Below are 102,260 nucleotides of genomic sequence, written 5' to 3' on the forward strand. Positions count from 1 at the left end.
AGAAGGACTATAAAAAAGCCAATTACACAACAGGAAAGATTCATTCACGTTGGTGGAAGCTAGCCGCAAAAGCAGTATCACATTTTTTGGGAGAGAGTTGGTTTCTTAGAGAGAGATGACATTTTTAGAGACAAACATAAATAAGGTTGTTAAGAGTAGATTCTTCCTAATATTTATTGAGACATCATGAGTCTAGACATGAAATCTTCATCTTTCTTTTATCCTTTGCCAAACTTGCAAAGACATATGTAGCTACATCTACCCTTGTGGGTTTTGAGGTATTCAACCAAGCTATTATGTAAACTCTTGATCTTTTAATATATGTTTCTAGCTATTTATTCAATATTGTTATTATTCTTGCATCTAAAGCTTTATTTGAGATTTGAAATTTTATTGACAAATACTTTTGGATCTAGGATCAGAATAATAATCTATCTAAGTGTTCATTCTAGACATAGAATTTAATCTTTGATAATCACCTTGAAATCAAGAGCTTAATGCTTTTAGGTCGTTTAATTGATTGGGAAATCGTCGATTAAACGATCCAATCGGCTTTTGATTGTTTAATAGTTTGGAAAATTGACTTTTAAATAGTCCATTAGAAATCACGACATCATTTAGACACGAATGATGTTGTCGAGTGATTTTGATAATATCGTTTAAAAAGTTAGAATCCGTTATTTGATCGTGAGATTGCAGTTGTTACGCTTGGTTGAGTATCTCTGACCCCAAGCGAAATATGTAACACCCCGTTACCCAAAAGTAATTAAATAACAAATATTTCATCAGAGTAATTCCACAACGGGTATGCTACACTTCAATTCAAAATTTCTTAAATAGAAAATAAAACTATTTAATTCAACATCTTTAATAACTTCAAAATCATGCAGCGGAAAGTTTGCATTTCAAATAACAACAACAACGGTTAAATTCTCCAAACAACATCTTGGCATAAAGCCTAACAACAATTTCAACCATCATAGGGTCATAACAACAAGTTCCAAAATAAGATACATAGGAAAGAAAACAATAATAAGAATATTTCCCATCCCACGTATCAGAGCCCTAGACACGACATTGAGCCACCACCGACTACTCAGGATCACCTGCAAGTTACCCATAGGAAGGGCAACATTTTCAAGCAAAAGGGGTGAGATTCACAACAATAAAATATAGATATTAAAATCTTCAATTGAATCTAACACCCTAAAACATCAAATACATCATCTTGCAAATATAAGTATATAATTCACAATCAATCAACAAGACATCATCAAAATCCACCCATCACAATATATATATATATATATTCATCAACAACCTCATCAAAATCAATGTGGCACTACAACCTACAATTAAGACTCATGCAAATGACATGACAACACTGCTAAGACAATACCTTAGACTCCTCAATAAATGCAAATATGCATGTGGTACCAAACAGAACCGAAGCCCTCACCGCTTTTGAATGGTTAAAGCATTCATCAGGACTGAAGCCCTCACCGCTGTTGAGCAACTAGTGCTCCAGGACATGAGCCCTCTCCGCTGTTTATGCATATGCAATGGACCTACTTGTGTATATTGTTATCATGGTTTTTGGGTGCCAAGCCATTAATTGGACTTGAACCTTTTGACCGTTGATATCTCTCTTTTTTCTTGGGAAGGGAAAAATTGAGAAAAAACCCTTAGATTCTAAGTTCGGGGGTCGGTTTTACTACGGGAAGGTGTTAGGCACCCGGAGTAACTATAGTCCTCTATAGGAGCCGTTTTCCTAAGTCTATATTCACGCTTATTTTTACTTACTTTTGAAAGTGGGAGGTTTATTTAGTCAAGAATGGGGGTGAGAAGAAGTAGGATTTGATTTTATTTCGGCTTGGATGAGTTTTGACTCATTGCCTACGTACCCTTTTAAGGGATCAAAACCGCTCGTAGTTCTTGCTTAAAAATGGTTTTTGTTTTTGTTTTAATTGTTTGATTTTAAGTTTTGAAAAAAAGTTTTGAAGAAGGAGATTGGGAGGCTTCATGAGCATCAGATTTAGCAAAAAGAGTGAGGTTTGATTAGTGATTAAAAAGAAAGTCTAAATGATTAAGGTGAATTGAATTTTTCTTAAGAAAAAAGAAAGGAAAAGAACGAAGTGTTGACTTCATATTTATGATGAAAATTTTTGAAGTGAAGTTCGATTGTTTTTTTTTTTGAAAAAGATGGATTTTCTCTAAGTGTTTAAAGCCTAAACGCTTATTTAACCATACAATCCTATGCATGCATCTAAGGTGAGTGTGTGCGTGTCGGTGCGTCATAGTGTCCATAGTCCATATTACAAAAATTGCCTAAATACATTCTATGGCCCCTTTGCCAAGCTACAAACCAATGATAACAAATTACATTACCAAATGAATTAAAACTTGCAAAAATAAATGCTAGGCTAAAGAAGGTGGAGGGAATACTAAATGAGATGCATGAAACATGGAAATAAACTTGTTAGTGAAAAGAAAAAACATAACAAGTGCTAAGAAATAAAAGCATGCAAGATGGCACAAAAAGTTAACAAAATGACATTAAACCCTAAAAACTTAGGTATGAAGCCTAAAGCATTCTTGGCCTCTAATTCTCATGCTTTAACAAATTTTGAGAGTGTTTTCTTTATCTCAAGTTATAGCATGGAATTATTGGAAGCATGCAAGCATGGTCTCATGCCATATTTTCTAGAATAAACTTGGCATTTTATATCTTTCAAAATATGCATATATTGTTCATAAAATTAAGAACTTATGAACCAAATCAAAACAGCAAATCAACATGAAATTATAGGCACAAACCTCTCATATTAACACATCAAGTAGTTTTTATCACATATTCTCACATCAAGGACAAATGTGTGAAGAAGAATCCATAACAAATAATTCAAAGAGAATTAAATTGCTATGAATTAATTATACAAAAATTTCATAGATCCTTAATGTGCAAAAATGTCATAAAAACACTAAGAAAATATCAAGAAACATGTATGAATTTTTCTAGGAATTTTATCACAATTTTAATCAAGACATAGGTGCAGGTAGCAAAAAAAAGGGTGTGAATAGCACTGGAATAGCAAACCGTAAAGATCCAAAGAAACCAAAGGCCCAACCCAAAACCCTAAAGAACCGGATTCACAGGAGCCACAGGATTGATCCAGGATCCTGAAACCCTAGATCAAACGGCCTGGAATCAACAGGATTGGACCGGTCTTGAACCGGTCTGGTTCACTAGCTTATTTATAAGGCATGGCACCGGTTTTTTTCATTTGTAAACTCTCTTTCTCTCTCTAAGTTCAGAGCTTCTCTCTCTAAACTCTCCCATCTCACCTCTCTCCTCCCTTCTCCGGTGGTTGTTGGCCGGAGAAGATGAAGGTTTCACCGGAAACTTCATCTTCTCCGGTGAGAAGTTAGGGTTCCGACGAGCAAATCACCCAGAATTCCAATTTTTTACACTTTTCTTGTTCGCTTTTAAACCCTAAACATGAATCTGACCTTGATTTTCACAAATAAAGCTTGAAACGACGTAGATCGGAGAATTTCCAAACGGTTTTGAAATGATTTTTTAGGGTTTTGAATGCGTGCGTTCAATACTCTTAAGGATCTACATCGTTTCGTATTTGTTACTTCTCTGATGCTTGTTCTTGCTTACAAAACTTGGATCCTTATGGATTTGTGTTTTGGTGTTTACGGTTATGATTTTTCTTTATGATTCTGGAAATTTCTTGGATCTTGTTTGCAGGTTTAACAGTGATTATACTTTTTAAAGAGAAAAAAATGAGTTTTACCTGAATTTGGTTGAGATTCTTGAAGGAGAAAATCTTTGGAAAACTTGAACGTTCTTTGATTTTCTCTGGACCGAAAATAAATCGGTTTACTGGCTTGGTTTCTTCATCTTCTCCGATTCTTTCTCTGATTATACGTTTGAACTTGCTTCTTTGATTTTTTGCGAGAGGCTCTCTGTGATCAACGCTTGAGCTTGCCTTGATGCGAGCTCGCGTTTGGAATTGCAGAGAATCGATCAATTCAGTGATGAAGATTCATACGAATCTCTGAGAATTGATACGAAAAACACTGAAACTTGATGAATTTGTGACTTTCTGGAAACGGTTAGAGTTTTGTGTTCTTCATGTTCTTGAGAATTTCTGATTTTTGATCTTTAACAGAAAGGAGAGAGAAACTTGATTGTGTTTGTTGAGTTGGCGTGTAGTTAATGGCATTGAATCTTACACTTGGCCCTATTTATAGCTGACATGTATTGCCTCTGACCCAATTGAATTGCGCCACCTGGATTCTGACTAAAAAACGCAAATTTGACAGTGGGCCTTTTCTGCAAAATTAAAAAGTTAAGGGACTGAAATGAAATTTACAAAGAAAGGACTGAAAAGTAAAATAAAAAAAAATCTGGACTGAAATGCAATTTTGGACCCTTTTGGGGACCAAAATGCAAAAAGGTAAAAACAAAATAAAATTGGATAAAAACGTAAACTGACAAAACGTAAAGTGAAACCCAAAGTAAAATTGACAAAAGGACTAAAACGAACCAATGGCTTAAATGAGGTACTTCAAAGTAACCTCCCTATGCCAAAATTTTATGTGAAATGACCAAAATGCCCCTAGGGCTAAAAATGACCTAAACAGAATCAAATTGACTTGACACTGACTCAGACGCAAGTTCGAAATGAATTTAAACAGGGTTTTACTGATGAAATGTTAAAAATGAATTTGAAAAGACTCAGAGACAGTCACAAGGATAAAAATGGGTCCCACTGCAGGAAATGACCAAAATACCCTTCTGTACGACTTTTTGCAAATTTTGAAATAAACTGTAGAAAAAAGCAATGTAATGATTCAGAGACACTTTTAAATGACTTACAAGACAAGTAAAGGCATTTCAAAAGGTTTTATGCAAGAAAAACATAGGTAAAATTGTGATTAAAAAAAACTGCGAGGCAGAGACAATTTGAACTGTGCAGTTGAAATTTGATAATTGACAAAGTTTGAAATGAAATTGGGCCCAGTATTTTTAGGTCCAAAAACAGGGTATAACAGCTGCCCCTATTTAAGTTTCTTTGTCTGGAGAGTCAAGAGACGGAGTCTTTGGCTTGACAGGACGAAGATACTTAAATATTAGCATTTGCACTGTGTTTGGACGTAAAAATACGCCTACCCATTTTCAAATAATATGCATGCCATGCATCATTTGGATTATGAATGCAAGACCTCATGGGGATTGGAATTAACAAAATATGTCGTATCCATTGCGGGATTGGTAGACATTGACGAAGATAGTGAATAGCAGAGTAACGGGAAACTAGAAACAAGTTGGACAGGTACAAGCTGTTCTTGGATTCGAACTAGCCACTTGACCGGGGATGAAACAAACAGACAACTGCGAGTTGTTCTTATGGATTCGAACTGGTCACTTCACAGGGGATAGAGGTTACTGGACAAACATGAGTTGTTCTTATGGATTCGAACTGGTGACTCACTTGGGGATATTGGAAAGTGCGAGTTGTTCTTATGGATTCGAACTGGTGACTCGACTGGAAAAAAGGGAAAATTGGCAAGTACGAGTTGTTCTTACGGATTCGAACTGGTTACTCCACCGACAGAAACAGATAGACAGGTACAAGCTGCTCTTGGATTGAGCTAGCCACTTGACCAAACGGAAACATATTGACAGGTACAAGCTGCTCTTGGATTGAGCTGGGCACTCGACCGATAACATAAGCAAATTGATAGGTACAAGCTGTTCTTGGATTTGAACTAGCCACTTGACCAAACAGAAACATATTCACTGGGGATTGGTTTGTTTTACAAAATATAGATTGAGATTGACTTGACGTTAATTTGAATTGAAAGGTAAAGATTGACTGATATTATCGGCTCACAAGGTTTTGACAGAGAACCTGACATGAGTATTGAATTGAGACTGATGTTGACATTGGAAATGCAATATGCATGGATGATATAACAGATTCATTAAGTGCATGGGTACGTAATATGCATGATTATACATGTATGAATGCTTGTAATGCATGACTATTGGCAGTTTGTAGGCACGACTTCACGGGGAAGACAAGACATCAGAGTATTGGGCACGTAGTGGCTCGTGCTATATTACACATTCTTGGAAATCCTCTTTGGAGATGACGTCGTTGGGAGACGTATCGGAACCATGGCTGAGGGCAGGTAGCTATGCAACTTGCTGGAGATAGAATCTTGGAAGACTTTACTGGGGAAAACGCCGTTGTGCTGGGCATTTCAGTACTGGGTACGTTGTGGATATCGCATCTGTGGTCAATGCTTTTTGCATGTTATTTTCTCAATTTTCATTCATCATTTTTTTTGCATCTCATTTTTGCCTGGATCGCCCTTTCGGGTTTTCGATCCATCGGGGAAATAAATTCTTTTCAATGCCCCATTTTTGCCTGAACTGCCCTTTCGGGTTGTCAATCCAGCGGGGTGCTCATTTTTGCCTAAGCCGCCCTTTCGGGTTTTCAACTTAGCGAGCTCATTTATTTTCATGCATTTTCATTCTGTTTTTTTTTTCATTCTTGCCATTGACCACAGACTATCCTGGAGGAGAACCTGCTGGTAACATATATTGAAATAGACACCAACATACTCTCGCTCATGCATGTTTCATTTGAATGTACCCTATTGCTCAGGTTTGCTTTTCAAAATAGACAACAAGTTTTCAATTTTCAAAATGTTTGTTTCAAGCATTGTCATTATCAAAATAGAAAGAAAAAGTTTTGTATATAGCTTTGAAAGTAGAAGAAAATAGAGTTTTCAAACAAAAGCAAAGGCTCAACTTGATGTATAAGGGTGGTGGTCAGCCAAAGGCATGACCCCACGGATTCACAAAGCTTGGAAAATGGTAATTTTTATTGGTTGGTGGTACATTGAACACAGCAATCATTACATTTCCTGGAAACTTTGAATTCGCAAGCGTAGGAGCTTTTGATGAAGATAGTCATTAACAGCTGCAGATGCCCCAAGGGGGACGGTGGTTGGCCAGATATAGTTACTTGCCTTTTGTTTCAATCTCATTTTTGCATGAACCGCCCTTCCGGGTTTTCGGCTCATCGAGACGCTCATTCTTGCCTGAGTTGCGTATAATCTCAGCGAGCTTTTTCATATTTGTTTTTTGTCCCTTATTTTTGCCTGGACCGCCCTTTCGGGTTTTCGATCCACCGGGAAGCGCATTTTTGCCTAGGCCGCCCTTTCGGGTTTTCGACCTACCACGCTGTTCTTTTCACATTTTTAGGCAAAGTATTTCTTGACTATATCGGCATTCACTGGATTCGGAAGCTCTACACCATCCATGTGTGTAAGGATTAAAGCACCACCGGAGAAGGCCTTCTTGACAACATAAGGACCTTCATAGTTAGGCGTCCACTTGCCCCTTGGGTCGGGTTGCTGGCTTACCCTCCTTTTCAATACAAGTTCCCCTACCTTGAATTCTCGAGGATGGACTTTCTTGTCAAAAGCAGTCTTCATTCTTGCTTGATATGACTGTCCACGAGCCATGGCATCCATACGTTTTTCCTCAATCAAATTCAACTGATCATACCGGCTTTGGCACCATTCAGCCTCGGATAACTTTGCTTCCATGATCACACGGAGAGATGGGATCTCCACTTCCAAAGGAAGAACTGCTTCCATACCATATACAAGAGAGAAAGGGGTTGCCCCGGTTGAACTGCGCACAGTAGTACGGTAGCCATGCAGAGCATAAGGTAACATCTCATGCCAGTCCTTGTAAGTGGTTACCATCTTCTGGACAATTCTCTTGATATTCTTGTTGGCGGCCTCAACTGCACCATTCATCTGAGGTCTATAAGGAGAAGAGTTATGATGCTCAATTTTGAATTCTTCACAAAGAGCTTGCACCACATTGTTGTTCAGGTTGGTACCATTGTCGGTAATAATCTTGCTGGGAACACCATATCGACAGATGATGTTGTTCTTGATGAACTTAGCTACCACTTGTTTGGTCACATTGGTATAAGATGCTGCTTCAACCCACTTGGTGAAGTAGTCAATTGCCACTAAGATGAAACGATGACCATTTGAAGCCTTCGGTTCAATCCTTCCAATCATGTCGATGCCCCACATTGAGAACGGCCATGGGGATGACATAACATTGAGAGCGTGCGGAGGCACATGAATCTTATCAGCATAGATTTGACATTTGTGACATTTTCTGGCGTACTGGTAGCAATCATGCTCCATAGTCATCCAGTAGTAACCTGCCCGTAGCAACTTTCTTGACATAGTATGCCCTGTAGCATGGGTCCCGAAGGTACCGTCATGTACATCATGCATTAACTGCTCTGCTTCATGTTCATCAACACACCTTAACAATACCATGTCATAGTTCCTCTTGTACAGAATATCTCCATCTAACAGGAATCTACCGGCCAATCTTCTCAAGGTCTTCTTGTCTTGTTTGGAAGCACCCGGCGGGTACTCACGGCTCAGCAAGAACTGTTTGATGTCGTAGTACCAGGGTCTATAGTCAACCATATTTTCGCCGGCCTGATCGGTCACATCCCCAATAGCAAACACATGTGAAGGTCTTTCAAGGCGTTGTACTTTGATTAATGGCACGTCATTCCAATGGTTTACTCGAAACATGGAGGATAGAGTAGCAAGAGCATCAGCCATTTGGTTCTCATCACGAGGAATATGGTGCAGCTCAACCTTTGTAAAATATGTCAGAAGACGTCTCGCATAATCACGATAAGGAATCAACTTAGCATGGTGGGTCTCCCACTCACCCTTTATCTGATTGATGACGAGCGCAGAATCTCCATAGATGTCGAGGTGTTTGATTCTCATGTCAATTGCTTCCTCGATCCCGAAGATACATGCTTCATACTCAGCCATGTTGTTGGTACATTCGAACAAAATTCTGGCGGTAAAAGGAATGTGATGCCCTTGCGGGGATACAATGACTGCCCCAATTCCTTTACCATAAGCATTGACAGCACCATCAAAGACTAAACCCCACTTGCTATTGGGATCTGGACCTTCATTAATCAACGGTTCGTCGCAGTCTTTGGATTTCAAATACATGATCTCTTCATCAGGGAAATCGAATTCAATTGGTTGGTAATCATCAAGTGGTTGGTAAGCAAGATGATCGGCAAGAATGCTACCTTTGATTGCCTTTTGAGTTTTGAACACAATATCATATTCAGACAAAAGCATCTGCCAGCGTGCGATCTTCCCAGTAACGGCCGCTTTCTCAAAGATATACTTTATCGGATCCATTCTGGATATCAGCCAAGTCGTATGATTCACCAAATAATGACGCAGGCGTTTGGCAGCCCAAGCTAGAGCACAACAAGTCTTTTCAAGCATTGTATACCGAGTTTCACAATCGGTGAACTTCTTGCTTAAATAGTAGATAGCATGCTCTTTCTTTCCAGCTTCATCTTGTTGACCAAGTACACATCCCATGGATTCATCAAATACTGCCAAATACATGATCAAAGGCCTTCCTTCCACGGGTGGGACAAGGATAGGTGGTTCCAACAAGTAACTCTTGATGCTATCGAAAGCCTCTTGGCATTCATCATTCCATACAACAGGCTGGTTCTTTCTGAGTAGCTTGAAGATCGGCCCGCAGGTTGCGGTCATGTGAGATATGAATCGGGAGATGTAATTCAAACGTCCCAAGAAACCTCTGACTTGCTTCTCTGTCTGTGGAGCTGGCATTTCTCGGATGGCCCGGACTTTATCAGGATCGACTTCAATGCCCTTTTGGCTGACAATGAAGCCTAATAACTTTCCGGACCTGACACCAAATGTACATTTGTTGGGATTCAATCGCAGCTTGTATTTTCTTAACCTTTCAAACATCTTTGTTAAATATTCAACATGCTGCTCCTCATCTGCTGACTTCACAATCATGTCATCCACATATACCTCAACTTCTTTGTGAATCATGTCATGAAACAGAGTGGTCATTCCCCTTTGGTAGGTAGCACCAGCATTAATTAGACCGAATGGCATCACTTTGTAGCAGAAAGTACCCCATGGAGTGATAAAAGATGTCTTTTCTCTATCTTCAGGAGACATTTTGATCTGATTATAACCGGAAAAACCGTCCATGAAGGAGAACACCTTAGATTGAGCAGTGTTATCAACAAGCACATCAATATGAGGTAATGGAAAGTTGTCTTTTGGACTGGCCTTGTTCAGGTCTCTGAAGTCAACACACATCCGGACTTTACCATCCTTCTTTGGCACAGGCACAATATTGGCAACCCATTCAGGATACTCAACTGTCATTAGGAAACCCGCATCAATCTGTTTTTGAACCTCGCTCTTAATCTTGAGAGCCATATCGGGATGAGTCCTTCTCAATTTCTGCCTGACGGGAGGGCATTCAGGCTTGGTAGGGATCCGATGTTCCACGATCATAGGGTCTAGACCTGGCATATCTTCATAGGACCATGCAAAAATATCCGGATATTCCCGGAGGAGTTGGATAATCTTCTGCTTAACCCCTTCCTCTAGAGTAGCACCAATCTTGATTTCTTGCTTATTCTCCTCGGTACCTATGTTGATAAGCTCAATCTCTTCTTGGTGAGGCTGAATGGCTTTCTTTTCTTGCTCAAGTAACCGAGTAATCTCATATGGTATGTCATCACCTTCCTCATCTTCGGCTTCATACACAGGGAATTCAAAATTTGGAGGAACCGTAGGATTACTGTGTTCAACGGGTTTATTATGGTTCAACCTGCATATAATGATTGGATGATTTTTAGAAAGAGTTTTTTTTTTCATGCAGATTTTTGAAATTAATAAGAAAATACAGACATTTTGGTTTTTTCTGGCATTACCATTGTTTCCAAGGGAAAAAGCACTTAAAAAAAAAAGTAGTCGTGGAAGAAACGACAAAATTTTATTAATCAACGGCAATGCCGAAACAAACATGCCCTTACAGAAAAATATCACTCTCGCTTTGGGCAGAGCGAGAGGATTGTTATTTTGAAAACAAAGCATTAAAGCAACAAGACACATTACTCAGAAACATGCATGATTGAAGGAATGTCAATGGCATCCCAATTTGTCGCAATGCCTCCTGGTGTAACAAATACAGGCCTGAGACCAGATCCAGTGGCTTCTTCAGAGATAGCATTAACAAACCCTGCACTGTGGAAGACTCCCGAGGAAACCCTTGATGACGGGGAGAACCCGAGACCTTCTTTATGCTTGTTTTCACAGAGCTGTATCACCTTGCCCCAGCCGGCAGTCTGACCTTCTTGGATGGCTCTCTGAGCATCCTTCAATGAAGCCATAGCAGCCCCAGCTTCCTTAGACTCTGCACCTTCAATGGTCAAACCTTGGAAAGCAGTCCCTTCAGCAGACCCTGCTGCATCGTGTATCCACGGTCTTCCCAGCAGGCAACTGTAGGATGCATTAATGTCCATCACTTGGAAAGTAACCAAGAAATTCTCAGGGCCAATGGTTAACGGCAAGTCTATCTCTCCCAGCACATTCTTTCGAGATCCATCAAAAGCTTTGACCAAGAAAGTACTTCTCCTCAACGGGGTCCCACGGTAGCTCAACTGATCTAGAGTTGTCTTGGGCATTACATTGAGGGAGGAACCGGTATCCACCAACACATTTGATATCATGTCTGATTTACAATTTACCGAGATGTGCAAAGCCAGATTGTGACTCTTTCCCGCTTCCGGCAACTCTTCTTCACTGAACCAGAGGTTGTTACAAGCAGTAATATTTCCCACTATGCCACCAAACCGATCTACCGTAACTTCGTGGTCAACATATGCCTGCTCCAGCACTTTCAACAAGGTATTCCTGTGAGCCTCAGAGCTCAAGAGTAATGACAAGACAGATATCTTCGAAGGAGTCTGCAGCAACTGATCAACGATCTTGTAGTCGCTCCTCTTTATTATCCTCAGAATCTCATCTAAATTTGAATCCTCTATAGATTTGCCTGACTGGTTCACATCTGTAGCAATGGGTGAAACAACGGTTGGAGTTGCTTCTTCAACTGGCGGAATGGTCGGTGTAGCTACTTTCTTCTGAAATAACGGCGGACGGACCTTCCCGCTTCTTAGTGCTGCAGAAGTCCCTTCGGCAATATTGCTTACTGTGGCGAAGGAGGCTAGAGGCACCTCTACTCCATTTTCTATCATAGTAGCATGGTACTTGTATGGAATAGCCTTATCCGAAACATAAGGAATTGGTCCTGGCAACCTTATCACCAAAGGCTCAGCATTCTTCTTCAAAGGTGTACTCTTGACAGGCGGATCGTGAAAAACCGGCACAATCACGCAAACATCATTGACAGTCAGAAGATTATCATTCATCAAGCTTTGGATGTCTTCTTGAACAGTATAACAACCCAAAGGATCACGGAGGCATCCTAGACACTTGGCATGCTCATGGCTGAACAGGGAAGCTTTGCACAGCTTGATGTGCAGAGGCACCAGAGGAGTTGCGACGTTGCGGACATCAAGTCTAGGAGCTTCCTCACACACTTCGATCATATTCACAGCGGCATGATTTGGTAGCGGATTGTCGAGGACATGTGGAACATTATTCTCAAAAGTCAGCTTCCCTTGATCGATGAGCTTCTTCACGATATACTTCAAAGCATAACACCCCTCGACGTCATGACCTAAGGCACCTTGATGAAAATCACATTTGAGATCAGACCTGAACCTTGGAGGCAATGGATCAGGTGGAGGCTTGCCCTGTCTAGTTGTACAATGCCCTCTCTGGAGTAAAGTTGGAAGCAACTCAGCATATAACATCGGTATCGGAGGGAAAGTAGGCCTAGCTTGCTGATTTTGTTGTTGTTGTTGAACCGGCATCTGTTGTTTCATCTGTTGGGCAATTGCATTGACGGGCACTTGAGGTTGACCCGGTGGCAGAGGGTATTGATGATAAAATGGCGGAAAGAAAGGATGCTGAGAATACGGCATATATGGGTATGACGGAGACATTTGAGCTGCATTGATAGGAGCAACGGTAGCCATGGATTGACCGGCTCCAGCTGATACCATCCCCACTTCAGTTTCTTTCTTCTTGTGGTGTCCATTACCATATCTCTTCGACGCACTCGCAGAAGATTCAGCTTTCTCAAACACAATGATTCCATCCCTGACGGCTTCCTCAAGACGGGTTCCCATGGTGACCATCTCCGAAAAGTTGTTCGGGGCAGCGATGATCATTCTCTCAACATAATCTTTCTTCAAGGTCTTTAAGAATGTCTGAGTCATTTCTTCTTCATCTAAAGCAGGAGTGATACGGGCAGCCGCCCCTCTCCACCTTTGCGCATATTCACGGAAACTTTCCTCCTTCTTCTGAGATAGGGACCTGAGAAACTCCCTATTTGGCCTCAGTCGAGTGTTAAACCCATAATGGCTCTTGAAAGCGGTGGCTAACTCATCAAAGGTATGGATGTCATTCTTACTCAAACTGGTATACCACTCTGCGGCATCTTCCATCAGACTATCCTGAAAACAGTGGATCATAAGGGAATCATTGTCTTTGTAATTGCCCATCTTCCGGACGTATTTGATGATGTGATTTTGAGGACAAGTTAGCCCGTTGTACCGGTCGAAGTCCGGAATCTTGAACTTTTTAGGAACGTCCACTTTTGACACTAAGCAAAGGTCTTGAGTTTTGACAGAGTCTGCATTCCCTCGGTTGGCCTGGATCTCGTGACGGAGTTCTTTAGCAAGTTCCTCCATCATCTCTTCCATAGTCTTGGTTACGGGGATGCTTCTGTGCTGTGTGTTGATGTTAATACCTTGAGGCAGAGTGTGTACCAGAGGCTCAGTGACAGCTGCTGTTGTTTGTGGCAAAGTAGCAATGATGGAGGCGGCATTTGTTGCAGGGATCAGAACATTGTTAGCAGTGCCCGAGGTGCTTGCTGTAGCAACGGGAGTGAAGAACGGTGGAAGCCCATACGGAAACCCCACTGGCATAGTAAAGCGATTGTCTGCAGAAGTGGTAGGGAGCACGCCTGTAGTTACTGGTGCAGCTGTGGTTGTAGGGATAGCTGTAGCTGATTGCTCTTGAGCAGCTAGTAGAGCAGTCATGATGTCATTAGCTTTAGCCAATTCCTCCTTTAGAGAGGCTAACTCGGTGCGAAGCTGAGCGTTCTCTTCTTCCATAGCCCTTTTCTTTCTTCTGTATTCTCTGGTTCGATCAATTCTATCTGGTTCGTAAACTCTCTGAGCACGAGCCACTTTTCACACTGCGGCAGAGGAGCCAGGAGATAGTGAGCACTTGGAAGCCTTTGTGACCAATGCATGATGCATATGATGCATGATATGCAAATGCGAATGTAAAAGACTTATTTTTTTCATCGAAGGATTTTAAAACAAATTAGAAATCTTGCAAATAATCAAAATTACACAACATTTTCAACAAGGTAAACAAATGAAGCTCTCAAGCATAGGAAGTAGTCGGAAGATCATCGGACTCGGAATCTGAATCACAGTATCTGTCAAAGAAATCTCGTCGTCCTCGAGCTCTCTTGGAGTCCCTCATAAGCAGCTCGTCTTTCTCTTCCAATTCCCTCCGGGCCTTAGCTAGTTCTTTCTTCAACATCAGATTCTCATGAGTCTTCTGCTCATCTCTACCATCCAAAGTCATGATTAGATTCTCGGCTTGATTGTACCGAGCTTTCCACACTTGCTTCTCACGACTCTCCATAGCTAGATGCTCCTGATACATATCCTGAGTTGCGGGAAGTAGAGGTAAAGGCATAGACGGAGTGGATGAAGACACATATCTCATAGCTGGATAAGGCATACCAATCTCCTCAGCTCGATCTATCACCCACTGGGTATAGGCCTCATGAGCGATACCGGATCTCGCACCTAGATGCCTCACACTTTTCCTTCGAACCTTGGACCAAGCATCCACGAAAACTTTTCTTTGTCCGGTAGGAGCATTCGTGTAGAAGAAGAACTCTGGAGATGTAGCAAGATTGATGGGCTTCGACTTCATAGGGAAACCGAACTGTTTCATAGCAAGCTCGGGGTTGTAGTTGATTCCTCCACGGGTACCAAGAAGAGGTACATTGAGAAAGTCTCCGCAACCCATAATGATTTCCTTCACTTGAGCGGCAGGAGTGAGCCAGACGACCTCGTTAGGAGTAAGGGCCATAATTCGCTGCGAGTAGGACCAGTTCTCCGAGTTGTCATGGAAGGAACTCGGAAGGTGCGAAATAAACCACCTATACAAGAGAGATATGCAGCAAAGAATATACCCACGGTCCTTGAGAGTCCTGTCATGGATGGCGTGGTAGGTATCCGCTAGCAAAGTAGGAACCGGGTTCTTGGAATGAAAGATCTCGATAGCATTCATGTCCACGAAGTTGTCGAGGTTCGGGAAGAGAATGAGCCCGTAGATAAGCAAAGCAAGAATAGCCTCGAGTGTATCCTGACGAGTAGTACTGAGATTAGCCTGATCAAGAAGATACTTTGAAGTGAACCCCCGAATGTGAGACTTGGTAATAAGATGGTTGGAGACGTCGGAAGTCTTGAGGTAGAGATCCTTAGCAATAACCAGAGGAGTAAGAGAAGTCCCGGGACCGGTGAACGGCGTCTTCTCGGCTATAGGTAAACCCACTAGTTTGGAGTAAGCCTCGAGAGTAGGAACCAACTGGAAGTCCGGGAAAGTGAAGCAACGGAAGCTTGGATCATAAAATTGCACTAGAGTGTGCACTAGCTTCTCGTCCACATCGGTTCGGAGCAAAGTAAGCAATCCCCCATATCGGAGTCGGAACCCTGTTTGACTCTTGACCTTGAGTGCCAACTCTCTCAAACTAACCAAATCCACTTCCTTGAACTTGTAGCACTTAGTCTTCTTCATACCTGTGATTATTTACAAAAAATTCTCATTTGTTTAAACCCTTCGATGAATGCATGAAAAATGTTTATGCATGAATGCATGTATGCATGATTGTGTTGTTAAAAGTGGATTGAGTTTCAAGGTACCGGGGCCACGGATGGACACGGCGTCCGGTGAACTAAGGCTTTGGATAGTAGTAACCAAGGTTCTAACACAGTTCCCAAACTGCAACCTCTCTCACATATATCATGGTAGTACAGGACGACACCCGTTCCATGATTATTTGTGAGAAGGTCTAGTTTGAGTGTAGTATCGCGTGACGACTAAAGTTTGAGACAACACTCAATTTAGCCACCGCACTACGTCCTAAAAAGGCTAGGATGGGTTTGGTAACTATGGTTCATAGCTTCGTCGAACAATTGAAAGTGAAGTGCCTAAGCATGACAACACACGCCGACAATATCACCTTCAAAATGCCTCAGCTATGTGAGATTGATCGCATAATCCAATACACGAGGCAACCCCCGGATCGAATTGTCGATTATATCTCTACCTAAACATAAGTTCACTCAGCCCGGGTATAGGACTTTTGATATTCTCACCCCACACGTTAAATGAAAATAAACAAGTATTCACATATGTAAGCAATAAAACAAAGCGTAAATATAAACTAAGGAAAACTAGGCGCGACCCGCTAAAAAGATTCCCCAGTGAAGTCGCCAGTTCTGTTATCATGGTTTTTGGGTGCCAAGCCATTAATTGGACTTGAACCTTTTGACCGTTGATATCTCTCTTTTTTCTTGGGAAGGGAAAAATTGAGAAAAAACCCTTAGATTCTAAGTTCGGGGGTCGGTTTTACTACGGGAAGGTGTTAGGCACCCGGAGTAACTATAGTCCTCTATAGGAGCCGTTTTCCTAAGTCTATATTCACGCTTATTTTTACTTACTTTTGAAAGTGGGAGGTTTATTTAGTCAAGAATGGGGGTGAGAAGAAGTAGGATTTGATTTTATTTCGGCTTGGATGAGTTTTGACTCATTGCCTACGTACCCTTTTAAGGGATCAAAACCGCTCGTAGTTCTTGCTTAAAAATGGTTTTTGTTTTTGTTTTAATTGTTTGATTTTAAGTTTTGAAAAAAAGTTTTGAAGAAGGAGATTGGGAGGCTTCATGAGCATCAGATTTAGCAAAAAGAGTGAGGTTTGATTAGTGATTAAAAAGAAAGTCTAAATGATTAAGGTGAATTGAATTTTTCTTAAGAAAAAAGAAAGGAAAAGAACGAAGTGTTGACTTCATATTTATGATGAAAATTTTTGAAGTGAAGTTCGATTGTTTTTTTTTTTTGAAAAAGATGGATTTTCTCTAAGTGTTTAAAGCCTAAACGCTTATTTAACCATACAATCCTATGCATGCATCTAAGGTGAGTGTGTGCGTGTCGGTGCGTCATAGTGTCCATAGTCCATATTACAAAAATTGCCTAAATACATTCTATGGCCCCTTTGCCAAGCTACAAACCAATGATAACAAATTACATTACCAAATGAATTAAAACTTGCAAAAATAAATGCTAGGCTAAAGAAGGTGGAGGGAATACTAAATGAGATGCATGAAACATGGAAATAAACTTGTTAGTGAAAAGAAAAAACATAACAAGTGCTAAGAAATAAAAGCATGCAAGATGGCACAAAAAGTTAACAAAATGACATTAAACCCTAAAAACTTAGGTATGAAGCCTAAAGCATTCTTGGCCTCTAATTCTCATGCTTTAACAAATTTTGAGAGTGTTTTCTTTATCTCAAGTTATAGCATGGAATTATTGGAAGCATGCAAGCATGGTCTCATGCCATATTTTCTAGAATAAACTTGGCATTTTATATCTTTCAAAATATGCATATATTGTTCATAAAATTAAGAACTTATGAACCAAATCAAAACAGCAAATCAACATGAAATTATAGGCACAAACCTCTCATATTAACACATCAAGTAGTTTTTATCACATATTCTCACATCAAGGACAAATGTGTGAAGAAGAATCCATAACAAATAATTCAAAGAGAATTAAATTGCTATGAATTAATTATACAAAAATTTCATAGATCCTTAATGTGCAAAAATGTCATAAAAACACTAAGAAAATATCAAGAAACATGTATGAATTTTTCTAGGAATTTTATCACAATTTTAATCAAGACATAGGTGCAGGTAGCAAAAAAAAGGTTGTGAATAGCACTGGAATAGCAAACCGTAAAGATCCAAAGAAACCAAAGGCCCAACCCAAAACCCTAAAGAACCGGATTCACAGGAGCCACAGGATTGATCCAGGATCCTGAAACCCTAGATCAAACGGCCTGGAATCAACAGGATTGGACCGGTCTTGAACCGGTCTGGTTCACTAGCTTATTTATAAGGCATGGCACCGGTTTTTTTCATTTGTAAACTCTCTTTCTCTCTCTAAGTTCAGAGCTTCTCTCTCTAAACTCTCCCATCTCACCTCTCTCCTCCCTTCTCCGGTGGTTGTTGGCCGGAGAAGATGAAGGTTTCACCGGAAACTTCATCTTCTCCGGTGAGAAGTTAGGGTTCCGACGAGCAAATCACCCAGAATTCCAATTTTTTACACTTTTCTTGTTCGCTTTTAAACCCTAAACATGAATCTGACCTTGATTTTCACAAATAAAGCTTGAAACGACGTAGATCGGAGAATTTCCAAACGGTTTTGAAATGATTTTTTAGGGTTTTGAATGCGTGCGTTCAATACTCTTAAGGATCTACATCGTTTCGTATTTGTTACTTCTCTGATGCTTGTTCTTGCTTACAAAACTTGGATCCTTATGGATTTGTGTTTTGGTGTTTACGGTTATGATTTTTCTTTATGATTCTGGAAATTTCTTGGATCTTGTTTGCAGGTTTAACAGTGATTATACTTTTTAAAGAGAAAAAAATGAGTTTTACCTGAATTTGGTTGAGATTCTTGAAGGAGAAAATCTTTGGAAAACTTGAACGTTCTTTGATTTTCTCTGGACCGAAAATAAATCGGTTTACTGGCTTGGTTTCTTCATCTTCTCCGATTCTTTCTCTGATTATACGTTTGAACTTGCTTCTTTGATTTTTTGCGAGAGGCTCTCTGTGATCAACGCTTGAGCTTGCCTTGATGCGAGCTCGCGTTTGGAATTGCAGAGAATCGATCAATTCAGTGATGAAGATTCATACGAATCTCTGAGAATTGATACGAAAAACACTGAAACTTGATGAATTTGTGACTTTCTGGAAACGGTTAGAGTTTTGTGTTCTTCATGTTCTTGAGAATTTCTGATTTTTGATCTTTAACAGAAAGGAGAGAGAAACTTGATTGTGTTTGTTGAGTTGGCGTGTAGTTAATGGCATTGAATCTTACACTTGGCCCTATTTATAGCTGACATGTATTGCCTCTGACCCAATTGAATTGCGCCACCTGGATTCTGACTAAAAAACGCAAATTTGACAGTGGGCCTTTTCTGCAAAATTAAAAAGTTAAGGGACTGAAATGAAATTTACAAAGAAAGGACTGAAAAGTAAAATAAAAAAAAATCTGGACTGAAATGCAATTTTGGACCCTTTTGGGGACCAAAATGCAAAAAGGTAAAAACAAAATAAAATTGGATAAAAACGTAAACTGACAAAACGTAAAGTGAAACCCAAAGTAAAATTGACAAAAGGACTAAAACGAACCAATGGCTTAAATGAGGTACTTCAAAGTAACCTCCCTATGCCAAAATTTTATGTGAAATGACCAAAATGCCCCTAGGGCTAAAAATGACCTAAACAGAATCAAATTGACTTGACACTGACTCAGACGCAAGTTCGAAATGAATTTAAACAGGGTTTTACTGATGAAATGTTAAAAATGAATTTGAAAAGACTCAGAGACAGTCACAAGGATAAAAATGGGTCCCACTGCAGGAAATGACCAAAATACCCTTCTGTACGACTTTTTGCAAATTTTGAAATAAACTGTAGAAAAAAGCAATGTAATGATTCAGAGACACTTTTAAATGACTTACAAGACAAGTAAAGGCATTTCAAAAGGTTTTATGCAAGAAAAACATAGGTAAAATTGTGATTAAAAAAAACTGCGAGGCAGAGACAATTTGAACTGTGCAGTTGAAATTTGATAATTGACAAAGTTTGAAATGAAATTGGGCCCAGTATTTTTAGGTCCAAAAACAGGGTATAACATATATCTACATACAACTTGACCATGCATACATACTCCATATAACTCCACTTAAACAACATGTATGATTCAATAATTTTAGCATACATTACAGTCATCAGCAACAACATCAATTAGAGATCCAACAATCCAGAATAATGCACAATTAAATATAACTATGCTTAAAAACAACAACACCAAGCACTACCATTCATGTACGCAATTCAACACTCAGGAACTGTGCAGCTCGCCTCGCGAGCACATCTACTCGCTATGGCGAGTTCACAAACTGCTTGCTCGCCATGGCGAGTTCAAGGCGAACTCGAGGCGAGTGAAAAATAGGTACTCTCGGAAATTTGACATTTTTCTCACTCAAACCTCAATTCTAAGCTCCCTATTCGTCTTTTTAACCTAAAACTTGCTCCAGTCATCATTAAAATCATTTAGGTACACTAAACCATCCCCAAAACATCTTATAACAACATTTTAAAAATCAAGTTTTGATCTGGCTTGCTCGCCATGGCGAGTTGGTCTGCTCGCGAGGCGAGCGATGAAGTTGCTCACTCGCGAGGCGAGCACAAGCTGCTCGCGAGGCGAGCGATGAACTTCTGTACGGGCAGAAAACTGGTTTTTCTCCAAAATCCCATTTTTCTTCCATTCACTCCCCAAATCAGTTTACAGATGTAAATTAACTTACTGTATACGCTCAGAACCTATTTCTAACATCAAAATCATCATTACAACTCCAAAATCAACATTTCATCATAAAACCCCAAAATCCCAATTCTCATCAGAAATTAAAATCTATACTACTGAAGTAAACCTCACCCTTACCTTAAAATTGCAGAAGGAAATGCACAACAATTTGGTTCCTGGGTTCTACTTGCTCTTCTCTCCCTTTTCTCCCAACTTGACAATTCTTACGTAAAAAGCTTCTGACATCTATTTTCCTAACTTCCCTCTTACCTAACTCCATTCATTTTCATTTAACTCCCTTTAATTCTATTAAATATTAAATAACTCCCCAAACTCCAAAATAATTATTATTTCATACTTATTCTAATTATTATTAAAATAAACCATATAATAAAATAAACACACCACATAACTCACCAAAAATCATATATATAAATATATATAGACTCCACATAAATCAAAATAATTAAATATATCGACTAGGGTGTTACAAAATAGCCCCATCTCTTCTCTATTTATTTTATGTCAAATAGTTTATATAGGTTTACACAAACAAACATCTTAAATCCATACACTTAGAACAATATTGATTGTTGAATGACTTGAATATCGCGCTAGTCCCTATGGAGACGATATACAATACTTACTTTTGATTGAAAGAAAAATATTACATCAAAATGGCGTCGTTGCCGGGACTGGTGATTAGATATTTTAAGCATCGCGACAATTTGTATTGTTTTGAGCATATCTATAAAATTTGTACATATTTTTCTTTGTTGTATTGTTGCCTGCACTAACCCCTCTTTGGTATAAAAAGAAAAATTTATTATTAGTTATATCTTCGTTATCGTGTCCGTAGAGTCTAGGATATGCTCTGATCTAGGTGTCGGTTTCTGATTATTCTAGATTATCTGTTGTGGACTTATTGTGTCTTGGAGATTTATCCAATTGTCGGGATTTTGGAGAATTTTGATGATGTTGTATTTTGATATCATGACATGTATATTTTTGAATTATATGATTTATATCCGCTGCGACTGTTGAGAATTTTTATATATGCATGTTGATTTAGTTTTTGTTGATGACATAGCGTCTATTTCTTGAATATTTATATCATAGTTTTAAAACTCGGCTCGATCATCGACTCGACGGGGGTACTGGGTCAATGGGTCAATGGTCGAACCGCATGACTGAATCGGAACCACTCGGATGACTCGGTTAGATAACTCGGTCCTTAGATTAAATTTATATAGTTATTTAATCGGATTAACTCGGATTGAATCGGTGACTCGGTCACTTTAGAAACTAAAATAATTAATGAGTGTTGTAATTTAAAAAAGGTTTACATTTAAGGACAAAAATAAAATCAAATGGGTGTTTAAATATATGGACGAAGAGAGTATTACATATTCAAATAAATATAGTAAAATAAAACTATTCTTTCAAAAAAAAAAATTGTAAAAAAAATGTTTATTAAATATTTGAGATGTCGGACAATAATATTTAAATGATAAGAGTGAGCTTGGTTCCTTAAAATAAAAAAGAGTGTTTGGTTCCCTTTAAAAAAATAGAAACGTTTACTTGTATAATATATTATGGAGATAGAATAAAAAATAGAAAGAGAATAATGTTTTTTTTTAAGAAAGACAAAATACAAGTTATTCAAAAAAAAAAATGACGAAAATACAAATTATGAAGAAAAAAAAACAATAAAAGTTCAAAGGTGAATGGAAAATCAATATGGTATTTTGAATTAATATATAATCAATATGAATCAGTATTTTATCACAACAAACAAAAGTGGTGCAGTGGTTTTTAGTGCCTTACTAAATGCATGCGCGCCTGTTTGATTCCCAGCTGCACCAATTTTCATTTTTTTGATATATAAAACAATTGTTCATTAAAAAAACCGTTCAGCTCATTAAACCGCCGGTTTTAACCGAGTTTTTCCGGTTCATGCCGGTTCTCACCGGTTTAAATGCATGACCGATCCAATATTTCAACCGAACCGATTACCCCTCCGGTTCACGGTCGGACCGGCCGGTCCGGTCCGGTTTTCAAAACTATGATTTATATTGCTTTAATAGAAATAGGGCGTTACACCAAGGAGGAAGCAGCAGGAGTAGTGTCATTTATAGTTAGTTTTATGACTTGTTCTTTTTAGGTTTTGTTAGTTTCATTTTCAGTCATTGATGACATTTGTTCTTATTTGGTTGACATTTTGTATTTAACTGATGTTGGTACATTTCTATTTCATCATGGTAATTTGTGTTTATTTTGAATCAAATGTTGATAATTCGTATGTTGGTAATTTATTATTGCTGCTGATGTGAAAATACAATGAAAAAACAAGACATTTTATAAGGGTATAAGTGCAAGTTTTTATATTGAAACTGGGAACTTTCTATGTTGAAACAAGTTTTAACAGCTGAATTTGGCTATTATTGCAAAGGCTTCAGGACGTAACGGCAGCTACCTATTGTTGTGATATGATCCGTCGGAAGCTAACTGTCATTTTGAGATGATCCGGCGGCAACTAATTTTCATTGTTTTTTTATTTTTTGTTTTTGGATGAGCTTCCACCTTCACTTTCTGTGATCTATACAACCCATAGAAAGATTTATTTATAGGCGGTGATGTTTTCATTGTTTCTACAACCCGCGCTCAACAAATATATAACCCGCGCTCAAAAAAGCCATAAATAAGTTATGTGCCAAATCTATTTGATTTTTTTGTTTTTAGCTTTTTTCCTTATATCACATTTCATGTTATCGTTTTCATTCACTCATTTATCGTTTTTGTTGATTTTGCAGTACATTAAGATGAAAAATATGGTGTTCTAGGTAGGACACAAAATGGCCACGGTAGTAAACTGTCAGCTGAAAAACATCTGGTGGTTGTTAACGGCCGATGAGGTTGAAATGGTCGTTTTGTTTTGTTTTTTAGCATTATCTTAAGTGGGAACACAAACTTTCTTCTATGAAACCGTTTTATTCGATTCTCAGACAATGTTGGACTTGGTATACGGAACACTATTCACAAATTTCCCATATTCAATATCGTCCTCAGATTTCCCTTTAAAAGAAATTGTATCTTATGGAGTACAGCATGTAATATCACATTAATGTCTGTCCCTTTCTTGTCTCTTTCTCAGAAACTTCAGTCTAGACTTGAAGACACTCACACCAATTGAGTCCACTCGTTTTGGTTCGTTAGTCATGATAGAATGATGATAACTAGAAGTTAAGATTAATGGTTTTACTACGTAAATACGTTGTGTACACACAAAAAAATACATGACTAACTAATAAGAGATATTTCCAAACCTTACCAAAAAAATAAAATTTAAATCATGGAAAGGCCGTCCACGAAAGCATTGAAGAAGAAGGCAGTCCACGAAAATTTAAAACCATGTTATAATCTTCACAATTTTTATTTAAAAAGTATTGTAAAAAATCTAAAACTATTTACGGTGACAAACAATTAGGTTCTAGTGAAATATACTAGCAATTGTTTAAACATAACTTTTACCCATAAACAAACGAACATTTTACCTTATAGAAAATGGATAATTGACACCAAAATTATTGTATTTCAGACATTTATCTACAGCAAAATAATATTTAGAAAATTATTATTTGAAAAAAATAAAACTAAACATGCTTTATAATAATTATCTTTAAGTGAGACAAAGAAGCTTTGATTAAAGATACCGTTACAATCCGACAATTTAATAATCTAAATAATCTAAATAGTACGTTAACAAGTGCCCTAAAAATAATATTAATAAAATGGGTTACGTTTCTTGTTTTTCAAAAAAATCATTCCGTCCCGCTCGCGACGAAAGTGAATTTGTGTAGGGTTTTTTACTTCATGTATTTCCATCATTAATAAAATGGGTTGTTTTGATCCCGACTTTGTTTTTATTTTGTGCTTTTTTTGAAGAAAAAAAAAATAATAATACAAAAAACCTAAAAAGAATAATCTTGTCCAAATGTCTAGATACAATCATTCAGAAACTAAAATCAAACAAAAATCATATATGCAGATTAAACATTGATAAACCCGTTTAACACCTTAACCATGTACTTTCTCCAAACATTGAGTTCCCTATGTCTGAAGCTGAAGAAGGGGAAGATGAAGAGATTCCCGATGAGATCTCTCGCCTACTAGGGTATCTTAGCTGTCGAAGCTGCAAACAAAAATATCAAGAAGATTGTCCAAAAGATGGAAATTACTTATAAAGACTAGTATGAGATGCTACCGTTCGCCTTGCATGGTTATCGTACTTCAATGCGCACTTCAACAGAGGCAACCCCTATTTCCTTAATATACAACATGGAGGTCGTGCTTCACGTGGAGGTCGAAGTCCCGTCAATGAGAGTTCTGATGAAAGTCAAGCTTTGATTAAACTTAAACGCACGACTTCCTTGTGTCATGGACAATTATATCAAAAGAGAATGAAGCAAGCTTTTAACAAGAAAGTTCATCCCGTGAAGGAGACCTTATGCAAAAATATATTATCTTTTCAACCAGACTCCAGGGGCAAGTGGACGCCTAATTATGAAGGACCGTATATTGTCAAGAGAGCTTTTTCAGGTGGTGCATCGACTCTTGCGACTATGGATGGTGACGAACTTGCACGTCTTGTGAATACTAATGCAGTCAAGGAATACTTTGTCTAAAAATATAAGAACAGCTCGGTAGGTCGAAAACCTGAAAAGGAGGCTTAGGCAAAAATGAGCGTCTCGGTGGACTGCAAACCCAAAAGGGCGGTACAAGCAAAATTAGAGACATTAACAGAAAATGATTATCATGATAGGTTGAAAACTGCAAAGGAAATCTATGCAAAAATTAAGGATTATGACAAAGTAAGTGCATTAGGTTGGACATGATTCACTTGGGGCATCTTAGTTGTCAAAAGACCTCCGATTTGAAGCATCTGAGCAGAAGAATTCAAATTTGTTAGGGATAATAGAGGTTAATGTGTTCAATGTACCTTTCCCACATATTTACCATTTTTCAAATCTTGTAAAGATCTGTGGAGGCAGGCCACCACTCAATTAATAAATTTTGAGCATGTGTCCATTTATTTGGAATTCTCATTTATTTTGTTTAGTGAAATTTCTTCTATTTTTAATGTTAATACTTAAAGAAAAAAATTTCCAAAAAATTATACTTTTTATGTCTTTTGAAAACTGTAAAAAAAACACAAACACACACTCTTTGGACTCATGAGTAGGAGAAGCGTACGTCAACATCCGCCTGGAGAATGGCTAAACTCCGCAAGAAAAACATGGCTAAACTTTGTGGGAAGACTTTTGTCAAGAAATAAAAAAAATATAAAAAAGAAAAGTTCGCTAAGTTGAAAACCTGAAAGGGCGGCTTAGGCAATAGAGAACGTCCTGATGGTCTGAACACCCGGAAGTATAGTTGAGATTTAGACTTGTAGGATAATTTGTCAAGTATTGTGTTTCTTTGCAATTTTCATACATGCAATAAAGAGAGAGCATGCATGTTATTAGTGATGGCAGAATAATTTTTTATTCTTTTTACAAAAAATAAATGATGTTTATTCATTTAAGTTGATAGAGTACATCGATACTATATAAATTTAAAATCACTGAAAACAAAAAGGATGAATCTGCGAATAAACTCACAACATCCATGTTAATAGTATAAAATGACAAAGTACCTATGCCTATAAATATGATTATATTCAAGTCTCCGAAATACTCATATCTCCGGATCTGCATCGTTGACGATGCCAAAGTCATTGATCGGATCTGCACTTGCTCAAAGTTAATCTTTCAACCTGAATCAAATAAACACCGCACTAAGATGGGAAATAAAAAACAAACCTAGCTCAAAGACGGGAAATCAAAACAAGCAGAGTACAAGACAATGAAATCACAAAAACAAACGAAAGAAAACTTAAAATACGTGGAAATCAATTATTTAACTAGGATAGAAGGAAAAACAACTCGGAGGGTGACTTTGGTTCAAAATTGACCCTAAATCACCCTTCTTCAATAGACAAGAAGAAGAAATGGCCGACAGTTAAGGTTTGAGAAGAAGAGAAGCGAGAGAAAAAGGTGTTGATATTAAAATTAAATGATGGCAACATAATTTTTAATACATATTTTTCAAAACTCTTTTGAATTGATTATGTGGGTATCGTAAATTTGGAGGATTCACTATGAATTTTAATCAATCAAAAACATTTTGTTGAAACATGTACTTGTAGATCAATGTGTTTCTTAGCATTATTTATCATGTACTTGAATAGGGAGCTTGCAATGCACATCATATTCTTGGACTTTGACCGATTCTTAATCTATATTTTTTTTTGCAGCATATTATTTTCATTTTTAATAGCATAGAGATAGATACAATTATGTTTCTTTATATCATCTTCTTTCTACTTTATCCCTCTCTTGCTCTATATATTAAATTATACCAGTTTAAAGTTCTAAGAATCCCTTCAACATGTCACTGATATTAACAAAACTTGCTATGCTGCTATTTCTAATGAACCTTGGAAATTGTCTCAGTGATTCATCCAATCGATGTCCCTTCAAGCTCGAATGTACACATAACAAAAAGATTCTTGAACTTCCTACTCAACCAGTCCCTGTGAAACTCATCCTCACTGACATTGATTATACAGACCCAAGAATAGATTTATCTGATCCTGGAAATTGTTTACCACAACTCTTACTTGACCACAACTTTTCATCAATTTTTCCTTTTAAGCCTTATCTCTCCGGATATTCTGTATCTAGAAATATCAGTTTCTTCAATTGTTCTTCAGTTGTACAACTCAGAAGCTACAATCAAGTGTACGAAGCACAAAATATGACATCATGTCCAATTTATGTTGCTTATTCGGATAGCGATAGTATCATTGAATCTGATCTTGTATACTGCATCAAACTGTTTGATCGCGTTGCTTTATTTCCCGCATCTTCCATTCAATCAAACATACTCTCATTGAAATGGTATGGAACAAATTTTGACTTAGGATGCTTGAAATGTGAACACAAAGCAATGAAAAGGATTGCATTCATTATTTTATCCTCTGCAGGTGACACAACTTTGCTCATGTCATTTCATTTCCATTTTCGTATATTTTTCTGAGAACTGTTAAGGATATTTTAAATATTAAATTTACAGGTGTAATAATCGGTTTAACTTTGCTAGTGCTTATGCTCGGTGCTATTATTCGAATTCATCGCCATTTCAAGATGAAAGGCGAAGATCATGAAAGAATCGAAAACTTTTTGAAGGATTATAAGGCTTTAAAGCCAACCAGATTCTCCTATGCTGACATAAAGAGAATTACAAACAAATTTAAGGATAAGATCGGAGAAGGAGCTCATGGAGCTGTTTACAAAGGTAAATTATCAAGTCAAATTCAAGTTGCTGTTAAGATGCTCAATAACGCTGAAGGAGATGGGAAGGAGTTCATAAATGAAGTGGGAACAATGGGCAAAATCCACCATCTCAATGTTGTCCGTTTGCTTGGCTTTTGTGCCGATGGATTTCATCGTGCTCTAGTCTATGACTTCTTCCCAAGTGGTTCGTTGCAGAAATTCATTTCTCCTCCTAGCAACAAAGATAGTTTCCTTGGATGGGATAAGTTGCAACAAATTGCTCTAGGCATAGCCAATGGAATAGAGTATCTTCACCAAGGTTGTGATCAAAGAATTCTTCACTTTGACATCAATCCTCATAACGTCTTGATCGATGACAATTTAACCCCAAAAATTACAGACTTCGGTTTGGCTAAGATGTGCTCGAAAAATCAAAGTACTATATCTATGACCGCGGCCAAAGGAACATTAGGATACATGGCACCCGAAGTTTTTTCTAGAAACTTTGGGAATGTCTCTTATAAGTCCGATATATATAGTTATGGCATGTTGTTGCTGGAGATGGTTGGGGGAAGGAAGAATTCGAACACAACCACAAGTGAAGGAAGTCCACAAGTTTTATATCCAGATTGGATCCACAGTTTAGTTGAAGGAGGAGACATACAAATCCCTATAGATGAAGAACAGGATGATTTCAGAATTGCAAAAAAAATGGCAATTGTGGGATTATGGTGCATTCAGTGGCAACCTATGCATCGTCCGTCCATGAAAACTGTGTTGCAAATGTTACAAGGAGAGGGAGACAAGCTAAAAGTTCCACGCAATCCTTTTGGGCCATCGACTTCCACCAATACAACTGCTAGTATCGTTTCAAAACCTATGAGTTTGGAGCTGGAAGTGATTAAAGAGTTAGATTAGATGAAAATAATTATTAGATATATAATATTGTCAATGGTTTATTACTTTGAAACAAACTACTTACTTTTGATTTGTAAATTTAAGGAGATATATGTTAAATTTGAATGTCAAATGAAAAATTTAGTGGACATTGATGTGTTTGTCATTCTCAATGCAAGAGCTTAATATTTACTCTGAAAAATGCAAACAAATGCTCTTAGGTATTGTTTAAGCAATTAAAAGTGATAACTTTTATATAAAAAATTGTGTAATTATTACTTTTACATTTGTTTGACTTATGTTTTTAAGGTAAAATTTCTTATAATGGATTCTTTAAATAATGTTTTTGGGATACTTATTAACGAAACCCTTACTTTTTAGATTATTAAATTCTCGGATTGTAACGGCATCTTTAATAGAAGCTTCTTTGTCTTTTACCAAATGTGATGCATAATTGCTACTTTCATTGGTGAATGATTACAAAGCATGTTTAATTGAAATTAAGTGAGAAAATGCTTGTACAGCTTGTACAAGCATACTATCTCCTTCAATGTGTGATTGTCCGAAATAAATTATCTGTTATAACAAGAATTATTGGTAGGAAATATATAAATTATTGTTTGAAATATAATGATGTGCAGTTGTGGTTAGGATTCAATTAATAAATTTGTAGAAGTGTTGCATTTAGAAGAATTCACTGCTTATCATGAATTGATATTTAAAAATTAGATGTATACGAATGAAACTCCCTTAATAACTCATTTTAAGAGTTCTCTATTGGAGATGTTCTAAGAAGAGCTCGACGAAACATTGACATTGACTGAGTTATGTGTAGTTACATAAATTAGTTGGACTCCACATCTTTTATTATTTATAAAATGTTCAACATTCTTTTTTTTCAAACAATGTGAGGCCTCCAACTCTATAACTCGTTAAACAATTATTAAAGGATTGCATCAGCTTAGATAAGAGAATCGGTACATATTCTCCAACATGGGATGTGCAAGTGCAATAAGGCCCTTGACAGAGAACATCAAACTTTGAAAGGCCACACAATTTGAAGAAATAAAAGAAAGGAAAAAAAAATTTCCTACGGACAAAATCCATTTCTAAATATTACTCCCTCCGGTCCTATTTACAAGAGACAGTTAACTTTTTAGATACATTAAATAATGTATGTATCTAGTCAAGAACCTAAACCAAATACATAAATTATTTAATGTATCTAAAAAGTAAATTGTCTCTTATAAATAGGACCGGAGGTAGTATTTTGCAATAGATAAATGTCTGAAATACAATAATTTTGGTGTCAATTATCCATTGTCTATAGGTAAATGTTCGTTTCTTTGTAGGTAAAAGTTATGTTTGAACAATTGCTAGTATATTTCACTACAACTTAATTGTCGTCACAGTAAATAGTTTTAGATTTTTTATAATAATTTTTAAATAAAAATTGTCAAGATTATAACATGGTTTTAAATTTCCTTGAGTTTGGAAATATCTCTTATTAGTTAGTCATGTTTTTTTGTGTGTACACAACGTAGTTACGTAGCAAAACCATTAATCTTATCTTCTAGTTATCATCATTCTATCATGACCAACGAACCAAAACGAGTGGACTCAATTGGTGTGAGTGTCTTCAAGTCTAGACTGAAGTTTCTGAGAAAGAGATAAGAAAGGGACAGACATTAATGTGATATTACATGTTGTACTCCATAAGATACAATTTCTTTTAAAGGGAAATCTGAGGACGATATTGAATATGGGAAATTTGTGAATAGTGTTCCGTACACCAAGTCCAACATTGTCTGAGAATCGAATAAAACGGTTTTCATAGAAGAAAGTTGGTGTTACCACTTAAGATAATGCTAAAAAAACACAACAAATTGACCATTTTAACCTCATCGGCAGTTAACAACCACCAAATGTTTTTCAGCAGCAGTTTACTACCGTGGCCATTTTGTGTCGCAGAACACCATATGTTTCATCTTAATGTACTGCAAAATCATCAAAAACGATAAATGAGTGAACCAAAACGATAACATGAAATGTGATAAAAGCAAAAAAGCTAAAGGGAAGGGGGAATTGTGGATATCAAGCTATTGATTAACATTGACTCAGAAATTCAGGATTCACTATCGAGCTTTAATTTTTTCAAGGGAAAGGGGAAAAGTTCGAGTAAACCCACAATTATAAGAGATTTAAGGTCCGGGGATTAGTTACGTAAAGAGAAGGTATTACCACCTAAACGTCTATAGTACTCTATAGGAACCTCTTGCATTTATTTATTTTTGGCTAAAATTATTTATTATTTGCTTGTAAAAAGATTTTTGTGATGAGGGAAAAAAAGAAAATATTTTTTATTATTTTTTGATTTGGAAAGACAAAGTCTTTTGCCTCCCATGAGGGATCAAAACCACGTAGTTCGGTGTAAAAAGCCGAGTGATTTGTTTGATGTTTTTTAATTAATTTTTTTTGAAAAGATTTTAAAAATTTATACCTTTGGTTTAGTTTAGGGATCCGGATCTGTGATGATTCTGGTGTTTTGGATCGGTTATGGATTGTGTTTGATTTGTTGACCTTGTGGTTTTCTAGGTTTATGTTGTTTTAGTACGACTTTGATGTTATTGCTTTGTGTGGTTGGTTGACTGGTTTTGGTGGTGATGTTCGTGATGGTGATTTTTGATGTTATGTGGTCTTGGTTTTGATTTGGTTACGGTCTTGGTAGTTGGATTGGTATGATGTTGGTTTCTGTTGTTTTTGATTGCTTGGTTTAGGTTTTTTGTGATTTTGCTGACGATGTTGGATTTTTGTGTTTATTACTGGTTTATGATGGTATCAGACAAGGTTTGGAATTAGGGTTGATGCAAAATTTGGCAGCTTTCCTTGTGTTTTTTCTTGATGTCCTTCTCTAATGAATTCATGTGATTTTTAAAGGCTCTTTGATTTTTAAAAATGCAAAACTAGTTAATGAACTTGATGGAGGTTTGAATATGATTGAATAATTTTGGAATGGGAAAATTGACACGAGTGATCTGGCCACGAAATGGCTTTGGACTTTTTTTTTATTTTTAAAAACTAAATTAAATAAAAACAGAAAAATAAAATAATAGATAAAAAGATAAATAGAATGAAAATAAATAAAAAAGTGATAATAAAAATAAAAATAAAACTGAGATAAAATAAAATAAATAGTGGACCCAAAAATGAGGTATTTTAAAATAGCTCTCTTTTGAAAAGACAAAAAAAAAAATATCCGGACCAAAAAACATGTGAAAATGGAATCTTAGGTCAAAAATTGGGGTTTAACAGATGCCCCTATTGAAGTTTTTTCGTCCCGAGACTTGAATATGAAATCTTCGATTCGACGGGCCGAAGAGATTTAAATACAGAGTACAACATTTTTGACCCTAAGATACCAGAATGCTCATGATGCAAGTGTGAATGCAAGATGTCAAAGGTAATCTGAATGGGAAAAGAAACAACAAAAGGATACCCGAGTTCGTTAAAGAAAGGGATCCAAATCCAATGAGGGATAATGCAGTTTCACTGGAGAAAAAAGCTTGTCTACTATCATACTGATTCATAATGATAGCGAAATAAAGACAAATGACCGATATTACCTATTATCACATATATGATAGCTTAATAAAGGTAAAATGTAATAGGATATTGACTACTATCGGTATGAGGATAACCTAATGAAGACAAATGGTAGGTATTGCCTACTATCGGTACGAGGATAGCTTAATGACGGTAAAATGTAAAAGGAAAAAAATAGTGTCTACTATCGGTATAAGGATAGCTTAATGAAGACAAATGACAAGTATTACCTATTATCGGTATTGATAGTTGTATGAAGGTAAAATGAAGGAGACATTGTCTACTATCGGTATTGATAGCTGTATGAAGACATATGACAAGTGTTACCTACTATAAGTATTGATAGTTGTATGAAGGTAAAATGAAGGAGACATTGTCTACTATCCGTATTGATAGATGTATGAAGACAAATGACAAGTATTACCTACTATCGAAATTGATAGTTGTATGAAGGTAAAATGAAAGAGACATTGTCTACTATCAGTATTGATAGTTGTATGAAGACAAATGACAAGTATTACCTACTATCGATATTGATAGTTGTATGAAGATAAAATGAAGGAGACACTATGTACTATCGGTATTGATAGCTGTATGAAAACAGATGACAAGTGTTACCTACTATCAGTATCGATAGTTGTTTGAAGGTAAAATGAAGGAGACATTGTCTACTATCGGTATTGATAGCTGTATGAAGACAAATGGCAAGTATTACCTACTATCGGTATTGATATTTGTATGAAGGTAAAATGAAGGAGACATTGTCTACTATCAGTATTGATAGTTGTTTGAAGACAAATGACAAGTATTACCTACTATCGGGATCGATAGCTGTATGAAGGTAAAATGAAAGACACATTGTTGACAATCTGTATGGATAGTTGTATGAAGACAAATGACAAGTATTACCTACTATCGGGATTGATAGTTGTATGAAGGTAAAATGAAAGAGACATCTCTTGACCAGACACACTTGGGATGACACTTTTGAGAAAATTGAATGTATTTACAAGCTGTTCGCATGAAGAACCTGCTGATTGAAATGTTTTCTTAGTGATATCTCTTGACCAGACACACTGGGATGAGACTTTTTTGAAGGTATTTTCAACCTGTTTGTATGGAGAACATGCCGCTTGAAATATTTGCTTAGTGACCTCTCTTGACCAGACACATTGGGGATGCCATTTTTTTAAAGGTATTTGCAAGCTGTTCGTATGGAGAACTTGCCACTTGAAATATTTGGGCCAGGACCGAACTGAAGGGATACGACCAAACAAGACTCGAGGTGACATTTAGACATATGAAAATGCAATCATGTATGAATGATATGCGGTGTATGGATGAATATATGAATGTATGAATGCATGAATGTATGAATGTATGTAACAAGTGTACTTGACAAATAGACGTGGACAAATAAGATGGTAGGTGGACTAACGCCGCAGTTCAAACACTCGACAAACTTCATTGTGGATGACATCATTGGAGAAAGATCAAGCCACTGATTGGGTAAAGCCCGACACAAGGTATCAATTTTGTTGGGGAAGTAGAAACTTCTTGGGGAGAAAGCCCATGTTTAGTCAAAAATCTGGAAGAACACACCATTTGTAAACCGACACAGAGTGTTCTTCCACAAGGTATCAATTTTAGCTCGTTTTGGGTGACTTTTTCTCTTTCCAAAAATGTCCTTAATTTTCAATTCAAATAATACATGTAACAAATAGATCAATATTAAAAAAATCTTAATATATATATTAAAAAAAAGTAAGAAACGCAATATATATATATATATATATATATATATATATATATATATATATATATAAATGTTTTTTTTTCTTTTATTATTTAAAAAGTATAACAAAGTAGATGAGTATATTTATATTTATTTTTTCATTATCTCAGTTGTACCCTTAAAGAACTTTTTCTATAATAAAGATCGTTATTGATGTCATTAATAAAAAAATAATAAACATTTATATTTTTAATTTTAATCAAAATCAAAATTTCATAAAAAAAATAATGTTTATAATTTTAAAATGTTAGTCCAATAAAACGTGTCCGTCTCTTCGTTAGTAACTAAGAGTAAAATTCTATAATAGCGGCTAAAAAAATTATACACAGTAAAAGACAATTTTGTCCTTAGATACATGTTCCCTTTTAAGATATACAAGTCGGTTGCTCTACATTGAGAGTGAATTTGGAGCATCAATGAAGTGCAGAGAAAAATTCTCTTCCTCCTCTGTGGAACCATTATCCTTGCTCCAAAAATTCATGGTAGTTGTTGTGTTGCTATTTCATGATCATCATCATCAAAGATGTTATGCAATTACTATTACTAATAACCAAACATATTGTCCATCCTCATCATGTGGCACAATCAGAAACATAAAACATCCTTTTCGACTTCAGAATGATCCAGCAAACTGCGGTGATCCGAGGTATGAGTTATCCTGCGAAAACAACATCACAACGTTAACTTTGTTTTCAGGTAAATACTATGTGAAATCAATCAACTACAGAAACTACTCAATGAGAGTAGTTGATCTTGGAATTCAAGAAGGTGATTGCTCCTCCATGCCTCGCTATTTCTTAACCGCAGCCAATTTCACAAGTTCTTACGATTATAATTACCACGGGGATCCATATGAATTGGGTAACGGTCAATCTCTGGTTGAGCACGTAATATACTTGAACTGTAGCAATCAAGTGAAGAACGATCCTCTGTACGTGGATACATCTCCGTGTAGAATCAACTCTGCAAATAACAGCTATGTTTATGCAATTGATAGGGACTTTAGTGTTGGTGAATTAAATGTTGGTTGCCGTGTGAAGATTGTTACTATATCATCAGCTCCAGCTTTAATCGTCACCGAGGGAAGACAACCTTTTCCGTACAAGGAAATTCATAGACTTCTAAGCTATGGATTTGAACTTTCGTGGATGAGACGTGGTTGTGAAGATCATTGTGACAATAACAATCAAAACTGCTTCATGGATTACAACGCCGGATATCTTGTATGTCAAAATGATGATTGCATAACTCCATTGGGACTTCAAATAAATTGTGGTAAGTAGATTTCATCTTTTCATTCTTACAAATACTCCCTCCGTCTCACGATTATTGTCTCTTTAACATTTTTTTTGTTTTTTTAAATAATTGTCATTTTACGATATCAATGTAGTATTTATTATTTTTTTCCCACTATTATACCTTTATTTATTGAATTTCATCCAACTTAACTACTCCACTAACTACAATTAACAAGGGTGTTTTAGTAAATGCTATTAATTTTATCATTGAAATCAACACAGTTAATCATTTCCTTAATAATCGTGTACAAACCTTAAACGACTAATATTGTAAGACGGGGGAGTATTTCTTTTTTAAAACAAAATATGTTTAAATCATGTGTTTAGTACAGTAATCATGAGGAAATACATATTTTCTTTTTTAATCATGAAGAAATACATATTTTCTTTTTTAAAACAAAATATGTTTAAATCATGTTTTAGTACAAAATTAACGCATATGAAGATTACGGATACGAATAAGTGTTGAATCATGAGGAATGTCTAAAACGTTGAGGCATATTAATTACATTGAAAATTTGACAACCACACAAAAGAAATTACACACCATATTTTTAACAAAATTTGTAAAATTTTAGGTATTGTTGTCAAACTTAAAAGTCAGTCAAGTTTTTTATTAGGCTTAAATGCACTTTTGACCCCCTATGTTTACCATAGTTGCGATTTCGGCCCGCTATTAAAAAAAAATACTTTTCAACTCCCTAACTTCACTCTGTTTTGCAACTCATAGGCCCCTTTGATTTTGACTGGGTCAAAGCCCACGTGGCCACTCACTTAAGTGACATGGATGCCACATGGGTAATTTTCGAATTAAAAATAAAATAAAAAGCCAGCCAATTATTTACACAATTAAATAAATGAAAAAAGAAATTAAAAAAAAATGAAAAGAAAGAGGACATGAAAATCTAGAAACGTGTTCTTCCCCAAAACCATATCTTCAAAATCCACCACCATCGATTCCTTAATCTCCCTACGTACACCTTCTTTCTCTCGTCCACATGAAACTTCTTCATAGCATCAATCACACTTCACATCAATTTCGGTGCAACTCCATGGTTGATCACTTTAAAGAATCCGATCCAACCGAACTTGCAGCGGAACGAAGCTGATCTATGATGGAGGCGCGGGAGTGGTGGATGGCGGAGAGGTCGATTGTGGGGATTTCCAGTTAGGGAAATCTGATCTTGGAGTGAGAAATTACAATTGATGTCACGTGAATTTTCCTCTTTTAATTTGATGGGTTAAAATGTCGGTGCTTTGTTCGTAGTTGACGTGTGAATTGTGCATTTTGTAGAGTGATACAATGGTCAAACATAAGAAAATTGATGATGCATTTTTCAAAAGAAAAGTTTCAAACAAAGATGAAATTTTTATAGCTTCAATTCAACTTCACTTGTTAATTTCATACACAAAACAAAACAATTCATATTCAGGATATGCTCTCTTTGCTAAAATATACTCACTATTTGGCATTTACGAACTAATATAGTGATTTTGTCATTCTTTTTTATTCATGTGTTTCTTTGAATTCTCGCAACCTGTTTTTTCTTTGTTTTTTTTATTCAACTAAATTGCTGCTATAATACACTCTAAAAGAAATTACTAATAAGAAAAATTCGGGTGGGTGAATGAAGAAAGATGGAATAAGCCTTTTACACCAGATTTTGTTTGTCCTTGGATCGAAGCCATGGCTGTTGTTGTTTGTGTTGGTGGTGAAGATTAAGATCTTCTCCTGCTCCTGCTATTTCCTTTTTTCTATTTTCTTTTTTTCCTTTTTTCTGATAATAATTTACATCTTTTTTTTTTATCTTTGTTAGGGTTTTTTGAGACTATGCTTCTGAGTTTATATTTCTTGATTTGAAGTTCTTGGTGAATGAATAGTTTAAAATAATTGGTGCACAATTTGGGTAATGAAGTTTTTGCATCAAAACATAAAATTGAAAGAATATGAGTTTTCTGATTTTTTATTTATTTAATTTCATAAATATGTGGCCTTTTTCATTTAATTTTAAATTAAAAATTACATACGTGGCATCCACCTCACTTAAGTGAGGAGCCACGTAGGCGTTGACCAAATCAAAATCAAAGGGGGCCTACGAGTTGCAAAAGGGGGAAAAGTGAGGGGACTGGAAAGTGATTTTTTGTATAGAGGGCCAAAATTGCAACTATGACAAACATAGAGGGTCAAAATTGCATTTAAGCATTTTTATCAATAATTCTCAACTGTTTTTTTTTTAAGAAACTCCAATTCTTAGCTATATAATTTCTTTAGCTACTCCCAAAAATGTTAGTATATATGTTAAGTATATATATTTGTTTGAGTGTTTTTTATCAAGAATAGTGCACACCTATCAACGGGTTCCGTAGCCATGTCTACATGTATAAACAATAAATTTGTTCCAAAGTTTTCTGAAATGTTGTAGTTTTTATAAAATGTGTCCCTGTATATTATTTTAGGATTGTATGATTGACAATGAAATCATATTTCATTCACTCAAATGAAATCAAAAGTTTATTACTTATTTAAAGATAATTGAAAATAAAATTCATTTATCAGTGATTAAACATGATATTAAACTGGCTATAAACAGTAACAAAAAAAACTAGCTAATAAACATGTATACAAATTTGATACACTTCATACATGTATTAAACTAGCTAATAAATTGCATTATTCAACAAAGATGTAAATCACCAAAGTAAACCATTGAAACATCAATCAATTTAACGCAAGTAGTTAATAAACTCCATCAATGATAAGGGGTTAAATTTTAGGTGGATCAATTCTTATTTACCGATCTAACTCGGCATTATCAAAATCTTTTTTTTTTTTTTCTATCGAGAATAGAGGGTTAACAAAAAAAAAACACGTTGAGACAAATATTTCCCTAAGTATTAGAGTATGAATAATCAACTATAGTTAGTTGATAAGTAAACTAGAGTTAGTAGCTTGGTTAGAAGTTAGTTAGAGTTAGTTACTCAAATTAATATCTATATATAGGAACACTATTGTACTCATTCATTATCTTTTGTTAAATCTAATTTACTCTCCTATGAGTCACTATGGGTATCTCCCACATGAATACACATATGCTCTCTTTCTAGCTGATCACTATGATCTTTATCCTTGAGATTCCTTGATTACTAACATGGTATCAGAGCGATACCCTAGGGATGATGATGATGATGCTTCCGCTTCCGATTCAGCACTCGATGAAGATGACGATTTTGTTAGTGATGAAGTTCTTGCGGTTTCTGCACCAATTCTTGAAACTTCAGCCTCTCACGATTGCATCTTTTTCGGCAGTTTTGATTCTCCAATTGTTCCGGTTTCTACTCCTTCAATCGAACCAAAATTTGATGGATTCTCCGTCAAAATTGGTGAGATTTCATGCGTATTCGTTGATTCTTGCAAGAACATCGTCAATTTTGACGATTCTGTGTTTGTTGCTTCCGAAGAAAACGGTTACGTGAAGGTTCTTGAACCAGAATTGAAGATTCGCAACTCTGTTTACGGTTTCTCTGAAGCTTCGGAACATTTCATCACACACGCAACTCCGGTGAGATTGAGGAGCTCTGTTTACGGCGTCGCAGTCGTGAAGCCTTTGGCTTCGTGGTTGTTCGTCGGAACACATACTGAATCAATCGTTTCCGCCGTCAGCAATCAGGTTCGATTTTTTCAGTTACATGATGAATCCATTGTTGATTTTGACCCTGGCGGAAGCGTTTTCTCGTGTTCGCTGTTCTCCTTTCTCACTGATCTCCGACGAATCCATTTTCGCTTGTGGTGGATACCTTGGGATAGAGGAAAGGAAAGCTTTGTTTCTGTTCGATTCAACACATATTATAAATCTAAGCTTCTGGAAGATCAAGAACACAAAATGCAAAATCTTTTATACTAAGCACTTTTTTGGAAAAGCCGTTTCTTGATTCCATTTTTGGAGGTGCATGGTTTCTGTCAACATCATAGATTTCTGTAGAAATTCCCGTTTGCAGAATTCTGTAATGGAAAGTTTGTTTGATTTTGTGTTTGGAAAAGCGCTTTTAGGAAGCATGCGTTTGGTATAAGCTGTATCTGTTCAGAATCGCGTTTGCTGGAAAAGCACTTCAGAATCGCGTTTTGCAAAAGCTGTCTTGGTTCAGCTGTGTTTTCTTTATGTCATGTTTGCTTAATCATTACAAAAGCTCATTTTCAACAAGTTACTTTGGTTCATTAGTGTGTTTGGAGAAAGCTCTTTTGGTTGCAATGCAAAAGTGCTTCTGAAATAAGCTTGTTAAGGTGTTAAGAGGAAGAACAAGTCAGAAACACGTAAGAGAGGTTTGAGCAGAGTTTCAAGTTTTCTCACATGTTTTCAATTGAGCATCCTCCAAATTACTGGGCTTCATCACCTTTGCTGAGTTTTTTGCCATTTACTCGTTTTACCCCCCCTTTTTACTTCATAATCATTGTAATTTCATGGTATTTCAAACTCAAATTGGTGAAATTCTCCACTTTGAGTTTGAGGGGGACTATTAGAGTATGAATAATCAACTATAGTTAGTTGATAGGTAAACTAGAGTTAGTAGCTTGGTTAGAAGTTAGTTAGAGTTAGTTACTCAAACTAATCTCTATATATAGGAACACTATTGTACTCATTCATTATCTTTTGTTAAATCTAGTTTACTCTCCCATGAGTCACTATGAGTATCTCCCACATGAATACACATATGCTCTCTTTCTAGCTGATCACTATGATCTTTATCCTTGGGATTCCTTGATTACTAACACTAAGACTTGTTTTGTTTCTATTATTATAATTTTGGCTAACTTTTTGTTTGTTTGTGTTTTCCCATTTTTAGTACATTTGTCAAAGATGCGCATATTGATTGAAGGTACGAAATTCTCCCTAAATATATTTTACTTTTTCTGAAAGAAATATTTTTTTTTTCCTTTTTCTTTTCAACAACACAAATGAGTATAATATAATTTAAGGTTAAATATGTCTTTTGCTCTGAAAAATTACAAACTTTCATGTTTTGTCGCTACTAAAATTTTATTAATATTTTGTCCCTATTCCCATTTTATACTCATTTTTTGGTAGAAGATTATTAAAATAAGGATTATTCTAACAAAATATAATATTATAAAGGACTAAAATTTTAATTAAAATTTTGTAGGGATTAAACTTAAAAACTCGATACTTTGTAAGGACTTAAAATATATTTTAACATATACCTTAGATTTTGCTTGTGTGTGCACATTGATGTGCAACTCATTTGTTACAAGTCCAAACATTGGAAACGAAGACTGGAGTTTTGTTTGGGAGTTTGGAGGGGAGGGAAAAAGAAGACTTTGGAGGTTGAAAATATAAGAGAAAATGATAAAATCTTTCTTATTTTTTGAAAGTGATTTTTTAGGAAATGATAAATTAATGCTTAAGATTAATATATTTTTTATTTTAACAATATTATAACTTTTTTTTAAACAACAAATTTTATTAAACAACGAGATCTCTGCTCAAGACGAACAGAGACCGGTGAAACTTATAATACAATCAAAAGGCGTCGTATATAGGCGGAACACCCGAAAATAAACACCCTAAAAACACCCCTGAAAACATACCCCTTCACAAAAGCAACCATTGTTAAAACGATATCCAATACCACTCATCGTCGCTAATCACCCCCAAAAGAAAAACACCCTTCAAAATTAAACTCCCAGTCCTGAAACCAAAGCTGAGCCACATCCGAAAAACTCGTATTTGAAGGATCATACAACTGCCACCACCTATCCACCTCCGATCCACCGAAAGAAACCATAAAAAGCCAAAGAACTGACTCCCGATCTCGAATCAAAAGTGATCAGCCCACTAGACTTTAGGACCAAATCAGAAGGGCACCCCTCACGCCCGATACACGAGAGAAACACCAAATCACGGCAAACAAAATTGCAGCTAGACACCAACTCCCGATCTCGAAGCAAAAGTATGACTAACGACCCCAAAGGAAAAGGCTCAGCTTAACGGGACTAGCTTCCTCCAAACACCATAAACACCTTAGCAACCCCCAAAAAAACGCATACAAGAGCTATTGACGACAAACAAGGACCCAAGTAACAAAGGCTGCCTTCAAAAGAAATCACCCCCAACAAACGCCCTCCTCCTCACATATACAACACCCATCAACCCCTTATAAAGCTCCCGTCCACAATCCATTTCAACACCAACTCCGAGTCCAAAACAAGCACGACCACTCATCCAAACCTCACCATGACAGCCCCACGATCTCCCACACAAAACCACCACCACCACCTCAACCGAAAACCCCCACCACCACACAACAACACCATCACCACACAATAACAAAATACACAATGACTACGAGGGGTCTTCCATCACCACCACCATCATGCATCACCACTGCCACACATCACCATACCTCACCATTGCACACATCACCACGACCACATTACCACCACCATCACCACAACCTCACCACCTCTAAACGGGTCGGTGACAGAACCACCACCCAACCTCACACCACCGAAACACCCACCCACCATGACACACAACAAAGTCAAAACCGCGTAAACGTAACAAGTTGCACAGATCTGAAACCCATCAAAAGAATCACTTCGACCTTTCCCTTTTGTCCCTCATCGGAAAACAAAGCGAAACTCTATGGATCTGAAGCTCTCACGTGCTCCCACCATGGTTCGGTAGTGGTGGAGTGACGCAAACCGAAGTAGCCGAAGCAACGTGAGTAGCAACAAATCTTCATTGCAGAGAGAAGAAGACGAAGACATGCTTCAAGATGGTGTAGCGACGCTAGATCTGAAGCAGATCTGGGTAGGAAACAACATGACCAGACCCAAAGAGAATTAGGACAAGGATCCGTGAGAACAAAAAGACAAACATAACATCACCAAGGGAGGAGGAAGTTGGTGCAAAGACGAGGTCTCCTCGCACCACCACCGCCAGACAGCTACATGGGGTCGGCCGAAAATTGGATTAAATTGTTGTGGATTCATTGCAAAAGTCACACCAATAAAACTTGATGTGTGGAGCAAATAAACAAAGTAATCAAATCAAGTGGATGACAATGAAATTCAAGCAAAAATTAAACAACAAGATACAAAGGATGAAGGAGAACACAAGAATCTGTTTATGCAGTTCAGTCTAATGATGACCTACTATGGGGGAGAGAGCAGCTATCCGTTCCACTATAATGATATCATTAAAATTTTATAGGGATTAAACTTAAAAACACGTTATTTTGTAAGGACGAAAAACATATATAACCAAACACTTTAAATTTTGGTTGTGTGTGCACCTTGATGTACAACTCATTGGTTACAAGCGCAGACATTGGAAACTGAGACCAGGGTTTTGTTTGGGAGTTTGGAGGGGAGGGGAAGAGCAGACTTTGGATCAGGGTTGAAAATACAGGAGAAAATGCTAAAATCTTTCTTATATTATTTTTGAAAGAGTGATTTTTTAGGGAATGATAAATTCACACTTATGATTAATATATTTTAAATTTTAAGAATATTATAACTACATAGATTAATTTGAAGAATTTATGCGAACCCTCCAAAACCCTCCAAAACATCCTTCAACACAATTTTTTAATTTCCACAAAGAAAATAATTTTGTAGTATGAAGAAAAATGAACCCCCAAAACCTTAGTCCTCTTAATATCATCTATTTCTTCCCTTTTTCTCTTCTAATCCATTTCCCTTCCTCTCACAACTCACAAACAAAACCTAAGAGAACCATCAATCATTGTTACGGGAAAGTCCTACCGTATACCTTATGTATATCTATTTTCGTTCTTGTACTCCCTCCGATTTTATATGTTAGCCGAAGAGTTTTTGGTAAGTTTCCCTAATTGTTATAAATCGTGAATTATTTCCACTAAACGTGCATTCACAAATTGGGGACAGTTGACAAAAAAAAGTTGAAAAATGAATATAATTTACATTTATATTGTTGTTATGATGTTCTTTTTGTTGTTATGTTATCTCTTCCTATTTTTTATATTGAATATAATTTATTGCAGATGTTATACTTGGCATTGTTAAAGGTAATAATTTATCTTTTTCTTCTAACAAAGGCAATGTTTTTTCTTTTTTAAACTCTTTTATATTATTATGTTGGTTGTACATTATTATTTATATTTTTACACCAACTATATTATTTTTGTTACTCTATATGAATCTCATAATCTGAAGAATGGGGTGAAAGACTGCTAGCGAATTTAACACGTAAATATCAAAGTGGGGTTAGTGCAAACAAACTATACAATAGAGAAAAATATTTACCGATTATATACAAATGCTCAAAACAATAAAAATTGTTGCGATGCTTCAAATATCTAAACGTCAGTCCCCGTCAATGGCGCCATTTTGATGTAGTATCAAAAGTAAGTATTTATGTTATCGTCTCCACAGGGACTGATGCGATATTCTAAGTCGTTCAACAATCTATATCGTTCTGAGTAATTGAGTGGTAATAAGTTTTGGTTCATAAACTAGAAAACTATGAAATTATAAAAGATTTGAGAGTTAACAGGGAAATGATTATGCTGAGATTAAACTTCATCAACCTACGTATACGTATTCTCGGATTAGTGTTGCGGATTCTAATTATCAATTGATATTATCACATATTGCTCAACAACATCATTCGTGTCCAAACGATGTCGTGATTTCTATTGAGTCGTCTAATTGTCGATTTCCCAAACTATTAAACGATCCAATAGTCGATTGCATCGTTGTATAGTTGATTTCCCAAATTATACAATGATACGAAAACTTTAAGTTCCAATATTCAAAGTGATTATCAAACCTAAGTTCCATGTCTAGAACCAATGCATTGATAGAAGATTATTCTAAACTAGATTCAAAAGGTATTTTTTAATAACAATTCAAATCCATAGGATTAAAAGGAAAATCAAGAATAACATCAACATCATAAGATAATTTAGAATCATACAACATCCAAACCAAAGGGAATACATACTAATAGAGTTGATTACATTTAATCCCAACAAAAAGAGTCTAGCTACTCATTGTCATGGTAACCTTATAAGGAGAAAAGAAGAGATGGAATGGAAGCAAGCCATGATGTCTCAATGATCTTGTGAATCGTTAATGATCTCTTTGTGTTTCCCCTGTTTTCTCTCTTCCTAAAGTGGCATATTTTATGATCATTCCATCTGAAACGAGTGAATGGCCTTTTAAACTATGTCTGTTCTGATTGAACTCGCCATGGCAAGTAATCTGCTCGCCTCGCGAGTTGAGCTTTCTTTCCCAGTGGGTTTCTGCCACGTCAGCTTTGAAGGATTAGGCCGCCTTAACTCGCCTCGCGAGTAATTTTGCTCGCCATGGCAAGTTAGCTCGCCTTGAACTCACCATGGCAGGTTGGTGGCGAGTTGCTTCTGGTACTCTCTGCCTCTACTCGCCTTCATGCTCGCCTCGCGAGTAATTCACTTGCCATGGCAAGTTGACGTTTTTCACAAATCCTTGTTTTTCTTTCTTTCTTAGTGTCTTGACATTCAATTCCTGCACAAATGGATAGAGTAAGATATAAAAAGCATAGTAGGGCAATTGTTCATCTTTTTCTCGACTTTTCCCTAACTAACTTGTAAGACAAGTAACAAAACTGCCTTAAATGTAACATGAAATTAACTACTTTCTGGCACTTATCAGTCCTGCACACTTTTGAAAACTTGGTAACTGATCTGTTCGGAAACTGAGCTAATGATGACGTGGCTGCAGTGTTCTTGCTACGACATACCAGTACAGAAGAGGAGATACTCTGGTAGTGGAAGCTTGTACTTCAACGGTGGGCGGGGGCACCTACAAAACTAAATATGTAGAAAAAAGCATAAAAAGAAAATAGATAAAAAAATGAGACGTACTGTATAAAGTTAGTTATAAAGAGGTTTGAAGTTAAGTCAGATAATAATGTTATTACAAGTTCTTTTTTTTTTTTTCGTGGTATAACTTGTACAGGACTACTCCAAATAGTCGGCGTGACAAAAAGTTCAGAATTAGCAGGTGGAGAATTTGATTTATCCAACAAAGTTTCTGATTCCAAAATTGCCATTAAATTAGGAAGAATAAGTGGAAGGTATATCTTGCCATCATTGGTAATGAGATTTACGACGGGCCTTGTAGTTTTCTTTGTGCTATTGATATATACATGTCGAAGAAAACATGCCTCAATTTACGAAAATATTGAAGTTTTTCTTCGTGGAAGTACCATGATGCCAATCAGGTATTCATACAAAGATATAAAGAAGATGACTAGAAGTTTTAAGGTCAAGTTAGGTGAAGGAGGGTTCGGTTGTGTTTATAAAGGAAATTTAATTAGTGGTCCATTTGTGGCCATAAAGATGTTGGGTAACTCTAAGGGTAATGGGCAAGACTTTATTAATGAAGTTGCAACCATAGGAAGAATACACCATGCAAATGTGGTTAGACTTATTGGTTTTTGTTTTGAGAGATCAAAACGTGCACTTGTTTATGAATTCATGCCCAACGGCTCTCTTGATAAATACATTTCCTCTAAAGATGATGTTATTGATCTAACTTGCAAGAAAATGTATGAGATATCTCTTGGAGTGGCTCGTGGAATTGCTTATTTGCATGAAGGATGTGACATGCAAATCTTGCATTTTGATATCAAGCCCCATAACATCCTTCTTGATGAGAACTTTATTCCCAAAGTTTCAGACTTTGGTCTGGCAAAGCTTTATCCAAATGACATTAGCATTGTCACTTTAACTGCAGCTAGAGGAACAATTGGATACATGGCTCCTGAATTGTTCTACAAAAATATTGGAGGAGTATCCTACAAGGCCGATGTATATAGCTTTGGAATGCTTTTGATGGAAATGGCAAGTAAGAAAAGAAATTTAAATCCACATGCCGATCGTTCAAGTCAAATTTTCTTTCCCATTTGGATTTATAATCAATTGATTGAAGACAAGGAGATAGAAATAGATGAAATTACATACGAGGAAAATAATAATGTGAAGAAGATGTTCATAATTGCATTATGGTGTATACAATTGAAACCATGTGATCGTCCTTCAATGAACAAAGTGATAGAGATGCTTGAAGGAAATATTGAAAATATTGAAATGCCTCCAAAGCCCTCTTTGTATCCAAATGAAATGATTCAGGAAGACCTTGACGTCAACTCTAATGAAATTGAATCTGAAAATGATGGCTCTACTAGTTTAATCGATGACGAAGATGCAACAAAGTCTCTATTGATGAATTCTGCTTAATCAGTTCCACTTCTACTTCTACTTTGTCAGTTCAAAGAAGGCTCCGTTATCTTTGTAGAAAGTAGAGTTCACAAATGTCTGTTCAAAGAAGCTAGTGGAATCACCTACTCAATAATCAAACTTGATAGACATGTGTGAAGTGAAGTTCTTCATCACATTATTATTAAGTGTCTCTTGCGAAAAATTGGTTCAACAGACAATATAAACAAAAGTTGTTGAGTGTAATAGATTTCACCATATTTTATTTGAAGTCATTGGTTTTCTCGTTTACAGTTAATAGTAGTTATTGAGCTATCTTGATCAAAATATTCTTCAACAAAACTCTTCATATTCAAATTAGTGGTTTAGAAGTAAGGTGCTTACCTTATTCTTCATGCTATTGGGAGTTGCTCCTTTTTCTGCTTGCTCTCGTATGATAATATGTTTTCTAATGGCACACGTTATAAGTGAACCAAATATATAAAATTTGTGTCGGATATTATACATTCAACTTTTTAAAGTTCAAAATTTATCATTCCAAATACAAAGTTCTATTTTTACGTTCCTTAATTTGTTCCCTCGGGACAAAGTTAGCATGAGCCATACTTGTTTCATATATTATTTTTCAGGTGGTAAACTGCAATAGTTAAATTAACAGGGATGGCTTTCTTATGTACTCTTATTACATTATTGACATATATTCTTCCAAATATAACATAAATGTACTTCTGAAAGTAAATAAAGTAGCAGAAATTATTAAGCAGAATTCATCAATAGAGACTTTGTTGCATCTTCGTCATCGATTAAACTAGTAGAGCCATAATTTTCAGATTCAATTTCATTAGAGTTGATGTCAAGGTCTTCCTGAATCATTTCATTTGGATACAAAGAGGGCTTTGGAGGCATTTCAATATTTTCAATAGTTCCTTCAAGCATCTCTATCACTTTGTTCATTGAAGGACGATCACATGGTTTCAATTGTATACACCATAATGCTATTATGAACATCTTCTTCACATTAATATTTTCCTCATATGAGATTTCATCCATTTCTATTTCCCTTTCATCAGCCAATTGATTATAAATCCAAATGGGAAAGAAAATTTGACTTGAACGTTCGGCATGTGGATTTAAGTTTCTTTTCTTACTTGCCATTTCCATCAAAAGCATTCCGAAGCTATATACATCAGCCTTGTAGGATACTCCTCCAATATTTTTGTAGAACAATTCAGGAGCCATATATCCAATTGTTCCTCTTGCTGCAGTTAAAGTGACAATGCTAATCTCATTAGGATAAAGCTTAGCAAGACCAAAGTCTGAAACTTTGGGGATAAAGTTCTCATCAAGAAGGATGTTATGGGGCTTGATATCAAAATGCAAAATTTGCATGTCACATCCTTGATGTAAATAAGCCATACCACGAGCCACTCCAAGAGATATCTCATACATTTTCTGATAATTTAGAGAGATAGTATCCTCTCTAGAGGAAATATATTTATCAAGAGAGCCATTGGACATGAATTCATAAACAAGAGCACGCTTTGATCCTTCAACACAAAACCCAATAAGTCGAACCACATTGGTGTGATGTATTCTTCCTATGGTTGCGACTTCACTAATGAAATCTTGTCCATTACCCTTAGATTTACCCAACATCTTTATGGCCACAAATGGCCCGCTGCATAGCTTTCCTTTATAAACAGCTCCAAAGCCTCCTTCACCCAACTTGTCTTTAAAACTTCGAGTCATCTTCTTTATTTCTTTGTATGAATACCTAATTGGCATCAAAGTACTCCCTTGAAGAAAAACTTCAATATCTTCATACATTGATATATGTCTTCTCCGACAAGTATATATCAATAGCACAAAGAAAACCAGAAGGCCCGGGACATATCTTGCAACAAATATTGGCAAAAGATATCTTCCTATCACTCTTCCTGTGTCGATGGCAGTTTTAGATTCTAAATTTTTCTGTGGTAACACAGAGCTTTTTGTCAAGCCAAATATTTTTAGCACTCCTGTGATGGTTTTATCATGGAAAAATAATTAATACGGAAAACATTGTACTGTTTCTTTGCAAACCAAGAGAAGATCTCTAATCAAAAGGTAAACATAATAAAATTCTGACGAGCTTTTCACAACTTTCAACCATAAAAACTTTGGGCATTTATATTTTCGCATCACTATCTTTATATCAGACTTTTTCTTTATTAATTAAAGATTATATAAATAAGGCACGAGAGCCAATAGCACGACTAATGCACACGAACGGTTTCACCCATTCACAACTTTTTTTTTCTTTTCTTTTTCTAATTGTTATATTTTATCAAAAAACACAATAATGAAAGAGAATTTGTAGTCTAGAATGGATGTTACTGACTGAAAATTCTCTTCTATACTCTAAAACCGTGTCATCTACACTTATTAGCTCATGACTTCCACAATCAACCACCATTTGAACATTTTTCCGTTGTTGCCTCTAATTTTTGTTGCCTCTCATCGTCCTCTCCGTTGTTCTCTCTTGCCACCACGGTTTTCGTTGCACAACTACTATCATAAGTCTCTCTGGCTCTGCGTATCAGCATTCCAATCACTGTAGCAAAGGAGGGTCGGGAATAAAAACCTGGCGGAACCGATGATTGTCACCGCCCAACATAATTACAGGCAAAGGAGGAAGAGGATGTTAGTTCGGTAGTGGTGTGTGAGAGAACGGCTACGATCAAAGAAATTTAGAGTTGAATAGTGTGGTGATCAAGTTTGTCAAAATTTTACTTCAGGTAGAAAAAAAATAGCAAAATCGGAACTCGTAAAATCGCAATCAAAATCGAAGGATTTTATCCAAGGACAATCTAAGGGGGGGTGTATTGAATTGGGATTTTAAAAGACTATTTTAATAAAAAAAAGTCTTTAAGATTTTAAAAGACTGTGTGAGATTGTATTGATTCTGTGAGATTTTAAAAGACTTTTTATGTAAAAGATTTTATACACTCAAGATTTTAAAGGATTTATCACACAGACTTTTAAGGATTTCAAAGGATTTCATGTGATTTTAAAATTTCAAAAGATTCAATAAATTTTAGGGGAAAAAGAGCAAACTTACAAGCGTGAATGATAAAAATAATGAACAAATAAATTCTAGCGTTTGAATAAAGAAAAATAAAACCAATAAAAAATTCTTTTACCATTGATTTTCAAATTTTAAGAATTTTATGAAATTTATAAGATTTTAAGGGACTAAAAAACACTCTAAGACATTATTCTCAATACACATTTTTTATTTGTTAAAAATGTTATTCCCATAAAATTCAATTGTACATATTTAAAATTATGCCAGCACTTACAAATCTTTCAAAAAGAAATATTGTGTCAGCCATTACAAATCGGTCGAGTTACACGAGTTTACCGAGTGTTAACTCAGTCAAACTCGTTAAACCTTCCAATTTTACCAGAAACCGATTTTACCTCAGAGTTAACACGATTTTTGTACCTAAAAATGTAAACTCGATAATCTCGGAGATTTAACACTCGATTTGCGGAACATTGATTACGACATACTCTCTATCATAATATTCTCAATACAATTTTTTATTTTTTTATGAGATAGAGAGGGAGAGAGGGCGGATGAGAGATGAGAGAGAGAGAGAATGGAGAGATAGAGAAACGAAGAGAGAATAGGGAGGGAGAGAGAGAGAGAGAGAGAGAGAGAGAGAGGAGAAGAAAAAGATAGTAAATTTTAAAATAAAAACAATCTCAAGAAATCTCATCTTTTCATGAAAGACTTTTTCTTGTTAAAATTACACTACAAAATCCCATAAAATCCATCAAAATCCAATTTATTAAACAATCCTTCGAAATTTGAATGATTTTGAATACCACAGGACTTTTTTTAAATGATGAAAAGTCTTGATCGAATACCTCAAGACTTTTTTAAAATGACAAAGAGTCTTGATTGAATACCACAAATTTTTTTTTAAATTGCAAAAAGTCTTGATTGAATACCACAAGACTTTTTCATAATTAAAAAGTCTTTTAAAATCCCATAGAATCCTAATCCAATACATCCCCCTAACTTTCCCCCAAATCTCAAAAGGAAAATCAAAATCGGGACTCACCCACAATCTCACTTTCCCCAAATTGAAACCTTAATCTCTACCACCCATAACTCAATCGAAGAATTCCCCCAATTTCATTTTCTAATTTCAATTTAAGCTCTCACCAACAATTTCATTCGGTTTACTCTCTAGCTCGACCCATTCCGTTTTCACACTCGACCAACAATCTCATTCGGTTCACTATCATTAAGCTCCCGTTTTCAACAAATTTCTGCTGGGTTCACTCTCTAGCTCGACCCATTCAGTTTTTCAACAGATTTCCGCTGGGTTCTTGATCTCATTTCACAGATTTTCAGATTTCCACTGGGCTCTTGTTCTCGTTTCACAAATTTTCAAGTAAGTATCCAACCTTTGATTTCAGATTTTGGATGGTCGTTTTCATCTACTTAATTTTTTGTATTGTTATTATTATTGTTGTTGTTGTTGATGCGACATTTCAATAGTTTGGTATTATCTATAGTTTCTTCATTTTCAAAACTAATGTCACGTGAGTCCAATTTGTTCAGCTTGGTTTGTAGAATTTGATTTGGGTATTGTTCATTTTCTTCAATGTTAAGTTGTCAACACAGTTTTTGATAATGTCTACCTATTTGGTCACAGTAGAATGGTATTTATTGTTTTGTTTTCTATGAGGTTAGCTTTTTATTTTTTGTTTGATTACTGCAAACAAGTTATAGGAAATAGTTTTCTAATGGCTACTTTGATTTATTCATGTTAAGGATATGAGTGAAAGAGAAAAGTTTGAGCTTGATAGAAAGGAGGATCCTTGGAGGTTTGTCTGTATCCGATTTGTGTCCTCTAATCAAGCTGGTATATATGGGTATGCTTCTTGGTGGCTTCTTTGTGAGGGATGTCATGAACTGATCTTATGCCTATGCAAAGTGTGTTTTCATATGTTACTTAGTATAAAGTATTGGTATTTAGCATTTCATATTTATGGTTGTAGTGTAAGCTGTTGTGTATTTATTTTAAACGTCGTGTATTTGTCCATTTAAGCATATATAGGTGAAGTATGGGGGTGGGGCCGCTACCTATATCTCTTCTTCAATTATAACTAAACTACTTGCATGCTCAACACATACACGCTTTTATTCTGACATCAATCTCTTTGTTTATTGCACTTTTCAATCAAACTTCTTAGACTCCACAATGTCTGTTGAGAAGTTTATGAAAGGGATGTGGCTAAACTAAGTGAAGAGCAGTCTGAGGTTAGAGAGATGATACAAATTTGATACTCATGAGCAGAACCATGATGTTGTTGCTGGTACCTAAAGGAAGCAAAATAACAGGTACAACTATGTTAACTGTGTTGTGTTTAATTTTATCAACCAGAACTATGTTTAATTTTATAAATTCAGTTCTAGTTTTGTGTTATGAGTGGAAGGCGGTTTAGAACAATGATGTCAATGACCCAAAATCTAGCTCTGCAACATTGGCTTGAAGTTGTAAGTCCCTTCTCAGCCATTATTTGAATAGTTAAATTTACTTTGAAATTGAATTACACACTTTTTGTTTATGCATTGAGATGATTAATTTCAAAGTTTGAATATGATACTCATTCTATGATTTTGAATGTTCATTTTAAATTTTATGAATTTCTGAATCTGAATTTGAATCTCAGATGGTTAATTTTCAATCTCACATTTTTTTCCCCTTTTTATCATATCTGATACCCATTCTATGTTTTACTTAGGTTATCCATAGTTACTTATATTTGTGTTCCTGCTGCAAGAAGTGTTTAGTTTAGATCGGTGGTAGTCTGAACATCCTTTTTGGGCAGCAAAGGTAAGTGTCAAATTAGCCTTTCATCCTTTTTTCTATAGTTGATGGGTTGAGTTTCATGTACTTCAAAATAGTTTGTGAAAACAGTACATAGCTTATATGAAAACAATTTGACTTTTTTTTTAGTTGAATAGATTAAACATAAGTACTTGTATGAAAATTGTTTGTATATAAGCATTTTTTTTAAACTCAAAACACTATACTAAATGTTTAGATTTCTATATTTGAATACTTGAATATCTCAATTTATTTTTATAATTTGTTTATCGTAACCTCCTACATTAATAGGCTTATTATCTTGAAATTTGTAGAGAAGAATGCCAAGCTTTAGGACAATCAACTCTAACTCACAAACCTTTGTCTATCATTTCTTTGAATCACACCTCCATTGTTATTGTTATAATCATTCAAACTAGATGATTTCACGTTGCAGCTGCTTGGGTAGTAGGTTTGGTCTTTGGACCAGCCTTGGGTTGTTAGTTTGCCTAGGGTAATATTTATTTTGTTTATCATTTGTTCTTGTTGAGATTGAATACTTAAGACAAAGTAGGATTTTTAACATGGATGTAAGACATTAGTTGCCATTCCATTTGTCTCCCAAAGTTTAGGTACCACCTCACTCTAAATATAAGATTTGTTTGGAAAAATTTGTAATGCTTCTTGCAATGATTCAGCTATGGCATTTGTAGTAGTAATTTTCTGCATTTGGCTACCATTATGTTTCTTAGATTCTAACACTATTTTTTCCCATAACTTGCAATGGAAAGAAAATAGTGAGTTTCTATATGTTGAGCTGGTTTCAATGTTAAAGATTTTGCTGGGATTAATAAGGCTCACCTATATATGGTTACATAAGTGAAAATCTTTTCATTGAATAGTGATTCAGAATTCATTTGTTATCAATGCAGGAGAACGCGTAGTAAAATGCAATTAATCGGGAAAGGCTAGCGGTCCCTCATACATGTGTTGCTTTGCACCAGTAATTGAGTTGGCTGCACGTGTTGCTGATGTTACTCCTCTTCCTCCTTGTCTATTTTTAATGCCCTTACTTGTTCTCCCAACATTCCATCTCCGGCACTCCAAATTTCAGCATCATCGCTGACAACAGCTGGTGAAAATTTGTCATTTCCTAGTAAGTTTAATCTATTATTGGTGTGTCATTTCTTATTCATTTTCCAAACATTTGTCTAAGTTTTGCTGTTCTGTGTGATTTAGTTTAGCTTCTCTGCTATATGCTTATATTTAGAAGGGAATAAAAAAGTCGTACCTCTAAAAGCACACAACCTAGCATCAACTAAGGTCAGCCCTCATGATAAATGACATAATATCTGTTTGCATAGCACTTTCTATGCTTTGTTAGATGATAGTTTATGTCCTAGCTTCCTTTTTTTGGCGTATTGCATTCTTTTTGAACTTGTTTGTCGATGTTACATAGCAATGCTTTGAAGATGAAGCAGCCCACTCGTTAAGTTATTAAGGTCTATTTATCAAATGCAATTTGCAAAACACATGCTGAAATCTCTGCATCGAGTACCTTATAAATATTTGTCTTGAGTATTCCAGCAACTATGTGTGTGAACCTCGCAAGTTTACTGAACTGTTGTACGATAAACATGAAACACAACTCATAACAATTGTTGAACTGTTGTAATTTGCTGAACTGCATATATAGTCAATTGAAAACATTTCACTTGTATTTGCTGAACTACTATATGCAGGAACAATTGCAAGCTGAAATGCAAACAAACTCAATTTGAGAATGAAGCATTTGTCAAAGGGTTTGGAAAGGGACATGTTGGATATGTCAATTTGCGAATGAAGTATTTGTCAAATTGTTTGGAAAGACATTCATCTCAGTCTAGCTATTGTCTTGAGGATCATGGAGCACCTTGACTAAGGGATACCTAGATATTTTTATATAGTTTTAACTCTGATACAATAGTTTTGAATGTCTAGGCGACTTAAATTTCCACTAGTGTTTTGGTTTTTGAATGTTTAAACCATGTACTTTATCTATTGTTTTGATTGTTACTATTAAAAGAATTATATTTATGGGATTTAGAAATTTTTAGTTATATATTTATGTATTTTAAGTATTTATTAATATATTTATTTAAATTGTCAATAAAAATTGCCACATTCAATTTTATTTTATTTTTAACAAAATTGAACATTTGCGACAGTTGTGAGGGGTCGCAAGTCCATTTAATTTAAATTAAACTACCTACTTTGCGACAGTTCTGAAGGGTCGCAGATATAATATTGCGATTGTTGGGAACTATCGCAGCACCTTTTGCGGCAGTTGGTGCGACTGTTCTTTGAAGGGTCGCAAATGACAGTTGCGACCCCAACATCCGCGACTGTTGGGGAACAGTCGCACATGTACATTTGCGACCCTTCTAACAGTCGCAATCAACAATTTTAAAAGTTGCAAAATGCAGTTTTTCTTGTAGTGTAGGAATTGTAAAATCGCAATCAAAATCGATGAATTTTACCCAAAAAAATAATACTAAATATATATTATAAATGGTATATAGTCAAAAAAATGACTTAGTTTATAAGAAATCGTAAAATCGCAATCAAAATCGATGGATTTTGTCTATTTTGGGATTTTACTATAGATTTGAGTCGTTGAAGGTGTAGAAAGTCGCAAAACCCTAAATTTTAGGATTTAAGTCAGGATTTTAACAACAATGATGGTGATGTCATTCGTGGGCTTTGCATGAGAGTTGAGTTCGTGCACATAATATATAGTTTTAGATAGTAAATTATTGCGCTTAAGTTATATTAGCTTTATATTATTAAATTAGTAGTTCATTTGAATTTATTATATATTCGTTTGTAATCTATTATATGTTATGTCATTGATAATATTGGAACTTTAACCGTCTCATTGTTATTCTCTATTGAAATCTTGCTTTGTTAACATGGTGTTCGAACACTATGTGTGAATTTCAAAATTCTTATATCTCATATCGGATAGATATTGCACACAAAAATTAGTGTTTATATAATGGAGGTATTAATTTTAAAGATCCCAAACATTAAATTTAATTAAACATTTTTCTTGTTTAATTTTTTGTTTCGGTACACGTCATTGCCAAGTAAGCAATTTGCATGTGTCATCATATGCTTAGCACATGCTAATGCATGTTGAATACACGCATGCGCGCACCATCCCTATGATCAAATTTCATCGTTAGTGCTCATTTATGAGGCTAGATCAAACCATTGATTTCGTAACGGTCAACTTTCATCGTTACTCCTCGCCTATAAATATAGATCATATCCCTCACTTATACTTACACCAAAAGTTCTCTTGAGTTTTCAAAGCATTTTTCTCTCTTCTCCCTCCTTTATCTTCTGTTGATGAGCTATTCTTTTCTTTGCCCTCTTTTTATGTCCATTTGGATTGAAATAGTATTCCTAAAGCCATCGTCCCTTCGGTTTATATTGTCCCTTCGAAATTAAGAATGGTCTTAAGAACATAGTCCCTTTGGTAAATTTCCCCCTTTCGAAAATAAGAGTACTATTAAGATCATAGTCCCTTTGAAAATAAGAATGATCTTAATAATATAGTAACTTTCAATGCTTTATGCCCTTGGAAAAGTAAGAGGTTAGAATGGTGGAAACACTATATTAGAGTCGTCATAGTACAATATTAAAGTGGTCTCAATGCCCTTGGATCAGGGATATGAAGATTGAATTCAATCGTTCTTAGAAGGTTTTTGAAGACAATACTAAGTGAAGAAAATTCAGTCCAAGTTCCTAGGAGTTTCCATATGGAAGAACGATTGAATATGGGAGGAAAAAGCAAGATTTCGTACCACATGGGCTTAGACCCTTGCACTCATTATTTTTCATTCAAAAAGTTGACGATTCAAGACAAGGGTCAAACATCAGAGTTTTAGGGTATGATTTCTTCCTCTTCTTGTTCCCTATAGGGTATGTTTTTCTATTGTTTTGTTGTGATGTATATTTCCATGAGCAACTAAACCTTTTGATTATGGCTCGAAGATGAACCCTTTCTTATTTGTTGGATTCTATTAAAAAGTTTTCATTCAGTTATGTGTTTCTCGTGTCCATTTTAAATTAGTTCTTTCCTATTCTTAATGGTTTTTCAAAAGAGATCATCGTATCGTAATCTTGAAAATTGATCCATAATTGAAAATTAAGATTGACAACCCGAAATTATTTATCCGTGTATGGCTGTTCTAATTACTTATTTCATAATTATGTTAAGGAAATTCAAGTTTGAAACCTAACGTCTTCTACTCTCTTCTTTGGACAACTCCATAATATAGCCTACGTCAATTCGGAATATTCGTTGTTGTGGGAAGCTTTGTATGAGTTTTAATATCTTAAGTTTAAGTAAATCACGAGTAGACACACCACATATCATATTGTTTCTTAAGTTAATTCCAACAAAGATGAAGGAGGGATTCAAGTATTCCCTAATCGTCATTAATAATCTTAACCACAAACCTTGCATTGGGGAGGGCAATTAAGCCTTGCAACTCTATTCAATTCAGTTTTGCTCTCACACCTTGTAATACATTTTTTTAATTGTTTAGTTGAACGACAATCCGTGTGGAGAACGATAAACGTACTACTTTAATACTTGTTACAATTTAGTGTACTCTCCAATTTCGTCCATCAATTGCCATTAAAGATTTTCTTAGCAACTTTCAACGAAAATCAAGATTTAAAATTTTGCAAAAACAATAGAATCATTTACTTTAGTTCATAATGTTACGTTGGTAGATTGACTGAAACATAACCTACCGGCATTAGTAAATTATGTGGTAGTTGTAATGAGGTAGTGTTTGATACGACTAACTTCAAAGTCCTCAATCCCTTTGATAAGTCCATATTCTTCATTGGAAAGAGGAAATTCAATGTTTATCAAATAATTTTCTCTAATTTTGCTAAACAAAAAGGTTGTTTTTCTTTTGTTAATGAATGATGAAAAATGGGTATGGCACAAACGTGTGGGTCATGTTAGTTGGAAATTAATCCATAAACTTAGGAAGCTAAAACTTGTTAGAGGATTAATCCAGATATTAAGTATCATTTAGATGCCCTGTTTAGAGCACGCCAAAAAGAAAAATATTTAAATCATCCTTTAACTCTAAAAACATTGTATAAACATTCAGATCTCTAGAACTTCTACACATTGATATGTTTGGGCCAGTCAGTACAACCTCAATCAGTGGAAAGAAATATGAACAAGTCATAGTTGATGACTATAGTAGATGAAATTTGGTAAGATTTCTGAGATCTAGGATGAGTCATACTATGTGTTTAGATTCTTCTGTACTCGAGTGTAAAATGAAAAGGATTTCAAAATTCTAAAAATCAAAAGTGATCGTCGTAGTGAAATTGAAAATGAGCCATTTGAAATTTTTCGTAAAAAAATATGGAATTATCCACGATTTCTCTTGTCCTAGAACTCACAATAAAATGGAGTTGTAGATAGAAAGAACAAACATTTACAAGATAGGCACACACGATGATTTATGAAAACAATATGGCTAAGCACTTTTGGGCAGAAGCTATATACACAACATGTTATGATCAAAATATAATCAATATCAGACCTATATGTATTGATCAAAACATCATATGAACTATTCAAAGAAACAAGACCCAACATATCTTATTTTCACTAGTTTGAATTAGGGGTGTTCGCAGTGCGGTTTGGTTCATTTTACAGGCTAATAGTCATATGAACCACGAGATAAAAAAGTATGTGGTTTGGTTTAGTTCGGTTGACTTTTAAAATACATTCTGAATCAAACCAATGCAGTTTGGGTTTGATCAGTTGGTGCGGTTTTTTAGAGACAATACAATTTTTTGTTTCCAACATTAAATTCATGTTAAAACACAATATATTTCCGTTAATGTATCCAACAATGTTTTAAATTTCATCAAACATTACACTTTTATTTTTATCCAACAATCTTCCCAAAGAGATGTACCAAATTAAAAACATGGGCAAAATGTAATCCTATTTTGTAAGAAATCCAAAAAAAAAAAAAAACTAAGATTTTATCATTCTCTAAAATTTCAAGTAACTCATATGTACATTTTATAAATAAAAAGCAAAGAACAAACTTAACAAAAGAAAAAATATATCATTTTATAAAAGTTTTCATTGAGTTTCTATGAGTATTGGTCTAGGTGACATATGTTTAATTAATGTTTTTCTTATGTTGCGATTTGATTTGGTTGGGAAAATATAAACAACAAACCAAACCATGCCGTTGAGGAAAAAAAAATGATCTAAATACATCCAAACCAAATGCAAATTTTTGCAATTTCAGTTTAAGTTGGTTCAGTTTGCGATTTTTCTATTGGATTGGTTCAGTTTTGGACATCCCTAATTTAAATGTACATGTTACATTCTAACAAATAAAGCTCATCTAAATAAATTTGATGTCAAGGCGCAAAAGTGTAACATGGTTGGATACTCAGAATGATCAAAGGCATACAAAGTGTATAATTCTCAAACTAATATAGTGAAAGAATCAATACACAATAAATTTGATGATAAAGAGCCTAACAAACAAATGTCGGAGCTAGTGGATAGTTTGACAGATATTGAGATACGTGCATAACAAAAAACTGATGAGCCAGAAGATGTTGCACCCTCTTATGACCAGTGTGCAAGCTCAAACACTGCTACATAATATGGAAAACTTTCGAATAAAATCATCACATCCAGAAGAACAAATAATTGGTAGCAAGAATGACCATCTGAACACAAGATCATCATTCATAAATGAATATTCTATGTTTGGAATGATGTCAATGCTTGAACCAACTTCTACGACTGAAGCTCTGAAAGATGATGGATGTATTATGACAATGTAAGATGAGCTTAATCAATTTCAAAGAACATCATTAGAACCAAATGGGTTTCATGAAACAAGCTTAATGAGCAAGGAGAAAGGGTAAGAAATAAATCTAAACTTGTAGCTCGAGGCTACAGTTAGTAAGAAGGTATTGATTTCGTTGAAACTTTTGATCTTGTATCTAAGTTAGAGACAATAAGATTATACTATATCAAATGGATCTTAAAAGAGCATTCTTAAATGACCTTATTTCTGAAAGTTGGTGATTCAAGGCAAAGGCAAGTTATCGGAGCATCAAAGACCCATAGATATTCATTAAGAAACATGGTGGTTACCGGCAAAGGCGAGTTACTGAAACATAAAAGAGAAGTGTTTTCCAACCTCCTTCAATTTGTTCTACGAGTATGGTTTGTTCTTCTTTAATTATGTTTTCAATTACAATGACTAACTAAACACCTTAAGATTAGAGTTCTAAGATGAACCTCTGTTTATTTGTTACAATTTTTTAATGCAATTTCTTTATTCATGTATAATTTTAGTCATATTTAAATTAAATACTTATTGTACTTAAACTTTTCGAACTAGGACTTGAATCCCCTAGATTTGGAATTGAGCTTAGAAGGGATTTAAAGAATTCTAATCGCCACTAAAACTTCTAAATAAAAAACATTACTTTTCGCTGCAAAACCAACAATCTTGCAAAAACCCCCCCAATATTTAACTGTTTTTCATCATCATGTTAGTAAATTTCGGAGTCGCAAACATCAATTCTTGTGAAGATGATGTACTTACTACTATGCTACTTGGAGAGGTTTGATGCACTTTTCAAATTTGTCATCATCAACTTCTTGATGTCGTTGCTTTGGATTGTTGATCTTTTCGACAACACAATTCGATTTTCCTCCGGTTCAATTTGACCAACGATTTCTTATGTTTGATCAGACCATAGTCACATAATTCGTGCACCATGCCAGGAACCGCGAATTGGTTTGTACGAACTGGTTCTCGATTCTTTTGCGAATTGGTTCGCGAGAATTCGCTCCTAAATTCGTTCAAAACAGCGAACCAAAGAACCGTGTCTAAATTCGATTATGATTTCGCGTTGAACACCATCAAATGCGTATTTCAGTAGTGAAAATGTGATTTAGAGATGTGTACACAGTTCAACACCATGTCTGCAAGGTGCAAACCCTTTATGCAGTTCTCTACTCCAAGCTTGAAGATGAAGTGTGCTTTTGGCCTTAACCCAAAATCAGCCTATTTACAAGCCCATTAACTTTTTTTTTTTCTTTCTGTTTTTGGTTGGGATTGTTATAAAAATATTTTATTTTGTCACATGTTTGAAAACCTTCGAGACATGGCATGGCATCGTACATTACAAGCATAATTACTTATAGGTTTAATTGCACTTTTGGAGCTCTATCTTTTCAAAAGTTGCGGTTATGGACCCTAACTAATTTAAATACAAAACAGCCCCCTATTAGTTATAAAAATATTTGGCTGTCACATGTTTGAAAACTTTTGAGGCATGGCATCGTAGTCCCTCCGTTTCAAAATAAATTCCGTTTCAAAAATAAATATCGCTTTGTTAAAAAAAATTGTTTTAAAATAAATGTTACTTTACATTTCTAATACAATTTTAATTTTTTTTCTTCCAACTTTTATCTCTCACACAATTTTCAATACAAGTTTGTCTTATTCTTATAAAGTAAGGTTGTTTTAGTAAAATTGCTATGACATTTGACTACTTTATTTCATTCCTTAATCTGTATATAATTGGTTAAATCGATACTCATTTTGATGGAGGGAGTACACTACAAGCATAATTAAGAAAGATGCTTATTTGTATTGTTATTTTTGAAACAATACAAGCATGCATCTTACATTCATGATAAAGCTTCACTAAATAGTATTCATTTTCTATTTTATTTTTTGTTAATTAAATATTTTTTTATTAGTAACGCACCGATTATTATATTTGAACGTACCATGAACCTTTCATGTACCTAGTTTTTTTAAAGTCACGAACCACGTAACGCAGCGAATGTTGAACCGTGTGACTATGAATCAGACTAATATCAGCTTTTCTTCACGATTGAACCGTCTAATGTGGTTAACAACATTTGATCGACATTACGTTTAACAAAAATTAGATTTAAATAACTTAATTGATCTACAATTAATGATGTAGAAAATATTAGATATATAAAAAAATATTATATTACCTTTGACAATGCCAAGTATTATATCTGCAAGAAGTTGTAGTCCTTATGTCAACAATCAGAAGAGATAACAAACAACGCAATAAGCCCGTGAAAGAAAACATATAAGGCTATAATGTAGCAATAAATGTTTTTTATATGTCCAAGTGATACAATCAAAAATAACTCATTAGATAAAAGTGCACATGTTAATTTTAAAATATTTCACTCACATATCAAATAAATAATTTCAAATTAATGTCAAAAATCAGCCTCACTTATGTTTTTTCTAAGAAAAATGCTAACGAATATTTTAAGACACTCTTTAACGACTTCTAAATAGTTGACAAGCCTCACTTATGTTTTTTCTAAGAAAAATGCTAACGAATATTTTAAGACACTCTTTAACGACTTCTAAATAGTATTATTTTATAGAAATTGATATATTCAATACATTAGAAATTGAACATTTTAACTTTTTCTATAAATATTTTTTTAATAGTATTACTAGGACACTCGTTAGCATTGCTTTTTTTTTTTTTTTTTAAGAAGTCCAACGTTTTAATTCCTTACCCCAATGTGGGATGTGTTGCAGCTGCAACTCAAAGTGCTTGCACCCAAAACTAAACATTTAATTGTCGTAATATTTCTTTTTCTTGAATAAATAATACTCCCTCTGTCCCGCAATAGATAGATGATCTATTTGAAAATTTGTAATTTTGATCTAACTTGCTTTGACCATATTTTTCTACTAATGTACATAGATAAATAATATCATATAAGATGTCGTTAGATTCGTCTTGATGAGTATTTTCAAAATATCAAATTTTCATGATTTTTTCTAACATATTTTTCAAAATATTTAAGCTCAAAATTATGCAGTAAAATGCGTAATGAAGTCAACTGTGTCATGTATTAAGGGACGGAGCGAGTAAATCTTATTAACAAAAGCAGAAGAAAAAAGAACATGTAATGATTTTATAAAAGAACATGAACCATTTAAAGATAAATATTTACCTTCCATTAATATGAACTGCTTTGGCACTTGGTCTACAAAACAAACAAAAATAATTTAGCTCTAAATATTTTAAAATTAATTTAACAAAAAAAAAGTATATTGCACTATTTTTCTTCCATATAATACTGTTTCTTTTATTATATTTCTGTCAGTATTTCTTACCACATGTTTTTATTCTTACGTAATTTCTAAAATTGAAAAGAAACGGTACTAGTATTTCTTACCGCATCTTTTGTTGACTTCAGGTCCCAATGGATATTCGCAATAATTATTATCAGAACATTCAAAAGCTCCGGTGGTGTAATTCAACTTGCACTCATTTTTCTCGCCGCAAAGTTCTCTACAAGCACTGCTCATCCACGATAGCTGAAATCCATAGAGTAGCATTCCATGAATTTCCTGGTATGAAAGTGATCGATCTGGTACACCTTCTCTGACTCTGACATTAGGAAAATAAGATGACATAGCAACAAGCTTCACTTGGCAATAATCTTTTAATCTCCCAACTGAAAAGTGTTTCCAATAGTAACACTCCTCGTACCCATAGTCATCTTCATAGTACTCCACGCAGAAGTCTGACGCAAAAGCATAAAGATAGCTTTTGGAGTCGGAGCTGATGCAGGGAGCTGTATCCACATACTCAGTATCATCATTCACTTGTTTGCTACACTTCAAGTATATTATGTACCCGTGTTTAAAATAAGTATCGATTTGATATGGATCCGCGTCATTGTAATCATAGTATTGAAAGATTGTGAGATTGGAACTGGTTAAAGAATAGCGAGGAATGGAGGAGTAATCACCTTCTTCAATTCCTGGATCAACTAACCGAATTGTGTAGTTTATGTAGTTGATTTCCTGCACATAGTATTTACCTGAAAACAGAGTTAACGCTGTGATGTTGTTTTCGCAGGATAACTCGTACTTTGGATCACCACAGGTTGCTGGGTCATTCTTAAGTCGAAACGGATGTTTGATGTTGCTGATTTTGCCGCATGAAGAAGGTGGACAATATGTTTTGTTATTTGTATTAGTAATTGCATCACATGTTTGATGATGATGATGCAATAGTAACACAGTAACCACCATCACAATTTGGAGGAAGCTTAAAAGTGATATTGATTCCTCATAACAGGTGAAGGATTTCCCTCTGCTCATGTTTTTTTGCTGAAAATAATTCTCACTTATCTAAAAGGGAACTTGTATAAGAGAGTGGTGGTTCTTAACAGGTAGAAGGTATGATTCTCATTATATAGTTTTATAGAGTAGTGATACATGTACAACCATTTGTGACATCTCCAACAAATATTTTTCCATACACACTACCCTCGATCAATAGTTAAAACAGTACTCAAATATCTATGGTGACTCATTCTAACATTTTGGTGACTCATTCAACTATTTTGGTCTTGCAAGTTTAATTCAGCCGGCTAGACTATTCTCACTCCAATAAATGAGGCACAAGACTAGTAGGAAACTGTCTTTCTAAGGGTCAAAGTCATTATAGCATTGACCTGGACTTGGAAATTTTGGTTGTCTAGCACTTCGATTTACCCTTGGAGGAATATGCAAATTAATGATATATAGCTAAGAGAATCAAGCTCGACACAACCTTAGTCACACATAGAAAGATACGAAATGATTTGCAGTCATATTACTTTTTCCTTGATGATCATGATAACAATAACATTAGTGCTAATACCGCTGCTTGGGAATGCCCAGAAAATCCCTACTATTAGATGTCCCTTTAATTTATCATGTAACCATCATAACAAGAAGATTCTTGAAATACCTTCTTATCCAGTACCTATAAAACTCCTCATAAATTACATTAACTACACATCGCAAGTATTAGAAGCAAGTGATCCTGAAAATTGTCTTCCACGACTCTTGTTACTTCAGTCCAATTTCACTTCATCAATATTTCCTTTTCGGATTATTGATGGTTCTGAGTTGCCACCGCTATACAATGAGTTTACCAATATTAGTTTCTTTGATTGTTCTTCACTTGGACAACGCTATCTAAAAAACGACGGCTCAATGGATAGAGATGAGCAGCAGGACCTGATTTCTTGTCCAATTTATATGGCAGCATCTGAGGATGATATGGTTGACTTGAACCTTGTATTCTGCACCAAATTGTCTCAACGAGTTTCACCCCTTATTCTTCCGGCAGAATATTCTAATGGGTATACGATACAACAAACCTCAATCTCATTATCATGGTCGGAAACAAATCTTGACAATGGATGTTTTAAATGCAAGAACAAATCAAAGAAGATTATTTTATCCTCTGCAGGTGAGATAAATTCACTTTTCTACTTCATTTGGTTTGTTTTTGGGGTTGGTTCAGATTTAAAAGAATTTTAATAAATTATGTTGCTGAGAATTTTATAAGGATATTGAATGTTTAATTTGTAGGTGCAATGATTGGCTCAACTGTGCTTGTTCTTGTATTTGGATTTATTTTTCAAATATATCGCTATTTTAAGATGAAAAGCGAAGATCATACAAGAATTGAAAACTTTTTGAAGGATTACAGTGCTTTAAAGCCAACTAGGTTCTCTTATGCAGACTTAAAGAGAATTACAAATAAATTTAAAGATAAGATAGGCGAAGGGGCTCATGGAGCTGTTTATAAAGGTAAGTTATCGAACCAAATTCTAGTAGCCGTGAAGATTCTTAATAATACAGAGGAAGATGGGAAGGAATTCATAAATGAAGTGGGAACCATGGGCAAAATTCACCATCTCAATGTCGTTCGTTTGCTCGGCTTCTGCGCAGATGGTTTTCGTCGTGCTTTAGTCTATGACTTTTTTTCAAATGGTTCGTTGCAGAAATTCATTTCTCCCGCGAACAGCAAAGATGATTTCCTTGGATGGGATAAGTTGCAAAAAATTGCTCTAGGCATAGCAAATGGTATTGAGTATCTCCACCAAGGTTGTGATCAAAGAATTCTACACTTTGACATCAATCCTCATAATGTCTTGTTAGATGACAATTTCACTCCCAAAATTACAGATTTTGGTTTGGCCAAGATATGTTCAAAAAATCAAAGTGTCGTATCCATGACTGCAGCTAAGGGAACATTAGGCTACATGGCACCTGAAGTTTTTTCAAGAAACTTTGGTAATGTCTCTTATAAGTCTGATATATACAGTTACGGTATGTTATTGTTGGAAATGGTTGGAGGAAGAAAGAATACAAAAACAATTAGTGGCGAAGAAAATATACAAGTTGAGTATCCAGACTGGATCCACAATTTGCTTGAAGGAGAGATACAAATCCCTATTGATGAAGACGGAGATTTTAGAATTCCAAAAAAATTGGCAACTGTGGGACTATGGTGTATCCAATGGCACCCTTTGCATCGTCCGACAATGAAATCTGTGATGCAAATGCTCCAAGGAGAGGGGGACAAGTTAAAAGTGCCTACTAATCCGTTTGGACCAACAACTACAACTAATAAAAATGTTAATATTGTTGCAGAACGTATGAATTTGGAGCTGGAGGTGATTGAAGAATTAGAATAGATATATAGTGGTTATACATATTTATTAAATAATTGTTCATTGTCAATGACTTTGTTAGTTTTTAACAAAGTGTTGTATTTGTGAATAATATTATCTGTGAGCAAGAAGCACCCAAATTATTACTTTAAAAGTTTAAAATTTTATCTGAACAATTTATTAAAGTGTAAAGTAAAGAATATCATATTTTGATTAACAACCCAAAATGCATATATTGTATGTATATCATAGTCAATCATGAGTTTGTTAAAATAACAATCCATATTTTTTTTCACTTTACACTTTAAAATCCAAACATCTATAATGTTCGAATATTGTTTTGAGTTTGTGTCAATATACCAGCCAAGAGTACTCCTAGCTGGCTTTGTAAGAGGCCATAATAAACGCACCATAGCAACCTATGTTCTTATTAGCTGCATGCCAATGTTTCACTATGCTAATATTGTTGCAGAACGTATGAATTTGGAGCTGGAGGTGATTGAAGAATTAGAATAGATATATATTAGCTATGAGTAATTGTTCTTTGCCGATGACTTCTTAGTTTTTAACAAAGTATTATATTTTTAACAAAGTATTATAACTAAAAAGTAGAAATCACACCTTGAAGTGTGGGTTGCTAAAAGACACCTTAAAATGGAAATCATTCATTTCATTACATTGGCAAGCTTATTTCATTTCGTTAAAAAAAGATGGAGAATTCAGTACAAATTGTAAACTTGTAGATATCTGTAGACTAGAAAGGGACATGGTAACTTGAACTAAGTTAATTTAGGGCAGGGCCGACCCATCTATTTCTATCGTCTAAAGCGAAATTTAAATAAAGACGTTTTATGCGTGTTTAAGAGGATAACACAATTAAAAAAAAATCATAAATCTTCTCAATTGAAAGTAATTCAGAAAAAATATATATGTTGAAAATAATCACTAATTTATATTGTAATAATACTTAATATAGACACTATTTATCAATTGTTGGATCTTAAAATTACACGATAATATTCAACGGGTACAAATATATTAATTTTTTATTACTTTTATAAACCTTGATTACATACTACGCTAATATAATTCGAAAAACTAGCGTGAAAATCTACTCTAATTTTTAACCCGGTTTCCTTACAAGTTTCTCATTTGGTATGATTTCTTGTCTTTTTCCATGTCATGTTTTTTCATTCTAGTTTCTGTTTTTTTTTTTTTTTTTTTTTTTTATTTTAACCGATTTTTCTTCTGTTTTTTTTTTTTTCAGAGTTATCTATGCCATGATTTTTTTCATTTCGATTTCTTGATTTTTTAGCCTCTTTTTCATTTGTCCGATTTGTTTAATTTTTACAACAATTCATTTCTTTCTTAAGAGGAAAAATAACATGCGTTATCCTTTAATTTTTGAGCAAATAGTCCCTTTAGTCCCTGATTCTGCAGCTCGTTGTTACATAGGTCCCTGACTCAGGATTAAATACAAATAAATCCCCGACTCTGCACTTCCGTTATCACTTTAGTCCCTGACGTTAAAAAAATCTGTTAAGTGATGATGTGGCGCATATGAGATGTCACAGGGACCAAAGTGAAAGTAGAAAATGGTCACTTTGGTCTCTGAACCAAAAATCAATATCCCCAAATTGAATATCAAATCCCTAAATCTTAAATCCTTAAATGTCATCTAATTAATATCTCTTTTGTTCAAAATTCCATTAAACACCAACCTACTGTTAGGTCCCTGACAGTAAACACAAAATTTCACTAAAGTCCCTGGCTATTAGGGACCTTTTTGACTTGAAAGCTGATCTTGAGGCAATGATATGTTGGGCTAAGATTTTGGAGTTTTATAGTAGTGCCATTGTGGTTCTGTTACCTCTTTCTCCCTTTAGTACGTGTGTATATATATATATATATATATATATATATATATATATATATATAATAGCATCAGGATTACATATATAGAGAAATGAATTATGAACGGTGGTGTTTAATTATAATCCCTGTAAGTATTTTAAAGTCATAGCTTGATTTTTGATGTGTCTTTCAACAACAATATCCAATTTTTGGTGGAGAGATTTGAATATCTAATGCATAAATTCACTTACAAAAATAGACAGGCTTGAAGTTGCCTAATGTGATTATTATTACCATAGTTTAAGACATTGTACATAGACAATGACATTCCGATTTATACAAAAAGGCGTTGATTCAATAGTATCAAATATCATATTCATGCTATTAAGTTACATGAAAGAATTTATGCTTTAGTTGCTTGAACTTCTCATGAAAAAAAAAAATAAAGTGAGAAATTTGATAATAAACTTGGAAACATAAACAACTTATGTTAGATGTAGCACTAGTACCTACTAAGTAGAACAAATTTTAAGTTAGAAGTTATGTTCAAAGAAATTCAACATAAAGGAATTATCATTTGAATATATCTTGAGCTCTTGATTATTGTATGTTTAGACCTACGGGGTAGAGATATGAATTATCATGTGAATATAAGAATAATCAAGAGTAATAGATGCTAATGGATTTGCTAATTCATTGTCAGGGACCTAACTGATAGTAAGTATGCACAGTCAGGGACCTAACAGTAAGTTGTGTTTAATGGAAGATTAATTTTGAACAAAAGAGAAAATTAGATGACATTTAGGGATTTAGGAATTTGATATTCATTTTGGGAATATTGAATTTTGGTTCAGGGACCAAAGTGACCATTTTCTACTTTCACTTTGGTCCCTGTGACACCTCATATGCGCCACATCATCACTTAATAGATTTTTTTAACGTCAGAGACTAAAGTGATAACAGAAGTGCAAAGTCAGAGACTTATTTGTATTTAATCCTGAGTCAGGGACCTATGTGATAGTGAGATGCAGAATAAATGATCAAAGTGACTATTTGCTCAAAAATCACTTTAGAAAAAGTATCAAACTTCTTTTTTAAGAGGAAAAAGATCAAACTTAAAGTTCACGGATGTTATTTTGTCTAATTCTTTTTTTCTAATCAATTGATGTTTTAGAATACTTATGGATAATGAACAGTTGTTCGACTATGATTATCAATATAAACTAATTTTACAGCAGTTCCGTAAAAAAAAAAACATAAACTAATTTTACAACTATATAGATATTTTTAGAGGAAAAATTTATATACAATTTAATTTAAAAGAAAGAGTTAGAAAATATATAATCACGATATTATTTTAATTAAAATATGTGTTAATAGATTATTAATATTTAATCCTAATTAGTCGACCTTAGTTTTTCTAGTAAGAAAAACTTTAATTTTCCTCTAAGTCTTCTTTCTCTTTCACTCATCGAAGAGGGGGTGGTTTTAGGTCATTTTTTGACTTAGAATCACCTGTATGCATCTTTTTCCTCTTTCTTTCAATATAAATAAGAAATTTTCACATATATCAAGTGTTTTCTTTTGTGTTTTTACGTGATTTCGTCGTCTGAGTGGAGTGTTATGTTGTTCGTCGTCTTGTGCAGCGTTGTTTGATTCTGTGTCTTGTTGCGGTGTTTGTTTGATTCATATTAAACTATCAATTCAATCAATCACATATTCCATCAATGTTTTGGACGTCAACGATGCAGATTCAGGAGCATGTATATTCTGGTGACTTAGATTTTATCATATTATTTGTAGGTATTTTGTTGTTGTATACTATTAACTTGAATATTGTGAGTTTATTCTTAGATTCACCTTTTACGTTTTAATGTTGATTCTAATATATTCTATCAATTTAAATGAAAGAATATCATATTATTTTTGTCAATTTTTTTCTATTAATATACACTTATCGAAAAGTCTCCGATTCAATTTTCTCTAGTTTAGTTTCTTAAAAAATAAAATAGCTTAATTTAGAATTGATAGTATATTGAGATAAGACTAGTTTACCCTCAGGAAGACTTTGTCAAACTTTGTTTTCTCAATTATTGTCCTGGGTTGAGTTGTGTAGTTATTAGCATTAATGGAGAAGAAACTTTTTAGATCTGTACATGTGAAGAGTCGACAATAAAATTTGCTCTGAACAAAATGAACAAATTTGCATCCACAATTTCATATTCCATCCATGGTATATATCCACAATCACTGATCCATAATGCATTATTTATTGTGAGATAAAGACTTGCCAGACTTTATTTTCTCAATTATTGTCCTGGGTTGGTTTGTTGTTTATAAGCATTAATGGTCAACAAACTTTCAAAACTATCTACCAGTTGTTAAGATGTGGACAATGGAATTTACTAACGAAATCCGCAATTTTTATTTTCACTTTCACCCATGGCGTATCCAGTCACCGATTCACTATGAGGCAATGTGGTTAACCAATCCCACTTACTTATTCTATTTTTAACCTAAAATAAGATATTTATGTATTTGATCCCAATTTTATACTCCATCCGTTTCAAAATATATGTTCAAGTCAACCACTTCACATATGCCAATGCACAATTTTGACCGTTAATATCTTTAATTATCTAAACTAAAAAATTATAAAAATTTAATATTTTGAAAATATTTGTCGAGACAAATCAAACAACATCTTACATGCTAATATTTGTATTTATACATTAGTTAAAAAATATGATCAAAGTAAGTCAAGTGAATAACGCACATTGCAAAAATTAGACATGTTTTTTGAAACGGATGGAGTAGTATTATTGTATTCTCATTCATAAGACAAAAAAAAATTACAAACCTATAAAGCAACATAATGAGTGTTCTAAGAGCACCAATTAAGAAATCAAAAGAAGTTATTTATTTTTTTTTCTATAAAAAGTTGTTGTAATTATATATCGATAAAAATAACACTTATTTTTAAGATAAAATTTTCTTTTATGAAATCTTTAACCAATTCTCTTAGAGTATATCGTTAGCAAGACTATAAAACTACTCTCATATTCTAAATTATTTTTATATTTGTTGAAAAAAAGGCTCTTTGACCGACATTGGTTGTTGAAAAATAATTAATTATGGTTATATTTTTTATATCCGCTAAAAATAAAAAAAATATTTTAAAAAAATTAACATTTTAGAACAATTATAAACATAACGTATATAATTATTGCACACTTACACGTTTACATTTTAGAACAATTATAAACATAACATATATAATTATTTATGGATCCGTGAGTGGGTGTATCCCACAATCACCGATTCATAATGCCATTTATTTTGGGAATTCTACCCTTCTCCCAACACATTTTGTTCGCGCCAAGCTTGATTGCCAAAAATACCCTTCTGTGAGTTAAGTCATGCACTACTGGCATGGGCACGAGTTAACTCACGCAGGTTAACCGGTGATCCGAGCTCAAGAGCACACGTTTTTTGGACGGTGGTCAGGTTTTCAACCTTCAATTTACACGTTTTTTTTACCACATTTATGGTAGTTATAACCTATACTATCATTCCCACCTATAAATATCCCTCCATACTTCCCTATTTCCTCACACCATATCACCTTCTCTCCCTCTATTTCTCTTCTTTCTTTCTTTTTCAATAGTATATAGTCTCTTTTTACCCCTTTGAGGTATAAAGTGGTCAGTTTTGAGGTAAATGGTGAGTAGCCGACTTGGGGAAGTGATCTTCCTTTACTCTTAGGCATAATTGCAGCATCAAGAATTTCAAACTTAGGTACTCATATCTTTATGGGTCCTTTAGTCTTATTACTGAATGTTTTACTCTTCTTCTTTGTGCCTTGTGCTTGAAGTTAAGTGACTTCTGTTCATTCAAAACTTTGGGTTTAAGATGTTTTTGTTTTGAATCCCAGGAAGCAACAATTTATTTCCTCCTCTGAAGCTTAGGCTTTAAGACTATAGACTTTGAGTTCTTTAGAACCTGTGATTCATGTTCTGGTCCCTTCAGAATCTGAATCTTTGGAGTCTTAGATTCAGAGTTGGTCATAACCTTAGACTTAGAGTTCTTTGACTTTGAAACGTTCACAGTCTTGGAGCTAGAAGCATCAGGTTCTAGCTGGATTACAATCTTAGACTCAACACCTTCAGGCACAAAGTAAGTTTTCAAACCCTCCTTAATGCATTCACAACATGATTTAAGATTGATTCCATTAGGTTTCCCATGTGAGAATCCAACACCTTTACCATTGTTCTTATATTAGTTGTAAATCATAGAAGCTACTTTACTTCAGTCGATACCTGATATAATGAAATCTTCAAGAGAAATCTCTTGTTTACTTAAAGGTTCCCTTCACACTTTTCTTGCAGCTTCTGACAAAGATACTTGAGTTTATCTACATAAGTTCTACAAATGAAGTCAAAACCTCTAAGTCCTTCCTCAGATTCTTTCAGATCCAATAGAGTCTTTTCTTGTTGTTTCATTAAATCAACATATTTTTCTTTTAAATCTTTCAACTCATTGGTTCTGAATTCAAAGCGTGTGAGTGATTCAATAAGTTCTTCTATGGGAATTTTATAATATACCTCATTTTCATCTTCAGAATCTGTTTCAGGTTCATCATCTGAAGCCATTGTAGCTAATAACCCCATAGCCACATTTGATTCATCCTCAGCATCAGCCTTATTAGACCCTGATTCACTATCCAAATCTTCTCAGGCGACCATCAGACTCTACTTGATCTGTCTTATGAACTTGTTGGATTTGAAAGTTTGTTTCTTGGATTTCTCCTTTGATTTCTCTTTCTGGAGATCAGGACATTCAGCAACGAAATGTCCAAGCTTCTTATAGTTGAAGCAACCATTTTGATCTTCTTTCTATGAGCCTTTGTAACCACTGCTTCTACTCAAAAACTTCTTTTTCTTCCTAGCCAAATACTGAAGTTTGTTGGAAAGCATAACCATTTTCTCAGCAACAGCAGGATCTTCTTCTGAATCTCCAGCAGGGGACTCATCTTCAGACTCATTTGCCTTGAGAGCATGTGATGACTTTCCTTTAGACTTTAGTGTAATAGGCTTTGGCTTCTTAGCAGATTCATGTTCATTAAGACCAATCTCATGAACCTTGAGAGAGCTTCTAATATCTTTAACACTTAGAATGTTTAAATCCTTAACTTCCTCAATAGTAGTAACTTTAGGTCTCCATCAAGCAGGTAAGCTTCTTAGAATCTTGTTCACATGAGAAGCTACATAACTTTTCTTCAGTATCTGAAGTCCAGAGACTATGGTCTGAAACCTTGAGTACATAGCCTCAATGCTTTCATCATCATTCATCTTGAACAACTTATACTGATGAGCAAGCATAATAGCTTTTGCTTCTTTGACTTTCTTGTTACCTTCATAGTTAGCACACAAGGAAGCAAACATTGCTTTAGAAGTAGATTTGTCACTCATCTTCATATACTCCTTGTGAGGCAAAGCAGTAACAAGAATGCCTCTGATCTTGTGATGTTTCTTGTACAACTACTTCTGAGTAGCAGTGTGTTTCTTTTTATCAATAGCAGCTCCTTCTTCATCTAAGGCCAAGTCACCAACACCATCTTCAAGAACACTCCAAAGTTCTTCATCTAAACCCATAATGTAACTATACATTATGGTTTTCCACCAAGAGAAAGTCCTAGGATCTCCATTAAACCTAGGAGCCTTGTTGTTGGAGTCAGATGACTTTACATCAGATGTTCCATAATCATATGCAACATCATTATGACTAGAACCAGAAACTTCACCAGATGACATGTTTTTCTTAGATCGTTCTCTGTTACAATGTTAAAAGCTAAGACACTAGAATCGGGCTCTGATACAAACTGAAGGTGAGAAAAACACAAGAAGGAGGGTTGAATTGTGTTAGTTTTTTCTTCTTTTTAAAAGTAAGTCCAATGTTCAGAGTTTGATAGAGTTCGGAGTCTAGAACAGAGTTCAGAGTCTTATGAAGCGGATAATGTAGAGAGAGAGAGAGAGATAAGAGAAAGACACAAAGCAATTATACATGTTCCTTCCACAATCCGTAAGTAGTCATGTCCCCTTTGCACTTCCAAGGAGAGTTCACTGAAATCAATATATGATTACAATTGCTCAAGCACAAAAGAAAGAGACTTTAAACTACTCAAGCACAAAAGCAAGAAGCTTCATATGCTCAAGCATACACGCAAGAGTCTTCCTATGCTCAAGCACAAAAACAAGAGACTTCTAAACAAACACAATCACATAAAAAAATGTTTGAGGTTGAACGCTTGATATACAATAAGTGGTGTTCACAAATACAAATCAGATACAGACTCTTAAGACTCAAGAATTTCTAAGATATGAAAGTTGTTAAGAAATTCTAAGTGAACTTGATGTGAAAACAATTTCAGCAGAGTTTTGGCACTTGTGAAATGGTTGTGAGTCTCTTACAATCTTCAACTCTTCACTCCTTTATATAGAGGTGTGAAGGAGACGTTGTTGATTGCCAACACATCAAAAGAGTCGTTGTTGAAGCTTGATAATCACCAATAATATGTTGCTTGATTTGGTTATTGTCCTAGGAGGAAACTATTTCAAATTCATTCCTTGAATGAAGAATAATCAGCGTAGACACAGTTGTTATCTTGTACGACTGCAAACACGAGGAGTGGTTGTACAATTGTACTGTGTCCTTTTATGCGCTCTTTAGTGGATAAGCATCCAATGCCTTCTAATTTTTGAAATAGTCGTTGCTCCAGGCTTCCATTTCTTCTGCAATGATATGAATTCAGAATAACAACTTTTAACTAAGTCCAGCTTCCAGTCTTCAGACTCTGTTGAACTTCAGCTTCCGAGGCTCTTCAGACTCTCTGACGACGTCAGCTTCTAGTAGTCAGCTTCTGATGGTCTTCATACGCTCTTTGGCTTCAGACTCTGTCTTGCAACACAAGCTTCCTTTGTAGATTCTTTTACTCTCTTTTGTTCTATCAGAACCAATGCTTGACTTATATTTTTGGCTTAATTGCACTTTTCCCCCCTATAGTTTGCCAATTGTGCGATTTTGCACCCCATAGTTTTAAACGAGCGATTTTGCCCCCTATAGTTTTCCCCCTTTCTGATTTTATGGTCCGCATGACATTTAGCGCTGATGTGTCTGTTTTTTTATCAATTAATGTGTGCCACGTGTGTAATTCCATTTTTTAAAAAATAAAAAAATGGTATTTTTCAGATCTTTTGGTAGCTTTGAGTTTCGTGTGCCACGTGCCTCCTTCTCTCAAAATCTGAAAAATACCATTTTTTTATTTTTTAAAAAATGGAATTACACATGTGGCACACATTAATTGATAAAAAAATAGACACATCAACACTAAATGTCATGGGAACCATAAAATCAGAAAGGGGGAAAACTATAGGGGGCAAAATCGCTCGTTTAAAACTATGGGGTGCAAAATTGCACAATTGGCAAACTATAGGGGGGAAAGTGCAATTAAGCCTATATTTTTTACTATGGTCCTGCACACTTGAACAATTATTAACAATACCAATTGACATTTTAGTACCTTGTTATCATCAAAACTTAAGGTGGTAATGTTAAACATATTTTGTTACAACAATCTCACCAATTCTCAACTTCCTCTGTCAGCATAGATGAATCAAATGCAACTGATGGTCTTATAGACAAGTAACGCGTCCAAAAATATTCTCACTTTCCAGAAGCTACATTTGAGGTGCCTTGAAAATAAGGAATGTTATGGACCTACACCCTGGTCTAATAACACTAATGTGACATCATAAACTCAACATTTTGAAAATATATTTAATAGAGATATACTAATTTTCCTTGTAGAAAATATAATCATTTTAAAAAAAATTACATCACTTGCACTTAGGATTATAACATCGTTAACATTCAAAACCATTACAAATTTTCTACAATACATAAGTTTAATTAAACAAAAGGAAAGGATCAATTCCTAAAAATGTGAAATATATACTTAACATAATCAACTTATAAAAAGTTTAAAGTCGTGATAATAACATAAAATAAATTCTCCAGTGTCACCTCTCAAAACAAGGGTAAAAATTTAGTTTAAGGATTTCACATAATTCAAACCACATCATTATTCATATAATTCACAGTGTAAGGATTTCATTATCAACGATATACAAAAGCCACATCAATTTCACAATACATATGTCATTCAACTAGTTTAATATCACATAAGTTGCAGAAAATAATTTAGTTTAAAGCATACAACACATTTTAATTTCACATGTTAAGCATACCAATCATCCCGATTAATTCACTAAATAGGGTTCAACAGTTAATCAATCCATGAATGATGTGGGAGATCAGACATCAACCGTTTAAAATATCTCTTCCCACAAAGTTTCTGATTCTAGAATTGGCATTCAATTCGGAAGAACAAGTGCAAGGTATCTCTTGCCATCATTTATAATGAGATTTATGGTAGGCCTTGTAGTTTTCTTTGTGCAATTGATATAATCAGGTGGATAGCCACCCATTTAAAATATCTGATTTAATAAGTGTTTTTTGTACTAGTGTGCGGATCGTTAAGCTAACTTTTCTTTCCGTTTTGGATTTATAATCAATGGATTGAAGAAAAGGAGATAGAGATGGATGAAATTACTGATGAGGAAAACAGTAATGTGAAGAAAATGTTCATAATTGCATTATGGTGTATACAGTTAAAACCAAGTGATCGTCCTGCAATGAATAAAGTAATAGAGATGCTCGAAGGAGATATTGAGGATATTGAAATGCCTCCAAAGCCTTCTCTTTATCCAGATGAAAATATTCAGTAAGACCTAGAAGTCGACTCTAATGAAATTGAATCTGAAAATGATGGCTCTACTAGTTTAATCGATGACGAAGATGCAACGAAGTCTCTATTGATGAATTCTGCTTAATCAGTTCCACTTTGTTGCAGCTGACTATTAATCTGAAAAGGGTTTGGTAGGCGGGCACTAACTTGTTGAAGCTAACTGTTATAATACTTCTACTTCTACTTTGTCGGTTCAAAGAAGGCTCCGTTATCTTTGTAGAAAGTAGAGTTTACAAATGTCTGTTCAAAGAAGCTAGTGGAATCACCTACTCAATAATCAAACTTGATAGACATGTGTGAAGTGAAGTTCTTCATCACATTATTATTAAGTGTCCTCTTGCGAAAAATTGGTTCAACAGACAATATAAACAAAAGTTGTTGAGTGTAATAGATTTCACCATATTTTTATTTGAAGTCATTGGTTTTATCGTTTACAGTTAATAGTAGTTATTGAGCTATCTTGATCAAAATATTCTTCAACAAAACTCTTTATATTCAAATTAGTGGTTTAGAAGTAAGGTGCTTACCTTATTCTTCATGCTATTGGGAGTTGCTCCTTTTTCTGCTTGCTCTCGTATGATAATATGTTTTCTAATGGCACACGTTATAAGTGAACCAAATATATAAAATTTGTGTCGGATATTATACATTCAACTTTTTCAAGTTCAAAATTTATCATTCCAAATACAAAGTTCTATTTTTACGTTCCTTAATTTGTTCCCTCGGGACAAAGTTAGCATGAGCCATACTTGTTTCATATATTATTTTTCAGGTGGTAAACTGCAATAGTTACATTAACAGGGATGGCTTTCTTATGTACTCGTATTACATTATTGACATATATTCTTCCAAATATAACATAGAGGAATTCATCAATAATTAGCAGAATTCAATATTAGAGACTTTGTTGCATCCTCGTCGTCGATTAAACTAGTAGAGCCATCATTTTCAGATTCAATTTCATTAGAGTTGATGTCAAGGTCTTCCTGAATCATTTCATTTGGATACAAAGAGGGCTTTGGAGGCATTTCAATATTTTCAATATTTCCTTCAAGCATCTCTATCACTTTGTTCATTGAAGGACGATCACATGGTTTCAATTGTATACACCATAATGCTATTATGAACATCTTCTTCACATTAATATTTTCCTCATATGAGATTTCATCCATTTCTATTTCCCTTTCATCAGCCAATTGATTATAAATCCAAATGGGAAAGAAAATTTGACTTGAACGTTCGGCATGTGGATTTAAATTTCTTTTCTTACTTGCGATTTCCATCAAAAGCATTCCGAAGCTATATACATCAGCCTTGTAGGATACTCCTCCAATATTTTTGTAGAACAACTCAGGAGCCATATATCCAATTGTTCCTCTTGCTGCAGTTAAAGTGACAATGCTAATCTCATTAGGATAAAGCTTAGCAAGACCAAAGTCTGAAACTTTGGGGATAAAGTTCTCATCAAGAAGGATGTTATGGGGCTTGATATCAAAATGCAAAATTTGCATGTCACATCCTTGATGTAAATAAGCCATACCACGAGCCACTCCAACAGATATCTCATACATTTTCTGATAACTTAGAGAGATAGTATCCTCTCTAGAGGAAATATATTTATCAAGAGAGCCATTGGACATGAATTCATAAACAAGAGCACGCTTTGATCCTTCAACACAAAACCCAATAAGTCAAACCACATTGGTGTGATGTATTCTTCCTATGGTTGCGACTTCACTAATGAAATCTTGTCCATTACCCTTAGATTTACCCAACATCTTTATGGCCACAAATGGCCCGCTGCATAGCTTTCCTTTATAAACAGTTCCAAAGCCTCCTTCACCCAACTTGTCTCTAAAACTTCGAGTCATCTTCTTTATTTCTTTGTATGAATACCTAATTGGCATCAAAGTACTCCCTTGAAGAAAAACTTCAATATCTTCATATATTGATATATGTCTTCTCCGACAAGTATATATCAACAGCACAAAGAAAACCAGAAGGCCCAGGACATATCTTGCAACAAATATTGGCAAAAGATATCTTCCTATCACTCTTCCTGTGTCGATGGCAGTTTTAGATTCTAAATTTTTCTGTGTTAACGCAGAGCTTATTGTCAAGCCAAATATTTTTAGCACTCCTGTGATGGTTTTATCAAGGAAAAACAATTAATACGGAAAACATTGTACTGTTTCTTTGCAAACCAAGAGAAAGATCTCTAATCAAAAGGTAAACATAATAAAATTCTGACGAGCTTTTCACAACTTTCAACCATAAAAACTTTGGGCATTTATATTTTCGCATCACTATCTTTATATCAGACTTTTTCTTTATTAATTAAAGATTATATAAATAAGGCACGAGAGCCAATAGCACGACTAATGCACACGAACGGTTTCACCCATTCACAACTATTTTTTCTTTTCTTTTTCTAATTGTTATATTTTATCAAAAAACACAATAATGAAAGAGAATTTGCAGTCTAGAATGGATGTTACTGACTGAAAATTCTCTTCTATACTCTGAAACCGTGTCATCTACACTTATTAGTTCATGACTTCCACAATCAACCACCATTTGAACGTTTTTCCGTTGTTCCCTCTATTTTTTGTTGCCTCTTGTCATCCTCTCCGTTGTTCCCTCTTGCCACCACGGTTTTCGCTGCACAACTACTATCATAAGTCTCTCTAGCTCTGCGTATCAGCATTCCAATCACTGTAGCAAAGGAGGGTGGGGAATAAAAACCTGGCGGAACCGATGATTGTCACCGCCCAACATAATTACAGGCAAAGGAGGAAGAGGATATTAGTTCGGTAGTGGTGTGTAAAAGAACGGCTACGATCAGAGAAATTTAAAGTTTAATATAATAGTGTGGTGATCAAGGTTGTCAAAATCAAGACTTTACTTCAGGTCGAAAGCGAATAGCAAAATCGGGACTCGTAAAATCGCAATCAAAATCGTAGGATTTTATCCAAGGACTTTTGTAGAATCTATATAGGAAATTGTAAAATCACAATCAAAATCGATGAATTTTACCCAAAAAAATTAATACTAAATATATGTTATAAATGGTATATAGTCAAAAATGACTTAGTTTATAAGAAATCATAAAATCGCAATCAAAATCGACGGATTTTGTCTATTTTGGGACTCTGCTATAGATTTGAGTCTTTGAAGGTGAAGAAAGTCGCAAAACCCTGGATTTTAGGATTTAAGTCGGGATTTTGACAACAATGGTGGTGATGTCATTCGTGGGCTTTGCACGAGAGTTGGGTTCGTCCACATAATATATAGATATAGATAATAAAGTATTGCGCTTAAGTTATATTAGCTTTATATTCCTAAATTAGTAGTTCATTTGAATTTATTATATATTGGTTTGTAATCTATTATATGTTATGTCATTGATAATATTGGAACTTTAATCGTCTCATTGTTATTCTCTATTGAAATCTTGTTTTGTTAACATGGTGTTCGAACACTATGTGTGAATTTCAAAATTCTTATATCTCATATCGGATAGATTGCACACAAAAACTAGTGTTTATATAATGGAGGTATTAATTTTAAAGACCCCAAACATTAAATTTAATTAATCATTTTTCTTATTTAATTTTTTTTCTCGGTACACGTCATTGTCAAGTAAGCAATTTGCACGTGTCATCATGTGCTTGGCACATGCTAATGCATGTTGAATACACGCATGCACGCGCCATCCCTATGATCAAATTTCATCGTTAGTACTCATATATGAGGCTAGATCAAACCATTGATTTTGTAACGGTCAACTTTCATCGTTACTCCTCGCCTATAAATATAGATCTTATCCCTCACTTATACTCACACCAAAAGTTCTCTTGAGTTTTCAAAGCATTTTTCTCTCTTCTCCCTCCTTTATCTTCTGTTGACGAGCTATTCTTTTCTTCACCCTCTTTTTATATCCCTTCGGATTGAAATAGTATTCCTAAGGCCATAGTCCCTTCGGTTTATATTGTTCCTTCGAAATTAAGAATGGTCTTAAGAACATAGTCCCTTTGGTAAATTTCCCCCTTTTGAAAATAAGAGTACTATTAAGATCAGAGTCCCTTTGAAAATAAGAATGATCTTAATAATATAGTAACTTTCAATGCTTTATGCCTTGGAAAAGTAAGAGGTTAGAATGGTGGAAACACTATATTAAAGTCGTCATAGAACAATATTAAAGTGGTCTCAATGCCCTTGGATCAGGGATATGAAGATTGAATTCAATCATTCTTAGAAGGTTTTTGAAGAAAATACTAAGTGAAGAAAATTCAGTCCAAGTTCCTATGAGTTTCCATATGGAAGAACGATCGAATATGGGAGGAAAAAGCAAGATTTTGCACCACATGGGCTGCCTCATGCGCCATTTACGCCTGGCAGAAATTTCTTGCAGCTTGTTTTTCAAGTTGGATCGGTGCAAAAAAATCCAATTTTCTTCTCTTAAATCCTAAGTAATCATTTTCTATATATAAAGACCCTTGCACTCATTATTTTTCATTCAAAAAGTTGACGATTCAAGACAAGGGTCAAACATCAGAGTTTTTAGGTATGATTTCTTCCTCTTCTTGTTCCCTTTAGGGTATGTTTTTCTATTGTTTTGTTGTGATGTATATTTCCATGAGCAACTAAACCTTTTGATTGTGGCTCGAAGATGAACCCTTTCTTATTTGTTGAATTCTATTAAAAAGTTTTCATTCAGTTATGTTTTTCTCGTGTCCATTTTAAATTAGTTCTTGCCTATTCTTAATGGTTTTTCGAAAGAGATCATCGTATCGTAATCTTGAAAATTGATCCGTAAATGAAAATTAAGATTGACAACCCAAAATTATTTATCCGTGTATATATAGCTGCTCTAATTACTTATTTCATAATTATGTTAATAAAATTCAAGTTTGAAACCGAACGTCTTCTACTCTCTTCTTTGGACAACTCCATAATATAGCCTACGTCAATTCGGAATATTCGTTGTTGTGGGAAGTTTTGTATGAGTTTTAATATCTTAAGTTTAAGTAAATCACGAGTATACACATATCAGATTGTATCCTAAGTTAATTCCAACAAAGATGAAAGAGGGATTTAAGTATTCCCTAATCGTCATTAATAATCTTAATCACAAACCTTGCGTTGGGGAGGGCAATTAAACCTTGCAACTCTATTCAATTCACTTTTGCTCTCACACCTTGTAATACGTTTTTCTAATTGCTTAGTTGAACGACAATACCTATGGAGAACGATAAACGTACAACTTTAATACTTGTTACAATTTGGTGTACTCCCCAATTTCGTCCATCAATTGCCATTAAAGATTTTCTTAGCAACTTTCAACGAAAATCAAGATTTAAAATTTTGCAAAATAATAGAATCATTTACTTTAGTTCATAATTGACTGAAACATAACCTACCGGCATTAGTAAATTATGTAGTAGTTGTAATGAGTTAGTGTTTGATACGACTAACTTCAAAGTCCTCAATCCCTTTGATAAGTCCATATTCTTCATTGGAAAGAGGAAATTCAATGTTTATCAAATAATTTTCTCTAATTTTGCTAAGCAAAAAGGTTGTTTTTCTTTTGTTAATGAATAATGAAAAATGGGTATGGCACAAACGTGTGGGTCATGTTAGTTGGAGATTAATCCATAAACTTAGGAAGCTAAAACTTGTTAGAGGATTAATCCAGATATTATAAGTATCATTTAGATGCCCTGTTTAGAGCACACCGAAAAGAAGAAAAAATTAAATCAACCTTTAACTCTAAGAACATTGTATAAACCTTCAGATCTCTAGAACTTCTACACATTGATATGTTTGGGCCAGTCAGTACAACCTCAATCAGTGGAAAGAAGTATGAACAAGTCATAGTTGATGACTATATTAGATGAAATTTGATAAGATTTCTGAGATCTAATATGAGTCATACTATGTGTTTAGATTCTTCTGTACTCCAGTGTAAAATGAAAAGGATTTCAAAATTCTAAAAATCAAAAGTGATCGTCATAGTGAAATTGAAAATGAGTCATTTGAATCTTTTCGTAAAAAACATGGAATTATCCACGATTTCTCTTGTCCTAGCACTCACAATAAAATGGGGTTGTAGATAGAAAGAACAAACCTATACAAGATAGGCACACACGATGATTCATGAAAACAATATGGCTAAGCACTTTTGGGCAGAAGCTATATACACAACATGTTATGATCAAAATATAATCAATATCAGACCTATATATATTGATCAAAACACCATATGAACTATTCAAATATAGCCATCTTAACATGTGTTGTTTGTCCAAAACTCCACCTCATCCATCTTCTTTTTCATTGAATGCAACCTGGCCAACTTCTGATTTTGGATTGAAATGCATCTTGACTATGCAGCAATAAAAACGCGACTGTCCCTTTGGAATTATGAACTAGTGTGAGTTAACTCACACAGCATAGTTTTACACTTGCGTTAGTTAACTAGCGCAAGGGTAAACTTAAAACAGGCGCAGGGCGCGAGCAAAATGTGCAGGGTGGAGAGCATCACTTGTTTTTCCTACTCAGGGAAAGGGTAAAAATCCAGTAACCCAATGCAAACATAGTGCCAAAATGCCTATTTAAAGGGATATATTTACCCATACATATTCTTTAAGAAAGTTGGTGGTTCAAGGCAAAGACAAGTTCCCGGAGCATCAAAGACTCATAGATATTCATTAAGAAACATGGTGGTTACAGGCAAAGGCGAGTTACTGAAACATAAAAGAGAAGTGTTTTTCAACCTCCTTCAATTTGTTCTACGAGTATGGTTTGTTCTTCTTTAATTATGTTTTCAATTACAATTTTTTAATGCAATTTCTTTATTCATATTTATTTTCGAACTAGGACTTGAATCCCCTAGACTTGGAATTGCGCTTAGAAGGGATTTAGAGATTCTAATCGCCACTAAAACTTCTAAATAAAAAACATTATTTCGCTGCAAAATCAACAACCTTGCAACCCCCCCAATATTTTAACTGTTTTTCATCATCAGGTTAGTAAATTTTGGAGTCGCAAACATCAATCCTTGTGAACTTGATGTACTTACTACTATGCTACTTGGAGAGGTTTGATGCACTTTTAGAATTTGTCATCATCAACTTTTTTTTTTCCCTTCAAAAAAAAAAAAACTTCTTGATGTCGTTGCTTTGGATTGTTGATCTTTTCGACAACACAATTCGATTTTCCTCCGGTTCAATTTGACCAACGATTTCTTATGTTTGATCAGACCATAGTCACATAATTCGTGAACCATGCCAGGAACCGCGAATTGGTTCGTACGAACTGGTTCCCAATTCTTTTGCGAATTGGTTCGCGAGAACTGGCTCCTAAAATCGTTCAAAACAGCGAACCAAAGAACCGTGTCTAAATTCGATTATGATGAAACCCTATCAAATGCGCATTTCAGTAGTGAAAATGTGATTTAGAGATGTGTACACAGTTCAACACCATGTCTGCAAGGTGCAAACCCTTTATGCAGTTCTCTACTCCAAGCTTGAAGATGAAGTGTGCTTTGGGCCTTAACCCGAAATCAGCCTATTTACAAGCCCATTAACTTTTTTTTTCTTTCTGTTTTTGGTTGGGATTGTTATAAAAATATTTTATTTTGTCACATGTTTGAAAACTTTCGAGACATGGCATGGCATCGTACATTACAAGCATAATTAGTTATAGACTTAATTGCACTTTTGGACCCCTATCTTTTCAAAAGTTGCGGTTATGGATCCCTAACTAATTTAAATACAAAACAGCCCCCTATGTTTTGATTCTTTGGCAATTTTGGAGCCCCAAAACAAAAATAAATAAATTATTTGACACGTGGCACCCCACTTAGGATGTCACGTCAGCGTTGATCGAGTCAACAATGGACTGAGAGTTATTTGACTACTTTATTTCTATTTTATCTTTTGTTAATTAAATATTTTTTTTATTAGTAACGCACCGATTATTATATTTGAACGTAGCACGAACCTCCCATGTACCTAGTTTTTTTAAAGTCACGAACCGCGTAACGTAGCAAATGCTGAATAGTGTGACTATGGATCAGACTAATATCAACTTTTCTTCACGATTGAACCGTCTAATGTGGTTAACAACATTTGTTTGACATTACGTTTAACAAAAATAAGATTTAAATAACTTAATTGATCTACAATTAATGATGTAGAAAATATTAGATATATAAAAAAATATTATATTACCTTTGACAATGCCAAGTATTATATCTGCAAGAAGTTGTAGTCCTTATGTCAACAATCAGAAGAGATAACAAACAAGGAAATAAGCCCGTGAAAGAAAACATACAAGGCTATAATGTAGCAATAAATGTTTTTTATATGTCCAAGTGATAAAATAAAAAATAACTCATTAGATAAAAGTGCACATGTTAATTTTAAAATATTTCACTCACATATCAAATAATTTCAAATTAATGTCAAAAATCAGCCTCACTTATGTTTTTTTTAAGAAAAATGCTAACGAGTATTTTAAAACGCTTTTCTGTCTACTAGGAACGGCACATTCGAATTTGGCTCTATTATTTCATCTTGTCGTTTGCTTTTTAGTTCTTTCTTTTCTAACTCTAGGGTGGAGTTTGTTAGGCGACAAGCCAACGCGGTTGCTCATGCACTTGCAAGAGAAGCCACGTTCTTAACTAGTCTCGCTATTTATTATGATATACCTGAATGTACTGAATCCTTAATTATCAATGAAATGCTAGAAGCATGTTTATTTCCAAAAAAAAAAAAAAAACTTTTAAATAGTACTCCCTCCGTTCCTTTTTAAGTGTCATTTTTGAAGAAATTTTTTGTTCCTATTTAACTGTCACTTTCAAAGTTCAATGCAACAATAAATGTTGTTTTACCAACATTACCCTTAGTTATTTATTACGAAGAGAGAAATATATGAAATAAGATATTAAATGACTAAGGTTATTATAGTAAAAGTATAAATTATTGTATAAGAAAAAGTAAAATTTATTGAGTGTCTTGATTTGTATAAAATGTCAAAAAGTGACAGTTAAAAAGGAACGGAGGTAATATTATTTTATAGAAATTGATGCATTCAATACATTAGAAATCGAACATTTTAACTTTTCCTATAAATATTTTTTTAATTAAAAATCTTTTAATAATAATGCTAGAACACTCGTTAGCATTACTTTTTTTTTTTTTTTTTTTATAAGAAGTCCAACGTTTTAATTCCTTACCCCAATGTGGGATGTGTTGCAGGCTGCTGCTGCACCTCAAAGTGCTTGCACCCAAAACTAAACATTTAATTGTCGTATTCATATTTCTTTTTCTTCAATCAATAATAAATCTTATTAACAAAAGCAGAAGAAAAAAGAACATGTAATGATTTTATAAAAGAACATAAACTATTTAAAGATAAATATTTACCTTCCATTAATATGAACTGCTTTGGCACTTGGTCTACAAAACAAACAAAAATAATTTAGCTCTAAATATTTTAAAATTAATTTAACAAAAAAAAAAGTATTTTGCACTATTTTCTTCCATATAATACTGTTTCTTTTATTATATTTCTGTCAGTATTTCTTACCGCATGGTTTGCTGACATCCGGTCCCAATGGATAAATACAATAATCATCATTTGGATGATAACATTCAACATTTCCTATAGTGTGATTGAAGTAGCACTCTTGTGTATCGCCGCAAGAATCTTTACAAGCACCACTCAACCATGATACCTGAAATCCATAGAGTAGCATTCCATGAATTTCCTGGTATGAAAGTGATCGATCTGGTACACCTTCTCTGACTCTGACATTAGGAAAATCTGAAGATGACATAGCAACAAGCTTCACTTGGCAATAATCTTTTAATCTCCCAACTGAAAAGTGGTGTGTCCTATAGTAAGGCTCCTCGTACCCATAGTCTTCATCTTCATAGTCCTCCACGTAGAAGTCTGCCGCAAAAGCATAAAGATAGCTTTCGGAGTCGGAGTTGATACAGGGAGCTGTATCCACATACTCAGGATCATCATTCACTTGTTTGCTACAATTCAAGTATATTATGTGCCCGTATCGGTGGTCAGAATAATACCAAACATCCATTATTTGATATGGATCCTCGTTGTTGATATGAATGAAAGAACTTGTGAAATTGGATTTAGTTAAGAAATATGGAGGAATGGAGGAGCAATTACCCTCTTCAATTACTGGATCAACTAGCCGAATTGTGTAATTTACGTAGTTGATTTCCTGCACATAGTATTTACCTGAAAACAGAGTTAACACGGTGATGTTGTTTTCGCAGGATAACTCGTACTTCGGATCACCACAGCTTGTTGGGTCATTCATAAGTCGAAAAGGATGTGATATGTTTGTGATTTTGCCGCATGAAGAAGGTGGACAATATGTTTGGTTATTTGTATTAGTAATTGCATCACATGTTTGATGATGATGATGCAATAGTAACACAGTAACCACCGTCACAATTTGGAGGAAGCTTAAAAGTGATATTGATTCCTCATAACAGGTGAAGGATTTCCCTCTGCTCATGTTTTTTTGCTGAAAATAATTTTCACTTATCTAAAAGGGAACTTGTATAAGAGGACTTTTAGTGGTGGTTCTTAACAGGTAGAAGGTATGATGCTCATTTTATAGTTTTTTTGGCTTAAATGTGTGTTTAGTCCCTGCACTTTCGCCCAGTTTTGGCATTGGTCCCTACGCTTTTTTTTGTTTGGCATTGGTCCTTGCACTTTCTAAAACTTTTGACTTTAGTCCTTCCGTTAACTTTCCGTTAAAAAAAAAAAAACAAAACTAACGGTGTGCCACGTGGCCCAATCATGACACGCCACATGGCACACTAAAAAACAAAAAAAAAATCAATTTTTAATTATTATTTTTTTTACTTAAAAATATCACTAGTCCCTGCACTTTCAGCATTTTTTGATATTAGTCCCTGCACTTTGGTATTAGTCCTTGAAATTTTTTTATTTTTATTTTTAAAAAATACTTTTTATTATGTTTTAATTATTGTTTTGTTCATTATTTTTATTGAGAATAATCATAAAAAAATAAAATAAAAAAATCTTTGTTAAAAAAAATTAAATAATAATTGTATAACATTGCAAATGGAAATTGTATCGTATTAACACCGTAACAATAGATAAAAATCAACAAAGAAGATGGAAATTAAATTGCACTTTGGCAATATAGGAATTTAATTTTTTGTTACAATCAATTTATGGGGGAGACTATATTGCCAAAGTGCAATTTAATTTCCATCTTCTTTGTTGATTTTTATCTATTATTACGATGTTAATACGATACAATTTCCATTTGCAATGTTATACAATTATTACTTCATTTTTTTTAACAAAGATTTTTTTATTTTATTTTTTTATGATTATTCTCAATAAAAATAATGAACAAAACAATAATTAAAACATAATAATTTCATTGAAAGTATTTAAAAAAAAAAAAAAAAGTTCAAGGACTAATACCAAAGTGCAGGGACTAATATCAAAAAATGCTGAAAGTGCAGGGACTAATGATATTTTTAAGTAAAAAAATAATGAATAAAATAATAATTAAAAATTGATTTTTTTTGTTTTTTAGTGTGCCACGTGGCGTGTCATGATTGGGCCACGTGGCACACCGTTAGTTTTGGTTTTTTTTTTTTAACGGAAAGTTAACGGAAGGACTAAAGCCAAAAGTTTTAGAAAGTGCAGGGACCAATGCCAAACAAAAAAAAACGTAGGGACCAATACCAAAACTGGGCGAAAGTGCAGGGACTAAACACACATTTAAGCCTAATTTTTTTTATAGAGTAGTGATATATGTACAACCATTTGTGACTTCTCCAACAAATATTTTTCCATACACACTACCCTCGATTAATAATTAAGACACTCAAATATCTATGTTGGTGACTCATTCTACCATTTGGGTCTTGTAAGTTTAATTCAGCCGCTAGACTATTCTCACCCCAATAAATGAGGCACTAGACTAGTAGGAAACTGTCTTTCTAAGGATCAAAGTCATTATAGCATTGACCTGGCCTTGGAAATTTTGGTTGTCTAGCACTTCGATTTACCCTTGGAGGAATATGCAAATTAATGATAAATAGCTAAGAGGATCAAACACGACACAAACCTCAGTCACACATAGAAAGATACAAAATGATTTGCAGTCACATTACTTTTTCCTTGATGATCATGATAACAATAACATTAGTGCTAATACCGCTTCTTGGGAATGCCCAGAAAATCCCTACTATTGGATGTCCCTTCAATTTATCATGTAACCATCATAACAAGAAGATTCTTGAAATACCTTCTTATCCAATTCCTATAAAACTCCTCATAAATCACATTAACTACACATCGCAAGTATTAGAAGCAAGTGATCCTGAAAATTGTCTTCCACGACTCTTGTTACTTCAGTCAGATTTCACTTCATCAATATTTCCTTTTCGGATTATTGATGGTTCTGAGTTACCACCGATATACAATGAGTTTACCAATATTAGTTTCTTTGATTGTTCTTCACTTGGACAACGCTATCTAAAAAACGACGGCCCAATGAATGGAGATGAGCAGCAGGACATGATTTCTTGTCCAATTTATATGGCAGCATTTGACGACGATATGGTTAAATTGAATCTTGTATTCTGCACCAAATTGTCTCAACGAGTTTCACCCCTTATTCTTCCGGCAGAATATTCTAATGGGTATACGATACGACAAACCTCAATCTCATTATCATGGTCGGAAACAAATCTTGACAATGGATGTTTTAAATGCAAGAACAAATCAAAGAAGATAATTTTATCCTCTGCAGGTGAGATAAATTCACTTTTTTAATAAATTATGTTGCTGAGAATTTTATAAGGATATTGAATGTTTAATTTGTAGGTGCAATGATTGGCTCAACTGTGCTTGTTCTTGTATTTGGATTTATTTTTCAAATATATCGCTATTTTAAGATGAAAAGCGAAGATCATACAAGAATTGAAAACTTTTTGAAGGATTACAGGGCTTTAAAGCCAACTAGGTTCTCTTATGCAGACTTAAAGAGAATTACAAATAAATTTAAAGATAAGATAGGCGAAGGGGCTCATGGAGCTGTTTATAAAGGTAAGTTATCGAACCAAATTCTAGTAGCCGTGAAGATTCTTAATAATACAAAGGAAGATGGGAAGGAATTCATAAATGAAGTGGGAACCATGGGCAAAATTCACCATCTCAATGTCGTTCGTTTGCTTGGCTTCTGCGCAGATGGTTTTCGTCGTGCTTTAGTCTATGACTTTTTTTCAAATGGTTCGTTGCAGAAATTCATTTCTCCCGCGAACAGCAAAGATGATTTCCTTGGATGGGATAAGTTGCAAAAAATTGCTCTAGGCATAGCAAATGGTATTGAGTATCTCCACCAAGGTTGTGATCAAAGAATTCTACACTTTGACATCAATCCTCATAATGTCTTGTTAGATGACAATTTCACTCCCAAAATTACAGATTTTGGTTTGGCCAAGATATGTTCAAAAAATCAAAGTATCGTATCCATGACTGCAGCTAAGGGAACATTAGGCTACATGGCACCTGAAGTTTTTTCAAGAAACTTTGGTAATGTCTCTTATAAGTCTGATATATACAGTTACGGTATGTTATTGTTGGAAATGGTTGGAGGAAGAAAGAATACAAAAACAATTAGTGGCGAAGAAAATATACAAGTTGAGTATCCAGACTGGATCCACAATTTGCTTGAAGGAGGAGATATACATATCCCTATTGATGAAGAGGGAGATTTTAGAATTCCAAAAAAATTGGCAACTGTGGGACTATGGTGTATCCAATGGCACCCTTTGCACCGTCCGACAATGAAATATGTGATACAAATGCTTCAAGGAGAGGGGGACAAGTTAAAAGTGCCTACTAATCCGTTCGGACCAACAACTACAACTAATACAAATGCTAATATTGTTGCAGAACGTATGAATTTGGAGCTGGAGGTGATTGAAGAATTAGAATAAATATATATTAATTATACATATGTATTGAATAATTGTTCATTGTCAATGACTTGTTACTTGTTAATAAAGTATTATATTTGTGAATTTGGGTATTTATAATTGAAATGTCATATGAAAGTTTTAGTAGGTATCGATGTGTTTGTTATTATAGTTGCAGATGTTTTGGCAAGAATGCGTGACATAGGTTGCTTTGTAAATGAAAACCATATTTCAAATGTTGTGATTTTGCACGGAGGGATGACAACTTCATATTTCGCTGCTTCTTAATTTTCACTTTGCAAGAAGTATTAAATTTGATTTTTGTGACCCGCCCATTGAGAAGTATGAAATACTACGAAATAAGGGAATCAACTTTGAATCGGACATTAAATTTGTGTAGACATCTGTTCAAGGTTTAAAGATCTAACCTTTAAATTCGGTCGGTAGAAATGTTGTATAATTTATTTTAGGGCTATAATTTGAATCCGGAACACCTATTTATTTATTTTAAAGGTAAATTTTAGTCACTAAACTGTTTGACAAAAAATAATCATCCACGTATTTCTTTTAAAATTTCTGTAAGCATTTTAAATCCCTAAAAATGCTAAAGGAAAATGATACAAGAGATGAATTTCTAACCAATAGATTACTACTCAAAGCTTATAATTACTAAGAATAATATATAGTTACAACTTAGAGTGAACAATTTACCTTAGAGTGTATAATGAGTAATATCGACAATTAATTAATAAATCAAATATAGATTTTTTTTTTTTGAATAAAAATCAAATATAGATATTATATGTACATCATAATATTTTTTTAGGTAAAATAAATCATAAATTTTTTAAAATAACAATTTTTTAATTTTTATTTACACTTTATTGACTTTGGAATATTTTTAGATCCACAATTCGCACCCAAAAATCTTGAAATTACGGTTTTCTTCATACCATTGTTTCTACCATACTTATAGTTATAGTTCAAATATTCTTTTTAATTTGTGTCACTATCAAAGGCTTTGTATGAAATCATAATAAAAGCTCCATATTCTTATTAGCTTCATGCCAATGTAATTAGAACAAATTAAATGGACCCCTATGACAGAACCAGCCAAATCCATTGTCTGCCCAGTCCACTTCTTACACCCGAATTCTTTCATACCAATAATCTTAAATATTGTATAATTCTTTCTTCACATGTATCAAAATATAACCCCTCTTAAAAAAATATCACGATTTTCACACAAAATTAATACGATTTTCATATTTACAATTTTCACAAAAAATTAATACATGTCTTTGTTTCGAGTTCGATTAAAACTTACACCAATACTTTAATGTACAGTGTAAAAATAGGAGCAACAAAACAAAAAAGATCAATAACAAAACACGTATTTTGGTTGGATCCAATACAACCTTACAAAATCAAATTATAAGTTGATATATGTATCTCTTTATAAACTCTTATTTATACGTGTTTGGTGCTATATTAGATTTTTATATTAGTCTCAACTCATCCTTATAAACCTGATTTGTGAAGATTGTCCCCATTAACAAACACATGTTCATGTCAATCTCTTGTCCAATTTGAAACTCTTTAACACACACACACACACTCACACTTAAAACTATTGATAGCAAAAACCTATTACAAAATGATTCAACGAATCCAAAACATACTTTGATACTATTTTAGATTTTTCTCTTACACCCGACACAATTTCATAAAACTGGTTTGAAAGCAGGGGCGGACCTGGCCTGGGTCTGCTGTGGCAAGGGCCACACCAGCCCAGGCCGAATTTAAAAAAAAATGTAGAAATAAACAAAATCAAAACGTATTTCTATATCGTTCTTTCCTCTTCTTTCAGACACGACTTACACACACCAAAATCCCAAAACCACCATTCTCCAAATTGCACGCCGCTGCCACCCACCGTCGGGCACCAATGACCAGCCCACCACCGACGGCGACGCACCACCGGTCCACCACACAAGTCACCATCACAACATCTCTATTTTAGGTCATTTATCTTTTTCCTTCTTTTTTATAAGTATAAATGGTAGAAAATTATTCATGTCTTGATTGAGATTTAAGAGGTATAATTATTAATTGTTATGCTTCATATCCTAATTACCATTTGCCAAACGTTTCTTCCATTCACAGTCTATTCATGTTATTTTTTTTCTTTTCATGAAGTCTAAAGCTACCCTCACTTGCTTGCTCCCACTGTATGCTAGGTGACTGATAACCTTCTGTTTGCTATTATTTACATCCTGAAAAGATCCTCCAACAGCTGGAAAGGGGGAAAAGATTTTACCAATTTTTTAAGGCTTATGTTAATTGTTCTGTTATATTATTGAGTATCGAAAGGACTTTCAGGCCTTTGTGCAAAGTTTGTGAAAACAAAGGCACTACCTTTAATTTGGTATACAAACTTATGAAGTTAGCTCTGATTTAGTGTTGAACGCGTTTTCTTATTTATGAAATATATGAAGAGTCAATTAAGTAACAAGATGGATGATCAATGACCGTCTTGTAAACATATATATAGAAATAGATGTTCTTCAAACAATCAGTAATAATCTAATTTTAGCTCATTTTCAACAAATGGAAAATATAGCATTTTTTTTTTTTTGTAATTTTAGTTGCTACAACTACTTTTAATATAACTTCTTATTATATTTACTATTATTTAATTATTTATAAAAAAAAGTGTGCCCCAATAATATTCAGAGTCCAAGTCCACCCCTGTTTGAAAGCTACTCTTTATAAACTTGAATCTAAAAAGTCATATATTTTCAATGAAAGACTTGTGTTTTTCCAATAAAATAAATGATCGATATTATTATTATACCATTATAAAAAGGCAGAAGGTGATATTGTGTGTTAATTACTTCTAATTGCTTAAAATAACCCGCGGTTTTATATTTACATGTTTTTCTTTAATTTCCTAATCCATGGATGTGTTAGAATAGTAGTGTATAATTAATATTTTTTTCCAGCTGTACATTTATAGAAAAATAATTATGTTTATTATATAATTAATGAATAAATCATTTATGATTTTTTGTTCATGGTGTATAGGAATTCATTATTCATATGTGTGGACCAATTAAACTTATTTTAGAGTTTAAAATATGTTGATGTGACACTAGTTCGTCTTCAAGAAGACTTTGTAAAACTTCAATTTTCCAATTTTTGTCGTGACATATGGACTCAACGTATGTGTTTTTATCACTACATCGTCAAATGAGAAGAGATAAGAAATGAAGAGTGACCAATGGATGAATGTATTTTGTGATAAGAAATGTGGGACAATTATTCTTCGTTTTTAAAAAAACTAAACTAATCTACCTAAATTGACATCGGAGAAAGTAAAACATGAAATCTTGAGAAGGAGCAACTCCTAACTCTTAAGTCAATACGGTGAGACCAACCGTGCAAACCGATGTGAAATCTTGTTTTTAACCAATGTGAAATCCTCTTTCTGTAATACTAGTGGACAAAAAAATGAAACTTCTTACGATGTGCTCCTTTCTTTTTAGTTTCCACGATTACCTCTTTATGAGGAAATCATTGAGAAACAAAAAAGAAGAGACAGACTCTAACCATTCATTATTGTTTGTTTTATTTTATTGGCAAAATTATGATTGTGATCTTGTAAGTTAATCTTTTTTATTTCTTGGATTGGTCCTTCAATTTTATTTACCTCGAGTCGGTACTTTTTACATTGTATTTGCGTCGATAACCTTTAAGTAATTCTTCAATTTTATTGTCATCCTTTACGTTACCGTTGATGTCAATGTAAACCACAAATTTCATTCCATATATAAAGATAAACCACAATAGAGATGAATGATTGACTGTTTTTTTGTTTAGTAAATCCTTTTGTGAGTTTTCTCAATATTCAAATATCATATGTGTTCTTTTTAATGAAATTTGTTAAAAAGGCTAACAGTGGAAACATAATAATGCAACATAAGGAACAATTCAAAAAATTAAAAATTAAATTAAAGAATCACTTTAGAGGAGAATTTATGCAAACCAATTTGTTAAAGTACCGTGAACTAGTACACGTGTACAATGTACCGTACACGTGTACGAATTCACAGTTCACAGCTTCTCAAGAGAATATCGTGACTATGATCGTAACTTAATCAAAATTGCTAATCAAACTCAATTAAAATTGATAATAGACAGACTAGCCTAACAAAAGAAAATACTTCTGATTTTCATAAAGTGTTTCACCATCAAATGGCCTACCATGAAATAACTTTGATTTCTCCATTATTGTTTTGAATAGTCCTTCTTCCATTATTGTTATGAATGACCCAAGAAGAGTGAAGTTTCCATGAAAAATATAAGAAAGGGAGAGGTATTGACAAATATGTTTTATGATGACAATTCCACGAACAATTAGTCTTCCAATAAATCAATTTCATAGTAAAATGGTGGAAACGGGAAAGAAGCAGAGTAGGAAGTTTCAATTTTTTTATGAGACAGGAAGTTTCATTTTGACATAATGGAGTGGGCAGCAAGGGATATGAAATATGAGAAATTAGTGATTACAGGTTCAAATTTGCAGTTAATGATTTTTTAACCTAGTTTAATATTTAATTTAAAAAGCTAACAATGGAGTGTTCTTCTATCAGACGTTCAATTCTTTCGTGTTAATTTCAATGGGCTAAATTAGATTCCTAGAAAAAATTAAAAATTAACAAAATTGGAAAATATTAATTAAATTTCCCTTTCATCAAATTAAATATTGAAAAATTTCTCACGTCTACTTTTGTTTGGTTTTGCATGACTCCACGTCGATAATTCGTTAAAACACTACTAGAATTCTGCAAATTTCCTGCGGAAGTTTCTACGACCAAATATCCGCAGGAATAGTTGAGGATTTTGCTGCCCATAATGCTACTATCCTTACGTATCCTATTGCCTAAGAAATCCTTGGAAAATTCCGCAGGTATTCCTGCGGGTTTTACTGCGGATCTTCAGTGATTATCATAATCCACAGGTAATTCCGTAGGAAAATTGAGAGTTTCTGATTGTGATGTATATCAGTCAATCATGAGTTTGTTAAAATAACAATCCATATTTTTTTTCTTTCACTTTACACTTTAAAATCCACAAGTCGCACCCAAACATCTATAAATTCTATTTTTGTTACCTTAGTAACTACTTTCCTTACCAATATACTTACCATGCTTTATGTTCGACTATTGTTTTGAGTTTGTGTCAATATACTTGCCAAGAGTAGTGCTAGCTGGCTTTATAAGACGCCATAATAACTAATGCTCGATAGCAACCTATGTTCTTATTAGCTGCATGCCAATGTTTCATTTTCATATTTTTGGCTGTAATTAAAATAAATGGTCCCTGTGACAGAACCAGCCAAATCCATTGTCTGTCAATAATCTTAAATGTTGTATAATTCTATCTTCAGATGCATCAAAACTGAACCTCTCTTAAAAAAATAAAAATATATTACCTGAAAACAGGGGCGGATTTGGATTCACATATCAGCAGACAAAACTTTATTAAAAATAGTTCAAGCAATCAAAATTACAAAGAAAATAATATAATTTTCATTTTTTGAAAATGACATCATTACTAATTATTCTAAGAACGTCTCTTTCTATATATGTTACAGGAGATTAATCAAATCCTCTAGCAAGTCGCAATTGTGTATAAAAAAAATATAGATATCTTTGTATTGATATATGAATAAAAATATAAACAGATATACAAATTGTACAAAAAAATCATTTATGTATTAAATATGAGTAAATATATAGACATGTGTATAAATAAAATAAAAATCAATCCCCGTACTAATATATAAGTTAAAATATAGACATATGTATAAATTAAAAAAAAAAAATAGGTCTCCATATTAAGCTATGAGTAAAAATATAGACACATGTACATATTACAAAAAATAGGTCCCCATATATATTAATATATATGAGTAAAAAATATACACATATTTAAACATAAAAAAAAAAAAAAAATTAGGTGTATGTATTAATATATGAGTATAAATATAAAGTGAACTAATAAAAAAAAGCAAACAGCTAGATCGGAATACTTAAAATCAAAACCAAAATTAAAGGATTCTACTCAATTAATTTTGTCGAATCGAAAGGAAATAACAAGATTGTAAAATGGAGGATCTCAACCAAAATCAAAGAATTCTACTTAAATAATATTAATTTTATACTATAAAGTGCGTAAGCTACTTTAAAGTTTGAAATCTTAAAACAAACATAAAACAGCCAAATCTCAAGTCTTAAAACATAAATGACCAAAAATATCAAATCTTAAAATAAAATAAAATAAAATAAAAACCTAATGACAAAGCTTAAACATAGGACTATTGTTATGAATAGTCCTCCATTATTGTTCTGAATGACACAAGAAGTGTGGACTCGATAGGTCATAGCAGGGCCGTTCCTAAAGTTTTACGGGTCTTAGGCATAGTATGAAAAAAGGGCCCTTTGTATTACATCATAATATTTTTTCTTCTTATAATAAATGATGAATGAGACGTGTATTAGTTATAGTGGTTGACATCCCAGTTATGCTGGCACCCCAAGTCACTATAATACGATATTTTGACATCCCAACTATGCTAGCACCCCAAAATATCGTGTGTCAAATACACCTCATCCTATATATTATTAATAAAAAGGAAAAACAAAACAAAAAAGTTGGGGGGCCAAACCTAACCCAACAAAGTTAAGTAAAATTATAGGTATGGATACCAACCTATCTATAGAGAAAACAACTCTAATAAAACTATGACATATAGATATAAACAATCATTGAGAATATACAATAGTTGCACAAAATATCCAAAAAACTTCTCTCTTATCTGTGAAGTTAAAAGTTGTTTTTTCGAGCTTTTTGAGATGCAAAATCATTTATAATGACATCAACTTCAATATTCTTCAACATTTCCTTCTCAATTGACAAAATAGCCAAACCGTTCAATTAGAATTTTAAAATTCAACACCTGAAGCAATTAGATAATTGAAACAATGATTATCAAAGAGAATTGGAATAAGAAAAAAAATAAATAATTAGAATTCAACACTTGAAGCAATTAGAGAATTGAAACAATATCATCAAATAGAATTGGAATAAGAAAGAAAAAAAATAAACCTAAAACAATTCACCCGGAGAGAATGACTGATTTTGGAACCTTTTGGTTTTTCTTTTTAGGTTTCTTTTTTCATCTGTCTTTCTTTTTTTTTTTTTTTTTGGTCAAGTAGTCTTTCTAATTGTTCAAAAGAAGTTTTTGTTTGTGTGTTAGTTGGGCCCTTTCCATTATTTTCCTCTTTATTGGGCTTCTACGTTTTTTTTTTCGTTCTGTTTTATTCTTAATGGGCCGAGAAAATGATTCAGATTTAGGCCTGCTGGTACGAATTATTATACGCACCCCACTTTTTCCTTAGCTTTGCTATATACACCCCCTATAAAAAAGAATTAGGCCGTCGCACTCGCGGCCTATGTTAGTAATTGTATTTTTTTTTTTTTTGAGGAAATTATTAATATTGTTATTATCAACACAAATGCAATATTTTTATTAAATATGTTTCTTTTTATTAAATATTTTTATTTAATCTATGTAAACAAATTTCTATTTGTATATATACGAGAATTTGTAAAATATATATATGAGAAAGTCGATAAGAATTATTTTAAAAACTAATGACTATTTTTAAAATATCAAAATTAACGTGATTTTTCTATTAAATAATTATTTATCTTATATACAAAACATCGTTCAATATTTACACCGCATTCTCTATAGATTTTATGTGCTTATATATATATATATATATAAGAGACAAATATTTATATACATATATGACAAAGTCAATATGATAATTTTTTTGGAAAATCATGACTATTTTCAAAATCTCAACATTAAATATATTTTATTTTATATACAAAACACCGTTAAATATGTGCACGCACTTGTTGCAGATTTTATGTGCTTATATGTCCAAAATCAAATTTTATGTATACACCAATTATTGTTTTAAAAATATCAACATTAATGTAATGTTTCCATTGATTTTTTTTATATGTGAATTAGTGAGATTAAGAGATTAAAAAAGATGAGAATAAACTATATTCACATGCTTATGGCATATAAGAGTAGAATAAACTTATTTCTTTTGTTTATGTTGTCATAATACATTGTTTTTTCTTGTTATTTAATAGGAAATTGACCATGAAATCCAAAAAATTATTGATATCAAAAGTTTAATTGAGGATATTTTGTAAGTTGATCTTTTTTATTTCTTGGATTGGTCCTTCAAATTTATTTTCCTCAAGTCGGTATTTTACATTGTATTTGCATCGATAGCCTGTAGGTAATGCTTCAGTTTAATTCTCATCCTTTATGTTACAGTTGATGTCATGTAAACCATTTCATTCAATAGATAAAGATAAATCACACTAGAGATGAATGATTAACTATTTTTGGTTAGTAATTCTAACCATTTCTCTTCAATGAAGACATTGCTACCAAAAGCGAGTATGTTTTTATGCGTGTTTTTTTTTTTAGATTTAGAGAAGGAGAAAATGACAAATTGACGTGTTTTTGTGAATTATCAAACTCTATTAAAATTGATAATAGACAGACCAACCTAACAAAGAAGATACTTCTGATTTTCATAGTGTTTCACCATCGAATGGCCCACCATGAAAGAACTTTGATTTCTCGGTTATTGTTTTGAATAGTCCTCCATTAGTGTTATGAATGATCCAAGAAGAGTGGACTCAATAGGTGGTGTATGTGATCGAGTGAAGTTTCTGTGAAAGATATAAGAAAGGGAGAGGTATTGACAAATATGTTTTATGATGACAATTCGACGAACAATTAGTCTTCTAATAAACCAATTCCATAGTAAAATGGTGGAAACGGGAAAGAAGCGCAGAAGTTTCGTTTTCTTTATCATGCAGGAAGTTTCATTTTGACATAATCGAGTGGGCAGCAAGAGATATGAAATTATTCGCAAATGTTGTGAATCTTTTTTGTGTTAATTAATATGACTATTTTTTATGTTATGGATTTTTTTTTGAAGGATTGTATATTGATGTTATTCACAATTTGAATAGAATATTGCTCTTTAAAAAAATTGTGACAATTGAAGGACTGTATAATGATGAGAGGTATTGACAAATATATATTGTGACGATATGTAGACGAACAATTAGTCTATTCAGAAAGATATAATAAACCAATTATCTGCCCTCGTAAATCTAGCTCAGTTGATAGGGACAATGCATAATATATATAAAATCTTGGTTCGAACCCGACCAAAAAAAACCAATTGCCTACTAAAATGTTGAGAAGTTTCATTTTAATATAATAGAGTGGGCAGCAAGAGATGCGAAATACGACAATCCTCTAAAAAACAATAAAATATGATAAATTAGTGATTAGATGTTTAAATTTGTAGTCCCTCAAAAAAAAGTTTTAAATTCGTAGTATATGATTTTTTAGACTAATATAATATTTAATTTAAAAAGTTCACAAACTTTGAAAATTCTAATAAAAGCTCCAAATTTCACTTTCATCACATTAAATCTTGAACAAATTCTCTCACATACTATTTGTTTGGTTTGCATGACTCAACGTGAGATAAGATTACCTTTTGAGAAGGAAATCCATGAATTTTGCATCCACAATTTCACATTTCACCCACGATGTATCCACAGTCAGTGATCCATAATGCATTTAGTTTGGTCCACAAGAAGACTTTGCGCATCCTCTAACAAAGAAAGGACTTTGCGCAAAATTGACCTAGTCTACAAATATTACAAGGAAATACCAAAGAAAAAATATATTTGTACAATTAATATTGGATAATTTTATGACAACTTTCTCTCTCATATATATTGTGTTTTTGAATGTTGATAGACATAATTTTAGTAAAATAATAGACAAGATGTGATACAAGATATTTTAGCATGTAGTATGACATCTTGACTCAAGATGATGTACTGTATATCACATACCTCAAAAAAATGGTTTTCACGTATATTCTAGAAGCTTTGGTTAAACTACTTGTGCTCCGAGTTACGTGGTATTTCTAGAAGCTTACTTGTTGCCGGTTTATTTTGGTGTGCGCTTCAAATTATTTTTAAAATATATTTTGTGCTTATAGAAAATTGTTGCTGAAATTATAATTATGGACATTTGAATTGTTTAGTCTATTGAAGAAAAAGCTCATGCAGAACAAAGACTATATAAGGAAGATTCAACCTTAATAACAAGTATTGAAGTCGTCATTGAAGATTTGAGTTTTAGGGTATCATTGTTTTGAGTCTTTGTGTTTTGCATACCTCTCTATGAACCGCCATTGATTATCAAAGTCTTAGAGATGATTTATAATTTGTTCTTTATGTACCACTCTAGTGCATCTAGCAAGAGTTGGTTTTTCTCCTTTATTGTAACCATGATTGAGTCATTGGGTTAGTTATTGAGAGAAAGTGAGGGCGTTTTTTCATATTTAAGGGGAGACCTAAATAGAAATACACGGGTAGTATTAGGTGAAGTGGATGTGAACAAAGTTTGTTCACATAAGACTAAGAACTAATACTATTGAGAGGGTATTTCCTTTCTAGGGTGAATACCCCCAGATATAGGTGACGATGCACGTTATCAATCTCTTGTGTTCTACTTTATCGCAATTTACTTTAATTCGGATTGTATTTTTTTTTTAAAGATAGAAAGAAAGAAAATTCGGATTGTTTATTAATTTTCTATAATTGTCGTACACATTGTCCCAAACATTGTGTAAACATCTATCCTGCGAGAACGAGAATTGTATATATTATATTCTTATTCTCTATCTTTCTTTTTCGCTCTCTATTTTCTTGCCTTAAGAAGAGAAAAAAAAATAGTTCTCCCAAAAGTTATCCCACATCAACAATACTCTTGTGATATAGCAACTTTGCTTATGTTTTAGCTCGTATTGATAATTTTTCCTCTAAAAATTGATATTACTGAACTCAGTTGTATAATTTAAA

At 34.1% G+C, this 102,260-nt stretch overlaps 6 protein-coding genes, 1 long non-coding RNA gene and 1 pseudogene across 15 annotated transcripts in view; 6 read left to right on the top strand and 2 right to left on the bottom strand.

Annotated features, from left to right (window-relative positions):
• The first annotated feature begins 26,960 nt into the window (after nt 1–26,960).
• Nucleotides 26,961–29,187, top strand: LOC25482316 (rust resistance kinase Lr10). The gene is made up of 2 exons (XM_013610866.3): nt 26,961–27,850; nt 27,940–29,187. Exons 1-2 carry the CDS (start codon nt 27,253–27,255, stop codon nt 29,055–29,057), a joined length of 1,716 nt encoding a protein of 571 aa, XP_013466320.1. The 5' UTR covers nt 26,961–27,252; the 3' UTR covers nt 29,058–29,187.
• Nucleotides 29,188–34,853: 5,666 nt separating this feature from the next.
• On the top strand, nt 34,854–47,289 carry LOC25482317 (rust resistance kinase Lr10). Of its 2 annotated transcripts, XM_024775481.2 has the most exons (4): nt 34,854–35,709; nt 40,572–40,604; nt 43,773–43,796; nt 45,730–47,289. In XM_024775481.2, the coding sequence occupies exons 1-4, from the start codon at nt 34,914–34,916 to the stop codon at nt 47,010–47,012; spliced, it is 2,136 nt and encodes a 711-aa protein (XP_024631249.2). In that variant the 5' UTR covers nt 34,854–34,913; the 3' UTR covers nt 47,013–47,289. The 2 variants fall into 2 exon arrangements, with proteins under 2 accessions (XP_024631249.2, XP_024631250.2); XM_024775482.2 differs by lacking the exon at nt 43,773–43,796.
• Nucleotides 47,290–47,637: 348 nt separating this feature from the next.
• On the bottom strand, nt 47,638–64,161 carry LOC25482321 (LEAF RUST 10 DISEASE-RESISTANCE LOCUS RECEPTOR-LIKE PROTEIN KINASE-like 2.5). Its single transcript, XM_013610871.3, has 4 exons — nt 63,186–64,161; nt 62,961–62,993; nt 61,968–61,991; nt 47,638–49,009 (listed from the first exon to the last, which is right to left on the bottom strand). The coding sequence occupies exons 1-4, from the start codon at nt 64,117–64,119 to the stop codon at nt 47,748–47,750; spliced, it is 2,253 nt and encodes a 750-aa protein (XP_013466325.3). The 5' UTR covers nt 64,120–64,161; the 3' UTR covers nt 47,638–47,747.
• LOC25482319 (uncharacterized) lies at nt 51,041–54,937 on the top strand. Of its 8 annotated transcripts, none has more exons than XR_003008805.2 (7): nt 51,041–51,439; nt 51,823–51,923; nt 52,245–52,548; nt 52,797–52,888; nt 53,794–54,017; nt 54,101–54,184; nt 54,604–54,937. It is a non-coding gene; the product is annotated as an uncharacterized lncRNA (long non-coding RNA). The 8 variants fall into 8 exon arrangements; XR_003008808.2 differs by having other exon boundaries at nt 54,106–54,184; XR_005645887.1 differs by lacking the exon at nt 54,101–54,184 and having other exon boundaries at nt 51,042–51,439; nt 52,245–52,392; nt 52,468–52,548.
• Nucleotides 64,162–64,479: 318 nt separating the features above from the next.
• Nucleotides 64,480–66,624, top strand: LOC25482322 (rust resistance kinase Lr10). The gene is made up of 2 exons (XM_024775485.2): nt 64,480–65,260; nt 65,383–66,624. Exons 1-2 carry the CDS (start codon nt 64,600–64,602, stop codon nt 66,492–66,494), a joined length of 1,773 nt encoding a protein of 590 aa, XP_024631253.2. The 5' UTR covers nt 64,480–64,599; the 3' UTR covers nt 66,495–66,624.
• Nucleotides 66,625–77,903: 11,279 nt separating this feature from the next.
• Nucleotides 77,904–87,876, bottom strand: LOC25482326 (probable LRR receptor-like serine/threonine-protein kinase RKF3; annotated as a pseudogene).
• A 1,171-nt stretch (nt 87,877–89,047) lies between these two features.
• On the top strand, nt 89,048–91,349 carry LOC25482327 (rust resistance kinase Lr10). The gene is made up of 2 exons (XM_013610877.3): nt 89,048–90,034; nt 90,109–91,349. The coding sequence occupies exons 1-2, from the start codon at nt 89,374–89,376 to the stop codon at nt 91,221–91,223; spliced, it is 1,776 nt and encodes a 591-aa protein (XP_013466331.1). The 5' UTR covers nt 89,048–89,373; the 3' UTR covers nt 91,224–91,349.
• Nucleotides 91,350–101,423: 10,074 nt separating this feature from the next.
• The window catches only part of LOC25482328 (rust resistance kinase Lr10), a 3,320-nt gene continuing 2,483 nt past the window's right edge, over nt 101,424–102,260 (top strand). The window contains exon 1 of the mRNA XM_013610878.3: nt 101,424–102,260. This exon is cut by the window's right edge and continues 825 nt beyond it. The gene's annotated coding sequence lies outside the window, so the exon portion shown is untranslated.

Source organism: Medicago truncatula, chromosome 1 (assembly GCF_003473485.1).
Source record: "Medicago truncatula cultivar Jemalong A17 chromosome 1, MtrunA17r5.0-ANR, whole genome shotgun sequence".
Lineage (NCBI taxonomy): Eukaryota > Viridiplantae > Streptophyta > Magnoliopsida > Fabales > Fabaceae > Medicago > Medicago truncatula.

Bases quoted from the DNA above. Each gene is read 5' to 3' on its own strand.
- LOC25482321 (XM_013610871.3), bottom strand. From the start codon at position 64,119: ATGAGCAGAGGGAAATCCTTCACCTGTTATGAGGAATCAATATCACTT. The intron at 61,992-62,960 runs GTAAATATTTAT...AACTTCTTGCAG, and splicing joins GCAGTTCATATTAATGGAAG to ATATAATACTTGGCATTGTC. The intron at 49,010-61,967 runs GTAATATAATAT...AAACCATCACAG, and splicing joins AATACTTGGCATTGTCAAAG to GAGTGCTAAAAATATTTGGC.
- LOC25482316 (XM_013610866.3), top strand. From the start codon at position 27,253: ATGTCACTGATATTAACAAAACTTGCTATGCTGCTATTTCTAATGAAC. The intron at 27,851-27,939 runs GTGACACAACTT...TTAAATTTACAG, and splicing joins CATTATTTTATCCTCTGCAG to GTGTAATAATCGGTTTAACT.
- LOC25482327 (XM_013610877.3), top strand. From the start codon at position 89,374: ATGATTTGCAGTCACATTACTTTTTCCTTGATGATCATGATAACAATA. The intron at 90,035-90,108 runs GTGAGATAAATT...TTTAATTTGTAG, and splicing joins GATAATTTTATCCTCTGCAG to GTGCAATGATTGGCTCAACT.
- LOC25482317 (XM_024775481.2), top strand. From the start codon at position 34,914: ATGGTAGTTGTTGTGTTGCTATTTCATGATCATCATCATCAAAGATGT. The intron at 40,605-43,772 runs GTACGAAATTCT...AATTTATTGCAG, and splicing joins GATGCGCATATTGATTGAAG to ATGTTATACTTGGCATTGTT. The intron at 43,797-45,729 runs GTAATAATTTAT...TAACTTGTACAG, and splicing joins TATACTTGGCATTGTTAAAG to GACTACTCCAAATAGTCGGC.
- LOC25482322 (XM_024775485.2), top strand. From the start codon at position 64,600: ATGATTTGCAGTCATATTACTTTTTCCTTGATGATCATGATAACAATA. The intron at 65,261-65,382 runs GTGAGATAAATT...TTTAATTTGTAG, and splicing joins GATTATTTTATCCTCTGCAG to GTGCAATGATTGGCTCAACT.